The sequence below is a fragment of the Microtus pennsylvanicus genome, chromosome 12, assembly GCF_037038515.1.
Source record: "Microtus pennsylvanicus isolate mMicPen1 chromosome 12, mMicPen1.hap1, whole genome shotgun sequence".
In the NCBI taxonomy this organism is placed as follows: Eukaryota; Metazoa; Chordata; class Mammalia; order Rodentia; family Cricetidae; genus Microtus; species Microtus pennsylvanicus.
The window spans coordinates 33,705,393-33,849,571 of NC_134590.1; the positions used below are offsets into that span (position 1 = coordinate 33,705,393).

At 43.5% G+C, this 144,179-nt stretch overlaps 2 protein-coding genes and 2 long non-coding RNA genes across 8 annotated transcripts in view; 1 reads left to right on the plus strand and 3 right to left on the minus strand.

Annotated features, from left to right (window-relative positions):
• Positions 1-9,425: 9,425 nt before the first annotated feature.
• LOC142832625 (uncharacterized) lies at positions 9,426-17,292 on the minus strand. Its single transcript, XR_012907245.1, has 2 exons — positions 17,188-17,292; positions 9,426-11,998 (listed from the first exon to the last, which is right to left on the minus strand). It is a non-coding gene; the product is annotated as an uncharacterized LOC142832625 (long non-coding RNA).
• A 10,993-nt stretch (positions 17,293-28,285) lies between these two features.
• On the minus strand, positions 28,286-37,975 carry LOC142832624 (uncharacterized). Its single transcript, XR_012907244.1, has 4 exons — positions 37,949-37,975; positions 37,244-37,327; positions 30,004-30,138; positions 28,286-29,046 (listed from the first exon to the last, which is right to left on the minus strand). It is a non-coding gene; the product is annotated as an uncharacterized LOC142832624 (long non-coding RNA).
• Positions 37,976-38,061: 86 nt separating this feature from the next.
• Positions 38,062-65,167, plus strand: Bend4 (BEN domain containing 4). Of its 2 annotated transcripts, none has more exons than XM_075943224.1 (5): positions 38,062-38,706; positions 46,460-47,026; positions 57,044-57,132; positions 61,365-61,605; positions 63,325-65,167. In XM_075943224.1, exons 1-5 carry the CDS (start codon positions 38,202-38,204, stop codon positions 63,540-63,542), a joined length of 1,620 nt encoding a protein of 539 aa, XP_075799339.1. In that variant the 5' UTR covers positions 38,062-38,201; the 3' UTR covers positions 63,543-65,167. The 2 variants fall into 2 exon arrangements, with proteins under 2 accessions (XP_075799339.1, XP_075799340.1); XM_075943225.1 differs by having other exon boundaries at positions 61,365-61,534; positions 63,325-63,464.
• A 29,286-nt stretch (positions 65,168-94,453) lies between these two features.
• The window catches only part of Slc30a9 (solute carrier family 30 member 9), a 55,849-nt gene continuing 6,123 nt past the window's right edge, over positions 94,454-144,179 (minus strand). The window contains exons 2-18 of one of the 4 annotated variants that reach the window (XM_075943229.1): positions 142,419-142,586; positions 130,225-130,284; positions 128,406-128,505; positions 127,483-127,575; positions 127,038-127,120; positions 125,209-125,267; positions 120,303-120,370; positions 118,159-118,261; positions 112,495-112,550; positions 110,045-110,180; positions 107,335-107,374; positions 106,005-106,076; positions 105,452-105,559; positions 103,728-103,893; positions 99,624-99,753; positions 97,121-97,234; positions 94,454-95,373 (exon numbers count right to left, since the gene is read on the minus strand). In XM_075943229.1, coding sequence (XP_075799344.1) covers positions 95,329-95,373; positions 97,121-97,234; positions 99,624-99,753; positions 103,728-103,893; positions 105,452-105,559; positions 106,005-106,076; positions 107,335-107,374; positions 110,045-110,180; positions 112,495-112,550; positions 118,159-118,261; positions 120,303-120,370; positions 125,209-125,267; positions 127,038-127,120; positions 127,483-127,575; positions 128,406-128,505; positions 130,225-130,284; positions 142,419-142,586 — 1,601 coding nt within the window. In that variant the 3' untranslated portion in view covers positions 94,454-95,328. The remainder of the gene's footprint in view (positions 95,374-97,120; positions 97,235-99,623; positions 99,754-103,727; positions 103,894-105,451; positions 105,560-106,004; positions 106,077-107,334; positions 107,375-110,044; positions 110,181-112,494; positions 112,551-118,158; positions 118,262-120,302; positions 120,371-125,208; positions 125,268-127,037; positions 127,121-127,482; positions 127,576-128,405; positions 128,506-130,224; positions 130,285-142,418; positions 142,587-144,179) is intronic. The other 3 variants (XM_075943230.1, XM_075943231.1, XM_075943232.1) reach the window with 3 other exon arrangements.

Below are 144,179 nucleotides of genomic sequence, written 5' to 3' on the forward strand. Positions count from 1 at the left end.
ATAAGGATCTGGTAATAGCTTTCCCCATAGCCCCAGCAATCTATGGCCCCTGGATTCTTTCCAGCACATTGACTGTCTGGGTGCCCCAGTCTAGAAGCTTGGGTATAAACCGAGTGAGATTTAGTGTGATGTGTGGACACACCCTCTGCTGTGACAAACGGCACAGCTGAATGTCCTCTACCCTGACATCACGGCTTAACTCTTCAAAAACCACAGGAGGTCCCATCGAGCAGTTGATATCATTGTTTGTGTTTTGCATGAAAAAAATTTCTCTTTACCATTTGTGTCTCAGCAATTGTACTCAGCGAACTAACTCGTGTTGAGGCCTCTTGAGGATGCCATCGTAGGATAAGGTCTAAAATCCTTAATCCCAAAACCCAGAAAGCTCTGTAAACTAAGTTTAAGCCCCCAACCCATTTGGTGGGAAAACCTGAGCCTATATGAGACTGGTAAGGAACTCAGCCCCTTGTGCTACACTTCGCTGGAGAAATATGACCATGGTTCACTATGAGATGATATCCTGACCCCCCAACGGCAATCTCACACCCTCCACTACAGTGATTCTCAACCGTCCTGATGTTGTGACCCTCACATTGTGGTGACCCTCTCATCATAGAATTTTCATTGCTACTTCATAGCTCTAATTTTGCTACTGCCATGAATCCTATTGTAAATACCTGTGTTTTCCAATGGTCTTATAGGACCCCTGTGAGAGGCTCGTTGGACCCCCCCAAGGGGGTCACAACCCACAGGTTGAAAACCACGACTCTAGTATGACACCACCCTTAAGGTCTCTCCAACACATGTGCTTTAAGGCTTCACATGTAATATCAGGTGGCTGTGCTGGCTTGTGGTTCAGCGTTACACAAGCTAGCGTCTCTGGAGAGGAGGGAGCTTCCACTGAGAAAACGCCTCCACAAGATCCAGCTGTAGGCAAGCCTATAGGGCATTTCCTAATTAGTGGATGATGAGGGAGGGCCCAACCCATTATGAGCAGTACCATCCCCGAGCTGTTGCCCTGGGTTCTATGGAAAAGCAGGCTGAGCAAGCCATGGAGAGAGAGCCAGTAAGCAGCACTTCTCCATTAGTTCCTATCTAGGTTCCAGTCCTGTCTGAGTTCCGGTCCTGACTTCCTTCAGTCATGGACTACAGTGCAAAGAGGAAAGTCAAATAAACCCCTTTCTCCCCAATTTGCTTTTGGTAACAGTGTTTCATCACAGCAACAGTAACCCTAAGACAGGCAGCATTGCTCTTTAAGTCTGGAACATCCCTGCAGGCTCATGTTTGAGCATCTCTGATGCTCTCTGGGGATAGTGGAGCCTTTAGGGGGCAGGGTCTATCACTGACCATGTGGGCTCATGTTTTGAGCATCTCTGATGCTATCTGGGGATACTGGAGCCTTTAGGGGGCACGGTCTAGCACTGACCATGTGGACTGGCCTCCAGAGGATCCAGCTGCTGCCTCGCTGCCAGTTTCCGTGTGCCGTGACATGAGCAACATCTACCACAAGCCCTCACCGCTGTGGATTGAACCTCTCCGCCATGTTTTCTCCACTATGACTGACTGAAACCCCTGAACCATGGAACCAAAATAAAATTTTCTTCTCTTAAATTGTTTCTGCCATGTGTTTTGTCACAGTGATGCAAAAACAGCCGGCACGACAGGTGTCTGGAAACAACAATACTTGCTAAGGAATTGCTAGTGTCAGGAAGGCTTTCCTGCCATCTCATTTAATACTCACATAATCACAACCTGAAGCCACACATCTGTCCCACTTTACCAATGGGGAAATTGAGAGTATGTTAACTGCCCGTGTCACAGAGCATATACGTGGGGGAACTGGGGTAGGGTCATCTTGATGAATCTGACAGAGCCAGGGACAGGCAGAATTGGTGACCCCCTTAAGGTACATATTAAGAATCTATAGGGCGTTGGACAGATGGCTCAGCGGTTAAGAGCACTGGTTGCTCTTCCAGAGGACCCTGGTTCAGTTTCCAGGACCCACATGGTAGCTCACAACTTCCTGTAACTCCAGTTCCAGGAGATCTGGACTCTGAATGCTGCACAGACACATATGCAGGCAAAACAACCATGCACATAAAATAAAAATAAACAAATAACTTTTAAAAAGAAAAATGAAAAAATCCATAATGACTTTAGGTATACACTACCCTCTACTTCTATTAAAGAAACAGAAGGAATAATATCTGTATAAATGTGTGCTGCACGGGGTGTGGAGAGAGGGAGTGGGAGAAATGGGTGCTAGTTTAAGGAACCGGCTCATGAAATTGCATGGCCTGGCAAGTTTAAAAATTGCAGAATGAAGTTGGAAGCCCAGCAGAGAGCTGGGACTTCAGCTTGAGTCAGAGCCATCTGTGTGCAGAATTCCCGTGGTTATTGCTCTCTGAGGGCCGTCAGCTGAATTCACGAGAACCACTCACAATATTCTGGACACACTCTACTGATTAAACGTCAATCACATCTAGAACATTCGTTCATAAGGACATCAAGAGTGGTGTCTTACAAACACCTTGCTACTCTACCTTAGCTGAACAGATGTATAAAATTAACAATCATACTATTCTCAGAATAATCACAGATCCAATGACAGGCCTGGAGAGAGAGAGAGAGAGAGAGAGAGAGAGAGAGAGAGAGAGAGAGAGAGAGAGAGAGAGAGAGAGAAGTTCCTGACCACAGGTCTCCTGTCCCTGATTCATATAGAAAGGGCACTTGAGCAGACATATGTTAAGTCCCTCTGTTTTCACCAAAAAAGATGGCATCTCTGGCATGGCATCTTTTAGAACTGTTGGTTCATGAGTGACAATTAAAAAAAAAACCACTTGGAAATGGGTTAAGCAAACAGGGAGTTTATATGCAGGATGGTAAACTTACCTGCATATCTCCCACCCACGGTGCTTAAAGTGGAGCAGTTGGGAAAACCTCTGCCTGTAACAACCAAGTAAGTAGAGTAAGGAGCAAGCAGAGCTCCTGGTGCTGTACTAAGAGCCACGAGAAAAGTCATTTAACAGAAAGAAGGGTTTATTGGGCTTACGGCTCCAGGATAAAAGTCCATCACCATAACGGTGGGGAGGCATGGCAGCGGGAGGCAAGGATGGCCTTTGTGGGACTTGCCATCTACCATGGGAACCAGTGATGAGGCAAACAGAGCTAAGCATGAAACTATCACAGTAACGACTGCTGTGAAGGAAAGATCAGGCTCTCTCAGAGGTCTGACTGGGAAAACAAACACCGGAGCAATTTCTAAAAAGACTGGCGAAGGAAAGGCAGGGGCTCAGGTAACAGGGGAGGAGGGTGTAGCAGAAGAGGAGAGGGAGGATGGTTGGAACCTGGGGACAGAAAGACAAAGGTTTGTTTTCTCAAAGATCCGTTCATCATTGACGGTAGGATGGAGGATGTGGAGAAGGGAGGGAGGCCTGAGGGAGCAAGTGAGCTGTCACGTGGTGCTGACAGGTGCTTGGCAGGGTAATGACCTAGGCATGCCTGAGGTCTAGGGAGGGGCTGCCACCCAGTGCCAGCCTGTGAGACCCAGCTGTTCGGGTAGGTGTGTAGGCAAACCCCAGATCAGCATTTTGCCATGGTCATGTGGCAGAAGAATCCAAGCTATCAAAAAAAAAAAAAAAACAAAACATTAATTATCCTGAACTCTGAAGGAGATGATGAGGGCGAGTAAGGGAGGGAGGGGCATGGATTATAAAGAAGGATGAACAGCAGACAATGATATGACAGAGTGGCCGTGGCAGAGTAGTGACGGAATAAGGCAACTTCCGTCATGGAAAGTAGAGGTGTCAACTGGGCACAGAGCGGAGCCAGAACTCAGGAAATGTGACCCGTGGCTCGGTAGCTGGGACAGCACAGAGATGAAGCTCACAAAGCTGGTGTTGGATGGTCACCTGCTAGTCACTGGAGCCATCACTTGTGGTGACATGTGTCAGGGTGACCGGGAACTGCTGTTGGTTAAGGCGATGTTCTCACAGAGACCAAGACTGAAGGGTGAGCTCCAGCCCCTGGTCCAGAGTCAGTGGATTTCCCTATAGCTGGGCTGGTCTGCTCTTCCCCACAGGGGACTGACTCATTTTGACTTCCTCAGGTTTCACATTCATAAGTTGCCCTGAGGAGATAAGGAGAGAGAGGATAAAGGGAACACAACCTGGACGTGTGAGCCTGCCTCCAGGTACAGCTGAAGCCAGCAAAGTTGAAGAGTTGGTGGAGAACTGTCTTGACAACTTCCGCTTCCCACGAAGATGCCTCTCTAGGGGCTCATCACAACTCCTCGTGGGATGTAGTTGGCTCAGGTAAGGCTGTACGTGGTGCTGTCTGCAGGCAGGGTGAGGAAAAGACCAGGAAATGCTCCATTCTGGCATGGTTATGTGCCGTACCGTGTAAGTCTCTGCAGGTTGTGTGCAGCACACTTTCATAGTACAGACACCATAGACGTGGATATTTTTTTTCTGACAAACCCCTGCAGATAGCAGATGAGTGTTTTGTTTTGATTATCAATATGTTTCAACAAGTATCTAGCTGCATAAGTAAAATCACTTGAGGGAAAGAGTGAATTTCTTTCATTTCATATAAAGGTGTCACATAGGCCAGCAGTAGCCCTCAGAATCATGGTGTCAGGTGCTGTCTTTTTTTTTTAATTTATTCATTTATTATGTGTACAACATTCTGCTTCCCACACACCAGAAGAGGGCGCCAGATCTCATTACAGATGGCTGTGAGCCATCATGTGGTTGCTGGGAATTGAACTCAGGACCTCTGGAAGAGCAGTCAGTGCTCTTAACCTCTGAGCCATCTCTCCAGCCCCCGGGTGCTGTCTTTTTGTTTTATTTTTGTTTCGTTGTTGTTGTTTTGAGACAGGGTTTCTCTGTGTAGTCCTGGCTGTCCTGGAACTCATTTGGTAGAGCAAGCTGGCCTCAAAGTCACAGATATCGGCCTGCCTCTGCTTCCTGAGTGCTGGGATTAAGGGCGTGCGCCACCAACACCCAGTCAGGTGCTGTCTTTTATTGCATCTCTTGCCATTAATACACAATCTTAAGTAATAAGGATTTCAGAGGAAGAAAAGCTCAGGGACGTTTGATATGTGATCAAGTGTCAACCACGTGCTAGAATGAAGCAGAGGACAAATGTTTATCCAGATCAGTCGATTCCATGACCCCCATGCTTTCCCGCCTCTCAACATTGCCTCCCCTAAGAATCCTCAGCTAGAAGACACACCCATGTCTTCCTGCTTTCACTGCTGCGTACACTCTCCCGGATGCCTTCACGCACAACAGGTAGGTCTTACTTAACTCTGTGCTCAAGATGAGGAAGAAATAGCCCCAGAGAGGTCACCCAAGAGCACCCAGCTTAGCAGGCTGGCTGTGGTCTGCCTCTTTCTCCCCTTCCTCACTCTGCACATGGCCATTAACTTTCCTCATACCCAACCTTCCTGGGCATGAACACAGAACAGCCTCTCTCCTGCCTAGAACATTCTTTGTATCCCTTTAACACAATCATCAGGCTGGGCGATGGTGGCGCACGCCTTTAATCCCAGCACTCGGGAGGCAGGGGCAGGCGGATCTCTGTGAGTTCGAGACCAGCCTGGTCTACAGAGCTAGTTCCAGGACAGGCTCCAAAAAGCCACAGAGAAACCCTGTCTCGAAAAAACCAACCAACCAAACAAACAAAAAAAAAGACCACAATCATCATCATAGATCATTTACAAAGTAAATAAGGTGGCAATCATCTGGGAATACATTGGTGTCCCCAAAAAACAAACACATGAAGAGGAAGTCAGGAGCCAAGCAACAGCGTCATCTCATCGAACACATTTCCAACTCTTCTTGTTGGAGCCTGTAGTTTTCATTTGGTTGACTTATGAATTTCACCCTAAAGATTAATTTGGCTCGCTATAAAGAGCATAAGAATTAATATTCAGCCAAGATATGAATCTTTCTTCATTTTCATTTTAGTGGAAATCAATTTGTTAAACTACTGTTGAGTGCAATTTGTTAGCCGTTCCCTCCCACTTTCCTGCTCCAGTTGAGGTATCTGAAAACATCGGTGTGAACGCTTTCTGTCAATACTCCCAGATTTATACCGCCGTCTTACGGTAACTGCTAGCTCTGAAAGCGTTATGAATTAAGCCTTGTGATACTAGATTTTATTGGTCTTATGCAACAGAGAAGAGATCAATTTTTTTAAAGCTCACTGTTAAGTTTTGTCTCTAGAGGGCAGAATACAGAAATAACCTCTAGATAGAAAGCAAGCCACCAAAAACCTGGGCATGGCCTCTAACAGAACTCTCATTGATGTTGGCATAATGCCTGACATAAACAATAGGGGTGATAATTCATAATCTCTCATTATTCAGGCCACAGTAACAAAGGCAAGGCAGAGCAGAATAGCTCACAACACACAGCCAAGAAGCAAAGAGAGAGAAAAAAAGGGGGGTCCCAGGAAAAGAGAGAGAGCTCCCAAGGACACATCTCCCAGGCTCCAGTGACCAACTAGGCCCCGTAAAGTTTCCAGAATCTTCCAAGATAGTATCACCAACTGGGGTCTGGCTTTAACATAAGAGCCTGTGGGGGATGTTTCATACTCGAACAAGGCCATAGCCCTCCTAATGTCAACTCCTCTGATTTACAGGCATGTCCGTGTTGTCTGTAGTTCCTTTCCCAAAATGGTCACTAGGCAGAATACTGCACTAACTCTGAACCAGAACTTGAACTAGCTCTCCACCCTGCTCTCTGTCTCTCCTCATTCCCCCTCCTCCTCCTTCTCTCTCCCTGACCACAATGGCTGATAGGACAGAGAACCACCAACAACTGTCTCAGAGTAGCTTGAACACAGAAATGTGTTGTCCTAGTGCTAAGGGTCTGAGTTAAAAGTGTCTCAAAAAGTCTTCTCCCTAAAGATGCCAGAGAGGTGTCTGACCCAGGCCTCTCCTCTAGGTTCTGGTGGCTTTCTGGCAACCTTTGGTGATCCTTGGTTTATAGTCACGTCATCCCAAGCTCTGCCTTTACATTCATACGGAAGTCTCCCAGTTTGTACATTCATACCTAAATTTCCCTTTTTTTATAAGAACGCCAATGCCAATGGTCTATTTTCTACACTAATGACATAACCAGGATATGGGAACATTATAAAGAAAGTGGCTTACTTAGCTCACAATTCTGAATGCTAAAAGGACTTGTGCAGGCATTGGCTGAAGCCAGGTGAAGCCCTTCCTGGGTGCCTTGCCTAGTAGTAAAAGCAATATTAGGAGCAATTGATGTGGAAGAAAAGACCACATCACAAATTCAAACCCAAGAAAACCCACTCAGACTCAGGCTCACTCTCAAGACCTAGGGATCCCCCCCACAGATTCCATTCATCTGTTAAGGGCAGCTACCTTCCCAAGTTCCCAAACCTTTCACACCACCACACTTGGCACTAAACATCACTTAAGAAACTTTGGAGGAGCCGCTCTGTGCCATCCTCTGATGGCTGTCTGGGATTCTGTCCTGTACCACTGTTCTTCATCCAGCCAACTCATGCCATCAACCACCATCTTCATGCTGACTCCCAGAGTCCCGGGAGTCTGACACCCATCTCTCTCTCTCTCTCTCTCTCTCTCTCTCTCTCTCTCTCTCTCTCTCTCTCTCTCTCTCTCTCTCACACACACACACACACACACACAGATATGTGTATATATGTATATGTATATATACGTGTGTATACATAGAGAGTTGTATTTATTGACAATCTTGCTATAGTGCCAGTCCAGAGAGCTGGGGTATAGCCACACGGTAGAGAACTTAACATGAAATCCAAAATACCTAAAATCAAACCTTGTTTCTCCTTTTTCTTTTTCCTTCCATGATATTTATTGAGCTCTACATTTTTCTCTGCTCCCCTCCCTGCCTCTCCCCTCCCCGCTTCAACCCTCCCCCAAGGTCCCCATGCTCCCAATTTACTCAGGAGATCTTGTCTTTTTCTATTTTCTACTTCCCATGTAGATTAGATCTATGTAAGATTCTCTTAGTGTCCATATTGTTGTCTAAGTTCTCTGGGATTGTGGTGTGTAGGCTGGCTTTCTTTGCTTTATGTTTAAAAACCACCTATGAGTGAGTACATGTGATAATTGTCTTTCTGTGTCTGGGTTACCTCACTCAAAACAATGTTTTCTAGTTATATCCATTTTTCTGCAAACTTCAAGCTGTCGTTATTTTTTTTCTGCTGTGTAGTACTCCATTGTGTAAATGTACAACTTTTTTTTTTATCCATTCTTTGCTCGAGGAGCATTTATGTTGTTTCCAGGTTATGGCTATGACAAACAAAGCTGCTATGAACATAGTTGAGCACATGTCCTTGTGGCACGATTGAGCATCCTTTGGATATATACCCAAAAGTGGTATTAGTGGGTCTTGAGGAAGGTTGTTTCCTAATTTTCTGAGAAATCGCCACACTGACATCCAAAGGGGTTGTACCAGCTTGCATTCCCACCAGCAATGCAGAAGTGTTCCCTTTACCCCACAACCTCTCCAGCATACGTTGTCATCAATGTTTTTGATCTTGGCCATTCTTACAGGTGTAAGATGGAATCTCAAGAGTTGTTTTGATTTGCATTTTTCTGATGACTAAGGATGTTGAACATTTCCTTAAGTGTCTTTCAGCCATTTTAGATTCCTCTGTTGAGAGTTCTCTGTTTAGGTCTGTACTCCATTTTTTTAATTGGATTGTGTGTTCTTTTGGTGTCCAATTTCTTGAGTTCTTTGTATATTTTGGAGTCTCCTTTTTCTTTACACTTAATAATGACTACCCCTGACATAGACTCCCTAGGGAGAAACCAGTGGTCACCATGCCTTCTCAGCCCCTGACCCCAAACAGAAAGTCACATTTACCACATCTTCCAATGAAAGGCCTTGGGAACAAAACAGAAAAAGGAAAAAAAAAAAAAAAAACTTGGGAGGCCGGTAAGACAGCTTCCTTGGTAAAGTGTTTGCCCCACAGGCACAGCCCGAGTTTGATCCCTAGAACCCACATTAAAAGGGTAAAGAGCTAGCCAGGGTGGTATATGTCTTTATAATCCCAGTCCTAAGGAGACAAAGACAAGTGGATCCCTGGTTTCACGATCAGTCAGATGAACCTCCTTAGTGAGAGACCCTGTCTCAAGAAAACATAGCCAGCATCTAAGGAAGTTTCCAAGGCTGTCGATCAGGCTCCACATGAATGCACACATATATGCACCCATTCACATGCTCCTACACTCTCTGTGTACCTGGACACGGACACACACACACAGAAAAGGACTTGGGAATGTGAAGCACATTTTAGCACAGGACTTGGCGAGAACTCTGAATAACTTAAAATCTGGGTTATCCATACCAAGTGTCCTAGATTCATTTCCATTGCTTCAATAAAACCCACTGACAAAAGGCAGCTTAGATAAAGGGGTTTATTTCCGCTTAAATTCCCGTCACAGGCCATCGCTGTGGGGAAGTCAAGGCAAGAGCTTCAAACAGCGGTGTCCCACCTACAGTTGGGAGTGGAGAACCTGGCTGCAAACGGGCTGACCTGCTCCCTTGCTCCTCTCTCACACAGTTCAGGAGCCCTGGCTGGGGAGTGGTTGCCACCCACAGTGGCCTGTGTCCTCCTACATCAACTGAGTAAAGCCACCCCACAAAGACATGTGCTCCTCCCCCGTGGACCCAATGTAGATCGATCCCTTCTTGGGATTCTCTTCTGAGGTGACTGTGGGTCCTGGAGACAACTGAAGCTAACATCACAGAGGACTAAGACACGAAAATTCTCAAGGCTACAGGAGGCCAGGAGGCAACGTTTCATCCTAACTTTTAGGAGCCTACCACCTGCTGGTGTAATCCCAGGACAGACTAAGAAAAACAGAGTACAGAACAGGAATTCCACCTCTGTCCAGGGCCTGGTCCCTAAGCCTCTGCGCCTCTTCCCTGACGCAGGGCACCATGAAGCATGTCACATACTAACAGTGCTTTGGTCCTCAGGAGCCCAAAGAAGATGTTTTAATTTCTTTAAGAATCAGAAGAGAAAAGAATCCAGCCTGGATTATACTGGTGTATACAACCTTCCTGTTCTGTTTTCTTTCTCTGGCTCCTAGCTACAAAGAAGTACGTAAATTAATTCACACTGCAGCACCAAAGAGTGACCATTTAACTGGGTAACCATCCAAGGAAAATCTGCTTCCAGTGTGTCGAAAACCAAAGAGAACATCCTTAATTGTTTTTTTTAACCGAATCTTTTTTTAAAAAAAAAAAGTGTAAAGAGAACATGCGTAGAAGCTTTAGAGAACTTCGAAACACTTAATGAAAGAAATGAAAATCACCTATAATGTCAGGGAAAGTCACTACAAATACCTTGGTTTAATATTCTTATGTGTATCCATACTCTCTCTTAAACAGTTTTATTGACATAGAACCAAAATTATGATCATCTTTGATTACTTACAGTTTTTATGTATAACGAGTAAATTCCTATAACAGTAAATAGCTTTGATTATTCACCCAATAATTAGTATTTCTGTATAAAGACTTTTGTCCATAGTTCCAATTATTTACTTGGCATAAATACATTTAAGTCCCATCCCCAGGACCACAGCTTAAAAAGAAAAACCACCCTTTAGTGAAACTGTCACCTGACACCACAGCTCCTCAATGGGTGGTGGCTGCAAAACTGATAAGCACAAACAAAAGAGAGGGGTATTACTGGAAGCCCTGGGGACGTTCCCAAAATAGCATCCCCAGCAAACAAAGGGGCTTTCACTGAGGAAAGCCTGCACCTTCCTGCAGAAAAGATGCCTAGTTCTACTGCAAAGCAGATGAGCTCTTGAGATGCACTGTTTTATTTTCTACAAGTCGTTAGTGACTACCCACACTTACTCGTGGTGTGGAGGTCAGAGAACAACTCGCAGGAATCCACTCTCTCCATTCATCCTGTGGGTTCTGGGGCTCGAACTCATATTGTCAGGCTTGGCAGCAAGTACCTTTAGCTACAGAGCCATTTCACTGGCTTGGCGCGTACGTTCTGGGGCTTGTTCAGTTCAAAGTCATGCTTCTTCATACACTGCATGTTCAAAAACTGGTAGATGTGAAGTCTTCTGGGCAGTAAATTTTGTATTGTAAAAAGTAAAGTTTACTCTAGATCAACCCAAAAGGGTCAGTCAGAATGACCAAGGTATTTTTGACTGGATCTGCGTAAACTCTAGAAGAAGGGATCTATCTGAAACAAAAAGCAACACGCAAGGGACATTTATAGTCACTTGGGAGCCCGGCAGTGGTGGTGCGTGACTTTAATCCCAGCACTTGGGAGGCAGAGGCAGGCCAACCTGGTCTACAAGAGCTAGTTCCGGGACAGGCTCTAAAAACTACAGAGAAACCCTGTCTTGAAAAACAAATAGTGACTTGGGTGTGTCACAGTCTTTTCCTCGGACGCGGGTGATTTCTCTCTTTCAAAAGCTTTAAACACCTTTAGGTTACGCTCTCTGCGACCTTGGGCTCCTCCTGGCCTGCTGCTAGATTCCCACCCAGGCACTGTTTTAATACCTGGAACTTTACGGTGTTGTTTCAACAGTCGCTGGCCTCAGCCTCCACTTAAATACAACTGTTGACTACTCTTCACCTTTCTTGTCAGATAAAGGGAGAGCAACAGAGAGAGGTGGAGACAGAGGGAAAGGTCAGGGAAGGACACTGAACAAACTCCAGAGCAGGGTCAGCCCAACCCAACCTGAGTTTTCAGCAGCTGAAGAACGTTAAATTCCATCAGTCTCTGTTGGCTGCATTGGGACCTTGGTACATTTATCGATGTCACATCTGGTCCTTCCCATTTAGTGTCGATATACAACCTTTAATCAATATTATGCTTTATATTTTAAGGTCCAAAGAATGTAGGCAAAGTTGTTATGCGTTTGGAACTATATATAAGTTTATTAGTAGGTAAAGCTCTTGTCTGTCACGTGTAAGGCCTTGTGTTCAGTCGCCAACATCTGCCAAAAAGAAAGGAAAAGAGCACGTGAAACTTCTCTGCCACGCAGACCCTCACACCCCAAAGTCATTTCTAGAGAGATGACCCTTCCTATTCTAGGACCTGGCTCCCTACAACAGTCACAGAATGGAGGTGTGGCTTGTTGGAGTAGGTGTGGTCTTGTCGGAGGAAGCCTGTCTCTGTGGAGGTGGACTCTGAGTTCTCACAGATGCTTGACACCCAGAGTCAGTTCATCTCCTGATGCCTGCAAGATGTAGAACTCTCAGCTCCTTCTCTAGCACCATGTCTGCCTGCATGCCGCCATGTCTCATCATGATGATAATGGACTAAATCTCTGAAACTGGTGAGCCACCCCAATGAGATGTTTCCCTTTAGAAGAGTTACCATGGTCATGGTGTGTCTTCACCATGAGTGTAGAAACCCTCACTAATACAGGGTGGAAGCCGACAGAACACCTCCAGGTTCAGCTCTGCTATGCCTTCACTTTGCAATGCTATACAACTTTGTCTCCGTGGAACGAGTGAAACAATACCAAGTTTTGGGTTGCTTGGGATTTAAGGGGTGAATGGAGAAAGGAATGTAGCTCGGTACTGAGCATTTGCCTGGCACACATGAGGCCCTGGGTCTATCCCCAGCACCATACAGATAAACTGAAAAAAGAAATCGAGTGAGTGCAAACAAAATGCCTGACTTGGAACCTAGCAGGAAGTGGAGGCCTGTGAGTAACACCCACTGAAGTTTTCTTTCTTTTTCATGAGTGAACATGTGCACACATGTGTTGTGTATGTGGTTGTATGTGTATGAGCACACAAATATGAGGAGGTGCACATGTACATGTTTGGGGGGTATGTGCAGTGTGTATACATGTGTGTGTTTGTATGTGTATGAGCAAACAAATACGAGTAGGTGCATGAACATGTGTGGGGTTTGTGTGTGTAGTGTTATGTGTTTGTATGTATATGAGCACACAAGTACGAGTAGGTGCATATGTATGTGACAGGAGAATAAAGACCTGAGGCCACACCCTGTTTTCCTTAATTGCTCTCCACTTCATTCGCCAAGACAGAGTCTCTCAACTGAAGCCCGAACTCTCCGATACGGGTAGTCTGCCTAAACAGCCTGCTCTGGGGGTCCCCTACTTCTGTCTTCCCACTGTTTGGATTCCAGTCAGATTGCCACCCCCACCTAGACTTTACCTGGGCTCTGGAGACCCCAACTATAGTCCTTATGCTTGTGCAATAAGTGCTTTGCCCCCTAAGCATCCCCCCAGCTTTCTACTGAGGCTCCAAGTGTTAAAGGAGCTGCCTCTTTTTAAATAAATCACATCTGAAACCATGAAGCTCATATATAGTTGCTATTTAGTAAATGTCAGGCAACAATAAAGTGGTGCTTTTTCAGGATAAGAGTCGTTAAGATTCTTAAAATTTTCTTACACTGATGTTTAAAACATCAGTCATTAGACACTCCCCCCACCCCCCACACACATTTGTTTTCATAATAGGAAGGAGAAGAAGCAAAAAGGATGAGCTCTATTTGCAACCTATGGTACGTTTTTAATCCTCCACTCTGCACTCTTCTGGATCACAACATCAGGTCCTGAAGATGGACACACACAGACACACACAGAGAGAGACGTACACACTCACACTCATACATACACACAGACATACACTCACACACATATACATACATACACGCATACACACACTTCACAGAGAGACATATACACATCCACGTGCACACACACACTACACACAGAGAGAGATGTACATATTCACACACATACACGTACACACAGTAATATACACACATACATTCACATAGATATACACTCACAGAGAGACATACACACACACACATTTTTTTTTTTAAATTCTGGTTCAGTTCAATTTTTGAAACAGGTTCCTACTGTGTATCCAGGCAGGCCTTTAACTCACTATGTAACCCAGGCTGGCCTCAAACTCCGAATCCTCCTGCCTCAACCTCCCAAGTGCCAGGATAACAGGCGCGTGTCACTATGTGTGGCCAACACTCCACCTGTTAGATGAGTTTCTATTCTCACACAATTGACAGTGTTACAAAATTCTCTCTGCAGCCTTTACCCCTGCTTTGCCCTGCTTCCTTGTAGTGACACACAAAATCACCCTGGCAATATCACAGTCACAATGGCAATAGTATACCGATACACCGAAGTTAGAGATGCTAACCAGCTATCCATTGTCACATTTTCCTCAGAGAGCACGATATATGGGATATTCATTTCCTATCACTTTCCCCTCATTTTTATAAATGTCATATAAAAGAGTAATCATGATTAGTTTTTAAAGCAATGAGAATGCAGAAGCCAATATCTGAAGTAGATGAAGGTGAAGCCTTGAACACGGTGAGAAAACGGCAACCCTGCTAGTGACAACCACCCCAGCCTAACAACCAGGGTCACTACCACTCCTGACAGCCTTGACTAAAACATGTATCAGAGGCTGTCACAGCTTAGTGAAGGCCTTCCAACCATCTACTACACAAGATTTAAACTTCAAGAGGTTGACGAGATGGTCCTGTGGTTAAGAGCACGTGCTGCTCCTGCAGAGGACCGGGGTTCAGCTCCCAGCACCTGCACTAACTAACAGCTAACTAACAACTGTCTGTCACTGCAGTTCCAGAGGCTCTGACTCCCTGTTTCCCAGGGCACATAACATACATAAAGGCGAAACACTCACAGATAAAGTAGAAATTAAAATTAAAACGAAACCTCAACATTCATACCTTGTCCAGATTATTCAGGTCATCCTGTCAATCTCTGCTGCCACGGCCACTTTCTCCTCCCACCTCCTGCCAGGTCATTTTCTAGTCGCCATGAAGCACTCCACACCTGCTTCAGTCCTTGGATCCCTCGAGAACACGGACATCTGCCCCTTGGTCCCTCTCTCTAGTCTTCCCTCACAAAGACACACTGCTTCTCATGCTGTGTACAGGTCTCTGTGAAATGCTGTCTCTTCGGTCTCCCTGGCTGCCCTGTGGGAGTCTGGATGCTTCCACCTCCCTTCTTCTCTCTCCACGTCCTGGCTGGTTTTTGTTGGTTTGTCAATGCCTCCATAAGATTGGCCTGTGGAGCATTTTCTCTTTTTAATACTTTTATTAATATTGATTTATATGCACGTGTGTCTGCCTGTATATGTGCATGTTTCTGAGGTTAGGGTCATCCCGTGGAGCCGGAGTTACAAGCAGCTGTAAGCTGACTGATGTGGGTGCTGGGAATTGAACTTAGGCTCTCTGCAAGAACAATACATGTTCTTAACCACTGAGACCTGTCTCCAGCCCCAGGCAGCATTTTCGTAATTAGTGACTGATGTGGAAGGGAGGGGCCAGACCTGTGCAGGGGTCCTGGATAATACAAGAAAGCAGGCTGAATAAGCCAATAAGTACTGGTTCTCAACCTGTGGGTCGTGACCCCTTTGACAAACCTCTATCTCCAGAAATATTTACACTATGACTCATAACAGTAGCAAAGTTACAGTCATGAAGTAGCAACAAGCATACGTTTATGGTTGGGATTCACCACAACATGAGGACTGTATTACAGGTGGCAGCATTAGAAAGGGTGAGAACCCCTGCTAAGGCTTCTGCTTCAGTTCATGCCCCGACTCCCTCAGTGATGGAGTAGGATGTGGAAGCACAGCTGAACTACACCCTGTCCTGCCCAAGTTGCTTCTGGTCATGGTGTTGCATCACAGCAATAGAGAGCTAACGAGAACAGATCACTACCAGTTTTCCTTCTCAGCAGGGACTGTCGTGACATGTCTTTCCACATATTAACTGCCTGTGCCTCCCAATTCAATAAGAAAAGAAATGAATTTTATTTTTCCACCAACTCATGATGCGGTGCCTACATAGTATATGCTTATTAAATATGTTGGGTGAACAGGTATTGAGTAAAAGACCTATGCAGTGGAAGAGCACTAAAAAAAACTCAAGCAAAAATAAAAAAAAACTTCTAATGAAAGTTCAAATATGCCAGACATAGGAAGAAGAGGCAGGTGGATCTCTGAGTTTGAGGACAGCCTGGTCTACAAAGAGAGTTCTGGGACAGTCAATGCTGTGGGACAATGGTCTTGCACCCTGTCACTTGTATTATTTTAATAAAAACTGATTGGCCAGTAGCCAGACAGGCAGGAAATAGAGGTGAGGCAACCAGAACAGTAGAATTCTGGAAGAAGGAAAGGCTGAGTCTGCAGTCGTCACCCAAACACAGAGGAAGCAAGATGAGAATGCCTCACTGATAAAAGGTACCAAGCCACATGGCTGACACAGACAGGAATTATGGGTTAACATAGGATGTAAGAGTTAATAAGAAGCCTGAGCTAACAGGTCAACTGGTTTATGATTAATGTAGGCCTTTGTGTGTTTCTTTGGGACTGAATGGCTGCGGGACCACAGGGCTACTACACAGGGAAACCCTCTCTTGAAAAACAAAACAACAATTAAAAAAATAAAGGATCAAATACTTATGTTTATTATGATGCTGCATGCCCAGGCCTAATGTTCAACTCTTAATCTGGAAACTCTAGTTACCTCATTCTTACTTATTTTCTCTCCCACCTATACTTCATAATGCAGGATTTCTCTTCCATATACACTCAGTGGCTTTGTGTGGGCTAGTCTGGTCTCTTATCAGTAGCATGACACTAGTCCACTTCAAAAACACACCTAAGTGCTTTCTCTCATTTGTGGTTCCTAGATTTTATAGAGATATAAAACAAGCATGCAATATAAACTTATATCAATTTTTAATTTAAAAAAATATATATATACCTGACCTTAAAAACACGAAACACTTAAGTTAAGTCAAAGGACTTAAGTACTTTGACTGTAGTTGGCAAATGATTTAAATAAACCAAACAAAGGAACCAGACACCACAGTACTTAAGTCTATAACCACAGATAGATAGATAGATAGATAGATAGATAGATAGATAGATAGATAGACAGACAGACAGATGGGGTGAGCAGGTAAACAGGTGTAGAGGAAAGAGAGAAAGAAATACATATATAGATCAGACACCCAAACCCCTCTGCTGAGAGAGTCTTGTCATTCTCTTAACACAAGTTTTGTCAGAGCAGGAAACAGGTCCCAGGAAATGACACGGGCTATTCTGGACATTACTTCAACTCATGGCTGACACTGGAGTTTACCTGCTGGAGCTCTCTGTTCTGATTTAGTTGGTTGTGTTATAGAACTCTTGCTCTTAAAAGAGTGGTTGGTTTCCTCTGCCTGCACTCTTCTCTGAATGACTGTCCGTCAGCTGTATCGGCGTAAATAAATGCAATGCAGATATTAAAGAATATTTACCACTTTAATGATAAACTTACAGAACTGAAGTTCCCGCGTAGCACAGGAGGTAGGAAAGAAAGGGCGGAGCAGCCTCCAGCGCACCCATTTATCGGTATGCATTCGCCCGAGGCAAACTCTGCCCCCTAAAGGGGCTGTCTTAACCCTACATCTCCCCCTTTTGTCTAAATAAGACAGAACTAAACCAAATATAACTATAAACAATAATAACAAATGATAAATATAACAAACAATATTGAGAACAAAAGTTTTGCTAGGCATTCTATCTCAAGGAGTCTAAATAATGTAGAAAGTAACTACAATTAAATAATCTTCAACTCCATCAAAGATCTGAGAAGGGAATAAATATTACTTAACAAATGAGAGATATCCAAAATGTACAACAAATGATAGAGACAACTGACTACCTGGGCAATCACCCAAAGTCTCGTTTGCAATGTTGAGTCAACCAACTTTGGCTAAGGCCTAACATCAAATGCAAGGAACTTTCTTAGAATTATCCTACCCTGTCTTGGCAAGATAAGACAATCCTGTTTCATATCTTGGTCAGTAGTTGAGGAATGGGCTTTTCTTAACCCAAAGGCCAGTTCTGCCAAGAAGACAAGCTCCCAGTGGAGTGTCTTTGGTGCTCAACAATCTCTCAGGAGTAGAGTGGTGTTGCCAGGAGAAATTGTATCTCGTTGGCACAGAATCCTAGGTTAGATTAAAGGCCATTTTCTACAGCTCTTCAAAGAGGCTGAAGATTATACTATCTATACTAAAAATAATCTCTATGTATCTAAAAGACCTGATTAACCTAAACATAAATATGACAAACATATAATTCTCAATACCTATCTAATTTGAAAACTAAGAGAATAAATAACTGAGCAGGGGCTCCCTCTATCACTCTCCGCCTTGCTGTCTTGAAACAGTTTCTCACTGAATCGGAAGCTTGCCAGCGGTTAGCCAGCCAGAAAACTCTCAGGACCCACTCCTCAGTGCTGGGGTCACAGGCATATTCACTCAAGCACAGCTGTTTTTTTTTTTAAAGCCCAGCTTTGTATGTGAGTGTTGGGGATTCAAACTCAGGCCCTCACGCTTGAAGAGCAAGTACTCTTATCCACTGAGCCATCTCTCCACTCCCCACCATGGATATCTTATTGAGGGAACAGTGTCCCCTACACAAGACAAAAACAGTGACTCTTTGGAATAAGTCATGATCATGTTCCCAACCCAGGCTCCCTCAGCCAATCATTCAAATTCTTCACAGTAACACCTACATGGGTCAGGAAGCTCACGGATCTCAGGCTTGAGGTCCAAGCCAAACTGACCTTGCGATTTCTGAAACTTGGATAGGAAAAACAAAAATTAGGCCAACTGTCATTCCAAAGTTGCAACCAGACACTAAACAAACAAAATAGAAAAAGTCCAAGAAATAAAGAAAAAAAAACAAGCAATGCTTGTCAGTGCCCAGAGGCACTGGGCCATCTCTCGACATGTCACCTCTTCCTGGCACCAGGAGAGCCAGAGCCTTGGGAGAATCAAAAGGCAGCAGCACTGACAGAGAAACGTCTCTGAAGTGTATGGCCACCGATGAGGGTGGTCTCTGTCACAGATCTCAGCAAAGAGCCAAAGCAGCAGAAAGAACATGGCAGCCAGTAAACTGTCTACCGCTGGCATGGAGACCGCGGGACTTCCCTTGGAGGACTCCGAGGAGTGTTTGTTAGGGCTGCTTCAGGGCCAGCGAGGACACAGACATGAAATCTGCATTTCTAATGCTGTGACTTCCCTTGTATCTGCAAGAGGGTGATTGGCAACTTCTAGATAATAGCATACATTAACCCCAAGAAGAAGCGAGAGAATGGGAAGTTCAGAACATAATGAGTATGGAGGGAGGGAGAGAATCTGGACAGTTTAAAAAAAAAAAGCCCTCCCTGGAGACAGAGAGCACATGAGAACCACCCTGTGGGCACCAAGTGTCAAAAAGAGCAAGAATGGAACAGCGAAAGCCATGACAGCAGGCAACGGGCCTGACGGCGGCCAGCAACACCACAGGCTTGGAAGCTTGCCCAATCCTTGTTTAATCTCCTGTGAAATTTTTTCTCCACAGAAATACATATTTAAGTCCACAATGAGGATGAAGACTTAAACAGATTTTATGTTACAGCCACTTTACGAAAGGCCATCTATCCCATTAGTAAGCGGACATCTGTATCTATATAGGAAGGGTTCCCTGGTCATGGTCATTTGACCCTGGAGGAAATTGCTTCTGGTTCATTCATTCAACAAATATTTATCAAGTAAGGCACTGTTCTAGGTGCTTGGGCTACTGCAGCAATCAAAACCATGTACTTTCTGGGGTTGCCACGCTAGGGAGGACAGGCCAATGGCTCACAAGGATTGTAGGACCGTGGTGAACGCAGGCAGGAGCTCTGGGCACATGGGGCTGCGTCAGGGGGGTCTCACTGAGAAGGTGACACCTGATCTCTTTCTGTAGCTGACGCTGAGAAGCTAACCACAGACTGAACAGAGCTGAAGAGGGGAGTGGTGTGCCTCAAAGGAGAGGCCCGGGCAGAGGGGTCAGCAAATGGAGAACATGAATTCCTTGGTTTTTCCAGAAACAGCCACACATCACAGGGCACAATGAGGACAGAGGGTGAGATCAAGGACGGACAGAAATGTGCACGTGCTGTGTTGGGTGTGGCCTGAGTAAGAAAGGAAAGCGCCACACTTGAGCAGAGATGGGACGTGACCCAAGGCACTTCGTTAAACTCTGGTGGTGATTCTATAGGCCTTGGAAGCTGTAAAATGAAGCTCTAGACTTCCAAAAGGAGAACCGGGTATGGTGGCGCACACCTTCAATCCCAGCACTCGGGAGGCAGAGGCAGGAGGATCTCTGTGAGCTCGAGACAACTGGTCTACAGAGTGGGCTCCAGGACAGCCAGGGCTACATAATGCTCCTCCACACCCACCAACCCACCTTCAGCATTCCCACTGAAGTTTTCAAAGCTGAGCTGAGGCGTCGTTTTCCAAAACTGCACAAGCAGCATCTCTGTCCCCTAAACATACTACACAGATGGCCAGATGGCACAGATAAAGAAGAGAATCTCTCTCTTCCCAACATGAGGTTGCACACAGATCTTAGGAGCTACAGACCCTGGGCTGCTGCAGGAATCTTCACACTGTGAACCCCCACGATTTCGTTATTTACTGGAAAGCTTGTTTCTCAGTTGTGGTGTGGCTCAGCCCTAGCACGCACCTTTAATCCAAGAGTTTTCTGCTTGAAATAAACAAATAAGTAAAGTCAACCATAGGTCAAGAGGTGGAGAAAGCAACCAGTCTACAGGAAGTGAACATAGGGTTATAATAAAAAAAAAAAGAGAGAGAGCAGGAGGGAGTCAGGACAGATAGAAAGACACAGGAAGTAGAGGGGAAGGACAGTGGGTTTGAGAGGTTTTGGCGGGTGCTTCTGGGACGCCAGCAGAGGAGGACAGTCAGTTGGATGGTTTCTCTGCTCTCTGAGCTAGCTGGCTATCACCCCAACATCTGGTTCCCGAGTCTTTATTGGTAAAATCAAACAATTGAGATTTAGTTAAAAATAACACTGATGAACCAAATTCAGAAATCAGTTAATTGTGGTCCAGCTGGAAGCTGGGGGTGGAGTTACACAAAAACATGAAGGGAGAAGAAATAAATGAGGGGAAGAAGCCTAACGATTCCCAGATTGAATCATCCTGTCAGGACACTGGGAGAGCCCAGAGCTCTATAACAAGTCCTTCTCTCAAAAATAAACCAAAGTCCAGGTAAAGCTTCACAAAGCTGTAGACCAAAACCACTGGAGGTATCTGCCAGAGAAAACAAAGGAAAAACAAGGAAGAGAATTTCCATGGACAAAGAGGTTGTCAAAGGGAGCATGGAAGACGTGCCAGGGAGTCTGGCCTCAGACTGTTGATTGGGGCGTGGTCTCTCAGCGGCTATAGGCTGGAGGAGCGGGAGGACCTCCCGCAACACCCTGTGGCTGCTGGCTTCCTGGGCTGGTGTCCTGAGTGATTGGGCAATGTAAATAAAACGCTCCACACTGCTCAACACTCAAAAAGGCCAGTTCCCTGTCCACACCCCTAAGCCACCACTATCATTTTTAGGAAGAAAGGCAAAAAAGGGGGGGGAGGGGACTTTTCTTAGACAAACTGTATGATAGAATTCCTTACTTGCTAAGCATGTAAACACCATACCAAAAAAAAAAAGAAGGAAAGAAAAGAAATGAAAAGAAAAAGAAAAAGAAAAAAAGAAAAAAGAGCAGCAAGATGAATGTAAGTCTGTGTTGATAGTCACCATCTGTGGGTAGAAGTATTATGGGTAACGCGTTCGTTGGTGGCTGTATTTTCCTTTTTGCCTTTTCCACAATGAACCTGGACTATTTAAGGCTTCTTTTTTAAGGCAGGGAAGTGTAACATGGTAGAGAAGTTTCTAGGACAAAATGCTCACTTTCCAGAAAGTTTCTGTGAGTTGGTTCATGATGTAGACTACGTGCTCCTGGGCACACCTAGAAGCAGCTCCTGGACCACTGTTCAGGCATGCAACCTTCCTGAGGGTTTGGAATATAAAGCAGTTGGCCAGCACATCACTCAAACCCTAAGTGGACCGGTTTGAGTACAGCCCGGGTTTGGAGATCAGAATGTATCTTCTAATCTCCTTAACACAATATGCTAAGCCCTCTGCTGTTCCATCATAAACTGCCAATAAAACCGTGTCAAATCTGCCTACCTACCTACCAGCTAAGGGACTGTTCTCTTCCTCTGGGAAGTCCGACTAACACAGTGGGGTTCACTGAGGACACTTGTTACCAAGTACCCAGTTAGCATCAATTACGAAGCAGTGGGTCCCAATCCACACTGCTTGGTCGTAAAGACGCCTCCCCAGTTTGCTCTTCCTTCAGCGCCACGCTGCTCTCTGTGTAGCGAACTCGCTTTTCCTGCCTGCTGGACGGCCTGGCGTATACACCGAGGCATCGAATGACTGTAAACCTATTATCAATCCAGGGTTCTCTTAGACATCATCTCACCCAGTACCGGTTGTTGCTAGACAGGCTCATGGAATTCCCTAGCAACTGAACATAAATAAAGAAATGAGCCCTGGCAAAGGGGCACTGAGCCACTGCAGGGTGGGGAGGGAGGGAGGGAGTCCGCAGCTCAGGGAAGAGGAGCCTTTTCTGTGCTACCTCAAAGACCCTGGCACCTGACAGAAGAGCAACGTGAAAAATATGCAGAGTGTCGTCTCTCACTGTAGGAATTACCAAAGAAGCTAAAAACGGCAACACGGCCCGCATAATCTCTAACCTCGGGGGACAGGGAAACAGAATCCTGTGTCAATCTCATTTCCTTGTTAGGCGCATTATCATAAGTGGGGGCCTCTCGTTCCGAACACCACACTTCACTAGCGTTTACTGGGCTCGGCCTCCTGAAATATTCAATTCCATAGTAATTTTATTTTTTGCTTTTGATCTTTACTGTTTTACCCATTTATCCATAAACATGAGCTACTGAACCAATTTTAAATTAAATCGCTGAGGTTAAAGCCTCAGGCCATCCAGAGAGGCTCACACAAGAAGCCCAGAAAGGGACACTGTGTACCTGAGGAATGACAGGTGTCTCCATCTTTTGGATACCTTGGTGTGAGATTACCTGCCAGTGACCCATGCTTTCGATTACCTTGCTCCTCCGGTTTATGGAGGGAGACGTAGGGAAGGTCTGTGTTCTCCTGGCAGGGACGCCAGAGGAGGTCTGATGTTAACTTTGTAAACCTTATTCCACAGGACACTTCTGTGAAAGGGGCTTGTTAGAACGACCCGGCAAAGCGTCATTTTTCATCACTTGACTAATTTTAAAAGGAGCTCATTCAACCAATTTTGGCAACTGAACTATTTTCTGAAATCCAGAATAGCAAAAAACTTGGGAGCGAGACAGGGACAAAATAGGAGATTCAGAAGTCTCAGTCTATGGTGGATGTCATTCATTTACTGAAAAGCTGCCAACCAGCGAGGCAAAGGAAGACGTGGGTGGATCCTGGGTGGCCTCCCCCACCCTCCCTATGTCTGTTCCCCTTGGGCAGGGTGTCGGGACAGCAGGCGATCACGGACTGTTCTTCCCATACAAGAGTGAGTGGGTCTGGAGAGATCATCCTGGTGCCGTGAGAAAAACGGATGCTGTGGCATGCCTAGCCCGTCGAGGGTTATTCCACCCACCCAGGATATCACACACAGGGGCGGGAGGAGAATCTGCATCCAGGGAGCTGGAGCCAAAGTTCCAGTACTTTGTGTGGCTTGTGGAGGGGCCAGCGGCACATGCTGACGTCAGAAGCCCTATGATACACACTGGGACGTAATCTGAATCCGTCAACGAGGGCAGGGGAGGGAAGAGCTAATCTTTACAAAGTGCTCTGCGTGCTGGGTACTGATCACGTTCCTCAGAACAATGCTGCCAAGTGGACACTAGTATTGTCCCCTTCACAGAGATGGGGAAACCAGCTCAGTGACACAAGAACGCAATCCTGGCAAGAGAAACAGCCGCTGTGGCTCCAGAAGGCCCTGGTCCCTAACCTCTTTGTGGAACTGCTTCTCATGAGAGTGCTTAGCACAGTTCACAGTTGACAACCTCCCAATTCCAGACTTCCTACTGGACTTCACTCCCCCACAACTTGTAAATGAGATGTCAGGGGTGGGGGGCGGGGTGTTCTCGACATTGCTCCATAGAAAAACAAATTGACAGTAGTTCTGTGACATCCAGAACACCTATGCTAGCTTCAGCTCTGAAAGACCCGTGTCTTTATACATTCAAGGGTCAGGCTCTCTAAGACAGAAGTAATAGCCCCGAGTCTGTCTTTATCCCCTGAGTCCACAGATGACCTTCCCTGAAAAGCCTGGACACCCAAGTGGGGTGAGGTGAAAATGAGGTTTTTCATAAAAGGAAAGGAAAGCTAAGAAAGGCTACTGCCACACGCCCCAGCAAAGGCATGGCCTGGGTGACTGACAGGCCAGAGTGTAGACAGCGCAGTCTGTGCACGCTGCCGCATCTGGACAATCCCTCCAGGCTCCTCCAACTGGAACAAGAGAGAGCAAAACCAGAATTCATCTGGCCGCCACTTTTGACACCCACGGCCTTTGTCCCTTCTTTCCGCCTCACCACAGGAGGCTATATAGCTTCTTGGCTTAGGGTACATTTTTCTTAACCCCCCCCCAGAAATGTTTTTTATTCAAGTTTGAAGGAGAAACACTTCATTTCCTTTCTCTCAAAGATACAAGAGTGAGCAGGTGCTTTTATCTACCCAGCATTCCTCGGTGAGGAAATCGTTACCTCCCAATTGCAGTTCCAAAGCTGTCCTGGGGACCCCAGCTCACCCACAAAATGATTTCAGCCAATAATGAAAGGTTCCAGGACGGCATGGGGTAGCTGGCTTTCTGTTGTGGATTGGAGTTGCTGGGAACATCTACCTGTAGATTGAGAGGTGAGAAAGATGAAGAGAAAGAACTCTGCCATCAGTGAGCCTCTTTAATCCCAAGGACGACTTCCTTCCTTCTGTAGAGACCTTGGGAACCGGAGGACCCATAAATTCCCTCTGCCTTCAATCTAGTTTGACTGGAATTTTTGTCCCTCACAACCAAGTGTAATAATATGAAGGATGGAAAGTTTAAATTGCTGCCTTGACCTCCCACGGAGGGGCCCACCTGTGCCGAATGCATAGCCCTCTCGTAGGAAGGTCTCCACTTCCTTTATACCAATAAACATGTGGCCTTGGAGACTCAGTCCTCAGCTTTGAATTCATTTCTTTCTTTTGGACTTTGTCCCTAGCACAGACATGGGGGAAATGTGATCGCTCTCTACTTGCAGGAACTTTGTACCCAGAGATGTGTATTTGGGCACAAATGACAATGTGCTCAGGTACTCCAAGTGCATCCTGGGCTCCCCGTGATCACCCTATACCATGGCGTGTACAATGCTGCTACTTCAAGCAGTGGTTCTGAAAATAACTCTAGTCAGGCATGGTTGCTCACACCTAAAACCACAGCACGCAGAAGGCTGAGGCAGAGGGCTGGCAATGGCCATGGGTTTGAGGCACCCTAGGCTGTGCAGTGCACACCAGAACAGCCAGTCAGACTAATGAGGTTTTTTGTTTGTTTGTTTGTTTAAGATTTATTTATTTACTATGTATACAGTGTTCTGCCTGCATGTATGCCTGCAGGCCAGAAGAGGGCACCAGATCTCATTACGGATGGCTGTGAGCCACCATGTGGTTGCTGGGAATTGAACTCAGATCCTCTGGAAGAGCAGTCAGTGCTCTTAACCTCTGAGCCATCTCTCCAGCCACCAGAGGTTTTCGTTTTGTTTTGTTTTGTTGAGACAGGTCTCATTCTGTAGCCCTGGATAACTCAAACTCATGGCAACCCACCTTAGCCTTACCAACTATTAGGATTATAGGATTATATATACCTAGCTTTCTAGAGAGATTTTTAAACTATCAATGCCAAGGTCTCATTCCAGAGATTTGATTTTAATCTAGAGAAGAGGTCCAATTATCAATAATAATAATCTCAAATTATTATTATTATTAGATAATAACAATTTCCAAAAATCTTCCCCAGACATTTAGAGTGGCTGATTCATATTTTTTAAATTTATTTTATGTGCATTGGTATTTTGCCTGCATGCATATCTGTGTGGAGGTGTCAGATCTTGGAGTTACAGACAGTTGTGAGCTGTCACGTGGGTGTTGGGAATTGAACCCAGGTCCCCTGGAGGAATAGTCGGTGCCCTTAACCACTGAATCATCTTCCAGTTCCAATTCACTATATTTGAACTTGTCTTTAGTGATTTTTCTAAGTGCCAACACTAGAGTAACTTTGCTGCCTGTGATGTTCGATGGCGAGGCTAGAAAAGAGCAGGAAACTATCTGTGCTTAGCATTCCCTGCAGTGTTGCTGGATGTATGGTGATGTCTGTCTACAGAGCACACACACTGGCCTTGTGATACATGGCCTACTGAGAACTCATAGCTGTGCCTACATTGTGTGTGCCTTTGTGTGTGCCCCAAGACCTTGTCACCTCTGCTGTCACAATGGTAAGGAGAGACCTTAAACCTTAAACCCAGAAATCTGAGTGGCAAGAAACAGTAAATCATTATTTTTCTAAATATTTATTTATTTGAGTGTGTGAGGACAGCTTGCAACTCGTGCAGTCAACATCAGCTGCCTTACAAGGACAGAGAAGAGATTTAAAACAAAACAACATATTCCTAGCCCAGAAGACAGACCCAAAGCATCCAGACAGTGAAAAAAAATTACTTAGAGAAAAATTAATTTTTTGTAATAAAAACATTTTTATATTGGTGTCCAAAGCCAAAAGAAATATGATTGTTCATAACAGCTTTGTTAAGAAGCTAAGAAATACCCCAGGCAACCAGAGAAATCCAGTTGCTTTCTGGGCCAGGGGGCAAATGGCACAGATTAATTTATATATTCTATATGTTGTTACAAAACGTAAAGCTGCTAATATCTAGGACTGTATTTCACCATTTCACTTCAGGGCCCTCTCCGTGGAAAGCCAAAGTCCTCTGTTACTGTGAGGTTAAACCTTGGCTTAAACACCAAGACTGAGCATGACCTGGTCATCCAATTACAATATAGTCTTCAGGCAGGGAGAGAGCTAGCAGACAGGATGGAAACTGATCTTGCCATGGTAACTTAAGAACTGGATCACACCCATCTTGTCACACCGCTATCTAGCTTCTAAGCGTTCCTTTCTCTTCCCCTCCTGGGCTTTTCTTAAATATCCAAAACATTTAATATTTCTGTCCATGGTGATTTCTGCTCTCTGGGGAGGGGGATTCTTCTTTAAGAATTGAAGAGAAAAGTCAGGCGGTGGTGGCATACACCTTTAATCCTAAAACTCGGGAGGCAGAGGCAGGCGGATCTCTGTGAGTTCGAGGCCAGCCTGGTCTACAAGAGCTAGTTCCAGGACAGGCTCCAAAACTACAGAAAAACCTTGTCTTGTTTCAAACAAAACAAAACAAATGAAGGGAAGTAAAGAATAAGAGACTAGAAGGTTAAATTTACAAAACTTCACAAGGGACACTGGCTTTTTGGATTAAATAGAAGAATTTTCAGTTAAACTCTTTAAATTTGCCGTGAGTGTGGAGAGATCTCTTCAACTCTTTGCTCTTCAGTCCTCTTTGCTCCAAGGGAAATGATGCTCGCATCGTAATATTGGGAGTGTTCATAGATGAGACAATCCATCACCAAGACTGGATCAGGCAATGGTGGTCAATGTGGACACTTCGGAATCTGGTAGGAAATAGATATCCTGCGCACAGCTGATAGTCTGGGGCCATGCGGACTAGCAAGGAACAGACTCCAGCAGAATGAACAAACACCAAGAACAGAACAGGCAGGAGGAACACTGAGGCAGACTGCTCATAGCATCTCAGGAGCACGCATGTCAGCCCTGCATCAGGTTGTCTCCTGCATAGGCTCCTTTATATCCACCTCAGTTGGGGTCTTTGACTTATTTATGGGTTCTCATGAGTCTAGAATACTATTTGTGAAAAGAAAGAGTAACTCAATTTTTAAGAGTTATATATACCCTTATATACTCTTATATACTCTTTCAAAGGGTATCACTTTCCTGAGTAGGCTCCACAGACTTCCTTTAAAGAAAGGAAAGGAATCTACCGCAGACCTCCTTTGGAAGAGAGAATGAGGAGATCGAGCCTTCCTGAGGAATCCGAAGGGCCAACAAGCAGGAGAAACAAATGAGAATGTAGACCACGCTGGCCTCGAACTCACAGAGATCCGCCCGCCTCTGCCTCCCAAGTGCTGGGATTAAAGGCATGAGCCACCACCGCCCGGCTAGAGAATATTTAAGTTCAAAACGAAGACCATCTTTCCACTGCTCAGAGCAGTGTGCAGTAGAATGCATGCTTCTCTGTCCCATGTCATCTTACCACTCCCTCCGACTGCTTCCACAGCTCTTACGGTCATTCCCTCGCACAGTGAGTTCACTAGGCCTCCACCACGCGCTGTGGACTCAGCAAGCCTCCCGCAAGGGGATTACTACGTCCTCACAAGAGCATGGTATAGCGTGACAGACAGTGACCGTGCTAGACAGGAAGAGAGATGGGTGCGTGGGTGCGGGGAAGGATTGCAGCTGTAAGCAGGGAGCTTAGTGAAGGCCCCACCAAGCATGGATACCACAGTCTACGGGAAATATGGAAGAGGGCTGCAGACACCCTGGGAAACAGCATTTCGGGTAAACACCTCTGTCTTATTCAGAAAGACCAGTGAGACTGGCGGGGGGACAGGAACAGAGAGGGGAGAAGGAACGAGCTCTGAGAGGCAAGGGGTGGCAGCCACGTATCATAAGGACCTAAGTCAGCAACTGCAGCTCTAGACTTCACCCTCTAGAGGGGGAAGACAATGGAGGGGAGACTGGAAGCCGATTAGATATGTGGGGTTTTTGTTTTGTTTTGTTTTTGAGACAGGGTTTTACTATGCAGCGCTGGTTGTCCTGGAACTCCCTCTGTAGACCAGGCAGGCCTTGAACTCTCAGAGATCTGGCTGCCTCTGCCTCTCCTCTCCAGTGCTGGGATCAAAGGCGTGCACCAATACTTTATATTTGAAAGAATCCATGGCTTCTGATTTGGAAACAAACTGTCTCTCATCCTAATCAGATCCTGTAAAAGTAAGAAGGCACAGTGAAGCCCCCGACAACCCACTCTTAGCCACTTGGCCCCAGAGAATAAAATTTACCTCCATGTAAAAGTCCCACATGACTGTTCAGAGCAGCCGTATGTGCCATTGCCTCAAACTGCTAACCGTCATAACATCCTTCAAAAGAGGACCGACTAAAAGCCTGGGCTACATCCACACCACAGCCTACTACTCAGCCGTAAAAAGGAGCAAACTATCGGTGCATGCAAAAAACACGGGTAGGTCGCAGGATGTTAAACTAAGTGACAGACCTCAAAGGGCATATATAGCATGCAAAGTACATAGCTAGAGGAACACAAGGTGTGCTCCTTGCAAAAAGTAGATGAAAGGTATTACTTTCTGGGATTTCTTTAGACCATTTTTCAACCTCCTGTGAATCTAAAATAATCTTAAAAATACTTCTTTTGCTTTTTTTTTAAGCATTGCAGAAAAAAAATACTGTGTTTCATTGGGACACTGTCGTGTGTAATGACCCTCATTTTTGTAGTTACCTGTTGGTACTCTCTCAATGTCTTTCACTGGTTTGTATTTAACTTTTCAAGCTTGGATAACTGTTAGACATCAGAAAAGGTTCCCTCCTTTGCCCATGTCCCCTCGAAAGTGAATCTTCCTTTATTCTATACAAGTATGTAATTTCTTTTGAAATCATGAGGTGGAATTTGACATAGTCCATGCTACCAAGTCCAAGCCAGATAAAATCTGTAACACGTTCCTTTATGTGTCTGAATAAGAACTACAGTTGTGCCTTTCCTGTAAATAGCTTTTAAAAACATAAACCCGATGGTGATGTCACTCTGTCCTGAGTTCTCAAGGTCCCTCTGCAGTCAGAATGAGCCCTGTATTCTGCTCTCAAGCCCCCTGCATTTGCCTGACCTCCTTCTTTCTGACCCTCAAAGCACCCCACTCAATGGCTGTTGTACCTGTTGTCCTTTGCCCTGGGTTGTTCGTATGAACTGGTTTTCTCCCATGTGAGCTATCAGCCTTTATCAAAGTAACATCGATTGTCTTTGTTAGGGATTCCATTGCTGTGATAACACACCATGACCAAACACAACCTGGAGAGGAAAGGGTTTATTTGGCTTATACTTCTACATCATATTCCATCATTAGAGGAAGTTGAGCAGAAATTTTGGGCAGGAATCTGGAGGCAGGAACTGATGTAAAAGCCATGGAAAGATGCTCCTTACTGGTTTGCTCATCCTGCTTTCTTACAGTACCCAGAACCACAAGCCTAGGGGTATGGCAGTTAGATAGGTATTCTTCACATCTTTCAGAGACCTTCAGAATATGGCATTTAAAATGTTTTAAGAGCTTAAGACTTTTCATGACAATGAAACACATCTGCTCTTGGCAGCACCAAGAGGATGATGAGCATCAAAGAGGCTCCTTATAGAGTTAGCTAGCCATTTGGGCAAGAAACTGCTCTTTCCTGGACTGCTTGATGTTCTGCCATATGAGCTGGACATGCAGGACCCACTGAGAAATGACTGCTAAAGTTCCCTAAAGAAGGTGAGACAGTCCTTCAGGGTTCCTGCTTCATTAAAGAGACTGCCAGACATTCTGCAGGACACAGAAAAAAGTGACTGACAAACTGTCAATATAGGCGGAGCTGTCTTTGAAATTTCCTGTTTCATGGAAAAGTCTGCCAGATACTATGGGCTGGTAGGCTGAAGATGGATATCCAAACATTACAGAAGAACTCTGGGTGACTGTCCAGGCAGTGAGATGTCTCTGTCAATTCTAGAGTTTTGGAAATTGCTTACAATGCACTTCCTGTTTACTTAGGTAATATTATATCCTTCTGTAGTCTTTGATGGAGTTGAAGAATAGATAGTTATAATTATAGTTTTCCTCACTTATGATAAAAGACAAAGTAGATATAAATATTGTAACTATAATTTTTACTCGATACCTGTTTTGTTATATGCAATTTTACTATGTTAAAGTGAAACCTTCCTTTTTATTTAGACAGAAAAGGGGAAATGATGTGGGATTTCCCTCTGTAAGCTGTGAATACCATTGGCTAATAAAGAAGCTGTTTTGGGCCTGTGATAGGGTAGAGCAGAGCTGGGATGGGGGTGGGAACTAAGCTGAATGCTAGAAGAAAGAAGGCAGAGTCAGGAGTCATGGAGTCACTAGAGGAGAAAGACGCAAGTCGCCAGCTGGAACCTTCCTGGTAGGCCACGAGCCTCAAGGTAAAATATAAAATAATAGAAATGGGTTAATTTAATACGTAATAGTTTGCTAGGAATACGCTAGAGTCATTGGCCAAGCAGTGTTTTAAATAATATAGTTTCTGTGTGATTATTTTGGGAGTCGGGGCAGCCGGGAAACAAACAAGCAGCCTCCCTACAACAGTGACTAATTTATCATCTGCTCCTTGTTCTCCCAGGATACCCTGGAATCTGTTGCACTATTATGTCCTTCAGAACCCATAAAGACACCTATCGCATAGTAGACACACAATAAATATTCTGGACTAATACCTGGGTGAATGGCTGATGCATTCAGAGATAGTGAGATCTCTGTCACTGGTAGTCAAGCATGGTTCATACAACCACGTATCCAAGTTGTTAAAAACTGCAGACACGGGTTCAGGCAACTGCGTCATTCCCTTCTAGGCCTGCGTGTCTCTGATTCTACAGCCACCACGCCCTTTGGCTATGCGATCAGCAAAGCGAGGGCATATTCCTCAGTCACTTTCCATGGAATGACAGTACGCGCACTCCTGTGCCTGCTGCAGCATCATCTCAGCATTAAAATGTTGAAGCTAATCAGACATTTAATTTCAAAGTGGAAGGTCATTATCTTGTCACAAAATTTTATTCCAATTACTTTTTTTTCTATTATACGAAATGAATTAAAAGTAGCACAAAACATTGGGAGATCAAACAGTCAATCAGAAGCTCATTAAATATCATTGAAATTGGTGCAATAAAAAGCATTTCCCATGGCTGAGTTATTATTTAAAAGCTATATTCTGGATGGCTCAAGGAATTGAGATGCTGCCAATCAAAAATTTACCCTGTCCATAGATAACCCCTTGGCTTTCACCATCTCTTATTTTTGAGTTAAGAGTAAACATCTAAAAAGATTTGAAGCATGACTGTAGTTGTTATCCTACCCGTCTCTGTACAGCCCCCAAGAGCAGACAGCAGCAAAGTCATTGTCTGATGACTCAGACAACAGAGAGGAGCAAGAAGTTTACTGAGTGCTCCTTACGAAGGACTTTGCAAGTGCTTGGCTCTATTATGTTTGTATCGAAGAGCTGTAAAGCAGCAGCTCAACATTCAAGGGAAAAAGGAAGCAGCTCATTCTTAGCCAAAGGCAAGTGGTCATGGCCCAGGACATAGACTCGGGCTTCTCTGAACAACATGTTCCACGGTAGACGAGGCCTTCTGCGCAGCCACAGAACCAGGAAGGTGATAATCTTCAAAAGCACTAGACAACTGTGGAGAAGCTACCGCAAGGCCGGAAGTGCTTTCTACAGGTTGAGATGTTGGAATGTTCTTCAGAGTGGGCGGGAGCCAAAGGTCCATGAAGGTCAGTGACGTATTGTGAGAGCTTAACCTGGTCACCGGGATGTTAGGCCAGACACAGAGGTTGAAAGTAAATGGCTGTTAAGGAGCCGAGGAGGCTCAGAGTACGTTCGGCCCTGACTGCCCTTCAGTCCACAACCACAGTTCTAATCAGCCAAGGTCAAGCAGCCTGAGGATCTTTAACTCAGTAGATGCTTCCTCTTCAGGGAGATCTGCTGCACGCATGCACACACAGCGCTGAGTTCAGCGGGAGGAATGGTCCTAAGTCTGAAGGAGTGAATGGCTCCACACTTGGGAGTCAGTGCCTGTTCTATTTTCTAAGGGATAATTAACAAGAACGTTACTTTTTTTTTCTTTCCCTCTTTTTCTCCTGATTACTGAGGACTGGACCCGGGAGGGCCTGTCATGACTCTCTCATCTCTGTGTCCTAAGCATCTGGATTACAGGTGCTCTCTCTCTCCACTGCAAACACCATTTCCCGCAGTGCAGGCTAGGGAACGGCCTGTGCGAGGATAGGAAAGGTGACCACTTCAAATTCCTGGCATTTTTCTTCTTCAAGACCTTTCATAAAAAGCAAAGCTAAGCCACTGTCTTAATTCATTCCTGTGATGCTACACTAGGATTCCAAAGATGCGGTAGTTTATAGACACTGTAAGTTTGTTAGGCTTATAGTTCTGGAGACTGGGGAGCTCAAGGGTGCAGGTCTAATGGTTAGAACCTCCCTCCTATGTTATAACACGCAGACAGCATGGTGTGGGTAAGGGAGAGCCACAGATGTCCTGGAAGCTTCAAGCCCTCCACATTTATGCCATCCATGAGGGGCAGTCCTAAGGACCTAGCCACCTTTCATTATGTCCTCCTTCTAAACAGCGTCACACTGGGGATTGTTTCCATGATGTGATATTGGGAGACACACTCACGCCATTTGTATTCTGCCTCTGTCCTCTACAAGGCACGTCATCTTCATATACAAATTACAAATGTCCACCTCAAAAGCCCCCCAAAGTCTAAACTCATTCCAGTGCCAAGCCCAAAGTCCAAGAGTGGCATCTAAATCAGCTAGTTTAATTCATCCTCAGCTACTTCTCCAGCTTGGAATCAGTGAACTCAAACACGTTATCGACTTCGAAAACGCAATTATGGGCCAAGAATGGTGGCCAATATCTGTAAACCCAGCCCTCAGTAATTCTAGTACTTGGGAGGCAGAGGCAGGGGAATCACTTCAAAGACCCTGCTACACAGTGACTTCAGAGCCACTCTAGGCTACAGTGAGACCCTATCTTAAAATCACAAATATGATGGGATGGGGCTTGGTAAATCCAAACCCAAAGGGGTGAACATTTAAATCTGAAGGCTCCAGAATAGCCACCTACCACCTCCTAGATGCGCTTCAGGGTCTGAGCCCCCAAAGTATCAGGTGCCCACTCACAGCCTCTGCTTATTCAGCTTTCCAAGGATAAGACTGGACACCAACTCTACAGTTTGGGGGGACTTTAAAAGCACCTTATTTCCAGACCTACAGTAGGCACTCCCTAGATAGGGCTCTCTGTGGTAACCCTGCCCCTCTGACCGGTCTCTGACTGAAGTCACAAACTGTCCAACATACCTTTGACAGTTGGTCCCATAGCTTGCACGCTGAGTCAGCACACACAGCTACTTGCAAAGCTTACTGCTTCCGCCCTTCTGAGCTAACCTAGTCCAGCTTGAGACACACCCGGAGTAGCCCAGGAATGCTGCGCCAGACTGCAGAAGCCTTCCAAGGTGGCTCTGGGCAGCACGTGCCTTTCTTTAAACCTTGCCTTCAAAGCCTGGCTTGTCTCAAAGATCCCAGACAGTTAAGGCCACTGTCTCATTATCCTGATGAATAGATCCCGAGCACCGGAACCTGAATAATCTCCTAAGCAAAGGGCCACTGGCTAACCCCACAGTACTCTCTCCTGGGCATGCTTTTTCACTCTTACCATGCCAGGCTGCAAATCTCCCCATCTTTCTGCTCTGCATCCCCTTTAATTATAAATTCCATCTTTAAATCATTTCTCTAGTCTCTCGGCCAAAAGAAGCTCTGCAGCCCTCTGAAGGCTTTGCGACGGCATAGCTATTTATCCTGCCAGACATTGTACTTCATTGTTCTTTATGGAGAAGTTTTGCCTTCCACGCACTCCTAAGGCAGAGTTCTGGAGAGCCGAGACGGCCTTTCCTCCAGCTCCTAAAGCTCTGATCCTCATTCCAACCGGAGACTCATTAGAATGCCCTTAACTATCAGCCTGCCCCTCCTTCCTTCTCTCCTACCTCTTTTCTTTTTTAAGTAGGGTGTATGGATATGTATTACAGGTCAGGCCTCTTGATTGTCCCTCCCAAATGAATGCCAGATTAGGGGGATAGCTCTGGGACTACAGGTGTGAGCCACCAAACCCCATTTTTCTAGCATAGATCAAAACCGCTTAACCACTCTTCTTTCTCTACAGTTCCGAGTTCTCACCAGACTCACCATTAATAGCATTCATAGCAACCTAGGCCTTTCACGTTCATTCTCCCAAATTCTTGAGTACTTTGTAATGGAATTGCTGTTGCAATGACCGTCTTCTGTTTACCCACACAGGTATGACAGAATACCATGCACTAAGCAATTTGTAAAGAATGGAAATTGAGAGGTTTTTTTTTTTTTTGTTCCTATTTTGTTTTGCTTTTGCCATTCCAGAGGCCAAGACGTCCAGGGTTGATGGGCATCAACTGCTTAGAGCCTTTTTGCTGTAACATGCAATACAGTGAGGCAGAGGCATCACCCACAGGAGCACCCAAGAATCCAAACTCACATTCCCGTGCTCTTGTAAACAGGCATCAACCCAAGCTTGAGGGCACAGCCCTCATGTGGCAAATGCCTGACCGTAGGCCCCACCCCCCTACACTTCTACAGTGGGGACTAAGTTTCCAACGTGGATGTTTAGAGATGATCCCAACCAAGGCAACCTCTCATTTGAGTGTTTGCATTTGTAGAAATGGCCACTTTGTGGAAAAATGATAGACGGTCCCTTCAGTCAGGAAAGCAGGGAGTATGGCTGCCCGTCTCTCAAGGTGTTTGAGCGGAAAGAATGACATAAATCTAAAACACATACTTAGGGGCTGGAGAGATGGCTGAGTGGTGAAGAGCGCTTGCTGTTCTTGCAGAGGACTCAGGTTCGAGTCCCAGCACCCACGTGATGAGTCACAACCATCGGTGAGACCAGTTCCAGGTCCTCGGGCCACAGGCATCCATGCGGTGCACATGCACACATGCAGGCAACACACTCATACAAGTAAGATTAATAACTCTAAAAGTAAATAAATAAATCTGCGTAGAAGAGATAGCTTCACCATCCCCAGGTACAAGAAGTCATTTCTTTACCAGAGGGCTGAAGGTCTTCTCCCCACCAAGCCTCACCCTAATTTCTTTCCAAAAGCTAGGAGTTCCTGGCAAATTATCGGGGAGTAAAGTGGGAGGGAAAGGTTTCAATGCAAAATTCAGAACCGCTCTCTAGCCGGGAATGTGCGGGGAGGCTTGCTATCATTTATTTCCTCGTGTATCGTTCAGTTTCATCTGTCTCCTGTCCCAGAAGTCACTCCCCCATTCCTCACTTCTGCGCCTAAGAGACGTCTCCCTGGCATCTCACTTGGTCTCCTTCCCCAGCCTTTCATTATTTCTCAACTGTCCCTCTCACGCTCCTCTCCCTTTCTTCCTGGTGATCCACGTGTCCTCATTTAGCAGTTTTCAGAAGCCAGGGAGAAGAAAACGTTGCAAATAATGTTAAATATGATTAATATCTTGAATTCCTTGAAATATGACATGCATGAGTTACAATGAAACCTCTTTTATTTCCCCATGAAATGCTTTTGCATAATGAGAAAGAAAATGTCCTCTATGCCCTAATCAGCCCTGACAGTTCCTGGACTCCCAAATACTTTTATTTATGGCATTATTTATTTCATCTCTAATAAATGGAGGAGGGGCACAGCACTATCTGAGGAGCTTACAGAGGAGAGGACAGTCTGGGGAGGGGGGTCGACACAGGCTCTGAAACAGTAAGGAAGAACTCTTCAGAAGGAAGGGAGACCTGGGAAATGGGAGGTCAAAGACTTGGACCCCAGAAGAAAATGGGTCACTTTGCCAAGACTAAAACGATAGCTCTGAATAAGAAAGTCACTCCGGATTGCAGAGATGAGGGTCATCCATCAAGGACCTGGATAGTGATGAACGAGGCTGGAACCCAAGCTTGGGAGGAGGGGATGCTGGGGCTGGAGTAGGCCTATTGAAGGATGCTTCCTGCGAGATAGTAAGGAATGACTGGCAGACGCCAGAACCCTTCCTTGTGTTTCAAGGACCTTATGGGGGTCCTCCTGCAAACTACTGGAGGGTCTTCCTTCATTCAAACAAGTATTGAGACCCCGTGCTCCCCAGAACCCCTTGGTTGCGCCAGCTGGAATGAACAATGTAGAAAGTGAGATCCCAGGCCACCTTGGTCTTGCAAAGTATACGCATAAATAATAATAATGTTCAAAGCAATCATCAGCTCCGAGGGAAGCGTGAGGTCATTTTGTTCCCTTTAATTGCACCGTCTACCAGCTATTTTAAATTCTGAAGACCTGCCTGCATCCGTGCAACTCACTCACAAGCTCCTCTGCGTGAATTTGGATAATGCCCTTTAATCTTGCGGAGCCTCAGTTTTCAAATCTGTAGAATGGAGAGAAGTAATGGCGTCCCTCGGCTCTCTCCCAGCCCCCTATGGAAAACAAGTGAAACGGTGTGCAAGCCCAGGGCCCTGAGCGCTTTCAGGTTCAGCCGCCAAACCTGGGACAGCAAGACCCTAAGGCAGGACAAGCCTCCCAGCAGCCCGTGCCAAGTCCTGCAAGACGTTCTTTTCCGAAGGTGGGGGGGGGGGTGTAGTATCCTTCTAGAAGAACTTACCGTCCACCCTTGCACTCCGGCGACCCCGCCCTAACTTCTAGGTACCACCCCCTTCGTGCACTCCGAGAGTTGGGAGGTCACGCAGGAGGGCGCCGGGAACTCATTTGCAAAGCTCGGACCCGGCCGGCAAGCACGGCCGCCTCTCGTCCACAGCAGAGAGACCCGGGAGCCCACCTCTTCCACCTGTCCCCAGCAGGACGCCCTCCAGGTTCCGTCCCCCACCCCATCCCCGTCCCCACTCCACCCCCCGTCCCGCCACCGGGTCCCCCCAAGGGCCGCGGCCTCCCCTCCCTCCCCTCCCCCCACGACCCTGTCCGAGGCGCCGCTCGCGCGGGCCGCCCCGGCGCCAGGCCCCGCCCCGCCCCCATCATCATTAGCAGATATTACCCTAAACACTTGCTCCTTACCTCCTTTCTCCCTCCAGGCATTGGCGAGGCGGGCTGTCAATCAGCGCTGGGCGGCAGCCCCCCGCGCGGGGGCTCGGAGATGCCAGGCTCGGCGACAGGCGGCGGCAGCGGCGGCGGCCACCACGGCGCAGACACACGCCTTCCCGCCGGCGCGCGCCGGGGTAGAGCGGGCGGCCGGGCGGCCGAGCCACCCCTGGAGCCGCGCGCGGGGCGGGCAGGGCCTCCGGCTCGGCATGGAGCCCGAGATGCAGGCGGCGGAGGAGGGGCCCAGCGCGCCCCGCATCTACAAGCAGCGCGGCCCCTACAGCGTCCTCAAGACGTTCCCCAGCCGGCGGCCGGCGCTGGCCAAGCGCTACGACAGACCCACGCTGCTGGAGCTGCCGCCCGCGCGGCCGTCCCCGCTGCCGCCGCCGCCGCCGCCGCCGCCCTTCGCGCCGCTCGCCGCCGTGCCCATCAGCAGCAGCGAGCCGCCGCCGCCGCCGTTCCCGACGCAGCCGTCCTACCCGGCCGGGGCAGGCCGGGCCCCCGCCGCCGCCGCCGCCTCGTCGTCGTCGCCGTCCTGCACGCCCGCCGCGCCCCCCAGCCACCCGAGGACTCCGGCGCCGCCGCCGCCCACGGCCCCCGCCGCCTCGTCGTCGTCGTCCTTCGCCGCCGTCGTCAGGTACGGCCCGGGCCCGGCCAGCGGCGCGGGCAGCGGCAGCGCGGGTAGCGACGGCGTCAGCTTGGAGCTCAGTGCAGGTACCGACTCCCCGGCTGCAACTTTGCGGTGGCGTGGGGACTGGGGGGGATCGGAGCGGGGCGGAGGGTGGGGGCATCCCGGGAGGCCGTGCACGCGGGGCCCGGTGGGCCTCGGGAGCGTGCTGCGCTCGGGCAGTAGTAACTTCTGGAAGATTCCCGGCGCCGCCGCGGCCCGGGCTTCCGACGGCGCGCGCGCCTAACAGGTGGCTCCGGGGCGCGGGCTCCGGGCGGACGAGAAGCTGGGCCGGCTACGGGAGGACGGAGTGTGGGGAGGGAGTGCAGGGATTGCAGGCCCTGGGCGGGGTACCGAGGAGGGGACAGTCCCCGGGACAGCGGCCTGAGGTCACTCCAGGAGACGCCCATTTTATTCCCCGCCACTTCACTTTTTCCTCACGCCACACTTCCCTTTCCCGCCCGCCGCCAGCTCTCCCTTCTAGGAGCTTCTGTGCCTCTGGAGGGCCGGTCCGGGGCCACTTGGGCTCCTCCGGGGGTCTTTGCGTTTCTTTTTCTCATTGCGCTCCAGTTTTGATGGCGCGCACCCCTCACTTTATCCGTGGCGCAGACTCGTAGGTCTTCCAACCCGAGTCAACCGTGGACCTGGTGCTGAACTGGGTTGGGAGGGGGTGAAGTTTTTTTTTTGGAGGGGCGGGGGAAATCACTCCTCCGGACGTGGGTTCGAGGGCATCCTCGGCGCAGAGTTACAATCCCCACCCACCTGGTCCGTGGTTTGTCGCGTGGGGATCGCCCACCGCAAAGATCGAGATTGCTATCTCACCGGGGAGCGGGAGAGCTCTGAGCTCTGAGCAAGGCCTGCACCCTCTGCCCCCAGAGGAAGGACACGCAGCCACGTTTATGGTTCATCAGAGATAAAGTCCCTGCTCAGGCCTCTCAGGGCACTTAAGAGCCTCCCAGCTTCCTAATGTCAGCGAATCTAAGACTCTGTGTGTGTGTGTGTGTGTGTGTGTGTGTGTGTGTGTGTGTGTGTGTGTGTTTTCCTAGTGACGGTAGACGGGCATTGTCTCTGAAGGAGTTATAGATGCTCATGCGAAGAGCCCTGCCGTTTGTCAATATTTTGACATGTGAAGGATTGGTTTGGAGAAAGAAAATCTAATTACAGGTTATAGTGAAGACTTGTACCTGCCATGTCCTCCAATGCCTTGGAGATGTTAGAGATTCTGTGTTGGGGTTCTTACACGCCTTCCTTACTGTTTGTGAGGTGATTTTTTTTACCCCGCTGCCCTTACCCTTATATCCCACTGTGTTTTTTATATTCATTGTTAGGCCCTCCCCAGCTTTCGTGTGCTGTTTGGTTTTCGTTTTCGAATCAGGGGCTTGCCTTACCTCAGACGGCTCTCTCTCATGCCTGTCTCTATACTGCCTGAGTGTGCCCTTTGCCCCAGCTCATTGTTTCCTCTATGTTGTTTTTCGGCAGTTTGGGTCCTTTCCCCACTGCCCATAGTTGACCTCTTGTATAATGTTGGTTCCAAGCTCATCTTCGGGACTGAAGCCCTTATCTGCCTGGTCCAGCCCTTGGAGGAGCACTTTCTTCAGACAGCTGTGCTCCAGTCTCTGCTTCCTCTAAAACCTCATCCATCTGCTCCTTCCTTACCATTTTCATCCACTTATTGCTCTTCCCCGCCATGATCTCTGTACGCTCTCCTTCAGCCTCCGTCTCTTATCCTCCTTTCCATGGCCGCTTTTGTTCTGGAAGTTTCTCTGTCATCTTCATTTGGAGTTTTTTGGTTTTAGTTTTTTTTCCTCCCCTCAGTATTTTTTTTTCTAGTATCCTATTTTAAGTTTGTCTCTATCACAAGTTAGAGGCCATTGTCACTGAATCTAAAGATAGGAAGGGGCTTTTTTTTCTTCTTTCAAACTTTCCCATATTACCAGTTTTCTCAAGGCTGTTCTGGTCAGGGTTTTGAGGGGGGGGTTGTTTTTTGTTTGTTTGTTTGTTTGTTTGTTTGTGCGGACTCCAGGGTGAGGTCACTGGGTGCCTACCTAGAGGTATGGGAAAGCTGAGAACTGGATGGTAGGTTTCTTCTGTGTCCCAGAGAACGTTCTGGATGCAGAGGGGGGAGCCATAGAATTAAGGTAATAGTCATCACAAGTGGACAGACCATCTCTCAAGGGCACAGTGACGTGTGTGGCCATCAGAGGGACAGCCACATGGAGAGCTGATTGGTTCTTTGAGGGGCTCATGGTGCCACTTGGAGCCAATGAGCTCGTGTGCTCACCAGGGCCTTCTAAACACATGGGGCGGGGCGGGTGGGGCTTTGCCTGTTGCTCTCACAGCCATGTGGCTGTGGCGAGTGTTCAGGGCCACCTTGTCAGCTGAAATTTGTCAAACCACGGTGTGCTGAGTGAGCTCAGGGTGGAAGAGGTAAAGGCGGTGAAAAGATGGAAGGCTGAAGTGAATCTTATTTGCCATTAGATGCTACAAGCCATTGAGAAAAGAAATACGTGATTAAAAATAGATTTCTCGAAATTCTTATAAAATCTCGTGAAGAGTATAATTTTCCTTAAAAGGGGTAATACACCATGGTTTTAAAAGCATATTTTTCCTCTGTGGGAGGCTTAGAGTTAAAAACCCACGTAGATCTTGATATGCAGCCTAAATTTGGCATCAGGAAATGGGAAATTGCATCTTTAAGCAGAGTACAATCAAAAATGAATTACAATAAATCCTATATAATTGCATAGGTCATTCTCTTTAATGAGATTTTATTAACCTGACTGTCAAGCTTTTGAGTCAGGCAGATATTTTATCTTCTTCAACTGATAAAAGTGTCAGCCATAAACCACCATATAAATATTCATAAATCTACACATCTGTGGCAGCCTATCAGCATCATTCTTTTGGACATTAAAAGCATTCTAATTACTTTCTGTCTAGCAGAGCTGAAATGCCGCCTGTTATAGTATGTGCTTGGCAGGCATGATTGCTTTTGTTTGCCATCACAAATAGCAGCATCCTATTTTATATACCGATGGTCCAGAAAATATTCAGGGATTGACTGAGCAGGATGAATATTAGGAAGCGCCACCTGCTTTTGATAGCACCGAGTATATTAACTCATCTGTTAATTTTTGACACATCATTGATTTATTTATTTAGAAAAATTGCATCCTGTTTTGCTGTGTTGACGTTTGCCATTATGGAAAAAAAAATTGGCTGGCATTTTTTTTTTTTAAGGCATCCTTCATTGATTTAAGACGAGGGTGCTGTTTTCCAAGACGCTTTAATTTTCTAACTTCTGTCTCCTGTACCATACCATGTAGGCCTCTTAAAAAAGAAGTTAATCTTTTAAGGGGAGCCTCTATTTTGAGCTTGTTGGAAGTCCTTTAGTAGATGTAATGGGTGGGTAACATAATAGGTCACTAAAAATTTCCTGCTACATCTTTAATATTAACATAGTTTACCCTTGACTGAGCTAAAATCAAAAGGTTGCCACTAATTTTCAGTGCTGTGATCTCCCTCCCTGAGACGGAATTCTCTTGAGGGGTGAGCTGGGATGGGCACATGCTGAACACATCTTGCCCTACACAGAAGGCCATCAGAGTAGAGAAGAGGCAACGTTTGAGTGCCTGCTTCCCATCCCGTCTCAGTCACCTATCAAATTGAGGATGGGTTAAAACCACATAGGTGCAGAAGAATTTCAGGAAATGAAAATCTTAATTTAAAAAAAAATAGTAATAGCCCTTAGTTTAGACTTGAGAAGCAGGGTGGGCACAATATAGAGCACGGTTTCATCTCTCAGTAGCGCACAATAAAGCGTGCTAAGTTAGTGGTCATTCAGAGGGCTTTGAAACTGTGGTTTATTAACTTGTGGGGAAGTTAGGGATAGGTAGTTCTACAGTCCCTTTGTAGACTGTAGAATTTTGTATTTCTCTGCTATCCCCTGTGTGTGGGGCACTCTATGACAAGAGGCTTTAAAAAAAAGTTAAGAAAAATCCATGTTTATGTTTTGCTCAGTTAAGACAGCCGTATTCATGGGAAACAGAACATTTCTTAGCAGAAAGGGGCTTGCACAGTTCCTGCATTTCTGTAGTCTGTCCAGAAAGCTAAAGTATTGCTGATTGTGGTGCATATAAAATGGAAGAGTTGCACTCTCCCCCCCCCCCCCCCAGTGCAGTGGGGATATTTTTATCATACTCTTTTGTATTTTGGTGTTAAATATACTGCCCAGATATTTCAAGGTTTTTGAAAAGAGGGAAAATTCAACCTTACACGTTTACAGTTGCCGTTCTTCTGTAGATCAGCTCTGAGAGCAAATTCAGAGAGATGCCTTTTCAAGTCAGGCAAGAACTGTTCGGTGATCATTGCAATTCTCTGATGTTCTGAGTGCACTTTAATAGATTATCTTTATAATGTAGTATATTACATAATGATTTTTTTCTCAGCATGTTATGAGTTTATCCTTCAATTAAGAAAACAAATCACGCTTGTCCCTAAGTCAGATTTTTTCCTCTTGAAATCCATGCTGAAATGTGATTCATCAATATGATTAAAGCTGCTCGGTGTTTGGTAGGACACTGAACAAATGTCTTTGAGCAGCTCTTTCTGCACTGTTCCATTTAAGCCTTTCCTTCTGCGGCCATCCCTTTTGTCAAGGTTATGTTAGGGGTGCGTGGGCTGTAAGTCGGTGGGCCTGCATGATTAAAATGCGCACAGTAAATACAACTTAAGGTCTTGTGTGGATTATAGGATTAAATTGATGGCAGCTGCTCCTGTGCTAGAATGGAGCATTCCCTGTCAATACCATCCTTTGATTTTACTAATGAAAGAACAAAATAATGAAGTAAAATAACAAGAGTGGAACACCTCTTCACTTGTGTGGTTCAGCCGTTCACCTCCTAGTGTGGTGTAGGTCAGTAAAGAAATGGCACCCGGGGATCTGTAGGACCTAGGTACAGATCACGACTCCGCCCCCTCATCAGTGACCAGGTTTGTGTTCAGGGTTTTAAAATGACCCATGGTGTTCTGTCAACTCTCTTGTATCTTCGCTGAGACGGTCCACACTTCTGAGCTCTGGCACCACAGTGTGTATTTGACTGGATAACTCAGGTGTGAGAGGGAACCTTCCGAGAGGTTTGTGGAAGGATTCCTGGGTCTTGACCTTGTCACAGGAGAATCTAAGGAAGGGTAGGGTAGTACTGCCCTCCGTAACAGGAAGTAGACTGGAGAGATGGTTCATTGGGTGGCAAGTGGGAGGACCTCAGTTCAGATCTGTAGAACCCAGGGAAAGGCAAGTGCTGTAACACACCTGTAATCCCAGCACCCCTATATAACTAGACAGCAACAGGAGAAGTTCCAGGTGGTGTTGGGTGAGGCTGGTATATGCAGCAGTGATGTGTTCAAACAGGTTAGAAGTGCTGGCACCTGAGATAGCCTCTGACCTTTGGGGGGGGGCAGAGGTCAATGTTGGGTGTCTCCAGTTGTCCCCTCCTGTTTTTATGTTTTGAGAACTCACGGGTGTATACAAATATGATCACATCTACCCCCATTACCTCCTCCCAGCTCCTGCCTATATCCTGATCCCATGTGTATCTCCCCACTAAATGTCTTCTCTTTTCTGATAACCCACTAAGTCCAGTATCACAGTCCATACGTGCATGGCGGTACGGTAGCTCACTGGAGAATGGGCCGTGTACTAGTGTCCACCCCCCAGAATTATCCTCTGCCGGCTATCACTGCCAACAGCGCCTCAGTTAAGGATGGGCCTTTGGAGTCAGGCAGTTCCTTATAAGACAGCCACCCCATTTTCTAGAGGCAGGGCCCCTCACCTGGCCCTGACTGTTTAGTTAATACTGGTTGGTCAGTAAGTTCCAGATATCTTCTGTCTGTGTGCCCCTGGGGCTGGGATTGTAGGCGTGTGCTGCCCCACTGGCTTTTTACATAAGTGCTCGAAGTGGAACCCAGCTCCTCGTGCTTGTGCAGCAAGCCCTCAGTCATGAGCTAGCGCACGGTCTCACTGATGAGACCTTGGGCAAGGCTGGCTGGCAGGCCAGGGAGCCCCTGGGCAACCCTGTGTCTCAGTCTCCCAGTGCTGGGATTACAATCATATACCCCCCACATCCTCTTTTTATATGGGTGCTGGAGATGGAGCGTGGTCCTTGTGTTTGCACGACAACCCCTTCACCTACTGCTCTGTGTGATGGGTGGGTAGATATCGAGCCATTCTTCAGTGGATATATTTGAAGCACTAATAGCCTGACTCTCCAGTCCAGTGTAGTCTGTAATCCTCTCCTGGACAGAAAAGCTTTAGCCCAGAATTCCCCCAGAATGGTAGCATGGTTCAGACTTGGGGGATGGGATACTTCATGTGTCTTCCAATTAAGTAATTGACACAGGACATGTGGACCACCCTTTCCCAGTACCTACTTACTTCGTAAAAATGTGCTAAGAAGAAAAGAACATGGTAGAACATTGGCTACTGGACAGAAGTCTGTCTGTCGTCCATGTCTCATGTTGTCTCCCCTCCCTCCCACTGCCCTGTTTTTCCTGAGGAGAGACCTCACTGTGCAGCCAAGGCTGATCTCCCACTCCTGGGAGCTCATGGACAACACAGAATTGTGTTTTCATTCACTATACATGGTGAGTTTCTTGAGGCTTTCTACTACACCCGTTGTCTCTACCCCAAAGAAGACCTCAAGCATCTCACTATTTTTCACTTAAAAAAAACCTTATTTTTCTTTCCCTGACCAAATAAAACAAAAATATGTAGACAGTGTCTTCAGAGAAAGTCAGTAACAAGCTACATTTTTATGATAAGAATTTCTAGCCCCTGAATAATTCTCCAGTCAGTGTTTTGTGACCATTAATCTGGGTAAGGGGAAGAAGAAATCTGAAGGATCCTCTTCCTGCTGAATAAGGCCTGACCAGTGTCACGCCGTACTAGTGAGATCTATCTCTGTGGTGACGAGCAGGAGGAGGAGCCACCTGTTTCCCCATGTGGCGATGCATTGGACAACATTATAATGTTTTCAAGATTTGGGAGAGATTTTTCCTTTGTCTCTAGCAAAGTGGTTGGTTTCTCTTCACTTTTTACTTTCCGCCGCTTGACAGTGTGCCTAGATCAGGTATGGGGCTTCATGGCACCCACACTTTCTGTCCCTGTAGGGGACATGGCGGTCCAGTGTAAATGGCTCTGAGAAGAGGGAGTCCCTTTTCAGATGGTGCTGCCCCATCACTCTAAACCCTGGCCTTGACTAGAACTCGGGATTAGGAAGACTGGAGTGCGGGTGTCCACACTCATCCTCTGCTGTGCAGCCCTCTGTGTTACCTTAGGTTTCTAGGGAGCTCTTCACAAGGACTAATCTCTCCTCTCCAGCTTGCATCCGTGAGCTGCGTGGTTGTAGCAGGGATTGTATCAGCTGATGAATAGCAAGGGCAGGAGGGCACTCCAGAAATAGCAGTAATGATTGCAGGAAGGCCTCGATATCAATGAGGAACCGAGTCTGCAGTGGCTGGCTCAATTCATTAGAGTGAGGATATTAATGAAGCCAAAGGTGTGAGCTCAGCCCTGTGCAGGCCAGAGAGGGACATCTCCATTGGGTTCCCGGCCTTTTCTCAGAGTTAGGGGTTGGAGTGGCCCGGGGCACCTACTGGTCACAGAACAATAGGGAGCTGTGTGTCCTTTCTGTGGTGGGTTTACTGGGCCTTTTGTGTGGGAAGGTTAAGCCGGAAACGGAGGGCCTTGCTTCTTCCGTGCCTGGCTGTGGGTCACTGATGTCTCTTTCTCTTTCATTCCAGAGAGCCGGATGATCTTGGATGCCTTTGCCCAGCAGTGCAGTCGTGTTCTTAGTCTCTTAAATTGTGGAGGAAAACTTCTGGACTCCAGCCATTCTCAGTCCATGATTTCTTGCGTCAAGCAGGAAGGCTCTAGTTATAACGAAAGACAGGACCAGTGTCACATTGCAAAGGGGGTCCAGAGCCAGACCCCTGACAACATAGACATAGAAATGCAATATATGCAAAGAAAACAACAAACTTCTGCCTTTTTGAGAGTGTTCACTGACTCGCTCCAAAATTACCTGCTCTCGGGGAGCTTCCCGACTCCGAACACCTCAGCAGTCAGTGAGTATGGCCACCTGGCTGATGTGGACCCTCTCTCAACCTCCCCGGTGCATACATTAGGTGGCTGGACCTCCCCGGCAACGTCTGAGTCCCACGGTCACCCATCCTCCTCTACGCTGCCGGAGGAGGAAGAAGAGGAGGAAGAGGAAGGCTACTGTCCTCGATGCCAGGAGCTGGAGCAGGAGGTTATCTCATTGCAGCAAGAAAACGAAGAGCTCAGAAGGAAGTTAGAAAGCATTCCAGGTATGCAGTCACACTCGGAGCAGACAACAGCAGCTCAGATCCGTAGTTGTCTTGACTGCCCGTGTGTGTGTGTGTGTGTGTGTGTGTGTGTGTGTGTGTGTGTGTGTGCGCGTGCGCACGCACGCGCGCAGCTTCAGTGAAGGGGATTGGGCCAGGATGTTGAAAAGTTGGAAAAGCAAGGTGTGTAAGATGTCCTCGGATTACCCAGTCCAGGCAGAAATTCCAGGACCAGCGCTAACCTGACCTGTCTGTGTTAGCTGCGCGTTCTTAGGTCTCAAGCCCTGAGCCCACGGATGTCTCTATCGGTACATAAGTAATTCCTTGGCATGCAGTGCCGTGGCCTTGCTGTGCATCAACTGTTGGGAATCCGAGAGTCCTTGGAAAATGGTCTGCATTTAACATGACCTGTGTCCCCTGGTGCAGATGTGAATGAAACCATCTTTGCGTGAGCAGGACTCAGTCCTGAGGAAAGGACGGGTCTTTTCTGTCCAGCCCTTTCTCTGGCCTCGCTTGAGAACTACGTTTCAGCTAGCTGTCTCTTCAGTGTCCAACCTCCTCCTCCTCCCAAAGTTCATTTAGAAATTGTAAACTAGTAGGTCAAAGATAAACCATTAGTTAAACTGTTTGTGCCCCTGGTGTGAGGCAGTCCCTAACTCTTAAACACCTTCCACTTTCTTAGCAGTAGAGTTGGAGTTTTCTTAGGACAAGACCTGAATTTTTGTTGTTACTGCTATTTCATCTGCTATTAAGGAAAGTTCACATGGACTGTAGAGATGACTCTACACTGGCTGCTCTTCCAGAGGACTTGAGTTCAGTTCCCAGTGCCTATATAATAGCTGTCAGTTGTCTGTAACAAGGGATCTAACACCCTCACACAGATATACATGCAGGCAAACCAATACATGAAATAAAAATAAATCATTTAAAAGGTCTTTTTAAAAAGGAAAAGTACTAATTTCACTGTATCTTTGTACTCATCCTTGTGTGAGTGGGATTGACAGCAGGATTATTAGCTAGAACAAGACCTGTTTTCATCACTGGCCCCTCAAAGACGATAAAGGCAGGGCCACATCCCCACAATCATCACATTTATGTTAACTCTGTCCTTAAATAGAAACTGTTCTGTTTAAGCCTGGCTGTGTGTGTGTGTGTGTGTGTGTATGCGCGCGCACCATTTTATTGGTAGCTCAAGTAGAAATGGGGAAATGATTTTTTAAAAAGGCCCCATCTGCTCATTAGGGCACATAGGACGGAAAATCAAAAACAGGTGTTATGATTTGCCTGACCAGAGCCACGTATGGTGATCCATACCTGTATTACCAGATCTTGAGAGGCGGAGCCAGGAGAATCTGGAGTTCAGGGTCATCCTTGGCTACAGGAATTTGAGGCCAGCATGAGCTACACAAAACCTGTCTCAAAAACAAACTCATACTCACATGCATAGAGTTGCCAAATTAAAAATCCCTTCCCATGTTTCATTCAGAGGTTGGGCTCAGAACATCATAGAATCTGACTCTGTGTGTGTCTCAAAAGGACAGACAAGAAGTAAATCTGTGTGATGTGCTTCAGACAGGCTGTCAGGCCTTCGGGACACCCTAGGAGAACCTAGAAAACTGGTTAGACCATGCTGTTTCTTGTCTGCCCTCGCCAGGGAGAGATTTTACATTCTGCCAGCCCTGCAGATATGGCCCATTCAGTGTAAGTTTACCTCCCGCATTTATCTTATTCCCGTTCCTCCTCAGGGCAGGGAGAGAGATAGGCAGCTGCAGAGATTGACATCAGCCACTCAGAACTGTAGCCAGCAGCTTCTGCTGTTTTACTAGCTGCTCTTAGCAGCGGCCCTCCTTGGCCTCTTCCTGTGTAACACTTTCCAGAGTGGAGGAAGAGGTGACACAAATGTCCAGAATATTGCTAATTCCGAGTCCTAAATGTGTGGAAGTATTCTTGACATATCATATATTTGGGGTTCAGCCAGGCCAGGTGCTGGTGTCAGGGATAACTCATGGGTAGCCTGATCTAGACATTGAACTTCCCAGAAAGGTGAAAATGCTGTACTCTCTTGAGCACTCTTGATCAGATCTTGAATGACACGGATTGAAGTAGTCTAATGATGGTAGAGTTACTGTGGATACCCTGGGCTTATTGAGGAATTTTCCGTGAACCTTGAACCGACAGCCATTTCACGTAGGACTGTGGTTACATTAAACATGTCTGGAGGGCTGGGCATGGCGGCACACATCAGCACCAGCCCTGCAACAGAAGCAGGAGGATCAGGTGTTCAGGGCCGTCTTCAACTACATAGCAAGTTTGAAGCTATCATGATATACATGAGACCCTGTCTTCATTATGTCTGGAAACCCAGCAATACACATGAAGAATCAAGAGATGAAATATGCACAGATGGAAACAGTGTAAAATGGAAAACACCCAAGCTAATTAGTGATTACCTGTCAAATATGGTCACTGTCGAGGGAAAGAGATTGAAGGTGTCACCTGAAGATACACATTTGGCCAAAGGACAAAGGGAGGCACGATCCTCTTGCCTTTCTTCGAGCCTCCTTTGGGTGAACAAGTTGGAGGATCATTCAAGAATCCATTCTTGACTCTTAGTGACTGAAGTTTTAGGAAAAATTGCCCCTAGACACCCACAGTAAGGGATAGGCTGTAACTGTATTTGTCCCTGCTCTCTAACGGGTCCAGGGCACCCCACTGTCCTAGAGACAGGGCATTCCCATAGGAAGACCTGGGGCTGTCTTGTAGTGTCTGCCCTATTTGATAGTCAGTTTGTGGCAGCCGGACATCCAGGACAGACAGGTACACAGGAGAAGGCAGCGTCCAGAAGTCAGGAGAGAGAATTTAAGAAGATTGAGATCAGTTGATTAAGTGCTGCAGACCACCCAATGGGAATGAAGTGTCTTCGGGTTCTCCTGAAGGTACTGCCAGGAACATGAACGGAGGGTCCTGCTTCATTTTCTCCCCTGAAGTAAAGCCTGGAGCACATGTGAACTAAAGGGGGCTGGCCCATCAGCCACAAGGAAAATGCTTCACTTGGGTGGTCACAGGAGGAAGGGAAGGTGTTAGGGCTAACCTAAAGCAGGTTGGGGAGGGCCTTCTAGTGCTGTGGGTTGCTGGTGAAGGGTCTGCCAGCCTCAAGCTGAGAGGCAGTCTTACTCTGAGGTCCTTTCAGAGGTCAACAGTTCACCTCAAGGAAGTGACATTGGCACTTTTCCTTTTGTATTGAATCATTCTGCTAGAAATTCAGAAGTTTGTCAAATTTTTTCATTTAGAGATAAAAAAAAAAAACAGGCTAAAAAGAAGCAGCTAAAATAAATGAATAAATAAAGCCACTTGGACCAGGCGTATAGTTGTTGGGAGGTAATTAGAAAGCAGGAGTGGTCCCAGCACTCGGGAGGCAGAGGCAGGCGGATCTCTGTGAGTTCGAGACCAGCCTGGTCTACAGAGCAAGTTCCAGGACAGGCTCCAAAACCACAGAGAAACCCTGTCTCGAAAAAACCAAAAAAAAAAAAAGAAAAAAAAAGAAAGCAGGAGTGGGTGGAGTTTCTCAGAAGGGGGGGTCAGGTGGGGTATCGTCTAGTGAGCTCCCAGTCACAGTAATTGAGAATACTCATAGGAATTATTATAAAAAGTCTATAGATATTAAAATAAGAAAACCTGTGGGGGGATTTGCTTGGTTGTTGTTTTTTTGTTTTTTGTTTGTTGTTGTGTGTGTGTGGTTTTAGACAGGGTCTCCTGGTTTTCTGGTGTGTGTGTGTGTGGTTTTTGGCAGGGTCTCCTGGTTTTCTGGTGTGTGTGTGTTTGTGTGTGTGTGTGGTTTTAGACAGGGTCTCCTGGTTTTCTGGTGTGTGTGTGTGTGTGTGTGGTTTTTGGCAGGGTCTCCTGGTTTTCTGGTGTGTGTGTGTTTGTGTGTGTGTGTGGTTTTAGACAGGGTCTCCTGGTTTTCTGGCTGCCTACCCGTTCACTATGTAGTCACTGATAGCTTTGAACTCCGTCCTGCTGCTCCTAAAGTTCTAGGGGTGGTTACGGGGTTGTTTGCTCCTCCGCCCAGTTGTGTGTGGTGCTTTAAATTAATGTATTTATTGACACGGTTCTCCTTGTATATCCCTGGCTGGCCACTTGCTCTGTAGACCAGGTTGGCTTTGAACTCGGATTTGCCTGCTTCTGACTCAGGTGTGCTGGGATTAAAAGGTATGCGCCACCCATGCCTAGTTTTCTATTTTTGTTCTCTGCATAGTTGATTTTTTAAGACTCCAGACAAAGGCTAGATCAGATGGGCTGGAGAAATAACTCCGTCATGGGGAGCACTCACTGATCTTGCAGAAGACCCGGGTGTGGTTCCCAGCACCCACGTGGCAGCTCATAACCAAATGTAACTGCTGTTCCAGGGGATTGGACTCCCTGTTCTGGCCCTCATGGGCACCAGGAACACATGTGGTACACACAATGAAGGCAGACACATACAAAATAAAAATTAAGAGCAGACTGTATCAGACATAACTAATACTCCACTTCCCTTGGCCTCTTTTTCTGTTGCTGTAAAGTCATGTCATTCCCGTGTCGCAGTGAACACAGTGTGCATGTCTTCACGGGTGGAGTATTATCTGCATCGTGAAGACAGTAGTCATCCTCACCAGCGGTAAACTAGGATTGCCTTTCTCCACACCCTCGTCAGACACAGTTGGTATCCTTTGGCTTTGTGATGCCCGTTCCAAGGGCTCTGAGATGGCCTGACGGTGGGTTCGAGTTCTTAATGATCTCTGAGCACCTGTCGTTGACTGCATTTTGGATATTTTTAAGTCTTTGGAGAAATATGTATTGTGTCCCCACCTGCCCATCCTCTTTGAAACAGTCTCACTCCTGATCCTCAACCTCCCAATTCCTGAGATCATATATGTATGTGTACTGCTGTGCCTAGCTCTTGCCTGTACTGTGTGGAAGGGGTAGGACGGAGAAGGGAGTGAGGGAGGGCCTCTCATTGGCCTGGAGTTCATATTTAGTCTAGGCTGGCCAGTGCACCAGCCCAGGGATCCTTCTTAGGATACCACATCTAGCCTTTTATTAACATGGATGCTAGAGCTGGAGCCAGGTCCTCGTGTCTGTAAGGAAAACATTTTATTGGCTGAGCTACCTTCCTCTGGTAGGAATTTTATAGTTTCTGCTCTTATATTTAGGTCTCCTCTGTAGTTTTTAATGTTTATGGTCTTATATGATTTAGTGGTTGATTTTTGTTTATGATAATAAGTTTTCAGTCTTAATTTCTTTTGCATGTGAAAATTCAGTTTCCAGGGCTGGAGAGATGGCTCAGAAGTTCTTGCAGAGGACCCAGGTTCAGTTCCCAGCACCCACTTTGGGGTAGCTCACAGCTGTCTGTAACTCCGTTCCCAGGGCCCAACCCCCTCCCGAGCTGCAGCGCTGGTACAGACATTGCAGCGCGCGCGCGCATCCTTGTTCACCCAGATGCATACACGTGCACAAAATAAAAGTAAATAAATCTTTGAAAAATACAAAAAAAATTTAGTTTTTCCCAGTATTAATATTGCTAGTATTTTTATAAAAATCTCTACTTCTGCCAGGCATGATGGAACACACCTTTAATTCCAACCCTGGAGAAGCAGAGGCAGATGGACCTCTTTTAGTTCAAGGCCAGCCTGATCTACATAGAGAGATCCAGGCCAGCCCAGGCTTCATAGTGAGATCCTGTCTTTGTGTGAAAAAAAGAAAAACCTACTTTCATCTTTTTGAGACAAGGTCTTAGTATATATAGCCCTGAAATTTCTGATCTTTGTGCCTTCCCTTGCCGATGGCCAGGTCTATAGGCACAGACCGTTGCACCCGGCAGAAGTTCTATCATTTTGGTTTATTCTAACTGTGGGCCCCTGTCAGCATCCTTTTCATCTTACAGACAAGGAAGTTGGGGCACAGTTGGGAGAGCAGCTGTGGTGAAGATTGCGTTGCCCAAGCTTTCTGACTCGGTGTCCAGCCTGCAGAGCCCTCACTGTCAGGGTCGCTGTACTGTAATTCACGCGATCCTGAATTAGCCAATGGGTTGGTTAGTGAGCATGGTGATGGCTTGACTTCTGGCAGAAACCCAGAGCTTAGGCCTCTGAGAGCCTTCAGCTAGCTAGTGTGTGTAGCCTTGTTTCTTCCATGCTCTGGGTGTCAGCACTTCAGCACTACAGTGGAAGGTCATTTTAAAAATGAATTCCCCAACAGAAATATAAGGAACATCCCTAAATAAATCGTGACAGAGACACTTGTTTCCAGCATAAGAACTGAAGCAAGGCAATCGCGGCTGGGACATTTGTCAGACGACTCAGATTCCAAACTTCTTTGCGCAAGTCTGCAAATGGCTGGCAAAAGTTCCAGATTAGGGAGTTCCACACATAGCTTAGCAAGCACACAGACTTGTGAATACAGAATCCAGGGGGGAGTCGGGAGTCCCTGAGCTGCAGAGCTAACCCCACTAGTTCCCTGTGTCCTTAAACAGCACCACCAGTGAGGAGCGCAGCCTAAGCTTCTGAGAGTGGCTGCAGCTGTAGACTCCTGACGGCCATTTTCCCGTTCTGAGCCTCGATCTCACCTTCTGTTTGTGGGGCATAGGGTTCTGTGACTACCTGTGTAGCTGAAGGTGATGATGTTGAATTCCTGGCCCTCCTGCCTGCTCCTCACAAGAGTTGAGATTACAGGCCAGGCACCACTGTGCTTGGCTTCCTTCCTTCCTGAACAGCTTTGGAGACTTTTCAACCCTCAGTGCCCACAGTACACCAAGTGTCCAACCTCACTAAACAGTTGTGACTTTTAGGCAACCAGACACTTTGTCTGACCCCCGTCTTGCCTACCCCCAAAATATGCTGCCCTCTTGAGAAGCTTCTAGGCATTCTTCAGTACGCAGTTGAAGCAAGACACTCCCGCAGGAGAGAGCCTTCCTAACCTCCCAGCAGGCACATGCACAGAGCTTACCTCTGCTCCTGTTGTTCTCAAGCCTGTGTTTACCAAGAGTAGTCTCATGATGTCCTGATAAGGTGAACAGGACGCTTTAGGGCAGGGACAAAGCCTGTCGTCCTAAAGTCGCGGTTCCTGTTGAAACAGGGCCTTGTCTTTATCAGAAGTCCAACCGGGCAACTGGAGGGGACTGATGCTGATCATTTGGTTTGAGGTATTTCTCTTCGGGAGCTTATTATATGTTACTGAAACAGATACAGTTAGGCTACTGAAGATTATTAAACAGATTGCTGGGATTGTCAGTAACAAAAGAATTCAACTTTCCTATAAAACTATTGAGTAATATTTTGAGAAGTTTGAAGTCTTTGACTAACAAAATAGATTAGACAGCGCTTGAGGAAAGGTCTGGGTGTGGTAGCATGGGGCTGTAAACCAGTCATTCAGGAAGCTGAGGCAAGAGGATGGCGAGCCCCAGGCCTAACTGGGCTACATGGCTAAATAATACCGGTATACTAAAATTATTAGCTGGAGACCCACTCAGCCTTAATATGGGAAAACCAAAACTGCAGCAGTTTCTTTAGAAAAGGCCCGCGTGGGAGTGGCTTACTCAGTATGGGTACTGAAGTAGCAGCCAAGTTATGATGCCTCTGAGGAGGTCATTGGACTGCTACTCCTAAACCGCTGGGGGCTCCCAGTAGGCTTTGCATCTGTTTCCCTTGCGGTGATTCAGTCAGTCCTCACAGGAACTGTGTAGTAGGTAATTATTGCAGTTTCACAGGCGTGAGCACAGGAGCTCAGAGGTAGCGTAGCTTGCTCAGGATCTCATTGGCAATGTCGGCACATTTGAAACAGTAGTACCCAACAGTTACTGTAGAAATGTAGTCTGCTTTGGGCTTCCACTGTGCTAAGGACCCTGAGTGGGTATTTGACTCTTTCCCCCGTGTAGATGAAGCAGCCTTAGAAATTAGGGGTGGGGCGGGGGTCTCTTTCCTGTTAAGCCATCCTATTTCCACGTTTTTGGATTATGTGACGAGCGTTGTAATCCCATGTAGAGGCAGGAACACTAGAAACGCCACTGTTGGAATGAACACTAGGTACATCTTGGTTTTTTCCTCTGGTTTTATGAGACAGGATGCTGCTGTGTAGCTCAGCCTGGCCTTGTAAGCTTGTGAATTTGTAAAGGTGTCTTCATTTTCCAAGTGCTGGCATTGAAGATGTGCACTGCTACACACAGTCCCTTTCAGTAGAAGCTTCTGTGTTTCTAGTCCTCGTTTATTTTCTCACTGAATCAGCAGACTGCCCAAGGGAACAAAGGAAACCTGCCCAGGGGGCCACAGTTTCTCCACTAATCAGAGTGGTTTGCTTAAATTCTTAATTGGCCCAAGGATGCAATTCCGTTTACAGCCTCTGGGGGAGTAATTGGCTCCTTAGGACCCTGTTGATACCTCTGTAACTATGAGCCCCGACCTCTCTCTCCACTTTTTAGAGGCCGTAGGAACCCAAGGCAGCCCTGAATGCACAGAACCTCCCAGAGCACACTGGTTCCCATCTGCATGTGCTCTGTCCTCGTGTGGGAATTCTGGGTCCACTCTTCCTGTGTGCTGTACACTGTCAGGCTGAGAGTGGCTTTGCATAGTTTCCTGACTGTGGCTTACTTTGTTCCTGGACTGGCCTGAGGGTGTAGCTGTGGGGCAGGCTGCTTTAATTCAGGCTTTAGTTCACCAGCCTCTGAGGTCGAGATTGACTGATAAGGGCTTGAGTGGCTTGGTTTGGTGTAGAGGGGGTTGTTTTGTTTTACGGTTTTGGTTTTGGTTTGGTTTCCCACAGAAAACATTTCACTTGTTTCTGCAGTTTCTGTGTGTAAGTCTAGGCAAGTGTCCAAAAAGGTACTAGCCAAGACATCTGTTTTCAGGGAAGATGTCTAGGGAACTCCTGGAAGGTGGGGGGAGGGGACATCCAGAGTCCAGGAAATCTACAGGTGATTTCAAATATTTTAAACTTAAAAATGATTGTGTGTGTGTGTGTGTGTGTGTGTGTGTGTGTGTGTGTGTGTGTAGCACTCTGCGTATGCGCTGTGTGCATTCATGTGCCTGTAGAGGCCAGAAGAGGACAACTCATCCTGTACCACTTTCAGTGAGAACGACAAAGTAATCAACAGGTATAAGTAGCATAATCCCACAGCTGAAATAAATCGCTGTTAATAACACTTAATTCTTTCCTATTCTTTCAATGTACATATCTTTAACATCATTAAAGTTAGAGTGAATTTTCTGTTTTATGAATTGCTTTGTAAGTATTTTGTGCTTAAATTTGGAATTCCTTAATCACAATGCACAAATATGGGTCAAAGGATGTTCATTCAAAATCCTACTTAGTGAGAATTACATATTTTACTGCAGTTCTCATGCTAATCAAGGGTTGAACTGTATGCACGTCACAGGACATGTCCATTCCTATCTCAACTTTGCTGCCTTTAAAAAACAATAGAAGACCCAGTATATAGCCCAGGCTAGGCTGCACCTCACCTCCTTATGCATCTGTCCTCAGAATTTGGGTTAAAGGTGTGTGACACCATGGCGGGCTCTTCTGCTCGTTCATCAGTTGGTACTGAATGCCAGAGGCACGCCCTCTGCACAGCGTGACAAAGTGGGAGTCCCTGACATTTTCCCCTAATAATTAATTTTCTTAATAATTTTTTCGTGCGCTACGTGTTGATCATTTCTCCTCCCCCAACTCCTCCCAGAACCTCTCCAACTTTGTGTTCTCATTCTTTTTCCCCAAAAAGTAAGTAAATAAATATCAGAACAAACAAGCAAAAGACCAGTAAGACAAAAACAAAATGAGATGGAAAATCCATTTAAAAAACATGGAATTCATTTTGTGTTGGTCCCTGCTCCTGGCCATGGGACTGCCCTGGAGTGTGGTTGATATACCCCCTGACACTCACTCTATTGGAGAAAACTGATTTTTCCTTTCTTGGGTATAAATGGTTTCTCCTGGTGTTCGACCCCATGTTGAGAAGTAGCTAACATGTGCCCTCTCTGTTCCTCCCCACAGTGCCCTGCCAGACCGTCCTAGATTACCTAAAGACAGTGTTGCTGCACCACAACCAGCTCCTGCCGCAGCCCGCAGACCAGCCCACCGAGGTAGGAGTTGCCTCTGGGAAGAGGGGCATGCAGATGGAATTTCCTCAGGTGAAGCCTGCTTCCAGTTTCCAGTCTCTGTGGAGTGGATAGGCTGGTCAAGCACGTTGCTGACTGGGGGAGTTTGTGGGTCTGTTACTGTGGGTACATATTCTGTGGATTTAATTTACAAAGGTTCATCCGCACCTCAAAGGGGAAACGGCACCTTCAATTGCAAAGGCGAGTCTTCCCCATTCCTTTGGAGCAGAGAAGTGGGAAATGGAGATAACATCCATCAAGCCTTCAGGTGGAGCCCTGCTCTCCTTGGGCCTGCTCTCGGGCGGCTGGCGTTCATTCCCTGAGGTTTCAACATTCTGTCCCAGACAGTACACACAAGTTGTTTTCTTTCTTGGAGCCACAGTAGAAGCAGCCAGTCTCCTGACTCTATGGGTGTTTGAACACACACAGTTTTACAAATTTGCAACGCTCAGACTTGATGCGTTGCTGCCGTTGCATTTTTTAGACTTTTTTTTTAGTCCCCCTTTCTTCCTCATTCCTAGGCTTCCTTCCTCCCTTCTTCCATCACAGCAGGCTTCCAAAGCACCCTCTGCAGCCTTCCCATGCCACACCACCACACAGCTCATAAACTCTCCTCATCCCCGTTAGCACCTTAGTGCCTCTGGGATTCTGAGAACCCTAGAATCTCAGATCATGCTTTCCAAATGATGACTCATTTTTAAATGATTAAACACGTCTAAGAACTGTTTTCATTACCTTCCCACCCTATAACCTCGCTACCCTCACCATTTCCGAGTGATCTGCAGGAAACCCCACACCTCACCCACCCCCACCTCCTTGCCTTTCCTAGGTGTCTGGTCCAGGAGCCCTTTCCATGGTCTTTGTGTCAGCGCGCTGTCTTCTGGCCCCTGCGCTTCATGCTCATGACTTTCATCCATTGTTCCTGGGTTCTAGCCTTCCATCTTGTTCTCTACTGTGTCCGTCAGTTTATGGTGCCTTCCTCCTCCACATGCTCGCCTTCCCCTTCCCTGCCATTTGAAGGCTGAAAGGTCCCCAGCATCACTATTCACTGCTCTGGCTGTCTGGGGATGTCCATACCCTCTTCGCTCTGCACAGCTGCTCCAGTACCCAACCTGTCCTCACGCCCAGGTAGAGCGCCAGCCCCGGCACTGGGTTGCTTTTTATTCCCAACCTTCCATGTTAATTTTCTCCTTCCTGGTTACTCTTGGTGCCTTTTAGCTCTCTCTTTTCGCACAACAAAGTTGTCTTTCTAAATTCAAGATCAAGCCTATATTAAAATCCGTAAGTGAAGACCATGTTTGTCTGAAACACACGTGAAACATACTTTCTCTAGGAAATGTCTCTGATTGCCCCTCCCTGCCTGTGGCTAACCGAAGTGTGGCTAACTGAAATAGAAGAGGGGGTGATGAGGACGGTTTCACTGAGAAAGTGCACGTGGGGCGCCCCAGCACCCACCTAGAAGTCCAGGTGTGCTTTGTGGCATGTGGCTCTAACCAGCCACACAGCAGAGGTGGGGACAGGCTTGCTAACCTGTCAGCCTTGTCAGTCTGTGAGCTCCAGGTTCAATGAGAGACCCTGTCTCAAAAATAGAAGTGGTACACATCTGTAAGGCTTTAATCCCAGCGCTCGGGAACCCCAGCATTGAACCCTGCCCTCCATGTTTCTAGGCATGAGTGCATTCATACCCCCCTCAACAATGAGTAAGGACAGAGAGAGGATTGCCTGTGTTCCCTTGGAAAGGGCTATTTAAACTTCATTGCCTGTCATCATCATTATTACTATACTGTTTTTATTGTCATTTCAGGCACCTGAGAATTTTCTCATTTTTATTATTTATCACATTTTATTCCTTTTAACTATGCTAAAGCAGGATTATAACTCTCATCCATAACCCACAGGGCATCCTGAGTTATGTTTGGGGCTATAAATTACTGGTTCTTGATGAAAATTACCTCCTAATGGTAATTCTGCATTTTATGAGACCCATGTTTTATGTTGATCTGCTGTGGTTTGGAATTGCACAGGACTCTTCTAAGATTTTCTCAAAGATGTGAAAAATACCTGTCTTAGATTGTCAGCTACCTAGTCACAGACACCCTCCTCTTGAAATAGACACAGTTTAGGGGCACAACTCAGTATTAAGGGATGAACAGAAAATTCAGCCTTTCCCCCATCCCACCCCACTTAAGAATTGTGACCCTTTGGAAAAGGCTACAATCTCAGTGAACCAGCTATAGCTTTTCCTTAGGTAAGCACTCCCAACCCCAGGGAAACACGTATATAGGATGGTGATGATGTAGCAGTCTTGAGAAAATAAACAATTCAAGAAGTAGCTGTGCAGTTTTCTTCTAAGGTTGATGATGAATGTGTTCATGGGAACTGAACTGACTGTAAGGGGGGTGTTTTATTTTCATGTATGTATGTGGACCATGTGTTTATGTAGTCCTCTCAGGCCCTGAAACTGGAATTACAAATGGTTCTGAGCTACCATGTGAATTGAACCCAGCCTTCTGGAAGAGCGATCCGTATTCTTAACATCTGAGCCTTAACATCTCCAGTGCCAGCCCCTCCCTGTCCCTACCCCAACTATAATTGCACTACCTGGGGCAGTGCCTTGGACTGCTCATCAGTTGGTCAGTAAAGAGTGCAGCGGTTATTAAAGGACTTGAGCCAGTTTGGAGTCTGCCCACGTCAAGTTCCACCACTGCCTGGGTTGAAAGGTCATTCTGTGGAGATCCACTAAGCCCCTGTCCATGAGGAAGCAGTGAGGTATTTTCCCTCCTGCATCAGCTATGAAGCTCAGCACCCTTTCACTCAGTAGGACTCTGTGTTGTACAGCCTGGCTAACCAGATTGCTGGCCCGGCTCCTCATTCCTTCCTCCATGCACTGCCCCAGACTGTACTCTGACCACCTCCTACTTAAGGGCAGCTGAAAGAACCTGTGGACCCTGGACTCCTGATTTCTTATCACACACGTGCTCAAGGTCCCAGAGCCAAGGCTCTGTATGCTGCCACCTGTTGACCACCTACAGCCACTCCAGCAAGTTCAGGACATAGAACCCAGTGCATTTTAAAGCTAACCTGTCTGTAAATTCAGTGCACAGATCATAACCACAACTGCCTTCCTTAAAGGAAACCAAGTCCCAACGTCCCCTTCAGGACGATGCTGAAGAAAGGAGTTTCTGTGTGTACTGTGAGTGGCTGTGTGCTGGTCCAATGCAGTCCTCACGGCCCCGCTGGCTTTTATACCATACCTTCTCCACGCTTCACTAAGCAAGCAGGTTTGAAATCAAACCCTGGCAGACCCAAACAGTGCCAAATTTATAACCTGTAGTACATTTTCAGAGTTGTAAAACTGAATGAGTTCCCCCCCCTTTTTTTAATTCTGTACACCTTAATTACTGGGGAAGAAGTACATTAAAACTGAGATCATGGGTTAATTAATTTTTCCAGGACTGTAGAATTTTATGGACAGCCAGAACTAAAGTAATGGTTACATGGGTGCGAGTGACTAAACGCGGCTTGTAAATGCTACAGAAGTCCCCGTAATTAGTCCCACTGCAGCTGTTGAGCTTGGGAATTTTACAGCAGACATAAATTATGAAGTGAAAAGTAAGATTTTTGAGTTGACACATTGGTATTTGCAGAAGCTACAATTTGAGAAAAGCTGTTTTGCATTATTTTTTTTTTCTGGTCCCTCCTTTTAAACCCATTCTTTTCATGTTTTCACTGTTACACAATGACAGTCATGTGTTAGGTGCCTTAAACACAAGTAATGCCTATTAAAATAGACTGTCGGCAGCATTTCTCGAGAACCTAACTGGCAGCCGGAGGATGAAGGGACCTGTTTGATCCCACTCTTCAAAGTCGTTTTTGCATATTTAATAGATTGAAAGGGAAAGTTACGGGTTATATTTAAAGAGTGTTCCCTGTCATTGGATCTTGACACATTTTAACCTACCTGTTAAAATGCGAGTCATAAATAGCTCCTCTTTCAAAGGTGTTCATTATACCTCATTGGCTCTTGTTATAGAAAATGCAAATGTAATTTGAAAAGTGCCCGTTCTGAGTGTGAGCAATTACTTGTGCTCTTCAATGCCCGGTTCATTGTCAGCGTAGCCACTTGGTTTAAAAGCATGTTTGCCTTTGAAATGGAGATCATTTGGCTTCTGGCTGGCTGGCTCAGTAGGTAATGAGAAAATATTTTCCTTTTCCAGGGAAGCAAGCAGCTGTTGAACAACTATCCTGTCTACATAACGAGCAAACAGTGGGACGAGGCTGTAAATTCTTCCAAGAAAGACGGGCGGCGGCTCCTCCGATACCTCATCAGATTTGTTTTCACAACCGATGAGCTTAAGTACTCATGCGGCCTTGGGAAAAGGAAAAGGTCAGTTCAGTCAGGAGAGACAGGTCCTGAAAGACGCCCTCTGGATCCAGTTAAAGTCACATGCCTCCGAGGTACTGCATCCCTCCCCCCAGTGTTGCCATCCGTGATCCCATTTCACTGCATTGGCTGTGGCTCCCCACACAAGTTTCAGCCGTTACTGTATTTTTATTTTTTTTCAATCTTTGCACCAAGACCTCCTAAGCTTCATGTGGCCCATCTACTTGGCATTGAAAAGCTCTGTGAACGATTCTTTGCTTTTGCCTCGTTTTCACATACTGGTAAAGGCATCGCATAGCACCTCATGTTTCACGCTTTCAGTTCAGATTTTCTTTGCTGCCAGAGAAGGCCGCATTCAGCAAAACTGGAGCGTAGGGAGATCCATACAGGGAGAGCATTGGTAAAAAGGGGGTCTTGCTTCCTTGGGCCTCATCTGACTTGTTTCTCTAGATGCAAAGCATACCAGCAATAGACGTTACCCATAAACCTTTTCAAGTTTTTTGTTTTGTTTTGTTGAAAGAAAGAAAGAAAGAAAGAAAGAAAGAAAGAAAGAAAGAAAGAAAGAAAGAAAGAAAGAAAGAAAGCGCTTCCATGTTAACAATTCTGCTTAGGTGACACAGTTTTGTCAGTATTTTAGGTGATTGCTTTGGTCTCCACAGTTGCAGTCAGGCGAAGGTTGGGGAACTAGCAGTTGATGGAGCAGGTTCCAGCACAGACAAGTAGAAACATGATAGGGCCACCAGAACACTGTCTGTCCTGGAACACAAAGCAAAAAGCACACCAGAAGGCCCTTCATAGTCCAGTACTAATTTCATTGACCAGAAAGACATGTTGATTTAGTCTGGATAGGCATCCAGATTTTTCCTGTCTGGTGAGAAAGTCACAGTTTATTAGATGGTAGATAGACACACAGACATTCAGTTAGACAGACAAGACAGACAGAGATACCTAGATGCCGCTTAGAGGCTTTGGTGATTGAAAGCTTGTCTCTGTGCTCACCCCAGGATGCAGCCTTCTCTTAGACGTTGGCGCTCTGTAACTCCTGCTGCCGAAGTACACATGTCCTGTTGGGTAGCAGCTAGAGGTCTTTAGCTCACCCCACAGATTCTGTTCAGCACGAATTGAAGGGCTGGTGCATGCTTGGCTCTCAACCATCCTAGATGATTCTGATGCAAGTGCCCCCATGCTTGGGGAAGCCGCTGCCAGTCATTAACCAGTGTCCGTGCTGTAAAGCGATCCTGTGGACCAATCCAAAAATTCCACAAACTTTGCATGACCAGCTGTTGGGAGTTTCTAAAATCTAACCTATTTAACGAATTGGTCATAATTTCTTTTATTCCCAACAACATCAAAGGTGGTAGGTAGAACTGCTCACCAAGAGGCAGTGTTGGGCTTGGACTTCTTATTTGTGGAGCCAAAGTAATAAAAACTGAACCAGCTGTGTCCCTTCTGGGGAAATGATTCTCAGTAGGTGAAAGGCTTGCGGAATAGCTTGAGGGTCTGATTCATCCTCAGGATCCAGATAGAAAGCTGGGCAGAGAGCAGTTGAGGAAGACATTCACCTTTGTTTTCAACAGCATATAGTCCCTAGAGGGTTCGGGTGACCTCTGCTCTTGCCCTGGGAGCCCTGGTGTGGGGTAGGTGGGTTGGAGTGAACGACACTGTCATGGCATCGCACTGGTCCCCTCCATGTAACCTTTCTATAGTGCTCCTGGGAGAGGAGAGCCTTTGTGTCGTCATCCACCGAAAGACCAGCTGTTTCCGCTCTCTTACTGTTCTTTGTATTCCCGCAGAATTCATTAGGATGCACTGTACCTCCAACCCCGACTGGTGGATGCCCTCGGAGGAGCAGATAAACAAAGTGTTCAGCGATGCTGTGGGTCACGCCCGACAGGGCCGGGCAGTGGGAACTTTCCTGCACAACGGCGGCTCGTTTTACGAAGGCATGGATCACCAGGCGTCCCAGGATGAGGTCTTCAACAAGAGTTCACAGGATGGATCTGGGGACTAGTGGACGGAATCTTCACCCTCCCAGTGGTGTTTTTGTGTTTTGTTTTTTGTTTTGTTAAGAGCTCCAGTTGTGAATGTCCATTTCCTGTCACCCTAGAGTCCAAAGCATGTCCTTCTGTCAGACCCCAGCCCCACTGCCACAGTTCCCAAATAGAAATCCACTTTGGGGTTTTCTGGGGTGTGTCTGGCACCTGCAGTAGATGTGGGGTGTATTATATCACCAAGGAAAAGGTACAGTTGACATAAATCATTACTAACTAGACATTGAGGGTGTCTCCTGTCCCAAGTCTTCAGGTCAGCCTGGCCTCCTGAGCAGAGCTGGTCTCCTGGGAAGGTTCAGTTAGTGTTCCTGCACGTGGGGGAAGGAAAGACACAGACTTGTTTTAAGGGACTAGCAACAAGCATTTTCTTATTTAATTCAAGTTAAGTTTTTGTCTTTTGATTTTCCAAAGACTTGAATTCAGAGTTCTAGCAAAGACACAGGATAGGGGACTCTGTAAGCGTTCATATATTAGAAGCCAGAGAACGGAGGTCGTGTCTGTTCAGTTGAGGTCAGCTACTTCTCCGTTATCTTCTAGACAAAACTCACTGTGCCGACCAGAAAGGCAGCCTGATTCTATGGCTTACGAGCGTGAGATTTCCCTTACATATTTAGGAATCATCCAGAGATTCAGAACCGTTTTCCAATGCCTCATTTCCTAAGTTCCTTGATGCACATCTTCCATAGCCTTAAGTCAGCACAGTCCCAGTAGTGGGTTCAGTGAGAATTCCCACCAGCTAGCTGTTGGGTAAGAGCAAGCCCAGGCTGTGACTGATGGTATCCACTGCTGACCAGGGGTCTGGCATTGCAGACAGACATGCAGCTTCAAGGCCATTCTGACCACTGTGCGGTGGCTTGGTGGTGAGTTCTCCGAAATTGGAGGACCTTGCTGGACTGAGTGGCAGTTTAGAATGTATGAAACTTCTCTCTCCCGTCGTCATGGATGAACACGCCTCATCCAACCGTGCCTCTGCTTTCCTCGCTAGTCCTCTGCAGCCTGAGCTCTCAGTTAACTGTTGTGCTTGCCTGGCTCATCTGTGGGATCCATATGAGAGTAGCGGTGCCCTGGGAGCCACTTCCCAGCAGAGGGTACAGAGGTGCTATAATTGTGTCTGATAAGGATCGAACTGTGGACATGAGAGACTCACTTTACCAGACGAGTCAAGATGACTGTGTTCTTTGTGGAACCAAGAGCTAAATGGGAAGCCTTTGTTGAAGATCGTGAATGTCATCTATGAACACAGTGAAGAGCTTTGAAATTGGGATAGAAATTCAGACTATCCATTTAGGAAAGGGGAGGCCGGTTTTGTCAAAAATCACAATATGTTCACAATATGTTCAATATTTAGTGTCAGAGTTTGAACAAACCAGCTGAGTAGTTTAGAAGCAAAAGAAATTGAGTAAATGAACTGTCATTTACAATAGGGGAGAGCGGTGCCTTTTGCATCCAAGAGAAGGTGTATTTCTTAATGTGTGATCAAAGGTCTGGGCACTCTGTCCTCGGAAATGTCCGATGCCATAAAACCTTGTGGGGAGCTTGCCATCGCCTCCTCTGCCTTTCCATCTTCCCTTGGCGCTGGGCTTCAGTTCCTCTTCCTGCTGGGAATGTTGTCCTTGCTATAGCAGCCGTGTTTGTCCGCTGCTTTTAAGGAATGCAGACTTGCAGGTTGCGTCTTTCCCCTGTAAGTCTGAGGAGTGTGCACACACTTTCCGTACATCATGCTGTGGTACAGGTCTTCACTGAGGGTGAAGGAGCATTTGGGGCCCCAACTCTCCACAGCTGTGGAGCAGGGATCGGAACCTCCAGACCGGCCTTTGCTTCTGCCACTTGAAAAGGCCCGTGCTAGGCTCGCCACCGCCTTTGCTCCTGAGCCACCTGCCCTCTGCCTCTTGTTCTCCAAGTGAATGTCTGCTGTCAGCTGTTTCCCACAAGTCACCAGTTCTGAAACAGAAGTGATGCTGGCCTTTGTGCACATGTGGAAACTAAGGACCACAGGGCTGACTTTCTCAGCATCTTCAGTTTCCCTGTGTGCCCTGGGCCTAGGACCTGCAGTCCTCAGCCCCTGTGTGATTGCTGTTTTCTTCAGCTTAGATCACTGCCTGAAAGGAGCAGGCAGCTGCTTAGACCTGACTCGGTGCTCTGCTGGCTCTTTGCTCTAGTGTGTCCATTTAAGGCTGCTGCTGCTCGGTAGTAAAGCTGCTCTTCAGGTCATGGTGGTTTCCTTTGCGGTCACCCAAGTGTTAAATCAGCTGCAAAAGGTGCCATCTCTGGCAGGGATTTGGAGCTCAGCATTCATCCGGCTGCCCCCATTTCCCCACAAGCCTTTGATTTTATGTTTGGAGGTCTGAGACTGTTGCCCGTCAGCTGGGTTTGATTTTCCACATCATTCTGGCAGTCAGACACATTGCTCCCCAACACAAAACTTCGTCCTCTGTCAACTTGTAGAATTACCCTGAATCATTTAGCGTTGGTTCGAAGTAGACTTGAGTTAAAAACGGCTCAGATGGCAGCTGTGCCGCCGTGTCATTGTGAGAAAAATGTGGTTGCCAGGCTGGCGTGACTAACTGTGATGTTTTTGTCAGTGATTAGGTCTGGTGTCCTGGCTATCAAGCTCTGTGGTTAATAGTGAACGTTGTCCTGGTGTATTTTTCTTTTTCCAAATTAAAATGCCTGCTTCTCACAGTGATTAGCTCCCCAGGCACAGATCTTGCCAAGAGGAGGATGACCCTGGAGTGACCCATCAGGGGACTGGGACCAGGAACCTACAGAGGGGAGCGCTGTTCTATGAGCATTTGATAAGGTCGCATTTCTCACTGGCCCTTTTGTGGGTGCAGTGTTCAGTCTGTCATGGTATCTAGAAAACTGAAACATTTCAAACTGGAGCTTTTTTTGCTTGAAAGCGTTTCTGCCCTTAATCCTGTTCCTCGTCCGTCCCAGCATTTGGGGGACTTTGTGTGTTAAAAGGCTTCCCTGAAAAGGTCGCAAAGAGCACAGGAGTGCGAGAGTGCCATCATCTCTTGGTCAGGTGTGGAGGGATGCGTGTCACCACTGTAGTCGGTGGGTGGTTCAGGTGCCGTCCCTGACCTTCATCAGTGACCAGTCATCGGGAGGACAAGGAGACATGTGATTACAGTTGTATTTGACACAGCTACTCTCCATAGCATCAGGTTACGGCCGCTGATAGCAATAGGATTTTATTATTTTCAGTCCAGTAGTGATTCTTGAAATAGTAGATGTTTACACAAAATCTAAACAATAACTCAAACTTAGGAATCTGCAGGTCTGTGATTTCTCAATACCCCTGCCATCTAATGGCTCGTGCCTCGCTTCTGCAGCTGAGAAGTAGATGGGGCTCCATGGGAAGATGTGCACCATGTCCAGAGCACGGGCACTCACTGCCCTCATATGGGTTCTGTGTTTCGGTTTGGTTTTTCTGTTGTTTTAGGGTTTTTCTTTGTTGTTGGTTTTTGTTTGTTTTGTTTTGTTTTGCGGTGCAGGGAGTTGAATATTATTCAGTATAAACTCTAGGCTAACCCTGACACCCCCTGACTACCTCCTTAGTTTCTGTATAGACCGGTTATCGGTTTTGGTTGAAAGGTCATTTTTTGTTGACTTAGAAGATTTTAAATGTCTAGTTTCTTCGGTCACTGCTGTACCTGTCACGGCACAGGTCTGTGTTCGTCTGGGGCAGCATTCACATGCGGACCTGGAGAAATGTGATAGAAAATGGTTTTGCACATACAGTGTGAGGCTTGCTGGTGTGTGTTTAATGTGGCGACACTTGCCAGCGCTGCTTGGCAAACATGTCAAGAGGGATGCTTGAGTCACAACTCTAATGCAAATGTGTTGAAACAGCAGTGTGTGTCGGTGTGGTATATTTTTGTAAACGTGGTGGCTTCTTTCAGTCATATAAGTACTGGGTAAAAATAACATTGAGACACTGGAGGAAGATGTCACTTAGCTGTTCACAAAGCTACTTGCATTATCAGCTGTGGCTGTGTGTGTGTGTGTGTGTGTGTGTGTGTGTGTGTGTGTGTGTGTGTGTGTGAGTGTGTGATCTGTCTCTACAGGAGAGGGACGAATTGACATCAGCAATGTGGAGGACAAAAACAGTACCCATCACCACTTACTTTTTTAAAGGTAAAGTTTAAAGCTTTAGCTGATGCATTTACGCATTAGAGGCCGCTTGTACTCTCCATAGTATATCGAACCTTGGGAAATACTGAGAACTGGAATTCTTGCATTTGATGACTGACTTTGTCAGTCTTGACTGTTGAAGGCAGTAAATCACCAAAAACTTGGCTTCCGAGCTTCCATAACTGGCTGTGAGGTCTGTGCTCTCATTGGATCACAGTTTCCGAAACTGCAGTAAAAGTACATCTGCTAGTGAGACCCATTTGAAAACCTGGGTCACTCTGAACAGTGGCACCCATCCAGGCAGCCCGTGTGCTTCGCCGTGCTGCAAAACAGTTTGGTCCCGTCGGAGATCACTCCCGTAGCAATAGTTAACTCCCGCTACCTGAGCGAAACTCTCGATTCCCTGTGTGCTAGTTGCTTCGATAAGCACTTTAATGCACCCTTCACAGCTGCCCTAAGCGGTCACTGCCGAGGGTGCTCACTGGAGGTCACTTTGAGCTCAGTAAGCAGAATGACCCCTTCTGTTTGCCCCAGTCAGGCATGGTTCTCGAAGTCTGCCAACGCTTCAGAGTGAACATTTTTGTTTTACCTGATGCTGTCGAGGGAAAGCTGCCGTTTATATCACTAAATCTGCTTTGGAGGTGTGCAGGTGCTTAGATAACAGGTATGTGACGCTCGGGCCTCCAGGAGTTCTCAGGGGGCTGGCATGAGTCATGGCCTGCTTGACAACCTGTGAGGGAGACCAGAAACTCAAGGAAATGGATACATCGAAGTCTAGTTCCCTTCTACTTGTGTTCTAGGTCCCTGTGCAAAGATGCAGGGGCTTAAAAGAAAACTGGTTGTTTTGTTTTAAGACTAGATCCTCTTGGGGAACACGTGGTGACAGCAGTGGGTATTGGTCAGTGTTCCCATCTCTGTGTGGCTGGTTTTGCAGCCTCCTGGTGACAGAGTTTGGTGAAGCAGGAGGTTCAGCTGACACCGTCACCGTGCAGGCTGTAGAGGAGGCTGTGTAAAGAATATAGTGACCTGTTGATTTTGCCCCTGTAGTTTTAGCTTTAACATCTTTTGAGAGCATGCCAAAGCCACAAGGGGCCCGGCTTGTGCCTCTTGGGAGCAAACGCTGCTGGAGGGAGGCAGGGAACTTGGTCACTGTCCAGCCTGACCCTGCCCAGGCTAAGCCTCGCCTTCATGTCTCTCCTCTGCAGAATGGCGTGTTGCAGCTAATGCTGGGGCCAGTTGCCTTTATTCTATTTTCTATGATGAATACTTGTGGAGAAACTGTGACAAATCCATTGATCCTAATATTTTTATTGTTGGAGTCTTGTGGCTTCTCTGAATAATTTCTATTTGATTGTACTGTGTGGAATTCATACACACTAGGGATATGTTAATAAAGCTAAAATTCATAGTATAATATAGAATAGCAAAAAATTTTGTGAACAATTTATATAGAAGAGTAAGTTGTTTTTTAAGTGTTAGGCCATTTCTTTTAGGAACTTAAAATGTTATAAGAGTTTTTTAAACATTCAATATTTTTAATTATAAGAGACATTTGTTACTAGAGCTAATTATTTCAGGTGTTCTAATTGGAATATTGATTTTCTTACCTCATATACCTCTAGAATGCCACATGTTCTGTTGGGGATAAAATTGCACAATAAATGTCAAGTTATCTGTTAGATGTTTCAGCTTGCCTTATTTTTTCTTTTTGTTTGTGTGTATGGTGGGTATGCATATGTGTCTGCATCCTCATGTGTGGGGTGTACATGTGTGTGCACATTGTATGCATTGTGGAATCCCAAGGTTTATCTCAAGCATCTTCCGCTGTGTCTCTGCTGTATTATTTTTGAGGTGAGGCTTTACAGTCAATCCCAGAGCACATCGATAAGGCTAGTCATACTGGCCAGCTTGCTGTGGGCATCCCCTGCCCCTGCCTTCCAGACTTGGAATTACAGGCAAGCCACCACCCACACAGTATTTATGTTGAGGTCTAGGGCTCTACACTCAGATCCTTTTGCTTGCAATACAGGTGTTTCAGCCACTGAGCCCTCTCCTCAGCCCCTGGCTTGCTGTATTGCCTCCTTTGCCAATTCATTATTACTGGTTTTTTGTTTTTCTTTTCAGTGTTTCTTTTTTCTTGTCTAGAGCCCTTTCCTACCAAAGCTAAGGCTTTTCTGCTTGTCTCTAAATGCAAGGAAATCTTCACTGCTCAACACCCAAATAAAAGCCAGCAGGATAGCTTGGTGGGTAAAGGTGACTGCTGCCAAGTCTATAAACAGCCAGTCTGATCCTCCAGATCTCCACGGAGGAGGGAGAGAGCCAACTCCTACATGATATCCTCTGACCTCCATGCATACCATAGCATATGTATATCCACACACATTGAATAAGTGGAATTTTAAAAAAAAACCCTATCGTCTGTTATGCCAGGGAAATAACCAGAAATTCATCTGACCTAGGTGGGAGAGTGGGGAGGAAGTGACGTGTGATTGAGTAGGTGCCATCAGGAAGCCTGTAAGGCTGCAGCTCCCAGCTACTCCGAACCCTCAGGTACTGCCTGTGTGTGGTGTTTGAACAGTGCGCAGAGCACAGAAGGAAATTGACTGGCCAAGTAGGGCTGTGGCTGTGGCTCCCCGCTTTGAGTTACTGCAGAAGATATGGCTGACGTAACCATTACAGAAACGCAAATTTGAGCAAATGTTATTTCGTGAGCCAGATTATATGTCCCCAGCTAAAGTTTCACTTTTGGGGAAATACAAAGGTGTTTATTTTTGCCCTCAAGATTGAAAATTTTAGCCGATAATTTTGTCCGAAAAACAATGCCTCAGGCAGAATAGTTTTGGTTAAAAATGGTTGGAAAGTTACTCTCTAGCACTGAAAGGATAAGCCTGAAGAAAAAACAGCTAGGTTACATGGTTCAAAAATCCAGTAAGCAGTCTAAGAAAATGAAACAATTCCCCTTATAGTAGCAGCAAAAGAATAGTAGGCCTGAAATTTTAACAAAATAAATTCCCAACACTGCAAACTATAAAATAGGGACGTTTAAGACATAAATAATGGGAAGTTCAATAAAGGACATTAGAATGCAGTGTTCCAGCCAGCATGATCTACAGAGTGAGTTCCAGGATAGCCAAGGTTACACAGAGAAACCCTGCCTTGAAAAAAAAAATGCAGGTCCCCCAGCTCCGGTCCCTAAGGAGCAGGCAGCTGCTGCCAGGCTATCTGCCAAGGGTCCCAGGATTCATGGGAACAGAAAGGTCCCAGATACCCAACAGGATAAAAGCTTGTTGGCAGTTAACTTGTTGAAATGGTTCCTTGGAAGAAGAGCCTTAAGCAGGTGTCACTCCCACAGGGACAGCAGGATTGCCACCTCCTGCAGAGATGAAATGGGAGCTCCCCTCAAGGACATGCCCAGAACCTAGCCCACTTGGTGTTTGTGGATCCTCTCAAGTCGAGAACAACCATCACAGAACCCAAGAGAATCAAAATAGGTACCCAGGTGTTCATAGTGTTAGGCATACAGTAGTTAAAGGTAGCTTTCTACTACTCCCAGTGCCCAAGCCTTGCTTCAATGTGTGTTTCTTCATACAGGGAACCAGTAGTTAAAGGCAGAGTGCTGATGGCCTAGTACTACATGAACGAACCTTCAAAATACAGTGAGCAAAGTCAAACACAAAAGACCAGCTATTATACAATTACACTTAAATGCAAAGCCCAGAATAGTCAAAATTCCAGAAAGGCACAGCTTTAGCGGTTGCTTCTCGGGACACTATTGACCTAACTGAGGAACCCGATGTAATACAATACCTTTGAAACTGGCTAAACACTCAAGCAGTGTATTTGTCCAGAGCCCGATACACCTGAGCAGTGGCATACTTTGTTCTTGGCAAACTGTAGTATAAGCCAATGGCTGAGCAACTGTTAAAGAAAACTGATAGGAATCTACTAATGATGGGAAAAATCCCATGTTCCGCTGGGCAGCTCGTTTCCAAAGGTGAAATTGTACTGAGAAGGGGGAATCAATCATAAGTCTGTCAGACACACCAAGGTTGACCAACGTGGTCCTAGCCCTGCAGTTACAGCATCATTCCTGGATGGTTTGGTGTGCTCCCAAATGCTGGCTGGGTCACTTCCTCCTGTCCTTTCCCTCTCCACTTTAAAATCTGTTAGTCAGACCTCACCCAGGCAGTCTTAGTGATACCATGCCTGGTTTTCAGCCGGCAGCTGCAGAAAACACCTAATTCCAGGACTTGAGTAGAGAGTGAGCGCAGGCTGGCCTGAAACTCCTCAAAAATGGTCAGGCTCAGAGCTGGGAGGGTGCCTGGCAGCTGGGAGGAGCAAGGCTAGCAGGGGACTGAAACCAGAGAGGACTCCCTGCTAGGAAACATGATCTCGGCACCATCTGAGGAGCTTTGTAAGGAGGGAGCCAGATTGGGAATCAACTTGCTACCACCCTTTCCTTCCCATCTCTAACTGAACACACTGGAAACCACAGTGTGAATAACCACTGTATCCAGTCAGCCAGCCCTCACCCCGCACCCCCAAACCCCCACCACAGGCAGGGAAGAGAGAAGACATTAGCACAGAAAAGAGGGCAAAGCAGGTGGCTCCTCCCGAGAACTGCTTGGCCTTTAGTGATTTGAATGGTTGACATTTATGGGTCATTAGGTCAAAAGTTGTGTGATCATTCTTTCATTCAGTCTTCCCAGCCCACAAGGAAGTTCTGACTCCCACGTTGTATGGATGAGAAAGCTGGTACTTGGAGAAGCTCCAGCGTGCAGAGCTGGGAGTCTGACTGCTTGGCTGCTCTCTTCTCTCAGCCCTCAAAGATATTCTCTTAAGACTTTCATCATTTGAGGTAAGGGGGTGATGATAAAGCCAATGAAACACTACCTACCTGTAAGTCTCCCCAGCTCTGGCTGGTCCAACAAGAATGCATCTTCTTCTGTGACCCCAAGGCTGGGCTTCAAAATCCCAAACATACTTAAGTATTGCTGAGGTTAATGTTCGTAGGTAGTCTTGTGTTTATACCAGGAGGCCAAGGTAAGAACTGGCCTTCATGTTAGGGGTGGTTTGAAAGAAGATGATCCCTAAAAGGAGTGGCACTATTGGGTGGTGTGGCTTTGTTGGAGTAGGTGTGGCTTTGTTGGAGGAAGTGTGTTACTGTGGAGACGGGAGCGGGAGCTTTGAGGGCTCATATATGCTCAAGCCACTCCCAGTGTCTCAGACCACTTCCTGTTCCCTGCATATCAGGATGTAGGACTCCCAGCTCCAGTACCATGTTTACCTGCATGCCACCAGGTCACACCACAATGACAATAGACTAAGCCTCTGAAAATGTAAGCCACCCCAGTTAAATGTTGCTGTGGTCACAGTGTCTTCACAGCAACAGAAACCCTAAGACAATGCTAAAGAAATATGCCATACCAACTTGGTGAAAGCCTGCCTTTGAGGGGTTGGGGGTGAAGCAGAACTGGAGAGATGTTAAAAGTGCTTGTCTCTCTTGGAGAGAACCTCAGTTTGGTTCCCAGTACCTACATCAGGCCACTCCCAGTCACCTGCAACTCCAGCTCCCAGAGATCTGACATGCTCTTCTGACCTCTGTGGGCACAGTACTCACTTTTACACACCTACTCAGGGACACACTCATAAACCCACGCTTTTTAAAAATAAAATCTTTTTAAAGCCAAGCATGGAAGAGCATATTTATAATCTGGGCACTGGGAAGGCAAAGCTAGGTGACCCCTAGGGCTCACTGGCCAACCTAATCTACTTGGCAAGCTCCAAGCCAGTGTGAGACCCTGCCCGTCTCAAAACAAGAGGACAGGCACCTGAAGAACAACATCTGAGGGTGACCACTGGTCTCCAGAGACACAGGAGCACATGCCCACAAATCATCAGGCTTGGGGCGGGGGGGGGGGGCATGCTCGCTACTTTGATTAAATAATCAGGGTGGGATAAAACATGCCTGAAATAAAGTATCTTAATCCTTGTATTTAATAGTTGTCAACGTTTAACAAACTGGGTTAAATCATGGTTTCAAGCCACAGCTTCGATGTAAGCATTCATCCTTGTTCACACACACATAGGAATGGAGATTGGTCTTGTTTTATGGCATTTCCCTTCCCTGTTTCTGATGTAAAAATAAATACTTGTCAAAACACGAGTGTTTAAGAATCCCACTAATGGGAGGGATAGGTAGGCTACACTCACGTACTGTTCTCTCCTGGCATGCAAGGAGCCCTGGGTTTGAGCTTCAGCACTGCATAACAGGCCTCAGGCTACATGCCTGCAATCTGGCACTCAGGCGATGGAGGCAGGAAGATCAGAAGCTCAGCATCTTCCTCGAACAATGGTGAGTTTAAGGACTGCCTGTGCTAAAGAGACCCTGCCTCAATAACGGCAGCACTAATGCAAGTGGAATAGAGTGGGTAGAAGCAGGAAGAGCAAAAACAGTGGAACTGAACCATAGATGTTTCTGTTGATGGAGATTTTGTCTTAATAGTGAAGCATGAGGCACTTTGACTTTCCCTCCGACTCTAGGGAAAAACTCAGATCTTACTAAGATGGGGAACCAAGGAGTAAGGATGTCTTCTACATTTTTCCAGCCTGTCTTTGTAGTATTGTTTATGGATGAGAATGTATAAGTATATGTGTTTGTGTGGCTGTGTGTGGCTGCATGTGTGTCTGTGTGTGAGAATTGTCTACATGTGTGTTTGTGTATCTGTGTGAGTGTGCATCTGTGCATCGTATGTATAGGTGTGCCTGTGTTATATGTGAATGTTTATGTGTGTGAATGTGTATGTCTGGATCTTGTGTGTGTGTGTGTGTGTGTTTATATATGTGATTGTGTCTATCTGTCTTGTGACTGTGTCTGTGTGTTTGGATATGTGTCTATAGCTATGTGTGTCTTGGTATGTATGAACATGTCTGTGTGTCTGTGTGAAAGTGTGTGTAAGTGTGTCTCTGTGTGGGTATGTCTATATTTGTGTGTCTGCTGTCTGTATGGTGCTCTGTGTGACTGCATTATGTCTGGCGGAACTTGTGTGTGTGTGTGTGTGTGTGTGTGTGTGTGTGTGTGTAAGAGAGAGAGAGAGGCTGCAATCTGTGTATCTGACTACACTCCGTGTGTGTGTGTGTGTGTGTGTGTGTATATAATGGTGTGTCTGACTGTACTCCATGTACGTGTCTGTGTATGTATAGTGGTGTATCTGGCTGCACTCTGTGCATCTGTATGTATGTGTGCTTAGTGGTCCACTTTTGGTCTGAAAAAATAAAATAAAAAGAAGGCTATAACTAATATAAGAAAACTATATACAATAAGTACAATGATATATATATATATAATATATACAGGTAATAAATACAACAACAATGTCTAGTCCATTTGCATTTGACAAATTCAGAGAAAATATTTCATATCTATCCTATCTTGGTGAATCCAAAGTCTTATACCTAATTTACTTTCTGTCATAACTTGCTTTGGTAAACTATAGCTATCTAATCTTCAACTCCCTCAGAGACCCAAGAAGGAAGTAATATTAACTGAATAAGCAGGAAGTGCAAGCAAGCGACTTCCAAAAACTGTGAATAATGACAGAAACAGCTGGCTGCCTATATAGTCACCCAAAGTTCTTCTGCAACGTTGAGGCATCCACTTCGGCCTACAGGCCTAGCATATTTGACAAACTTTTCTATGAAGCAGGATATTTTGTGTCCTGCTTGTTTAATTAGGAGAGCATACTGTCAGCAGTTGAGGCATGGGCATTCTCTTGCCCAATGACTTACTTTTGCCACAGAGAAAGTAAACTCCATGTGGAGTTTCTTCAATGCCCATTATCTTCTCTGAAGTAGATTGGTGCTTCCAGGAGCAAACATGTCTCATCTCATTGTCATAAAAAGAAGAACCTAGGTTATTAAAACATCTTAAATGCCATATTCTGTAGATCTCTGTTGTGTTTGAAGATGATCTATCTAAACTATATCTTTGTTTGACATTGAAAACCTACTTAAAAGTTCAATTATACTAGGTGATTAACTACTAACCTGTATTTCTTTAATATCCTAAACAGTTGATAATAATAATTTTCAAGGACTAGAAATTTGCATTACATTATTAAATGAGCTGTATAGGTATAATACTTTGAACAAGATTAAAAATGTTTGTACAATATGTTTTAACAAAATTAATCTCAAATTTGTATCAACATACAAAATTTGTATACAGTATACAAAAGTAAAATCGATGTAAAACATTTAAAACTAATAGTTGCTTTTAAAAAGTAGGTTCAATAATCTACCTTTTTATCTTATATCTATATCCCCTTTTTTCTTTCTTTTTTCCTTTTCTTTTTCTCTACCTCCCTTCATTTCTTCCTTCCTTCCTTCCTTTCTTTCTTTCTTTTTTCTTTATTTGTTTTTTTGAGACAGGATTTCCCAGTAGCTATGGAGCCCATCATGGAACTTGCTCTGTAGACCAGGCTGACCTTGAACTCATAGATATCCACCTGCTTCTGCCTCCTGAGTCCTCCACCATCACCACCTGGGTTTTTTTTTTTCAAAGCAAGAATTTTGAATTTAATTTCCTTTGTTTATCTTTCTTCCTGACCATTATCCATAACAACTTGTAACCAATACATTAAACAAAGACAAAAATCCATAATCCATTTTTTGAGGGGAATGTGGGCATAGTTTTCTAGGCTACTTCCTGCTGATTGAGGGCACTGATGCTCTTATAGAGACCCAAAGAATATTTAAGATTATGGTCAAATCCTTACTGAAGTATTCTTGAGGCTGGATCAGTTCAGCCAGCAGTCTTGAAGCTGTTCTGGATGTAGAACTCAGAGGAAACTGAAACAAATATACTCTGAAATATTGGATCACCTGGGCCATCTGTTCCCATTGGAGATTTTTCAGGGATTCTTCCTTGATCAAACCTTATTTTTCTTAACCCAAAATGAATCCACAGACTCTTATTTCCTGTGGAAACAAAAGCAAAATCTCTTCTCCAAAGTAACATATCTTTTGACTTAAATTTTGAAGTCAAGGCACTTTCAAAATATATAGGTTGGATTAATCCAGCAGCATTAACAATTAAATATCTTTTAGCAGCTGTTGCTCCTTCCTCAACAGTCAAACAATTCAAAGGCAACACAATAACTACAGTTTCTAGATTCTCTGTGTATTTTCCATTTTTCCATGGAAGCTATGCTGGGACGGATTGAAGCTGAGAGCGCTAGTTTTTCTCCCAAACCCAAGTAGCTAGGTTTGGGTTCCAATTTCTAGAGCTGGAATTCCAGTCTCAACTCTGAACTGGGCTGGTGGCTAAAATAGCTCAGGCAAACAGCACTTTCGTGGGCACCAAATGAAGCACGACTAATAAAAGCTCATGAGTCAGAAATTGGGGTTCAACCTGAAGATCCAAAAAGCAAAACAGCCAGCCATTGGCTCTTACCTCGACCTCAATCTGAAATGATGATCCTGCCTCCTAGAATCTCAATGAGATGGTGTGAGAGCTGTCTCCCCCGTCTTATACTCCTCTCTAGGGCTGGGATTAAAGGTGTGTATCACCATCATTAAAAGCATGCACCACTCAGTTTTTATAGCAGCTACTGGAATGAAAGGTGTGGGTGTGGTGTGTGTCATTATGGCTACTGAGATTAAAGGTATGTGTTACCATAACCTGGTCTGCAAGGCTAACCAGTGGGGCTGTTTTACTCTCAAGTCTTCAGGCAGTCTTTATTTATTAAGACACAGTGGAAATGCCAGTACACTGTGGTGTGTCTGGCTGCACTGTGCATGTCTACCGTTTGTGCATATTCGTGCATCTATGTCTGTGTGCTGATGCATTCCCTATTCCAGCTGGCAACACAGAGACACATTCAACTCAACTGCAAAACTGAAGAATTGTGTTGATTGTGGAATTTAGCATTTTCTGCTCATTATCTTTTTGTTTCTGATACATTTTGGGGGTGTTTTTTTTTTTCTTCTGCAACTATAGAAGAACATTGAATTCCAAACTAGACACTTAACTGTGTGGAATATGATCGTTAAAAATTGTCAAAGATTGGGGCTTTTCCTAACCCACCTTTCTCCTTAATGAGACGTAAATGGAGGAGTTCCTCGAGCCCCCTGAACCTGTGAGCACTCTAACTTTTCTAATAAGGAAGTGTGTAACGCTGGTGAAATGGAGGAAGGAAGCCGTTTCTTCCGAGCATCGTTAGCCCCAGACCAGGAAATTATGCTGGAAGAAAAGGAACACTCTTCTAGTTCAAAACAAACATTACTATGACATGGGAGAGCAAGACTCAGAAAATTCCAGAACCTGCCCAAGTTCATGCTATGTACTAAGCCGTACACTAGCTGAGCCAACGTAAAATGATTCAGCCTGTCCCTGAGAACCAGCTGACTAAATTTCTTTCTTCTTTTTTCCTTTTCTTTTTTCGAGACAGGGTTTCTCTGTAGCTTTGGAAGCTGTCCTGGAACTCTCTCTGCAGACCAGACTGACTCAAATTCACAGAGAGCTGGCTGCCTCTGCCTCATGAGTGCTGGGATTAAAAGCAGGCACCACCACCACCTGAGTATCTGTCATTTTTCCTTGGATCCCAGCACTCACATGTCTGGGGTGCTTGAATTCCACCACGGTCTGTCACTCACTTCTGTTCTTTGTAGTCGTCTTTGAGGGTTTATTTTAACCGTGCTTTCTTAGAAGTGTATTCAGAAGTTGTACTAGTTGAATGCCTACACTAACCTCGGAAGTGAGATCTCTTCCCACCCCTCCCTGCTACCTACTCCCAACTCTTAAGCCACTAACAAACCATCTCCAGCTATTTGTGCAGCTTCTTCATGTGAGCCTGTCTTGTCAGTCACGATGTTGCCGTCCCACCAGGCTTCTGTACCTGTGTCTGTAGTGATGAGGAGAGTCTGAGCTATGGATAAGATAGAACCTAGGAACCTGCTTGGGAGGTGGTGGGTCTGGGCACACACACGCACATATGTGCCCATAGGCACACAGACACACAGACACACACACACACACACACACACACACACACACACACACACACACACACACGAGCCCTGGGTGAAGGTCTTGGAATGGAACAAGCCCTGAACCAACCCCTGTTATCTGAGACGCTAGAGAGGAAGGAACTTGAGGAGGGAAAAACAGCTGCTTCCAGCTGCTGAGGGTCTCCAGGGTGGTTTGCTATGGAAGTGGAAGTTAGTCTCCCTTGGCAAATATTATGAGACTAATTCTAACTTTGAGGGTCAAGTCCCTTTCCCTATCCCCCCAAAAATACACTGGTTGTCCAAGGACTTCCGAGGTTTTTTTAAAGGCTTACTCGCGGTCCCCATGTTAAGAATGCTTCCAGAACCTTCACCGCACAGTGTCAGTTTTGGTTTTTGTTTGTTTGTTTGTTTTTCATGCTAGCGCTTGAACCCACGGCCATACACACACACTAGGCAAATACTCAGCAACATCGCTTTTCCTTGGGACATTATCCTATGGCGTTTAATGTCTTCCAGCCCTTGTCTGCAATATAGGAAGGCACCAGAGCCAAAGACAGAGTTCTAGAACATTACAGTGGCACACCCACAGCGCTGTTTAGAACGAGGGTATCAGAAAGACATGGCTGAGATGTTCCATAAGCAGAAACACGACTAGTACCTAGCAGTGTGTTGTAATCATCAAGAGGAAGAAGTCTGGGGCTCCCCCAAAATCCTGGACTCTAAAGCATAGCCTGTTTCCAAATTTATCCCACACCTCAATCTCAGAGAACTGCGAGTATTAAAAAGTCCACTAAAAAATAATACACTTACAAGGAAATGTTTTAAAGGGACAATTATTGCATGCTAGAAGCATCCTCATTTTGTTAGCAAGACAAGCTTGCCCATTTATATTGCAAGCAGGTGCCCACTGCAGACTGCCCCCACCACTCCCTGCGTGCTCCTCCTGGCCTCTGCTCCCTTCCGAAGAGCAGATGGAATTGTTCGGCTCTCTGGGCGGTGGCAACTGTTCTGTGAGCAGATGTCTCCACTGCCTAAGCAGGCGGACCCTAACTGCAAAATGTTCGGGGAGACGATTTAAAATTTTAAATCAGGCCACCAATTGTGTGTGTGTGTGTGTGTGTGTGTGTGTGTGTGTTTGTGTGTGTGTTTGTGTCTGTGTGTCTTTGTCTGTGTCTGTGTGTATGATCTTTAACATATATGTATATATATTGCAAACAGCCTTACAATAATCTAATTATTATACTATTATCTTTTTCTTCTAAACGCGATCAAAATACATTGTATGCATGTATGAAATTTTCAAAGAAATAATAAAAACACCATATTTAAAAGGTGACACTTTCTCATGGTTAAAAACAAAAACTACAGGGCTAGAGAGATGGCTTGGTGTTAAGACCACTTGCTGCTCTTTCAAAGGACCAGAATTCAATTCCCAGCACTAATGTAGGCAGCTCACAACTGCCTGTAGTTCCAGGTCCAGAGAATCTGATGCCCTCTTCTGGCCTCTTTTGAGTACCTACATACATGTACACAAACATACATAAATTTTTAAAAATCTCTAAAAAAATAAATCATCCCTGCCCATTTTTTTTAAATAGATAACCTGGGGGCTGGAGAGATGGCTCAGTGGCTGAGAGCTTTGCTTATTCTTCTAGGGGTCCTGGGTTCAATTCCCAGCAACCACATGGTGGCTCAAACCATCTGTGGCGAGATTTGGTGCCCTCTTCTGGCCTGCGGAGATACATGCAGGCAGAACACCATATACATACATAATAAATAAATTTAAAATAATTTTAAAAAAAGATAACCTGGAGTGTGAGTTTGTTTATTTTTCCCATGGAGTCTATAAAGATGTCATGTACTGAAAAGTTATCTTAATTCTTAAAAGTAATTCTTTTTTTAAATATATAATTTATTTTTATTTTATTTGCATTGGTGTTTACTACATGTATGTCAGTGTAAGGATGTCAGATGTTGGAATTACAGACAGTTGTAAGCTGCCACGTACGTTTTAGGAACCCAGGTCCTACTAGGAAGAACAGTCAGTGCTCTTAACCACTGAGTGATCTCTCCAGCTCCTAAAAATAATTCTTAATGAGACCCTGACTCAAACAAACAAACAAAACCACTCTCTGTGCCGGGCATGGTGGCAGACATCAGGTAAATCTCCGCAAGTTCAAGGCCAACCTGGTCTACATAGTAATCTCCAGAGAGCCAGAGCTACATGGTGAGACCCTGTGTTAAAAAAAAAAATCATTCTTTTAGCAATGTGAGAAAGGGTAAACAGCTTTAAACACAATCGCAGCAGATGCCGCTGGAGAGATGGCTCAGAGCCCAGTGTCTTTGCTGCTCTTACCAAAGCCTGATTTGGTTCCCAGCACCCACATGGCAGCTCACAAGTCTCCCTAGCTCCAGTTCCAGGGGATGCAATGCTCTCTTCTGACCTTAGTGAGCATCAGTCATGCACATGGTGAGCGTAAACACGTGCAGGTGACTCGCGTATGTACATAGAATATAATAAATCTTTCTATTCACATTTTTAACACAACATATTGTGATCCTATTTCCCTTCTGCATCTCTTCCCAGATCCTCCCTGACTCCCAGCTTTATGTTCTCTCTCAAAAGAATTGCAAAAACCAAAAATCAAAACATACAAACAAAAACTAGTAAGACGTCCCCCCAAAAAATCCCCAAACATAACAAAAAATGAAATAAAAATTCCCTCCCCCCCAAAAAATCTACCATGGAGCTTTGTGTTTTGTGTCTTCCGGGGCGTGGGCTTACCCTGGAGTGTGGTTGATATACTTAGTGACTCCACTAGAGAATGCTAATTTTCTCTTTCTCATCACATATTTGAATTTTGGTTGGGGTGGAGCCCTGTGTCCTCTTCCCCCTCTCAGTGCTTGTGGCCCACCTAGCCTGAACCTTTGCAAGTCTTGTGCATGCTGCCATAGTCTCTGTACCTTCCTAAGTGCATCGTGTCTGCTGTGCCTGGAAGATGCTGTTTGTTCTCCTGGCCTCTGGCTCTGACATTCCTTCTGACTCTGCTTGGAGCCTTGGGGAGGGGTTTGATAAAGACATCCCATTTAGGACAGTGTGTCCTAAAGTCTCTCACTCTCCACATGACGACAGTTGTGGGTTTCCGTATTATCTCCCATCCACTGCAAGAAAGGGGCTCCTCTGATGAGGGCTGAATGATGCACTGATCCGTGGGTGTAACAATATGTCATTAGGAGTCATTTAGCGCATGGTTCTCAGCCTGTGGGTCACTTCCCCTTTGGGACTGAACCACCCTTTCACAGGAGTGACCTAAATCATCAGAAAACTCAAATACTTGCGTTACAGTTCATAACAGTAGCAAGATTACAGTTATGGAGTAGCAACAAAAATAATTCTGTGGTTGGGGTTACCACAGCATGAGGATCTGTACTAAAGGGTCACAGCATTAGGAAGGTTGAGAACCACTGTTTTAGCAGAATAATAGCAGTAAGTTTTCCACGAGACCCATGATCTATCTAGTTCTTGGTTCTAGGTTCTTGGTCACTTTACAGTGTCAGGTATGTTTTCCATCTCATGAAGAGGGTCTTAAAGCTAATCAAAAAGCGACTGGCTACTCTAAAAACATTTGGGCCACTATCGTAGTGGTATGTCTTGCAGGCCATTGTTGTACATCACAGTGTCTGTAGCTGGGCGATAGTGATAATTACTTTTCTCCTCAAGTACCAGGATAGCTTCTAGCACCATGAACAACAGTCAGTAGGGGTGAAGCTTCTCGTTTGGTGCCAGCTCAACTTCTCTGTAAGTGTTGTCTTCGGCAATATCACCTGTGGACAGTAACCAATAACCTTAGCAATAGCCTGTGATGTGTCCGGGGAGAGGAGACTATGGGACCTCTTTGGTCAATGACTCAACAAGACGTAGCTCATTCCAGGCGCCGGAGTTTTTACTTGGTGGCATGCTATGTCCAACTGTGGTACTGGGTATCGATACAACCTCATTTAAAATGCATTGTAAAGCGGTAGCAAATCAAGGCAGTGTGGCGCTAGCCCCCAAAAGACAGAAAAATGAATAAGTTCAATGGAGGAAAGAACTTTTTCCAGAAAGGAGTACTGCAACAACTAGACATCAAACCTGTAAAAAAATAATAATGTGTCTAAGCACAGACCTTGAGATCCTTTGTTAACTCAGGTGCAGGGGAACACAAAACTACAAACCTTCTAGAAGATAACAAGAATCTATGTGCACCTAGACCTGCAATGACTTCAGATTGACAACAAAGATTATCTGTAAGAGACAGAATTGATAGCTGATTATTAAAATGTTATGTTCCGTGAAAGATATTCTCAAGAGATGAATAGATCATGATCTGCAGAAAATGTCTACCAATGTTAATTAGAATATACATGGAAATCCTAAAGAGTGGCTCACTAAAGGAGGATTCATTTCAAAAATGGGCCAAATATCTTAGCTGGTGACTCACTAGACATGTCACACAGACGCAGGGACAGTGGCACAGCTCAGATGAGAGAGTGCACGCCTAAGGTACACACAGCTCAGATGGCAGAATGCATGCCCAACATACACACAGCTCAGACGGCAGGATGCATACCTAACGTACACACAGCTCAGATGGTAGGGTGCATACCTAACATACACACAGCTCAGATGGTAGGGTACATGCCCAAGTACACACAGCTCAGATGGCAGGATTCATACCTAACATACACACAGCTCAGATGGTAGGGTACATGCCCAAGTACACACAGCTCAGATGGCAGGATTCATACCTAACGTACACACAGCTCAGATGGTAGGGTGCATACCTAACATACACACAGCTCAGATGGTAGGGTACATGCCCAAGTACACACAGCTCAGATGGCAGGATTCATACCTAACGTACACACAGCTCAGATGGCAGGATTCATACCTAACGTACACACAGCTCAGATGGTAGGGTGCATACCTAACGTACACACAGCTCAGATGGTAGGGTACATGCCCAAGTACACACAGCTCAGATGGCAGGATTCATACCTAACGTACACACAGCTCAGATGGTAGGGTGCATACCTAACGTACACACAGCTCAGATGGCAGGATTCATACCTAACGTACACACAGCTCAGATGGCAGGATTCATACCTAACGTACACACAGCTCAGATGGTAGGGTGCATGCCCAACATACACACAGCTCAGATGGTAGGGTACATGTGTAAGCAGTGCACACAGCTCAGATGGTAGAGTGCATGCCTAACGAGAACACAGCTCAGATGGTAGAGTGTACACACAATCCTGGGTTCAGTCCCCAGGACCCCACAAACTGGCGGTGGTGATGCACTGGTGCAGGAGGTTCTTCTTATTAGCCAATAAGAAACTAGAGCTAATGGGCCAAGCAGTGTTTTAATTAATACAGTTTCTGTGTGGTTATTTTGGGTGTAAGTTAGCGGGGCAGCCGGGACAAACAAGCAGGCCCTCTCCTTGCAACAGTGCACACCCGTAAATACTGGGGAGATCAAGGCGGGGTGGGGGGGGGTCAGAAGTTTCATATCAGCCTTAGCTATGTCGAAAATTTAACACCAGCCTGGGATACATGAGACCTTATCACAAAACAAAAGAACCTTCTCCCCAAAGAACAGCTGAGCTCCAGTCCACTGAATGTAATTGAGGAGGCAGCAATAGGAACACCCGCTCACTACTGAGGAGAAAGTGAGACGGTTCTGCCATTTTGTAAATCAGTTTGACATTTTCTCAGAAAACTCCGCACACCATGCAATCAATCAGCTATCACCTTCCTGGTTAATTACCCCATTGGAGCTTTACAATCCCAGCACAACTCACACAAATGTTAGTGGCAGTTTTACTCTTAATTGCCTAAAGTTGGGGCAATCGAGCATCCCTTCAGTGAGTGAGTGGGTAGAAGCTGCGGTACATCCAACGAACAGAAGAGTTGAGCCGCAGCGGAAAAAGCTGTGGAGTCACCAAAAGACATGGCAGGAGATGAAATACACATGCCTGGGCCAAAGAAGACAGTCTTAGAAGGGTCTTTAATCACATGACATTCTGGAAAAGTCAAAACTAGAAAGACAGGAAAAGCTTCAGTGGTTGTCAGGATCTGGGGAAGGGGAGGGACGAGTGGATGATTCACAAAGGACATTCGGGACACTGAGATGGCTGTACCCGGAGCTGTGATAGAGGCTGGGTCTGTGACCTCAGCAACTTGGGGGACTGAGGCAGGAGGACTGTAGGGCCAGGGTCAGGTTAGGGATATATCTTGATTGTGAGCTGCTTGACAGGCATGGACAAGACCCAAGGCTCAATCCACAGCAGAAGGAAGGAAGGAAGGGAGGGAGGGAGGGAGGGAGGGAGGGAGGGAAGAAGGGAGGGAAGGAGGGAGGGAGGGAGGGAGAAGTTGGGGCAAGGTGGGGTGGGGATGGGTAGAGGAAAATAAAATAGTTATTTACTTTACTTAATTAACCCACAACTGCTCTACAATAGCATTAATATATAAACAAATAACTTTGCTCCAAGCATGCGTGTTGTGGGAGCTGCGGGTTGCAATCTGGCCGCCCTGGCTCCCGCATGGCTAGCTTTATCCAAAATAATTACACGGAAACTGTATTCTTTTAAACACTGCTTGGCCCATTATATCTAGCCTCTTCTCGGCTAACTCTTGCACCTGGACTAGCCCATTTCTAATAATGTGTGTAGCACCCCAAGGTGCGCTTACCGGGAAAGATTCAGCATGTCTGACCTGGCGGCTTGCTTCATTGCGTCTGCCTGGGAGAGGGGAGCATGGCCTCTGAGCTCACTTCCTCTTCCTCCCAGCATTCTGTTCTGTTTACTCCTCCCACCTATGTTTTAACCTATGAGGGCCAAGCAGTTTCTTTATTATAATTAGCCAATGACCTTCCTCCATCACATGCGCAAGTTTAAAGAACGGTTTAATGGCTAACCTGCACGACCATTGGCAGCTTTGGGCTTGGTGAGTGCATAACAGCCGAGCCTTTGATGATCATGATGGAAGAAGAAACAGCTAGCCATGCCGCATATGTAGTGGACAGTGACTAGCCGCAAGACCGCTCTTTACGTGTGAGCAGGACACAGACAAGAGGACTCACAGCGTTCTCTAGTGTACATATGGGCAGTGTGTGTGTGTGTCTATGTGTGTGAGCCTGTGCTTGTGTATGTGCCCCTGTGTGTGTGTTAAGGGCTATTGTATGATTGACAATGCACATCTTTAACCCCTTGAAGTCTGCCTTATAATAAAGTCCACTGTCTCATGAAGTGTGACATCCCACACTGCCCCGTCCTCATGAAGTGTGACATCCTCGTCCTCATGAAGTGTGACATCCCACACTGTTCTTCGGTTCCCATCCCTGTCCTTTGTGCTACTGTTGCATAATTTAATTTTCCATGGTTTTTAAAATAGGATTTTAATACAATTTCCTTGTGGTTAAAGAATTTATTTGGCTCCCGCCTCCCCTCCCATACCACAAAATAAATAGAAAATAAAAAATAAGAAAAAAGAAGCATATTTTGTGTGATTTAAACCCTGTTAATTTTATTAAGACTTGTTTTTAGTCAAGCAGATGGTCTTTATTGGCAAACATTCCAATTGCCCTTCAGAAGACTGTTGATTTGAGTGGAAGGTGCTGCAAATGTCATATAAGGGTGTTTGATGTTGTTGTTCATGCCCAATACTTTCTGATTTTTCTGACTACCTCTTTTGCTGATTGTTGCATATAGGTGTCTTGGGATTTTCTCTATTTCTCTTCTCAGTTCTGTAACTTTTGCCCTATGTGTTTTGAGATTCTGCATTTACATATAAATATTTAGGATTATTTTGACTCCTTGAAGAATTAACCCCCTTTTCATGATGTTAATCTTTATCCCTGATAATTTTTAAAAATACACCCTTACTGATGCTACTATATGCATTCTTTCTCTTTTCCCCACCTACCCCTACCCCAGAGGGGTTTTTTGAGACATGCTCTTATGTGTTCCTGGATGGCCTCGAACACACTATGTAGCACAGCTGGTGGTAAACTTCTCCTCTTTTTGCCTCCACCTCCCCAGTGCTAGATGTACAAGTATTTTTGCCACCATGAGCAGGCTTCTATTTTGAATGGAGCTAAGATAAGGTGAGTTACAGTAGTTTTTATAGGCATCATATAATTGGAGCTTACTTCTGATGATCTCTAAGTGTTTGACCATTTGTATTTAGTGTGAATATCAACGCAGTTCCGTCTAAATCTCCCACATTGACATCAGCTTTCTATCAATACAATGCCCCTCCACTCTTTCTTCTCCCTCTGCCCCGAGATAGGGTTTCTCCGTGCCCTAGCTGTCCTGGAACTCTCTTTGTAAACCAGGCTGACCTCGAACTTACTTCTTCTGCCTCTATCTCCCTAGTGCTGGGATTAAAGGCATGAGCTGCTACCACCACCCAGCTCCAATTCCCTTTTTATTTAAAGTTTCTTCTTATCTGCTTTGTTTTGGATTGTATTTTTACTTATGGTTCTATTCGATATCCTTTGTAGGCTTATTAGATATACCTCTTGTTTTCTTTACTTTTTTTTTTTTAGTAATGTCTTCATAAAGTTTATGGGTTTACACTGTGTGCCTTCAAGTGACATTCTATATCCAAGGGCACAGATTTTCTCCAAGTGGCAGAGCAGCTATAAGCTGAAGTAACACATTTTATTTTTGAGAATCACATGTAGCCCAGGCTGGTTCTCCTGCTTCTACCTCTCAAGTGCTGGGGTTACAAACATGAAGCGTCATGCTTGCTTTATGTATGGAGCTAAAACCCAGAACTTTTCGTATGTTGGGCAAGTTTTGTGCCCAGCCCACTGTTCATTTTTATTGACGATGCATTCTTAAAATGAATCAAGATGATAAAATATTGAGTTTGATTCTTGAACTTCTATAGGAAGTTGTAGATTAGTCTTATGCTTAATTACCTTGAAGGAACATGAATTTACTTAGATTTCTTCTTTACATTGATTTATTGGGGGGGGGGTTGTCTCCATGCCACTGTACACTGGGTGAGATCTAAGAATAAAATTCAGGCTGTCAGGTCTGGTGGCAAGCGTCTTTACCCACTAAGCCATCAGGCCATGAGTTCATTTTAACAACCTGCGTTGAGGGAGTGGGGATCCCACTGTGAAAAGAGCAAGTGAGCCACACACGCAGCATACACTTTATCAGTGTTCCTTCTCTTTGAACGCAAATAATAACCTGCTTATTCATCCACCGTATTCATCAGTCTCAGATTCACTGGCTTTGACTGCCTCCAAAAAGAATCAAGTTTATCTTCAGAAGATGAAGCTCCCCATCATTTCATCAAGCCCCTTTTTAAAAAGGAACGATCCCCAGACACTCCCACCAACTGTCAAGCAGGTGCCCCAAACATGCCGTGGAAACAGCAGCCTTGTTAGAGAACGTTCTAAACCAGTCATCACCATACACTGTTGCAGCCGTCTGCTTGGGAGGACCTGGACAAGGAGAGTCACCGCCATGAGGCCAGCCTGAGCTGTATAATGAACTGCAAACCAACACGGCATATGTAGCAAGACCTCGTCTCAAAGAGACAATCATACGATATTTATTAAAATGTCATCGACATTTTCTTAAGCTCATACTTTGGAAACTATCTGTGTAATAGCCCTGGCTGTCCTGGAACTCACTTTGTAGACCAGGCCAAATTATCCTCCGGACAGACGGCGACTTGCTCACCCATCAGGATGTCGGAGTGTCTTCATACATACAGTTCTGTCATGTGAAAATTACTATGAATTCACTTAAACAATTTGAGAGGCACACTTTTACACTGTTTGATGACCATCTTCGGGGTCCCCTTCTTGTGTAGTCCTTCATAGCATGTGTCTTTTTCCTCTTCTATCCTCTGGAACCAACCACCAAGCATGAGATACTATTCCATCTTGGTCAGAGTTACTGAGTACCTTGATCTCTAGAAAGCCAGCTCTCGAGAACCTTACATTCTGGTGGGGATGAACAAGAGTAAGCCAGGAAGCGCTACAGCCAACAACGAAGCAGGGAGAAGATGAAGAAGGTGGGACAGGGAGTTCCATCAAACGTTTGGCGCAATGAGGCGGACACTACTGGTGGGAGAAGACCATGTCAGGAAGTGCAAGTGAGCCGAGGCAGTGCTTAGACAATCCGAGAAGCAGTGAAAAGCAGGAAGGAGGTCAATCTCTAAAGGATATTTTTGTTTTGTTTTTACGGTTTCTTTTTTCTGCTGGGGGTTGGGGATCACTATTCTAGTGTGTTTTCTTAAAATGAGTAAGAACTGTTACATTCATCAAAATCCAGAAATTTGGTCAAGATTACTGCACTTGCTTAGGAAGTATAAATGAATCTTCTAAGTATAAGCTCGGGGTGTTTATCTCTAAGCGGGATCAGATTAGGATTCTAGCATCTTCTGTATTAGAGCTAGCCTGGCCATTGCTGTTCTGAGGCATGGCCTTAGTGGCTCCAAAAAAGCCAAGGCGCCAGCCACATGCTGCCCTGGTTCCTAGGTAAGGGGATGACCAGCATGCAATACTCACCACCCAAGACTATTGGAAAGGAGTCATCTTATGTAGGTAGTAAGACTACGATCACCTTCCTTCTAGAAGGGTCCAACTGGCACCTGTCCATCACAGCTGTTCAGTAAATTTTTGATATAAGTTCTTAATGAATACAGAAAATAGACCAGTGAGATGTCTCCGCAGGTAAAAACAGCCATGCAAACATGACAATCCCTAGAAGGCACATAAGAAGCCAAACATGGCCAGCGGTGGTGGCACACACCTTTAATCCTCAGCACTCCAGAGGCATAGGCAGGTGTGGGTCAGAGAGTTCAAGGTCAGCCTGGTCTATAGCAAGAGTTCCAGGATAGCCAGAGCCGCACAGAGAAACCCTGTCTCAAAAAAAACCCAAAATCCAAACATGGTGGCATGTATCTATGACGCCAGCGTTTCTCTAGCAAGACTGGAGTTGGAGACAGAACTGCCCAGAAGCTCATAGGTCAGCTAGCCAGAAGTACACAGTACAGCATCCAAAAAAAAAAAAAAAAAAGGCAGATCCTGCAACCAGAGGGAAAGCTGTCCTTTGCCCACCATGCGAATACCATAGCATTGGCCCCCACCCTCACAACATAAGTGACAGAACTGATTTCATTCTATATGCATGGGTCTTTTGCCTGCATGTATGTCTGTACACAAGGTGCATGAAATGCCCAGAGGCCAGAGGAGGGCATTGGATCCCCTGGGAGTTAGAGAAGGTTGCAAGCTGCCATGTGGTTGCTGGGAATTACACCTGGGTCCTTTGGAAGCACAGCTAGTGTTCTTAACCACTGAGCCAGCTCTCCAGCCCCCAAGTTAAAATTAAAAAAGGAAATGTGATAAGAAAATTAGATGCATTTAAGTGATTCCTTGCCTCTTCAAACGTTTGCATTCCCTTTAATGCCCTACAGACCTCAACTGACCCACCAGAGTTTCAGGAGCGGCTGAGAGTTCATTTCTTTCAAATAAAATTTATCGGCGTAGATGACAGGCGCTGGCTGTGGAGCAGCACGTCATCACAGTGAGAGCTCCTCCGACATAGACGTCATTTACACAACATTCAAGAGTTCATTTCTTGTAGACCTGAAACTTCTTTTGCACTAGCTGAGCACATCTGCCCCGGCTCTCACCTGGGAGAGCTTTTGGTGACGTCTGCAAACTCACCGAGTGCTTAGGTGGACCCTGAGTAAACTCACATGAACACAGAATGACATCATTTGCCAGGCTGGGCAGGAAGTGATGAGGGCTCAAGAACATATTTTAGGGCCGGTTTGTTCCGGAATGTTTAGCACGATTATGAACAAGAGACAGGAGTTCAAAAGCTTCATTTTCAAAATGACAAATTGACTTGTACAAAGTAACACGAGTTGGTATCCTTAAATGGCCCACAGGCTAATTATTTATAGCAATGCAGTTTTGTCAGAGCCAAGCTGAACCGTGGGGATGGCTCTGTGGATGAAGTGCGAGCTTGCCTTACAAGTGTGAGGAGGACCCGCATTTTGATTCCCAGTGCCTCAGAAAAACTGGGCAGGCCCAACGAACACCTGTAATCCCAATGCTCCAGACCCGGGAACAGGCTGCTGAGCCAGACTAGCTACAGCTGGTGAGCTCTGGGTTCAGTACGAAGGCAGCAGAAGACAATGTCATTTTCAGGCCTATGCACACACACATACACACACACACATTTGTATGAGCACCTGCACACATAAACTTGCACAGCACACGTACTAACACACGGGGGGGCGGACGTATCGGTTTGAGTGAGAATAGTCCCTATAGCCTCATATATTTGCACACTTAGCCCTCAATTGCTGAACTATTTAAGAAGGATTAAGATTTGAAGGTGTGGCCTTGTTGAAGGAACTGTGTCACTGGGGGTGAGCTTTGAAGTTTCAAAAGTTCATACCAAGCCCAGAGGATCATGCTGTAAAGTTCTCAGCTAACTGCTCCCGCACCACATGGGGGAGTGTGGGAGCACTCTGAAACCGTAAGCAAGCCCACATTCCTTTCTTTTATATGAGTTGCCTTGGTCAAGGTGTCGCGTCCCAGGTAGATACCCTAACTAAGACAGAAAGCTACCATTCCTTCCTCTGCCTCTAAAAGCAGCTTAGCTTCTATTCTGTTGTGCAGTATCCACGGCTACATAGTAAAGACATTCGGATTACCACGTTGGAAGGATCTGCCAGGCACAAGAGAAGTGTCCTATACCTACCTGTCCTATGCAACACAGTGGCCAGTAATCACACTGGCTGCAGAGCACATAAAATGTGGCCAGTGCCACCGAGGACTTAGCTGGACCTCCTCTAAACAGAGCTCTGCTGTTAGTTACCATAGGTGAGCATAATATAGCCTCCTAGAAATGCAGTTACTCTGGTAACACAAAACAGGCAGCTGGTTGAGCGCTTTTTATTCTTAAATTCTAGTTTTTCTTTAAAAAAATTTTTTTTCATGTTTGAGCGCCTGCATGTATGTATATGAACCACTCATGTGCATGGTGCACTCGGAAGCCAGAAGTGGGCGCAAGATCTCCAGGAACTGGAGTTACAGATGCATGTGAGCAACTTGATGTAGGAGCTGGGGAACAGCAGGAGCTTGTGAGAAATGGAGACATCTCTGCAATCTTGCTGAGCACGTTATAAACAGAAGAGCTTCACTAGTATACAGAGCTTTTACAACCCTTGTAGACCGAGGGAAAGACAGAGTACATGAGTGAATCCATATGGATACTCTACCTTCAGTTCTTCCCCTCACTGACTTCTGACAGTTTGGCAAACTGGGGATCATCACATTTTAGAGACATGTCACCAAGACTTTACAGATGTGATCTGAGATGGTATAAACTCTCTGTGGCTTTTCTGTCAGTCTTTCTGTAGACGGCATAATTTGAGCAGAAGTATACTCCAGCTACGAGCTAACTAAAATGGCATTGACAAGCTGTGCACTGAGAACTCAGACCTTCCCTTCTGTTCTCTCGATGACTCAGGGGACGATTACCTTTGGGCACTAGGCGATCAGGAGTAACTTTTGAGGAATTATGGAAATTTTCCAATGTGACTCTAATTAAGGCGCTCCTTAGCATACATTCAGGAACCTACCTCTTTGACAATGGATACTACTGGCCACCAAGATGCTCCACTTGCAACAACGTTTCCTGGGCTGCCAAGATGGCCCACAGGGTAGGAGTGCTTGCCCCACAAACCACCCCTGGAAGCCACGTAAAAACACTTGGTGTGGTGGCTCAAGTTTGTAATCCCAACCTATTCTGAGCTACGGGAGGCGCATGGGGCACAGGCGCAGAAATGAGAGAAGCTCTGCGTCAGGCGCAGGTGGAAGCAGAGGACCACATGCTGCAAGTCGCCTTCTGACCTCCACACACATGCTGTGATGCACATGCGCCAGCCCGTATGCACGCTATTGACTGGGATTAAAGCCAGGAAGTTTGTAACGCTTTCTTTAAAACTAAGATCTAGTTTCTCCAAATTCCCATGTTTTCCTCTAATTAAATATTTCTCTAAGCCTTGCTTTGGCACATAACATTTAACAGATGTGTGTTCCAGGTTGGCTTAGCAGCAAGTGTTTTTACCTAAGCCATCTATCTCACTGGCTTTAAAGTAAATAGAGATCATACATTTTCTGGTTTCACATATACTTACAGATATGTCAGATTTATACAAACAAACTTTAAAATATCAGAACTAGAAAGACATGTGCAAATTATCATTTAGGGCTATACCCTTAACCTGAATCAGATCTAAAAATTCAAAGGAATATGAGAACTGGCCTTTCTGCATAAGCATGTACATTTGTACTTCTTCATATGAGGACAATGTTTGCACACGTATGGGGAGGGACCAAACGACAGTCTTGCTCCTTGCGGTTCGCCGTGTTTGAGACAGTCTCTTTGCTGCTCCCCTCGGCTTGCCCTCTACTCTCCTGTGCCTGCCTCCTCCCTGAAGGAGCACGGGATGGCAGAGCTGGGACGCCATAGCCAGCCTTCCACAGGTTCTGGAGAACTCAGTACAAGCCTGTGTGTGCCACAGCAGGCACTGCTTCAGGCTCGAATACTACGCGACTTGGAATAACTTCTAGATGTCTGTTTTGAGGGCCTTAAAAGGGGATTAATTATTGCTGTCCAGTTACGTGAATTTTCTTAAGAGGAAGCAGGATACAGCTCAGCACTTTCCCTGTGGCAGGGGCATGGAAAGAGGAGTGGCGAGTGTGCAATGCGGGAAGAAACTGAAACCACAGGGGAGTCGTAACAGGTGAGGACAGTTAAGAAAGAAGGCTCCGGAACTGTAGAGCAGAGAAGCAAGTCCAATGTGTTACTTACGCTGTCTGATTGTTAGGGGCATGGGTCAAGCGCAGGCTTTGTACATACCGGGCAAATACTCAATCAGTGAGCTCCACCCAGCACAACTATTTTATTTCTTTAAAAAAGTACTTACATAATGTGGGGAGGGGCACACCATGGCACACACAGAGCGCTCAGTTCTCGCCATCCGTAAGTGGTCCTGGAGATCAAACCTGCATTGGCAGGTTTGGTGGCAAGTACTCTTACCCAATGAGCTATCTCACTGCTGGCCCCAATTTGATATCTTCAGAGAGACTAGGCTATATGCAGTGAGTTCCAGGCTGGCCTGACCTCCACAGAAAGAAGTCAGCAACAAAACTCGAAGGGTAATAAGCATGCTCCCTACAGCTACACAAAGCACTGCATAAATCCTCACAATTTCCTACCAACTGTCATTTCCGGATCAAAACTACTCTAACATATCCTTTAAGCAGAGGTTTATTTTTGTTTCCACATTACAGTTTTCTGTAATTCACAAACCTCCATCTCAGAGAGTCTGGAGACACTGAACTCAGAGCTGTCAGGGCTGCGCCCCCAGCGCTCTCGCCCAGAGAGCAGCCACTGCTCGTATGAACGGCGCTCGCTGCTCGCACATCTCTGAGCTGTCTGAGCGGCGACAGCTGCAGCTTCTCACTGAGTCTTCAGTTACTAAACTGAACATCTCTTCCCCTGCTACCTTACAGTCATCAGCGAGCTATCTGCTTACATAATGTGTTACAGCAATGAACTCTGCTCAATGCCCGACTTAGTGCTCAGGACACACAGCTGGCCCCGACAGCACACAAAACCGCCACACGAGTTTCAGTGTAAGAGATTTACTTCTCCCTCAAAGCAAAAAGTATCCCACAGTTCAGATTTACATAAGTAGTGCCTTCTCTTAAATAAATTAAAAACAAAATGCTATCCTGTCTCTAAAATTATAAATACTTCTAGTCCACTTTACAGAAAGTTAGGACATTTACAAATGCATCATTCCCAGTAAATAAACACTCTGGCACTGAAGCCAGTTAAAAAAGGAGTCATACATCTAGGATTGTGTCTTTAACATTACAAAAATTAAGCCAAATAAGGAAAAAAAAAATAAAGGAGAAAAAAGAAAGTTTACAAAGTGGCAACTACTATGATCCAGAAGATGCTGAAACGTCTCCCCTCCATTCAGGACTGCGCCATTTCTGGAATGAACATCTGTGGATAACGAAGTTAGGAGAGTGCGCCTCTCAGTGTTCAGGTGGAAACCACAAAGTATACAGAAATACTTTCCCAACTGGGCAGGAAAGACAGACCTCAAAACACGGTGACTGTTTGAAAACCACACAACACGGTTTAGCCAGAGTATTCAAGATTAGAAGACTTCGATGGACTAACATCTTCAGAGGTACCCGAAGTTACAAGTCCATGGGGAACACTTACTTTACCATGTTAAGAAAGGAAACATGATTCACGGTCGATACAGACTGGCTAAAATGAGAACTGTGGGTGATCTAAGCAGCCAAGGTCCCTACAGAAGCATGAAGACATGATTAGAAGAAAGGAGTTTTAGTTCTGTGGCTTCTTCAATTGCTCAGCACATGAAATATCCCATCCATCTTAAGAAGCACAGCTTCTGGACGGCACCGATTCCCCTTCAGTGGGGAGGAAGATGTCTCTATGTCCCAAGTGACTCATTCATCAGACCTATAGGATCTCTAGATCTACATGCCGAACTTCAGGATTTCGTTTCTGCAAAGAAAAAAAACTCCACATTATTCACAGCAACACCCTCCACCCCATTTTTAAAAATTCTTTCTGGTCGCTAGAGCAACTAAAAGCATTTACTATCCTATCAAGTGGAGTCTATGCATAAGAAAACTATCAAGGTGAATATACTATGAACCATACAGGAAATAACCCTGCCTCGCTGAGTCTGTTCATGTGCTAATACAAAGACAGATCTCGTATATGTCAATCATGGAAGCACCAAAAACCCTAATACCCCTTTACACAGTGAAAAGAAAATCACTGCAAAACAATACCAATTAGAACTAAAACATTTAAAACACTGCTTGATATAGTTTAGTTGTCCATATAGTCGAGGGCAAGCACTGTGCTAAAAGTGGAGATAAGTTTTTTAACTAAGCCTGTCCTTACCCAACACACACACACACACACACACACACACACACACACACACACACACACAATTAAAATGTAATTGCTAGGGAAGCACCCCCAGCTTCGCAATGGTGACTGTAATTACACAAACGTTCACTGGGATGTATAGGCTCTGGGTCGGCACAAGTGCTTGCTTGAGTGGCTTACATTAATTTAACTATGTGATTTCTTTCTTTCTTTTTTTTTTTTTTGGTTGTTGTTGTTGGGATTTTGTTTGTTTGTTTCAGACAGGGTCTCTCTACATAGTTCTGGCTCTCCTGCAACTTAAGATATAGAAGAAGCTGGCCTTAAACTTATAGAGATCTGTCTTCCTCTGCTGGGAATAAAAGCATATGCCACAATGACCAATTATTTGAAAGTTCTTTACAATGAAGTGATTAAACACACACACACACACACACACACACACACACACACACACACACACACACACGTATGCACACACAAGGCTTTCTCTGACCCTGAGGCTAGACTCAGATTAGCCAGCAAACAAGTAGAATAATACTTCATGTTCTTTAATCAAAACTATGAAAATGCATCACAGACTGAATGCAGAGACAGATAAGGAAATCTAACTGTTTTCTATTAAGACAGCTACTGGCTTCTAATCCTTTCTACTCAAGCATTTTTGCAAAAAGGTGAAATAACTGGAGAGACGGCTTAGTAAATAAGAGCACTTACTGCTCTTACAGAGGACCCAGGTTCAGTCCCAAGAAGCCTCAAGTAACTCACAACTGTCTGTAACTCAAGTTCCAGAGGATCTGATGCCCTCTTCTGGCCTTTGCAGACACTTTACACGTATGGTACACAGACACACATGTAGGCAAAACATCCATACATATAAAGTAAAAGTAAGTAAGCCTTTTCAAAAACCATCTGAAGCAGTACTAGCAGTAAAAAAGCTAATAAAGTAACCGCCTCCAATCAGACAGAAGCAAGCACAGGCATGATCAGTCTATATCCCAGTCTTTCTGCTTCTGACTAACATCTCAAGTTTTCCTTTTATTTTTCTCTAGAATCTTTTTGAAATGTTTTCTATTTAAAGACAAAATACCTTCTACTACCTTAAATGCAAGCTAGGAAGAACAGTGATAAAAATACTGAATTTGAAGTTGAAAAGAGGTTCATACCATTATTCCCTACTTTACTGGTTGAGTGTCATTAACCTATCAAATTCTGCCTGCAAATTACTTTATGGGATAAAATAGAGTACACACATACACACATGACACACTTTGCCTGGTATCTACACAGAATAAGGACTCCCAAAGCAGCTGTTGTTATCAGAAGACAATTACTGACAACTCTATCTTACTTTCAGCTCCTTCTCGAGCCTGTCCACTTCAGCTCCTAGAGTGTCAATAATGTTTTCTCCGTGTTTAAGCATAAAGGCCTCTAATTGTTCAGGAGTTTTTACTTCTTGAATTTCCTATAAAGAAAATGAAAGCAGAAAAACAGAATTTTAAAATGACAGTGGTATATATATATATATAAAAAACCTTTTAGGCCAAGGCAATGAATCCCTTGTTTCTAAACAGCTCAGAAAGAGTGTTCTGCAGGGAGAGCGCTACAGCTGCAGGCAAAGGCAAAGACTGTTCCCCAAGTACAACCAGGACAACGGCCTTCCGGAATAATAAAGAAGCTAACCTTTACTTCAGTATGGCAAGTAAACAATTCAAAGTGGATTAAGTCACAAAATCTTTAGAATGTTCTTATGATAAAGTGATAAAAGAAAGACTTTTTTAACACATGATAAATAATGGCACAGAAGACCTGGCATAGTCCTCAGGAAGCCCAGCTCTAGAGGTAGAAACGGGGGATAGAGAACTCAAGGTCTCTGGGTGTGGTAGGGTCACATGATCTCTCTGAGTTGCAGGCTATCTGGCCTAATAATTAGTTCTGGGTCAACCCCAGCCCTACGTGGTGAGACTCTGTCCTTTAAAAAAAACCCATGCACTAGAACCTTTGCCATCCTGAATGGGGAGAGAATGAACACACTCTGGAGGATAACCTGGAGCTATCTACGGAAGTTAAAGCAGGTGCTTAGTAGTCTTCATCTACCTTAAATTTAGCTGTCCACACCTGCCCAGGGCACTTACACACATGACCTAGGCACACGTATGAAATGCCACCAGGCATCACCTCTTTTCCTTTCTTTCTGAGATAGAATCTATAGAGCTCAGGATGCCTCAAAATCATGATCCTCCTGTCTCAGCTTTCTCAGCACTGGGATTATAGTTTTGTGTTACCATACCTAGTTCGTAGCATTGTTTCTGTTTAACATGGAAAATAGTATTTTCAGATTCATATTTTAGAAAAACATATACTGTGTTTGTCTAAGGTCTTGGAAGAAATCATTAAAAAAACAGTTTAAGCCTTTTTGCTAAATCTCATTCTCATCCCCAGAGTTAACTAGTACGCCAAATCTGAAAATCCAAGCTCTTCTGAAGTCTACCACTCTGTAAGCACTGCCATGACTCTCAAAACCACGAGGGCAAGATGTAGCTCGGTTGGTGGGTGTCCGCATGAAGCCCTGGGCTCAGTCCCCAGCATACATAAACTAGGCGTGGTGTCACATGCCTGAAATCCTAGCACCAGGAAGGAGGAGCAAGAGCTGCAGAAGTTCAGTTATTCAGAGGTACACAGGGAGTTCGAGGCCAGCCTAGGCTACACCAGACCATGGTTCAAACAAAATGACAACAACAAAGCCAAACACCAGGCCTTTTGACATTTGGATTAAGAACTCAATGTGTACAACTATTTAAAAAAGATTAAATGGCGGACATTTCAGTTCCCTAGTATTTTTTATCTAGGATACTCAACCTACATAGCAGGTGTTAAGATCTAACAAACCAAGAAGTAATACTTGCCGGGCGGTGGTGGTGCATGCCTTTAATCCCAGCACTCGGGAGGCAGAGGCAGGTGGATCTCTGTGAGTTCGAGACCAGCCTGGTCTACAAGAGCTAGTTCCAGGACAGGCTCCAAAGCCACAGAGAAACCCTGTCTCGAAAAACCAAAAAAAAAAAAAGAAGTAATACTTGTTCTGATCACTGCTGGCTTCTACAAATTGTCTCCTAAATTACAGCATTACCCTTTATCTTTGAGGTTTTATCCCAACAGCACAGAGATCTTAAACATCTTATTTTTTTTCATATACAAAATCCATACCAATGATAAAGTTGAATCAATTAATTGGGCATAGTAGATTAACAATAATAATAATAAAATACAACTGTAACAATATACAAGTTAAATGAACACACCTCTCCTCTCCTGCACCAGCTCAGCTTGAGTGGCACACACAGATTGGCTATGCTAAGGGAAGGAACATTCATGTCTTGGGAACCAACAAACTACTCAGAAACGCAATTTAAAGTTTACACTTATTTTTCTACTCACCAGTTTTGGATTCTGGTAACTTAATTCACAGAAAATAAAACAGCAAAGTGGGCAGGTGTGCTACTGTATTCTTAATAAAAAGTATAGATCTGGAGTTAAAGATTAGATTCATGTGACTTCCTGGTTCTGAAACCTTAGATAAGCTAATTCGTCTGCTAAGTCTGTCTGTCTGTTAGAACCTGTTATTTTATCACCATACAAAGTTATTGAGAGTAGATTACATAAAACATGTAACAAGTATTAACAACTTAATGATTACATTTGTTCATTTGGCTGTCTCCTCTGACCCACTATAAAAAAGTTCTCTAACAGACTTGGGAACTAAGAAGTTCACAGTTGAAGTGACTCAAAGACAATAACACAAAAAGAGACTTTAAAATGGTGGGCTACAGAAGAAGACGATGACTACAGAAACTTACTTGCATCATGCGGTCAAAATCCTGCTTTTCCAAGTATGATCGTGTAACAACTCGTCCATCAAAATCGACTTCTGCCTTAAATCTGACTTTTCCTAAGCCCAGATCTGTGGCTTTAACATCATGGATTGCCCTGTGATTAATAACAATACGGGTAAGGCTGAGTGTAACATCTATACTCTCACGGCAGAGAATTCGGCTTCCCCAGCAACACTGCAGACCACTTACCACCAAGCTCATCACTTTCTAAGACTGACCATCTAGTTTGGTTTCTGTGCATAATGCCATACAAAAGGATAAGCATAATAAATATTGTTTTATAATAATTTACATACATGAGTTATAAAGTTTATATATTAAAAAAATTACTAATTCTAAAGTGCTTTTCCAAAATAGTACCAAGTTAATCAGTATCAAGTTAATCTTATAAACCGTCCCATAGTCTATCTACTTAATAATTTCTCAACATTTATAAAAATAAAATTTTTGTTGATAACAGTATCTTTGAGTATGCAAACCTCCCTTTCCCCTCCTTCCTTCCCTCCCTCCATTCCTTCTCTGTGGCCATAAGGTTCAAACCAGCGCCAGTGCACAGCAGAGCAAGCAAGCTCCGCCACAGGTGTACATGGCTCGTGTGCTGGCTGGTATGCAGCGTCTCTCAGTCCTGCAGTTAATGTTAGAACAGGCTGAATAAAACTAACGCTCAGGGCCGATGAGGGCAATGATGAGCACATGCTCAAGCTCAATGTGGCACAGACAGGAAGGCAGTCACGGAATGAATGGCTCCAACTAAGACCAATCATAAGGCGGCATCTATATCTACAGAAGGTGATTTTCTCAGGCCGCCCAGCTAGTGCCCTGGCTCACCAGGGCTCCTCGCCTCCAGGAGTCTACTGCACAGTTCTGTCTCCCTTCCAGAAGGGCGTGCAGATGAAGCATCAACTGCTTGCTTCCTTCTAACCTTAACCCCCAAGGAGCAAATCTCCCCTAGGGAACTGTTGAGAAGCCTCTACCTGTGATCAGTCCAATCTGCTTTCTTTACATAAGAAATAATATCTAAGAAATACATATAATTTACATAATACATAAGAAATAAAGCCTGGCCGGGTGGTGGTGGCGCACGCCTTTAATCCCAGCACTCGGGAGGCAGAGGCAGGTGGATCTCTGTGAGTTCGAGGCCAGCCTGGTCTACAAGAGCTAGTTCCGGAATGGGCACCAAAGCTACAGAGAAACCCTATCTTGAAAAAAAAAAAAAACAAAAAAGAAAGAAAGAAAGAAAGAAAGAAAGAAAGAAAGAAAGAAAGAAAGCAAGCCTGCATCCTGAAAACTCTACATGCTATTATAACCCTGGACTCTTTTCAACCCTGGACTCTAATTTCTGAGTGATCTTGAATTGACCGAGTCCACGATTTCTAATCCACACAAGAAGCTTTATTAACTTCCTGGGATGACATGAGAACAAATGACCCAATGGCTCCAAAGCTACAGATACTCAAGTTAAAAATAAAATCTGTCCAGATTGGCAAGATATTATCTTATTTTTCCATTTGTTTGCATTCTGCCCTCACAAAGTACTGTGGTGTGTCTTTCTTTGTTTAATACTTAAAGAATGGCTGACGCTATTCTGATGTGGTTGTTCCTTATGTCCTGGAGCTAACTGCAGAGAGAAAGCTCTCTGTGTCAAGCAGCCTCTAAGATCTTCCTGCTGATCAGTGCCTCCTCTATCCTGTGTGATCCCCTCTCCTCAGATGCAAGCCACCAAGAGAATCTAGCAAAGTGATGGAATGTCATCTCCCTTATCAGGCAGGTGTCTGTCACTATTTTCTTGTTCACATTCAATGAGTGCCCATCAATTTACACATTTTGACTAAGCACAGTGCCATCATGTGGCAAAGGATCAGGTCTTGCCAACATCAAAAAGCTTGCAATCAGCTCCTTTCCTAGGACACAAGTCAATCATGTAGCATACAGTCTGTGAGAAAGACTGAAGCAGGGGAGCCACACATGCAGAGCCTGAATCCCTGACTACAGATACTATCAGATAATAAGACAGTGCCTAAACCACTGGCTTTGGACTAGATGTCAGACTGCAATAGGTAACTAATACACTGTTAGAAAAAAAAAAAAGCAACTGCATGAATTTCGATCACCAACACTCCTGGTTTCCAAAGATACCATCCATGTATCTTCACTCTTGGACACAACTCACGTTTGCTTGAGTTCTTTTACTAGCTTTTAATTAGAATAGTGCAAAATTGCACCAAAACAAACAAAAATGGACAAAGGCGAGATATTTTCATGTTGCATGAAATCAGTAGGAAGACTGAGTTTTGAAGGCGATAAACCAGTTAACCCTACTAACATCTACAAAAAACTCCCTGCCTAACAGAGTATTTCAAGTGCACAAAGAATACCCACAGATCTGATCCACTAATCATCAGATGCTACACAAATGTAGTGAAATATCATAAATACATATAATTATTATATGTTAATTAAAAAATAAAAATGAAATTTTAAACAAGCAGAATGAGAAGATGCTTTGAGAGGAGAGAACACGCTGCAGGAGAACAATCCTGGGTATAGAGAGCGCAGAGGCTGGGACAAGTTCTGTCTGTGAATGTCTGCTTTGAAATGGTACCAAGTCAGTTAGAAAACTTATCCTACCACCTAGAGACAATGGGGAAGAGCAAACTAAACACAAGGCAACCAGAAGGAAGGGAGTAACGATTAAAGAAATGAATGAAAAGGAGGATGGGCAAACAAAGCCAATAAAACCAAAATGACAAATATTATTTTTAAATAGTGGCGGCGAGGGGTAGGGGTAGAGACTTAAGCAAATATAATCAGAAACAAAAGATGTGGCATTATGAACCTTAAAGAAAAATATTTCAAAGGAATCATGTAAAAACCCCACATATTATACATGATAAAGAAAGGTTTCTAAAATAAACAGAAACTTCTAAAGTAGCCCAGTAAGAAACATCACCTGAGTTACTTGCCCCGGAGATTCGAGGCCCAAGGTTTGTAATACAGGAAAAAAAAATGTGTAACTGTCTATAATAAGTAAGGGAATTATATAAAAAAACAAAGCAATAGCAACTACAACAAAAAACAAAACCTGATTCATATAGAAAAGCTCATGTCCACATGGATTTACTGAAAAAGAAGTTACTGACAGGGGCTGGAGAGATGGCTCAAAGGTTTAGAACGCTGGAGGTTCTTCCACAGGACCCGAGTTCAAATCCCAGCACCAGCACCACAGGCTTACTCAGTCCTGTGACTGCAGTGCCAGAGGAGGCCTTCTGCTCACCTCCACAAACACAAGCCACTCGTGTAGTACGCAGACATACACGTGGACAAAATACCATGTCCCCCAAGATACAAATAAAAAATATATAACAAGTGTCGATTCTTCATACATGCTGCACCCAACTCACTCTACAATGTTAGTATTGTAGAGAAAGTATGAATGGGTTACTTCACATGAAATAGTCAACTTCAACCTCAAATTATGATCTAACTAATTACTTGCAAACTTAAATATATAGATTTTAGGATATAAGTCCAATAACCACTACTGTTTTACTAATTCAAGCATAGACAATTTTTAAATTTCAAGGGTTTCAATTATAACATTGTATGCACATTCATGCTGTGTCCTCAGTATGGCTTACGTGTGGTGTGGGGTGGGGCCTTCACAAGTAGATTAATGCCACCTCTGGAGGACACTGATTTCTTGCTCTTAGGATTTCATTAGTTCCAGGAGCCAGCTGCCTCAAATCAACTCCCGTCCCCGCCATTCTCTCTGTTCTATATGTGCCCTCACTTTCCACCTTGAGTTCAAGCAGCATTAAGACTCCTGCTAGAATGTGTGAGAATCATGCGCTAAATAAGCCTTTTTTGTTTACAAATTACCTGCTCTCTGGTATTCTATGACAGCAACAGAAATAGACTAAAACCAAAACAGGGAACAGAATAAATACTTTCCTATTTAAGTTTGAATAAAGGAAACTTACAAGGGGTTTCCTACATATACTTTCTTCCCTTGAGGAACAGTTCACTGTTTGTGTGAGACACCAGAGAGCATCATTAGACAAGGCTGACCTTACTGAGGGGTCGCTCTCCAGGAGTTCAGTAAGTCGCTGCACTTGCTCTGGTTGTATAGATCTTCCTAGGAGAGCTTCTGTGTTAGTGTAGATCAGGAATGCTGAGACCACGCCTAGTAAGGTGCCCACACCCAAGGAACCCAGGCTGTCATACAGTGGATTGCCTGAAAGAAGAAACCAAAGTATTTCTATCATTCCAGTGAGCTATAGAGAGGAAACAACCAAGATTTCTGACATTCACTCCTGGCTCCTTTAGTTACCTCTGTTAACAGCTGCTAGCAGTCTTACTATTAGCAGGGGCAGGTGTATGCCTTTAACCTCAGCATTTTCGAGAATGACTGTGAGGCCAGCTGGGTCTATATAGAGCAGTGGTTCTCAACCTTCCTAAAGCTGGGACCCTTTAATTCAGTTCCCCATGTTGCAGTAACTCCAATTATAAAATTGTTTCATTGCTACTTCATAACTGTAATTTTGTTAGTTACTATTATGAATCATCATGTAAATATCTGGTATGTGACCCAAGAGGGTCACTGACCCTCAGGTGAGAACTGCTGATATAGGGTGTTCTAGGCCAGCAAGGGCTATATAGTGAGACTCTGTCTCAAAAAAAAAAACAAAACCTTAAAAAAACCAACAAAACCAAAAACCAAATCATTTTAGTGTCGGTGTGGCATGTGCATGGAGGTCAGGAGACTATTGGGGGCCTGTTTCTTTTCTTCCACTACATAGGTCCCAGGGAATAAACTCAGGCCCTGAGTGCCTCTATCTGCTGAGCTATCTCAATGCCCTTATTTAACTTTTAAAATTCTTAATATAAAACTTTTATTTTACTAAAAATATCAACTGTGTACTAGTTTTATTAACATGTAGTCGAAGTATATGAAACAAAATACAAATTAATCTCTCCTAATTGATCTACTTGTAAAGCACAATCCATTATAAGAGTTCCAATTATGGAATCCAAAATTAAATAGTGCTCTTTAGAAATAAAAAGTTAAAAGAAGTGGTCATTAGTCATTAGCATAGCCTTTGATCTCAGCATTTGGAAGGCAGAGGCAGACAGACCTCTTCTGAGTTCAAGGCCAGCCTGATCTACAGGGCTAGGCTAGCTAGGTCATATAGTGCAACCCTCTGGGGTGAGGTGGGAATGCTTATCAATAACATATGACCAAAAGCAGGGTAAAGGTCAATCAGAGCATCCTAGTTCCACTGAAGAATGCAGCGGCAGCTCATCATCTGACGTAATTTTACATAAATGAGAATGCATGGACGATGTTAATCCCAAGAGAATCTGACCTCACAAACACTCAAATGGTTCTTCTTTTAGAAAACAAAATGAGCTTTCTGTTCCAATCTGCCTTTCAGCACACAAAAAACTTGGCAAGCTACCAAAATGAGTGGGCAGAACCTGAGGAAAATTAGGCCTATGAAGGCAGCAGAGGTCATTCCTGATACCAGAAGCAAGAAGACATGTGAACAAGAGCTCCAGTGCATATGTGCTTAAGTCTCTGCATTACCTTAATGGCCCCTGCCATTAGTAAATCCCAACAGTTCTGAATCCCCAGAGTTCAGAGAGACCCCAACTTTGACTCACTGCTACTTAGGTTACAATAATCTACTAATTCCTTTACTTCTCATCTCAAGATAATAAATCTAACTCAGAGAAATCTGCACACCAAGTCCCCATAGAAGAAAATCACACATAGTTTAAGAAATACTTACCTGTTACAGAGGTGAGGCCCATGCAGGTGGCCGCTATTATCACTCCTAAGACAGCTGCAGTGTCCTCCAATAGTATAACATTTGTACTGGGATCACGACTTTCCATGACTTAATCATTGTGGCAAGAGACAAGAACAGAGAACTTTGAAATCTTAATTTGACACTACCAGAAGCCATTTCAATAACTATCCATTCAAAATCAATCGATTAACACAAGGATATATTACAAATTATAGTTTTTAAAACCCTATTTATTATCTCAAATGTTAATAATAATAACTTAGTAAAATTATCTTTCCGAATTATACAGGTATATGCAGAAATATAATAGCTCACCTAAGTCAAATTGCTATGCTCAGAAAACATCCCTATGCTCAAATTGCCATCCTTATGCTCAAAAATTCTTTTTAACAGAGATAATTTGTTTTCTGAGAGCCACATACAGAAGACAGTGAGACATGTTTTATATCATTTCTTAGCAACAAAGCAATAGCACTAAATACTTTCAGCAGGACAAAAGAAAAAAATAAATACCTGGTTCTAAACTACATACCATACTTATAAAATGATGTTCCTTTGGCCTGAGCACTCCTGCGAAGTTCGTTTATGGCAACAAGAAGTGTTGCTGAAAGAGAAACACCCTATTAGCAAGGAAGAAACTTCATGTCTCCAACTTTAAAGAGAGCCCTCCAAAAACAAATAGAACACCAGAGTGGGCAATGAGAATCTATATTAACAGTCACCATCAAGACTGTAATTAGCCATTATAACAAAATGAATCTCCTATTTCAAACCATAATAGCTAAACATAATTACTACAGCAACAGCCTTTGCCAATCGAGCAGCCACAACTGGGTGGCACTCACTAAGAATCATCACTTCTGACCCTCCAATCTTTGGAGGTCTATCCATTGAGGAAAACCCCATAAATGTACAATTATAACCTGCCAACCACAAATCAAATGAATTTTAAAAATGGATGAGGAACTAAGGAGATGGTTTAGGGGTAAGAAGACTAGAGTTCAGATCTCGGCCCTCACAGAACAACCAGGCATCTGACAAACACCTGTGATTCCAGCTCTGAGAAGAGGGATCTGGTGCCGTCTTCTGGCCTTTGCATGCCACAGATGTGGGTACCCACACATACACACGCACATACACTCAGACTTACACAGACACCTGCACAAAATTAATTAATAATAAACAAACAAATGAATCTTTTAAAAATATGTATGAAGGGAATACCAAATACAGAAAGTAATAATCTTTCAGAGATAAAGAATACTGAATTAGGTATTTTATGTTAATATTAGAAACTATGTCACAAACTGGGCGGTGGTGGTCCTGCCTTTAATCCCAGCACTCGGGAGGCGGAGGCAGGAGGATCTCTGTGAGTTCGAAGCCAGCCTAGACTACAAAGCCAGTTCCAGGACAGGCTCCAAAGCAACACAGAGAAACTTCGTCTTGAAAGAAAATGAAAGAAAGGAAGGGAGGGAGGGAGGGAGGGAGGGAGGGAGGGAGGGAGGGAGGAAGGAAGAATTTTACAATATTCTTGAAGTAATATATTTCAGAAAATATTATTCTTCTTGTAAAGACACAGCTTTTTTCTGATTAACACTGCTAAAAACCAATTTAAAAAGTTAGTATCATTATGTTTTTATTTCCAATGGTTTGAGCAATATAGGCTATTCATGAACACAGCCCATTCCCCTTGCCCTCACCGATACAGCAACACCCACAAAACACTCCAGAGACTTTCTACCTTGAGAAACAGACAAGACTTAGGTTCCTACCTCCACAGTACTATTACAACTTGACAAACTGTAATGAATGGGCTTTCAAATACAGTAAACTGAAAATAAATCATTTTTGACAGTACATACCTCCTTCAGATACCAAAGATCCTGCTAAAATACAATATGCCTGGAAAATAAGAAGTAAAACAAATAATGAACCAAGTATTTCATTGAAGAATTACAGCTTACTCATATGTAAAATTTGCAATATCCAATAAAATTGAAATATAAGTGCTAATTCAAGCTAGATACTAAGGATCTTGTTAGTAAACAACTCAGAGGAAGAGAATAAATTATAGACAGAATCCAGGTATAGTCATGTACGGTTGTAATGCCAGCACTAGGGATGCAAAAGGCAGGCAGATCTCTAAATTCAAGGCCAGCCTTGTCTACAGAGTGAGTTCTAGGACAGTCAGGGATTTGCAGAGGAACCCTGTCTCAATGCCCACCATCCCGAAAAAAATTTTTTTAACTAGGAGCTGGAGAGATGGCTCAGAGGTTAAGCACACTGACTGCTCTTCCTGAGGTCAATTCCCAGCAACCACATGGTGGCTCACAACCATCTGTAATGAGATCTGGTGCCCTCTTCTGGGGAGTAGACACATATGCAGACAGAACATTATACATAATAAATAAAAATCTTTAAAAACTTTTTTTAACTAAAAAAAAAAGTTTTAAAAGACATAAAAAAATTTCATTGGGAAAAAAGGATAAAATACCCAAAGTCAAGATTCTGAAGTAATGCCCATTAAGCACGTTTAGTCTAAGGAATCCATTATTTATAAAGTGCCTCATTTCAATGGAATCCTACTCAGTTACTCAAAGACAAGATATGTTAGAAAGTTTAAAATTTAAACACAATTAAAAATAAAGATCATCACTTTCTAACTCCAGAGACTGCTTCACCCTGACTAGTGATGCTATTCAAATGAGATGACCCTAGGACAATGAGGGGCAGCTGAACATGTGCAGGATGGGGGAGGCGAGTTTGTCCATGTAACTACACAAAATGTACTATGGTTAAAAAACAAAGTAAGAAAATGTAAATAGAGGGCTAGACATGGTGGCGTTTGCCTATAATCCCAGCACAGGGAGTGGAGGAAAAGAATGAGGCAGGAGTTTAAAAGTTCAAGGTCAGTCTGGGTATCACAGCAAAACACTTTAATAACTAAACGACAAAAAATAAAAATACAAATGAGCCTAGTTTAACTGGCTTGTTATTGCAGAGATATGTATGGGAACTAGACTGGTCATGTACTATCCTATGACCACAACAGGAAAAGAAGTTCCACGTTCACTCTCATTCCAGCATTGTCCCAACACCAGGATGGATATACAATCTGCAGAGGCTTTCAGAAGGAGCCGGAGGCCTCTTTCTACCCACCAGACCACACCTTGGTGTTACACCTAGCACTACTGAAGACAAGCCGGAGAGTAAGGGGGCCAAAGGAGAACATTTCTATGATGAATGTGCTGAGTTGCTGAGATTGCTCAGTAGACTTAATAGGTGCCCCGAGGAGATCGGGGATCAAAGCCAATTGTGTCTGATGCACCCACGAGCAATAATCTGACAGGGGCTGTCAGGAGAGAGACCACAGAGCCCCATAGAAAGTAAAATGTCTCATAATATAGGTCTTAGCCATGGGGTTCTGAGGTGAAGTCTTCTGAAATATCTAAAAAGCATTTTTGCCAAATGCCTGGAAGCTGAGAGGGACAGGAGATGACCGCTCTGTGTCTATCAGAGCTGGGAGGGACGGGAGACGACCACTCTGTGTCTATCAGAGCTGAGAGGGGCGGGAGATGACCACTCTGTGTCTATCAGAGCTGAGAGGGACAGGAGATGACCACTCTGTGTCTATCAGAGCTGAGGGGCAGGAGATGGCCAGTTTGTGTCGATCACAGCTGAGAGGGGTGGGAGATGACCACTCTGTCTATCCAAGGAGCCAGAGCAGCAAAGCAACGTGCTCTTTAAGGCCTGACTGTGAAAGGCAAGGTAGTTTAATGACTATGAAGGCGAGAGCAGACCAGGTTAGTACGTACTGTTCCATACCCAGTGTTGGGCATGGCCTATTGAGCAGAAGAACCTGGTGTAATAAGGCTGAAGGCGACCATCCCCCTTTTCCTGTTCTCCAAGGCAAGCCCCCTACCTGATGGAGGCCTCATAGAAAACACAAAACAAACAAACCAATCAACCTCCTTTTCATTTTGCTTTAATATTAAATGCAGTTCCAGCTTATGACAAGTGACTGGAAATTGTAATTACTGATATAAAACCATTCCTGGTGCTAACGGTGAACGGAATTCTTTTTATTCAATAGCATCTCTAGGAAATTTGTAGAACTGCTCAAAATTTAGAGGATGTGCTTACTAATTATACCTATGAGAGCCTCTTGTTTAACATCACCAAATTAGGGGCTAGAGAAATTGCTCAGCAGTTAAGAGCACTGGCTGCTATATCAGAGGACCTGGGTTGGACTCCCAGCACTCCAAGGCAGCTCACAGCCTTGTGCTGGTCCCAGGGGAACCAGCATCCTCTTTTGGCCTTTGCCTGCATCAGACATGCATGTGCTGCACAGACATGCATGAAGGCAAAACACTCATATACATAAAATAAGTAAAAATTGTTTAAAATCACCCCATCTGTGGATTCAGACGTCATAAATACTCATGTGTAAAACAAAACCACAAATAAATAACATGTGTGACACAGTCAAGAGGCATGCTATTTCTATTCGCCAGTACAATATGACAAAGTCATAGCATTCCATATATGAAAGTGGGGGAAAAAGAGGATCACCCATAGAAGGGATTCCATTGGTTGAGGATGAAGCAATCCCATGATTCCATGATACCAAGAGAGTCCTGCGCCCATCATGAAAATACCAACACCACTAATCAATGAAGAGATATAGCGCATATTTGAAAAGCCATACCTGGAAGATAAAAAGATCATATAGTTTGCAAAAATGTATACTAACTTTCAAAATGTGTTTAATAAGTCAATGAAATTTAAAACACATTCTTAGACTATTAAAATGGTGTAATTTTATATATTAAACACTGTAAGTGCAAAGTTCAAATTTCATATAAAAAACTCACAATATACAAAGTGGAGGAAAAGGCAAGATCTTTGAAAACATATAAAAATAAAATAAATATTAATTAATTCAGGTATTTTCTCATCTCTATTTCTTATAGTCTACTTTGATTTATCAGAACTACTTTATAATTACATTCCACACAGGCCAGGAAAAATAATCTTTCTCATAATTTATTTATTTGTATTTTATGTACATTGGTGTTTTGCCTGCATGTGTGTCTGTGTGAAGGTTTCAGATCCCCTAGAATGGGAGTTACAAACAGTTGTGAGCTCCCATGTGGGTGCTGGGAATTGAACACGGGTTCTCTAGGAGAACAGCCAGTGCTCCCAACCATTAAGCCATCTCTCCAGCTCTAAAATTCATCCTTTAAAAAAATACATTAAGATGTTTAACGAACAGGGAAATACTTCAATTTCCTTGGATTGTAGCTTCTAATTGAATATTGTGGTCTTATGGTTAATCTATGCTGTGTATTACCTATGTTTTTTTTACTTAATACTGAACAATTTAATAAGAAATTTACTGCTGGTTCTGAACAGTTTAATAGACAGTTGAACCAACAGCTTCAGTTTTCTGCATGTTTTCATGGATAATTTTTGAAAATATTAATTATTTGTCTAATCATCTTTGGTCAAAATGAACCATTAACTTGTACTATTTCAGTACCAATACAACACAATTAAGGTCCTTGGAAACTATAACATACTACGAGAAGTAGAATCATTCATTCACAAAAATGTTTCCTGAGAAACATACTCTTAAACCCAAATACTATTGCACTCTCGGGTAGATACACATTCAAACAAAGAGTATTAACTTGAAAGAATTAACAGAATTCTCAAAGCTGTAGTCTAGCCATAGAGAATCCCAGTTCATTGATATAACAATGTTTTACAGATTTGACTTGGAAAATTTTATTTTATTTTCTAAATTTTTCTCCAAAGTAACATTAACTATATGCCAATTTAAATTAATAATAAATTAAGTTGTACTGGGCTTTTGTTTTGTTTTTCTTCACTGTTTTGTTTCTTGAGGCAGTGTTTCTCTGTGTAGCCCTGGCTGTCCTGAAACTCAATTTGTAGACCAGGCTGGCCTCAAACTCACAGAGATGCTCTGCCTCCTGAGTGCCACCAAACCTGGCTTGCACTGTGGGTTCTTACTGAAAACTTGTGTTATGCAGATCTGTACTGCCTCCTACAGTAAATTATGAGTCACGTGTGGTTATTTATATATAAACGTCTTTAAACTAAATACTGCCTAAATTTAATTACTGTACTAGGTAGTATTAAAATAACTTGAGAAGCAATCTTCAGAATACAAAATTTAAAATTTTTACCCTCTTATTTAAATTTTTTGGTGTGGAAAATCAGTAAGGAAAACCATTTGTCAAGAGATAGTAAAACACAGTAGACGTGTAATTTGGTCTCTATACTAGAAAACTCCCATTTCTAGAAAATTAAAAATGTGTTATTACTAAAACAGCAATGCCCTGCTGTCAAGTAAGGGAAGGTATTTACAAAGCACAAAATGGACACCTTCACAGAGATAAAGGTGCACTTTTCTGCCTTAGCATTGATCAAACTGTACTAATGAAGGTAGTTAAAAGAACAGTGACTGGGGAGCTCAACCATTTGGGTGGCCGTTAACAGACGAGACAAAAATAAATATCCACAGCAGGTAACTGACACACTTGAAGTACTATATTCTAAAAACACACTCACTTTACAAATATCTAACCTTGAAATGTTATCAAAATATTTCTTAATCACAATAAAAGCATTAGAGTAAGTATGAAGTATGCATTTGAAAAAGGCTAATATCAAAACTTTAGATCACAAAGCCAATTGTTTGAACAGAAATATACTTCCCTGAAACGAAATAAAATAGAACTCTAAGATAAGTGGTTTTTTTATTATCAATATGGAGAAGATCTCCAGGCTGTATTATTATAAAGTATAAAAATGATTTCAACTCCATTTTCAAATTATGCTTTGACTTTACTTTGACCCTTACACTTTAGACAATACAAAGGAAATGACCAAATCTCGAACAATCTGATGCTATATAAATTTCAGACTTCTCAAAAATTCGTTGGTTCTTATTTCAATGACTTATAGCAAATTCAAATCAGAGGTCGTGTCCTTACGGGTGAGAAGGGTCTGGTGTTTGAATGGACTTGCTGATGCCCAGTGCTAGCAAACCCTATGGAGAAGAACAAACAGTAAGTAGCCCTTACCAAGATGGAGAATACAATGATACAGTGAATAAGTCAAGTTGGGCAGTGGTGACACATGCATTTAATTGCAGCACTCAGGAGGCAGAGGCAGGCGGATCTCTGTGAGTTCGAGGCCAGCCTGGTCTACAAGAGCTAGTTCCAGGACAGGCTCCAAAGCTACACAGAGAAACACTGTCTTGAGAAAAAGAAACAAAACAAAACAAAAAAACAAAAAAATGAGTAAGCCAAACTGGAAGATGTAAAGGATGACAACAAAGAAATCATATGTGTACATCAATGGCCAAGCAACTGTAGTTTAGAAAAAAAATCCTAGTATAGAAAAATAAAGAGAAACCCAAGGGGATTCAGGACAGCATTGTTTATAAGGAAGAAAAGCTCAAAGACGCTGGGCACGGAGGCACATGCTTAACTGCTAGCTCTTGAAGCAAGAGAATTAACTTTGAGTCTATCTTGGGCTGAAAACTGAGACTCAAGTCAAAAAACAAAACTATATCAAACTAAACAACTGCCACCTCCATCAGGCAGTAACCACAGAAGAATCTAAAATCTCTTCAGTAGGGAAATGAATGCAAATGATGAACCACACTAAATTACGTCTATAGCAGCTTAAAATAGCTAGCCAGTTTTCTGTATGGACATGGAAAAAGCTCCTACAAGGTACTATTCAGTGAAGTGGTCTTGAATGCAGGCCAGTCTTACTACATTTCAAGGCTCTGTCACAAACAAAACAAGGCACTATGATTAGAATTCCAGCCAATCTATAGATCACTAGTTTATCTGCACCAAATTCTCCCCCACTCCACTCTTTTCTCCTTTGTGGTCCTGGGGATCAAACCTTGGCCTTACATAGTCTAAGCAAGCACTCACAACTGAGCTGTACCCCAACTGTTCTTTAGATTTTCCTAAAACTCCCAGTAAGTTTATAGTAAACTGATGTAAAAGTTTTGTGCACCTTTTGCTAGATTTATTCTTTTTCATTATGTATACAGTGTTCTGCCTGCATGCCCAAGGAGGTGACTAGATTTCATTATAGATGATTGTGAGTTACTGTATGGTTGCTGGGAATTGAACTCAGGGTCTCTGGAATAGCAACCACTGCTTGCTCTTAACCTCTGAGCCATCTCTCCAGCCTGCAAGGTTTATTCTTAATGTTTTGTGATATTATAGAAATGGAAAAATTTAAATGTCTTTCTGTATCTCCTGGAAATGAAATGCACAATTAGCACCTATTTGCCCTCTATAGCTACTCATTTTCACTATTAAATCAACTTTAGATTTCAGAACAATATTTGCTTGACTATACTATGATTTTTATATATTGCTTGATCTCATTTGGCTATATTTTGAAGAATTTTTGCGGGGCGGTTGTGGTGCACACCTTTAATCCCAGCACTTAAGAGACAAAGGCAAGCAGACTTCTGTGAGTTCGAAGCCAACCAGTTCTACAGAGTGAGTTCCAGAACAGCTAAGGCTACATGGAGAAACCCTGTCTCAAGAAAAGAAAAAAGGAATTTCTATTCTATGTTGATACTGATGGGTATGTATGTTTTTCTCATATGATGGCATTGTAAGTATATCAGGGCTCTGTTATGTCCATAGAGTTGAAAGCCATTGCTCTCCCTATCTCTCCAAGTCTGTGCATTATCACTATTACTTTCTTAAACACTAGCTGAGTTCTCTTGGCACTGTCTCCATAGTAACTGAGGATTCCTTCAGTCTTCTTTAGCGCTGGTTCTTGTACAGATGCTTTCTATTATGATAAATTGGGGCTAACTCTTTTCTTGGAGTTTTAGTCTTCTGTCAATGCTCTGCAGTGAGACTTTGTGTCAGACACAGTTTTCAGTTCTAGAAGTCCCACTAATTTTTCTCATCTGCCAACTGAATCTGTTTTATTAACTAAATAAATTTTCCTGCTAGTTGTAGCTTACTTTCTTACTTCTTGCAGTGTCTAGCAGTAGTCTGTTACTAACTGGGAAAATTAGTTGACCACTGTGAATGTCACACTCAGCGTTTGGGGTCTATTATATTCTCAAAATAGCACAAAGCTTTGTTCTCCAAACAATTAAATTATTTAAAGATAAATTTGATCATTTACATTTCTGGGAAAGTCTGTTAAGAAGGGGTTTGAACAGCCTTTACACTAGGGATAGTTTAGCTCTACTGCTAAGGGGCTATATTTCTGCTGACCTGGGTATCAGAACAGTCTCTTTTACCTCTCCTGGTAAGCTTTGGATGTACTGTAGCCCTGCCTGAGCACTAAGATTTACTCAGCCTTTGTCTGTTTGGTGTTTCTGCCCACATCTTACAGATGGGTAATTTAACATTCAGCAAGAACTCCAGAAGATCCCTATATGTAGAATTATGCAGGGTTTTTTAATACATAGCCTTTCCTCTGAGGAACTCCACCTTCTAATTTCCAATGAGTTTGGATTCCTTGAACTTTCATATTTCTCATCCTGGCCCACTGCTCTGAATGTATCTCTAAATAAAAAGCCAGAGAGAAAGTGTAGGAGAAATCAAATCCCATCTCAGAGGTATGGTCTTATGCTTCTATTGTTCAGTGTTTGAAAGCAGTTATATATTTTGTCTAGGACTTTATTGTTTAGGCATCAAAAGAGTAAATTTAGTCTGAGTCATTAAAAGCAGAAATTCTATACATAATATTTTGCAACTTGACCTTTTTACTCAATTTATCGTGGTTATTACTCCAGTTAAAAGCTATCAGTCTTTAAAACCCATACATGATATTTGTGTTGGCTAGTTTGACATCAGCTTGACGCAACCTGAGAGGTGGGAACTTCAATTGAGCAAATGCCTCCCAAAGATCAGGCTGTGGGCTAGCCTGTAGGGCATTTTTTAAATTAGTGATTGATGGGGGAGGGTCCAGCCTGTGGCTGGTAATACCGGGGTCTATAAGGAAGCAAGCTGATTAAGACGGGAGGAGCAAGCACATAAGCAGTGCCCCTCCATCGCCTGCTTCAGCCCCAGGCTCCAGGTTCATGTCCTGTTTAAGCTCCTGCTCTGACTTCCTACGAGGCGTAAGCCAAATAAACCCTTCCCTCCTCAACTTGTTTTTGGTACATTTACACAATGGAGTACTACACAGCAGAAAAAAATAACATCTTGAAATTTTCAGGCAAATGGATCGAACTAGAAAACATCAGTTTGAGTGAGGTAACCCAGACCCAGAAAAACAATTATCATATGTACTCACTCATAAGTGGTTTTTAAACAGAAAAGCAAAGAAAACCAGCCTACAAATCACAATTCCAGAGAATCTAGACAACAATGAGGACCCTGAGACATACATAAATCTAATACACATGGGAAGTAGAAAAAAACAAGACCTCCTGAGTAAACTGGGAGCATGGGGACCTTGGGAAACGGTTGAAGGAGAAAGGAGAGGCAGAGAGGGGAGCAGAGAAAAAATGTAGAGCTCAATAAAAATCAATAAAAATAAAAAAGAATCTCTTCTAAGTCAAGTGGTGTTGGTGCACGCCTTTAATCCCAGCACTCAGGAGGCAGAGGCAAATGGACCTCTGAGTTCAAGACCAGCCTGGTCTACAGAGTGAGTTCCAAGACAGCCAGGGCTACACAGAGAAACCCTGTCTTGAAAAACCAAAAATCTCTTCTATAGGGACTGAAGAGTTGGCTCAGTGGCTAAGAGCTCTTGCAAAGGACACAGGTTCGATTTCCAGTACCCACATGGTTCACCACTCCTCAGGCACCAGGTATATATGGGGTGCACAGATGTATCTGAAGGCAGAACACTCATACACACACATAAAATAATAAAAATACATCTAAAACAAACAAAAGAATCACTTCTATAAAAGATTATGACCAAACACATATTAAATGATAAATTTATACTTCCTATCTCATTACTGATAGTTCTTAAAGCATAAAAACTTACTTAAAAATACTATGATCACATTTCTTTTTGGAGTTAGGTTATCATGTTGTCGAGGGTGCTCTTCTATTTACTATGTGGTTGAGGATGACACTATAGAAAACTTACTCGTATGTTTGTGTCACATTTTCACTACTACGGTATAGCTCCTGACCCCCACCTCGGCACCTGCCCACAGCCAGCCTACGGTCATTATTTCTGTGTGCTGCTGTCCTTCATTACGTTCAAACATTAGTTTCAAAACCCTCAAGGGAACTTCAGTTTTCCTCCTTCCTTCCTTCTTTGAGACAGAGTCTCGCTATGTGGCTCTGGCTGTCCCAGAACTCACTGTGTAGGCCAGGCTGGCCTTGGACTCGGAGATCTGCCGCCCTCTGCAACCTAAGTGCTGGAAATGAAGGGGCGAGTGCCACTAAGCTCGACAAAAGCTAAATTTTCAATGCTCAAGTTTCTTATATAAAATAGTATTTTCAACTAACCTACAAGTATCCTCTTATATTTTAAATAATTTATCTATCATTTTTCATGCCTAACAAAAAATATAAATAGTATATACATTATTGTTAAACTCTCTTTTTTTTCACCACTATACAAACGAGGATAACCTCTATTTTTAAGAATAGTTACGGGGACTGGAGAGATGGCTCAGCAGTTAAGTGCAGTGTCCAGAGATTCTGAGTTCAATTCTCAGCAACCACATGGTGTCTCACAACTATCCTTAATAGGATCTAATGCCCTCTTCTGGCATGCAGGTTTACAAGCAGAACACTCATATAAATAAATGAAAATTTTAAAAAAAGCATTGTAACAGGGTTGGGGTGGGACTGGAGATACGGTTCAGTCATTACGAGTACTGGCTGCTCTTGCAGAAGAACCAGCTTTCACTCCCAGCACACACATGGTGGCTCCCTAACTCCAGTCCCAGGAGATCTGGTGCCCTCTTGTGGCATTAGATATCTTTTTGGTACACAGACATATATGCAGACATAACATCCATAAACATAAAATAAGCAAATTTTAAAAACAGAAAGAAAAAGAATAGTGATAAGGGCAAAAGTTTATACAGTATAGTATTCTCTCCTATCTATTATCTATCTATCTATCTATCTATCTATCTATCTATCTATCTATCTATCTATCTATCTATCTATCATCTATCTATCTATCTATCTGTCATCTATCTATCTATCATCTATCTATCTATCTATCTATCTATCTATCTATCTATCTATCTATCATCTATCTATCATCTTTCTATCTTGTCTGTCTGTCTGTCTATCTATCTGTCATCTATCTATCTTTCTCTCTTCCTTAGTGTGTTGTTTGAGACAGTGTCTCTCTGTGTAGTTCTGGTTGTTCGGGAACTGACTATGTAGACCAGAGTGCGTTTGTACTCACAGAGCTCTACCTGTACCCTGCTCAAGGGCTGGGACTAAGGGTTTGCTACCATGCCCATCTCTTTCTCATATTTTTAATCCACAGCTGGTTGTTAGGCTATGGAAGCATAGATGCAGAACCCATATACACAAAAGTCACTGTTCTTCGATGCTCAAATTTAAAAAGCTGCATTTCCTCAAAAGCCAACTGCAGAGTACATTTTAACAGATCACTTTCTGAATAAAGCCTATAAGAAATCAGTTTAAGACTAAGCATTTCCTCCTTACCTGGTTACAAGTATCAGATAATGAGTGTATAGCTTCTGAGAACATACTTGCTGAACCCGTATAAATCCAGGCAAGGAATTTAAAGAAGCAGTTTAAGCCATTTCTAGAGAGAAAGAAAACAATTTAGCATATGTTTGAATTATAACTTTACATCAAAAGTTTATTTAACTGACTTTATACTAGATTCTATTAAAAGTAAATTTAAAAGAATTTCCTATGGTTCAGGTATAAATATAAAACATACAGATTATAATATCATTAAGTATGTAAGTAAGAGGCAATGTAATATGTTGAAGACTTTGTCTTCCTAATTCTTAAGGTAATCTTAAGTATTGCTATGGTTTTAATTATTATCTGTAGACTATTAATTCATAACTCTAAATCTCTAGCCTAGATCTCCCTCCCCACAAGCTTGAGACCAATATACAGTAACAATACTTGTCAAGTACATATTATGTATTAGGTATGCTAATTAGCTTACATGTTACGTACAATCCTCACAAGGAAGGTTATAGTCATCATCTCTACTCTACTGGCAGAAAGAACTGCTCCTGCTGACCATCTCCTCATGGACACCCTACAGACACCTCAAAGATCATCGTCTCTCCTCCTATCCTGCCCATCTCCTCGGGGACACCCTACAGACACCTCAAAGATCATCGTCTTTCCTCCTATCCTGCCCATCTCCTCAGGGACACCCTACAGACACCTCAAAGATCATTGTCTCTCCTCCTATCCTGCCCATCTCTGCTGTCCTGTCAGAGCAACATTTAGCAACCGTCCAAGCAGAAGCCTGAGCACCACCTGTCACAACAGCACTAAGGCTTCTAACTAGACACCACCATCCTTAGTCGTGAGATTCCTTCTCCAGTCTAGGGCCTTCCATCCTCCAAGAATCATGTATTAGATATTTTCAAATCCTCTCATAATCTGAGATCTATTTTTTAATAGAGTTCTTTTTTTAAAAGATTTATTTATTTATTATGTGTACAGCATTCTGTCTGCAGGTCAGAAGAGGGTACCAGAACTCATTACAGATGGTTGTGAGCCACCATGTGGTTGCTAGGAATTGAACTCATGACCTTTGGAAGAGCAGCCAGTGCTCTTAACCTCTGAGCCATCTCTCCAGCCCCCTGAGATGTATTTTTAAGATGTTATAAAAACTACTGATTTACAGAAGTGATGTTTTCATATAGCCTGTCTTAGTTAGGGTTTCTATTGCTGCAACAAAACACCAAGACCAAAAAGCCAGCTGGGGAGGAAAGGGTTTATTCTGCTTACACTTACACATCTGTTCATCATGAAAGGAAGTCAGCAAAGAACTCAAACAGAGCAGGAACCTAGAGGCAGGGGCTCATGGAAGCCATGGAAGGGTGCTCTTTACTGGCTTGCGCAGTCTACCTTCTTATAGAACCCAGGACACCAGCACAGGGATGGCACCGCCCACTATTGGTTGAACCCTCCTCCCATTGCTCACTAATTGAGAAAACGCCTTACAGCTGGATCTCATGGAGGCATTTTGTCAACTGAGGCTCCTTCCTCTCTGATGACTCTAGCTTGTGTCAAGCTGACAAAACCAGCTAGTACATAGCCTAAAATTAACTAGAAAAACGGATAAAAGGTAAACAAAATAGGAATCAAAAAGCCAGAAGAAAAAGGGAGTCAGTTATGAAAACGCTGTTTCTTTCTAAGTGGGAAAAAACACAAACACAGATATACTCCTTAGCTGGTACCTGAGCTGGCCTGGGCAACACTGGCAAACCTAACTTTAAAAAATGACTGTGGCTAAGTGGTGGTGGCACACGCCTTTAACCCCAGCACTCAGGAGGCAGAGGCAGGTGGACCTCTGTGAGTTCAAGGCCAGCCTTGTCTATAAGAGCTAGTTCCAGAACAGCCAGAGCTGTCACATAGAGAAACCCTGTCTTGAAAAAAAAAAAAAGGCCTGACAAACTCCAATTAGTATTTTTAGGGAGAAATTAAAACACAAACCCTAGTACAAACATCAATACACTTCCGTATCACTACATTGGATGACATAGCTCAACTTCCTCCTAAAATAACAAAAGCTCCACGTCAGCTCTATGCAGCTAGCTGCCAGACACTCGAGGACACACATACTAAAAGTGTTGTTTTCTAAAACTCACATGCAGATAGCAACCATCACCACTTTTCCCGGCCCCTTAAGGAACAGCGACAGGGTCCTGGAGCGCGGCTGTAAGACAAGAAAGAAGACTCTCAAGTCTCTCAGAGAAGCACAGTCAGAAGTAGCTCTGACACAGCACAAGATTTATTCTTTTTCAAAACCTCTAAATGGGGCTCACTTTTAAATTCTTTTCATCCAAAATTTCTCTTTGAAAGGGGCTTCGAGAATGGCTGTTAAAGAATGTATGCGACCTCTGCAGAGAATGCGAGTGTGGTTTCCACCCATGTTGGCTAAATCACAAGAGCCTATAACTCCAGCTCCAGATGGTCTGACCACCTCTTCTGTCCTCTGAGGACAACCGCATCACATGCACATACCCGACAGCCCCCAAACACACCCATACATATATGCACAATTAAATAATGTTTTAAAGTATGTACTTTCCCAAACCTCAGATGCTTAATTGCTCCTAGAATTAATTCCCAGCCTGTCCACACCTAGCAGAGATCTAAAACAGCTACAGAGAAGATCGCACTAAAGTGATAAAACATTTTGACCTGAAATTCACATGCTCTAAAATTCTCGATTTTTTTGAACAACTTCTTCACTTTGAGAAAGGAACAGCGAAAGGTAACAGGCCTGCTGCTCTGGCTTAACTGAGTCTTCTCTCAATACCAAAGACCTCCAGCAAAAATTGTTCAATTGCCTAATCCGCCTCCTCTGCCTCCCGAGTGCCGGTGTACTCCCACCTCCTGGCCATAAAGCTTTACTGACCACCCACAGAGCCAAGCTACTATAAATTTATTATTGTGTTATTAAATTTAGAGCTATATTTATCTTCATGTCATTTATTCATGATGCTTACTGTGCCAGACATAGTTTTAGGAGCTAGAATCCTTTATTCTAGTAGATGAGGCCAGAAGCAATCTGTAAAGAAATGCCTGGCATCAGATAGTGAGGCATATCCCAAAGAAAAGACTGAGAACAGTGGGAGTGGAGGGTGGTACTTTAGCTATAACAGTCAAGAAAAGAGGCTTAATGACAAGGAAGCAATCATGAAAAGTATAAAAGAAGCATGTTTGAGGAAGTTTGTAGCAAGTCCAAAGACACTGAAATAGAAATTACCTTAATTGAAATGAAGAACAAAGTAGGACACATAGGGCTACTGTGCTAAAACCCAGAAGCCAGAGCAATGGCAGAAGTTGGGGGAGAATGAATGGGAGTAGACAGAAAGGGAGAGAGGTAGTAAGAGAAGGCACATAGAACCTTGTAGACTATATTTTCAATTAGACGCTAATGGAGAAAAGAAATCACTCGACAATTTTAAGCAGAGATAACACAGTCTAATTTATGCTTTTCAAAGATACAGTTTGTGATGTAGGAAAAAAGCAGTAAGTGGAGAAATTAACTAAAAGGGTATCCATGTAAGAGATTCTAATAATTTAGGTAAGGCTAAGGCTTCAATAAGAGACACGGTAGTAGGTAGCCATAATAGGAATCTATTTTGAAGATAACAGTGGTCCCTACTAACAAATTTAAAGTATAAAAGGGCCCATTAAAGAATCTTATGGGAGCTAAAAGATGGCTCAATGTTAAAAGTCTTACTATGTATACTGGCTAGTTTTATGTTAACTTGATATAACCTATGGCCATCTGAGAGGAGGAAGCCTCAATTAAAAAAGGGTCTCCTTAAGATTGGGTTTCAGGGAAGCCCAATCTTAATTCTTAATTAGTGGTTGATGGGTGGGAGATAGCCCATTATAGATGGTACCATCCCTGGGTTGGTGGTCTTGAGTTCTATAAAAAAAAAAAAAAAAGCAGGGTATCAGGCGGTGGTGGTCCATGCCTTTAGTCCCAGCACTTAGGAGGCAGAGACAGGTGGATCTGTGAATTAGAGGCCAACCTGGTCTACAGGGTGAGTTCCAAGACATCCAGAGCTACACAGAGAAATCCTGTCTCAAAAAAAGAAAAACAAAAAAAAGGAAGAAATGAAGGAAGGAAGGAAGGAAGGAAGGAAGGAAGGAAGGAAGGAAGGAAGGAAGGAAGGAAGGAAGGAAGGAAGGAAAAAAAGCAGGCTGAGCAAGCCATGAAGAGCAAACCAGTAAGCAGCACCTATTCTGCATCTGCTCCTTCCTCCAGGTTCCTGCCTTATTCCTGCCTTATTCTTTCAATGATAGACTACGATGTGAGAGTGTCAGCCAAATAAACCCTTTCCTCCCCAACTTGCTTTTTGGTTAGAGTGTTTTGTAACCAACTAACACTGACTAAGACACTATGCAAGCATGCAGACCTGAACCTGGACCTCTGACATGTATGTGCATACAGTGTGCATCTGTAATACAAACATTGGGAAGCAGAGACAAAAGGGGATCCTGAGGGCTTCCTGGCAAATTAGTCTGGCTTAATCAGTGAGCTCTGGGTTCAGTGGGAGACCCTGTATCAAAAACTAAGGTGGGAGAGAATAGCATTGCTACTTGATGTCAATCTCTGGCTTTTCCATGAGTACACACATGCACATGCCATCTCTTCACCCCAAAACTAGTCTCCAATGTTTGAGGATCAGATAACTAAGTAGAGCCATCTGCAAAAAGGACTGAGCAAGGGAAATTAATGAAGAGGAAAGATGGTTTGGGGACCCTAGTGAGCAAGGAAGCTGATGCTGCTGGACTTCAACACTTCCTCCCCGCTCTGGTCTTGACCTTCCCCCATCCTGCTGGACTCTGTCCACGTCCTTACCACCCTTTCCTCTCCCTGGAGGCTGACTAAGTTTAGTAACGTAGTTAAACAAATCTTGTGAGGATGCTGGGCATGCCTTCTAGAGCTGGCTACAATACTGGGTAAGTCAAAATCATAAGAAGTGGGGCAGAGGTGTGACAGGAGTTGAGACTCCTGCAAATTGTCCTCTGACCCAGAAGCACCATGGCAAATGCATATATACGCACACTAAATAAATAAATATTAAGTTCTTTTTAAATTACCCCAGATATTAGAGAGGACTACAGGGAAAGCTGCACACATTACTCAAAGCACCACCGTGCACTGTAGTCCTGTGGCTGTGGAGCTGAACTTAATCAGGGACACAAGGAACTTTCAAGGTCCTGAAGGACTAGCCTAAAACATTCACAGACAGGATCCTAAGGTAAGGCATAAGAAAGTAGAACCAATTAAAGGGGAAATGAATTGCCGGGCGGTGGTGGCGCACACCTTTAATCCCAGCACTCGGGAGGCAGAGGCAGGCGGATCTCTGTGAGTTCGAGCCCAGCCTAGTCTACAGAGCTAGTTCCAGGACAGGCTCCAAAACCACAGAGAAACCCTGTCTCGAAAAACCAAAAAAAAAAGGGGGGGGATGAATTAAAATTGCACTGAAGATGTGGTCTGAAGGCCTCTGTCGTCTCTCCTTGTGCTGCAAGGTGACTGTCACTTTCTTATAGTGTGGAATAACTTGGACCACTGACATCTGCCTCTTATATCTGTTCATATAGCAGTCATGCTTGCTAGGATTTCATGTTGTCTTTATATTTTTTACTTTGGATGCAGACACTTCCTTGTTATACTCCTTTTGTCTCACGGGAGCTCTAACTGCAAGAGATAAAGTCACAGTGTCCTTGGTTTACTAAAAGCATTCTCTCATCAGAGTAGTAGCTCACCCTCTGATAATCTAATTTTGCAATTTTTTTTAAGGAAATAGAGGAGTGAATCTGGGGTAAAAAGGAAGGTGGTAGAAAGAACTGGAAGGAGTAAAGGGAGGAGAAACTGCAATTGGGATGTAATGTATGAGAGAAAAATAAAAGTTAAAAAAAAGAAAAGAAAAAATGAGGTATTTTGAACAAATTAAAAATGGTCGTTGACTTAAAGGACTATTTCTCTCTAAACCATCACAAATTTAAAATACTGTAGATTAAAAATATATTGAATCCATCTAACCTAACCACAGCATACCTAGGCTGCCTCAAATGTGTTCAAAACCCTTAGATCTGTCTTGCACTGAGTAAAATATTGAGTATGACTGAATGCTACATAGAAATTATAAACAGAATGGCCATATGCTTATGATTCCATACCAAGTCAATAAATTACAAAGTGAACCAGTTTATGACAGGAAACACTTGTACACCTGTGTTGCTTTTCAGTTAAACGTGAAGCAGGGTTGGTAGCAGAGAGGCAAAAGGTAAGGCTGCAGGAAGTTTGGGAACAGAGGAAAAGGCATACACAAGCTACTTTACAGTGAAGGAGTGTACTAATGAAGCCACACAAGTTTCCACTGACTGTGTACAGCACATAATAAAGAACAATCAAACTGGCTGTGTAATTTTCTCTTTCAAGGGATGCTTTCATGTGCAAAGACTGAGAGCAGGCAGCCTCCATACCGACTCGAACTAGGAGTAGGAGAGACAACAAAGGCGATTAAGGAGCTTTTATACAAATACACATGTCTCTGCGTGTGTGCATGTATATATGTACGTGTGTATGTATGCATGTGTGCATATATGTATGTATAAGCATATGTGTGAGAGATATAGACATGAAAGACAGAAAATTCTTCTAAAAAGGAAGCAAACAATCCCCTTTATCTATATATGTTTAAGAATGCTAGGAAACTCATGTCACAATTTTAATTCCAAGAAAACAAACAGAAATGAATAGATATCAGTTCAGCTAATTACAATGTGCTCAAGAAAAATCTTGGATTATGATCAAAGACTTGCTAGAATTTCTTGGATTACGATCTGTAGCACAATTAATAAAATAGAAACAGATATTGGGGTTCAATATTGGGGTTCTGAAGGTCAGAAAAGCAAAACAGCCAGTCACTAGTTCATGAAATATCATTACAATGATCATACATAATTCACACTATATTTAGTTTGTCAAATGACATGTGAGTATAATTAAAAACATATCCTTACCTTTGTGTTTCCCAAGAAATCACCATATTCTCTTAATATTTTTTGGTTTCTAAACAGTCCTACAGGAATCAAAAGATAAGTTTAGGTCATATATTGTCTTACTAATCAGTCTATATTAATACAACTATTCTTTTTAAGACTGTACTAAATGGTTGAAGGTGTGTAGCTCAGTAAGTAGGGTGCTTGCTTACTATGTACAAAGTTCACTACCCAGAAACAAGTATGCCAGGTATAGTACACACCTGCAATCCTAGCATTCAGGGGTGGAAACAAGAGAATTGGGAGTTCAAAATCTTCCTTGGCTAAATAGCAAATTTGAGGCTAGCTTGGGTTTTGTGAGACCCTGCCCATTATCCTCATCTGAAGGAATATATTCAGGAAGTTTCTTTCCACAGATATGGAAAACTAGGATTACACTGTTATCTATGAAGAGCAAGATGTACAAATCTATGCACATGCAAGGTACCTTCCCATTTCTATTATGTGTGTACAGGCTGCTGGAGAGGTACAACAGCAGCTAGAAGAGCCCGCTGCTCAATCATGAGGATCAGAGTGTGGATCCCAGCACTACCTCCCATGTCGGACAGCTTACAAGTGCCAATAATTCCAACACCAAGGGACTGAATGCCTTTTTCAGGATTCTGGGGGCACCTGCACACACATGTGCATACACTCACAAAGACATAAATCCTTTAAAGTATGTATGTAAATTTTAAAATGTATTGGAAATATTCTGAAAGGAGTATCTATCAATAATAGTTATCTCTAGGAAGGAAAATGAAAACATTATAGAAAAAGAAAGAAAACATCACTCTATATTTCTGTATTTGGAGTATTGGGAAATCAAACTGCATTCTTTTTTAGTCATAAATACATACATTACTTTTGGCATATATTTATATAAATCATGTAAAAACAAATCTTTCAGTGCCCTAACACAAAGCTCTAAACCACTGAACTCAGCTCCTTGAGAGTCTTACTGTGTCTGTCGTTGAAAGACAGTTTCTTACTCATGTTGGACCAGATAAATGTTTGCTGAATGAATGAATGTGGTGGTAGAAGCAGTAACTACCACTTTTATAATGGTAATCATCAAATCAGATCCAAAGTGTTTCTAGTGTTGTTTACCAGAAACTACAAAAGTGTTTTTCACTTCCTCTCATCAGCTTAGAAAGTTATCAAGGGAAAACCAATTTTTTTTTCTAAACAATTTCCACAGTGAAAACTGGTACTTGCTGGAGCAATGGAGTCAAACCATGAGGTGCAAGCACTAGAGACAACCTGGCCATCAGGGGCACAGCTCTTACCTATGCTACTTTTCAACAAACCCAGCATTAAATTGAAAATACTTTGTTGGGAAATATTATTTTAAGGTATGTTGCTTTTGTTTATGATGCATTTGTTTAACTCCGTGAAGCTGTCATTCTTTGCCTGTTGAAAATACCTGATGTCTATCAGAGTTGAACAGCCAATAGCAAGGCAGGAAAGGATAGGCAGGGCTGCAAGCAGAGAGAATAAACCAAAGGAGACATGTAGAAGGGGAGAGCAAGAGAACAAGGAGAGGACCACATCAGGGGTCAGCTACCTAGCTACACAGCAAGCCATAAAGAAAGAAGTCAAAAAAGGTATATAGAAATAGAGAAAGATAAAAGCCCAGAAGCAAAAGGTAGTCAGGATAATTTAAGTTGAAAAAAACAGGCAAGAAACAAGTCAAGCTAAGGCCAGCCATTCATAACTAAGAATAAGCCTCTGAGTGTGATTTATTTGGGAGCTAGATGGTAGGACCCCCAAAAAGTCAAAATAGTAAAACATCACACAACAATACTTACTTTCTCTGTATTCTATTTCTGCTTCTTTACGCAATTTTTTCTCCCTAGCAAGCGCTTCAAGGCTTCCCCAAACTTCCAAAGCTCTGTGTATACATACACACACATGGTCACCACCAAGAGACACTTTAAATTACATTATAATAATTTTACTTAAATAGAAATGAATTGTAAATATATAAGAAGCTTATTTAAAAAAAAAAAAGCAAAAGGTCTCTCAGACCAAAAAAGGAACATTTAAACTTCTGAGTCAAATCTACAGATTCAAATAAACAAATGTTCTTATAAGTGAGAATATATTTATTTATCTAGTACATATAAGAACAAGTTGCAAATAAAAAAGAAAGCATCATTTAAGAAACAGTCATTTGGAAGATCCTGTTTAAGATGTTGTTATAACTAAATCCAGCATGCACTGCTGAGAAGGAATGGGGACTTATGTTCTTACTTTGCTTCCACATCTGACCTCAAGAACACGGTAAAGGACTCAGTATCATCGTGGGGACTTCGCCGTCTGATTTTTCGAAGTTGTTCTAAATCACTGAGACATAAATGTGTTGAAATTAATCAGATGATGCCTGTACCTTATAGGTTAAGGACAGTAAACAATTACAGTGACCCCCATCTTGAAAGAAAGGATCTGTCCAGCTTCTAAACATCAGTTTAAAGATGGCATTTTTAATACAAAAAAAAAATAGCCTGGAGATAGTAAAGAAGATAGTCACTGAAGAATACCATACATAGACTCCATACATATAACTCTGACTGCACAGGGTCTCATCAGAAACTTAACAGAGTCAGGCCTGATCACTACTTCGCTGAGAGTTGCAACTCCCTCACTGATACTTGTACTATGGGCATAATCATCGCACTTTTAATATATGTAAAAATTAGAGTATACACAAGTATCGCTCTTCTATTCAAGAATTTAAATTAAGTGCCAGCAAGATGGCTCAACAAGTAGAGGCCTTTGCTGGGAAGCCTAATGACCTGAGCCAGGTCTCTCAGACCACATGGTAGCAAGAACCAACTCCCAAAAGTTTTCCTCTGGCCTCCACACGTGCACCACAGCTATGCACCCACATACTGCACAAGCACAATTAAATGTCCCCAAGTTAGTGATTACCTGTAGTCACTTTTCTTTCTCTTAAATTCTGAAAGGCTTATATTTTCATCAAGCCACTATTAAAGTTCTTTTATACTTAGATAACTAAATATACTAGACAATTATTTTATATTTAATGATTGGTTGTCTTGCAGAAATTTTGTGACAGCAATGAACAATTATCTTCATGACAATTTTGAAATTTAATAAAAGATAAAGGATCATACTATTTGCACAGAGTACTACACTGAAAGAAATTACTGTACCTGGATTTAAGACAGAACTCATTTATTGCTCTCACTCCAGTGATGAAATTATTCTTAGTGTATTTTGGTCCATACTCCCTTTTCTTAAGGACTGCTTTGACTAAACCAGAAACAAAGAGATATGTAAGCATGAACACTGTAGGCACTACTGGAGAGTGAATACTTGTTGAATTCCACAGACATTTGTTATGTTTTCCTGATGTATATATAGGATGGTATCGCAGAAAAAGAAATGTCTCCCCAGTATAGAAAACTAGGATGGGCCATAAATCTAGTGTTTACCTCTATAGCTCATCTCTAGCTGATGCTAAAATCCCAACCTTATATCCAGTGGACACCTTGTATCAGTACTATTCTGTCTAAAGCATTAAAACAATGTAAGTGCTTTGGGTCTATGGGCAAATAAAGTTTCAATAAAAATTACAGAATAGTTCAATGTTTTATAAATTATAGGTAGAGTGAAACCAAAATTCATGAAAAGTCAAAACAGAAAGCAATAAAGGATATAGAAAAGAAACTTTTATAAAATGTTTTGATACCCTTATATATAATAATCTGTATGTTTCTTTCTTAGATCATTAAGTAACATTTCTTGTTAAGACAACAAAGGCTGTGCCCTGCGTTAAACCGTCACCTGGCCACCCCGCCAGATGCTGCTCTCTCAACCCTACCTTTCTATTCTACTTCCAAATAGAATTAAGTCTAAAACGACTCATTTCTGTGGGTAAAAAGCACCCACTGAAAACAATAAAACATCAGCACTAATATTAAATGCACAATACATCTTACTAAGAACATTTCAAAAATAAAGTTCAATACAAAAGCCAAAACTTCATTTGAAGAAGTATATAAAGGCATTCGGATTACTTTCTCTCCGAATTCTAAGTCTCTAATGAACTTTACTTCTATCATTCTAAAACTAAAATCTGGGTGTGGGTTATTCTAGAACTGAAAGGAAAATCACATCTCTCTTTAAAAGGATGAATTCTTTAAAGATAAAAAAGAAATCCTTCAAAATAGTTAGCAATTCCTGTTGGCCTATCCGAGACCAGATCATGGACGATTGGTGGCCGTGGTCACCGCTATCCCAGCACTATTTCTCTTAATGGGAAGAAGGTTTCACCTTGTAATCTGGGCTCCTGCCCCAGCCTCTGACAGGCTGCAATCACAGGCAAGTCACACGCACAGTCCAAATGCTGATGACTCTTGATTACTTAACTATTTGCATGTGTAATCTTCAAAGCCACCCTGATGAGTGAGTTTTATTTTTTACCATCTTAGAGAAGCAAGCTAAATGTCAGAGGGTTAAGTAAGTTGCCTTATATTAGACAGCTAGGAAGTATGAGAGCCAAACCTGAGCCTGTTTGTCTGATACCACACTGCTCACATAGCACAGACTCACTGACTTCATGAATTAACAGTCAAACTCCACCTAAATTTAAGCAAACTATAGCTGAAGACACTGGCCTCTTGTTCTTTAGTAACATTACTTTTCTAAAAATATAAAGCAAACTGAAGATTTTGGTTCCTTACACTTTTAAAGTATTTGTCATCAAAATGCAAAATAAAAGTTCCAGGACAGGCTCCAAAGCCACAGAGAAACCCTGTCTCGAAAAACAAAAAAAACAAAAAAAAAAAAAAAATGCAAAATAAACTTCAGCATAAAGTAGAATATAAATAGAATAAAAATTTATGACCAATCTATTTAAAATAAAAGCAAATTATAACCATGTTCTTAGGATAATGTTAAAGACCATCACATAAATTCTGCATATTTATATATACCCACATACTAAAACATCAAATAAGATATATTTACCTCTTACTTGGAGAGGATCTTGTTTAAGTGGAGCTTTGAGTTCTGCGCCTATATTTTCTGCTGTAAAGTTTATTAAAACAAGTTTACAATGACGTTTTCCAATAAAACTGTAACTTATTAGTTAATTTAATCAAGCAATATATAACTGATCATTTATCACAAATGATATAACTGATCATATTATTTTAATTCATTCTATAAAACATAAGAGTGTCACACTTCATAACAGCTATTTATCTCATTAATAAACTAAGGGAGAAAAGGCATGGAATCATTTCAAGAACTAAAGACAAAACAAAGCATTTAGTAAAACTCGTACCCACACACACGCCAAAGCCTTTCAGAAAAGTGACAAAAGGATTTGTTTTAAAGGGTAAAATAAACCACTGACATATATGCCATCTATTAGTGAAAGGGTAGGTGCATTTAAAATAAGAAAACAAAGGTACAAAGAATCCTTCCACTATTTTAGAGACTTCAGCAAAGAAGTCTATTAAGTCATGTTAGACAACTGTAGCTCCATTCACACACACCCCCCAAAGCCATTTAAAAGATGAAAAGGAACGGAATCTACCTGCCACTATAAGTAAAAGAAATGCTTACAAATACAAATACAAATGCCAGTGCCTTCCAGTGCCCCACTGTAGACACACAGACTACTGTTATGATAAAGAAAGATTTTCTTTCTTTTTATGAAGCAGGGTCTCAGAATGGGCTGAAATCCATAATGCTCCTGCTTCAGTCTCTTATGATGAAATTAAAGGAAAACACCACCAGCCCAACAAGAAAGTTTGTAAGCAGGATATAAATAACATAAAGGGAAAAAAATTAGCAAATTAAAATTCAGAAAATCTAGTCAATAAAATATTCTATAAAACAAAAAAAGAGGCCGGGAAGTGGTGGCGCACGCCTTTAATCCCAGCACTCAGAAGGCAGAGGCAGGTGGCGGCTATCTTGTGAATTTGAGGCCAGCCTGGTCTACAGAGTGAGTTCCAGGACATCCACGACTGTTTCACAGAGAAACCCTGTCTCAAAACAAAACAACAACAACAACAAAACAAAAAATTGGTGGGGGGGGGGGGGGTGGACTGGAGAGGTGGCTCAGCAACAAAGAGAACTTGCTGCTCTTCAGAGTCTGGTGCCCAGCACATGGGTGGGTGGCTCACAAATACCTGTAGCTCCAGCATCAGACAGAGGATATGCTACCCTCTTCTGGTCCCCACAGGCACCTGTACATACATAGACACAAATGGAACAATACATCTTTTTCAAAGGAAGAAGAAAAAGTCTCAAATTGGGAGAAATTATTTCCAACAAATAGAGCCACAGAGCATTAGTATCAATAATACTTTACAACTTCCTCCAGGGGCTGGAGAGATAGCTTAAAGGTTAAGAGCTCTAGCTGCTCTTCCAGAGGTTGTGAGTTCAATTCCCAGTAACCACAGGGTAGCTCACAGCCATCTTTAGTGGGATCTAATGCCCTCTTCTGGCTTGTGTATACATAATAAATAAATAAATATTGAAAAACAAAAAAAACTTCCTCCAGATCAATAAGAAAAAGTTCATTAAAATAAGCATTAGAACAAATATGATAGAAAAACAATTATACATTGCCATTAGATGTATGAAAAGGTGATTACTTCATTAACTGAATCTAAATTAAACCAAAGAATTCCAGTTTACAACCATTACACTATGGAAAATGAAAAGCCATAACACCCAAGTTTGGTGGCCATGTGAAAGAATGGGAATATGGCTGCTGGTGGGAACAGGCACAAGTATCAATCAAAACTATAACCCAGTAATTTTTCCAGGTAAATAAGAGCAAAAATATCCTTGTACAAGGGCAACAGAAGAGAGGAATGTGACATTCACAACAATATTCTGTTTTAAAAACTACAAAAACCAAATTCCCACCAGTAAAATAACAAACAACGAATGTTATATTCATTGGCCATTTTGTATATAGTGGTGACAATCATAATAATGGCTATCTTTCCTTAAGCCCTCACTGTGAGCCAAACACTACTGTATCAATGCTGTTAATTCACACAACAAATAGCCCTCAATAGTATGTGCTATAATTATAATTATGAGCTATAAATTATTTGAAAATATCAAATCCACGAATACAATGATAGTTAGGATAAATCTAGCAAAAAAAAAACGATGAAAACACAAACAAAACTTCAAAGAATACATGTAAACTAACATAACAAAGTTCAAAAACAGAAAAAACTAAGTAATTTAGAATACACAGATATGCTATTCATTTCACCTCCCCTTTCCAAGAGTTATTAATTATGTGATGTGTGTATGCCTGTGTGAGTTCATGCACACTGTATGCATGCAGGAGCCTGTGGAAGCCAGAAGAGGGCTTCAGATGCCCTGGAACTAGAGTTAAGGCTGTGAAGCGGTGCTGATACTGAACCTGAGTCCTGAAAGCAGCAAGTAGTCTTAACCACGAGCTATATCTCCAGCACCCTCTCATCTCGCTTTTTTTTAAAAATCCAAGGTACTGGGGGCTGGAGAGATGGCTCAGTGGTTAAGAGCACTGGCTGCTCTTCTAGAGATCCTGAGTTCAATTCCCAGCAACCACATGGTGGCTCACAGCCATCTGTAATGAGATCTGGCGCCTCTTCTGGCGTGCGGGCATGCATGCAGGCAGATTGTTGTATACATAATAAATAAATAAATCTTAAAAAAAAAAACCAAGGTACTAAGGCTGAAAACGTCAGGAAAATGACACACAGCAAATGCAAATTAGAGACGATGCTATCAAGAAGTTCTTAGGTTGATTAGCAAATTCCAAGATTCTAATTTTATTTTCTAACTTTAAAATAAATATTACAATGTACATATATATAATATATTTAGCATATATATTTAAAGATTATATTTAAATAATTGTTTAATGTATAAAATATGCATAATTTAATAATATATTGTTAAAGATAAAGCATCTATAAATGTATAAATATAAAATATATTTTGCAATAAAAACCTCATTCACACTTAAAACTTCATTCAATAAGAGGATTCCATATTTTATTATAGCTTGATTGCAGACAATATCTACTCAGCATTCAACTCGTGTCAAGCATTATTCTATGTACTTATGTGACCTATTCTACTTAGTTCCCACAAAATCATTTTGGTATAGGTATTCTTACAAAGAAACTGAAGCAGAGAGAGGTTATAATATTTCCCAAAGTCACACCACTACCATTTCCTTTTTTATGAGCAAAGAGATTCCAAGCAAAGGAGTCCTATAACTGCAGAGCTGATATTTTGGACATAGAAACAGTCAGGATCGAACCTAAGACATTCCTATTGGTGTGATGTGTTCTGTTAACCATTTTCCTAGACTACCTTCATGTTTACAACAATATCCGATACATAAGCAGGCATCTTTTACATTGGGGCAAAACAGAAGGGGCTCACGGTGCATGCTGAGTAACTAGTGACCTGTAAACCATGGAAACCTCTTGAACACTTTCTGTGGGAGAATGAGGATGGGCAATGGAAGAGGCAAGCAGAGACAGAATCCCATCTGGGTTTTCAGTAGAAGCTGAGGGGGAACAGAATCAAGGAAGGGAAAATTGCTGGTATAGTTAGAAGATAAATCACAAGAACAAGTGCTGAAGCAGATGAGAGAGAGAGGAGAGCAGAATACAAAGAAAGTCTGTGTTTCCACCTCTTTGCAACAAGCTCGCATTTAAATGATATGCCTCTGCATTAAATACAACCATCTGATTGCTGTGTTTCTTACTGTCTTTTTTTCCTTTGCTTTTATTTTTTATTTCATATTTCCTGCCATCTGTTAAGAGTCAATTGATTTTCCATATGTTCCTTCCATCCCACCCTCCAACTGTTGGTTTGGAAATTATAAACTTATATTTATACTCTTTAATTTAGTATACATAGAATATTTCCTGTAACTCTTTCAGCCATCTGCAAAGTCAGTAAATATTTCCAATCCTCTAGAACAAAAGAAACCTTACATACCACCCTAGAGTCAAGTTTTAGTATCAAATACTAAAAGAACATTTGCTATTTCTATTATTAATACTTAATTTTATCAACATAATTTAGCCATTTCTTATTCTTAACTATCTTTTCTGTATTCTTATATCCCTGAGTTTATTTTGTAACTTAGGGAAATATTTAACTTAATGATGTCTTCTTTAACTCTGAGTGAAATGGCTGTAATATCCACCTTCATGTTTAATAACAAGCTTATTTTCACCTTTAAATCGGCAGGAAACTGCAGAGTAATGTTTAGTTTTCCTCTCATGATCTCAAAGCTATCACTACCGATGAGTGTTCCTCTGGTTTTCTGCGTACTGTCGATATATAAAATGATTATTTCAAATGAGCAACAACTAGACTCACAACATCCTGGATTCTCTGTTGGGCAGCTCTTAGGCTGAATTGTTGCTTGATCTTGCTTTTTTTTTTTTTGGTTTATTCTGGTTTCTCTACATAAGATGTCTCCATAGATTCTCTTTATAATCCTGCTCAACAGTCCAAATGTACTTGTTGCAGGATATTCGATCACATTGCAAACCCTGAGTTTGCGTTTGTGTTAATTAAATAAAATCAACCTTGGTTCAGGGGTGGAACCAGGACTAGAACTAGTTGACTAGAAATAGCTAGAGTCTGGAGGAGCCAGGGATATGAAGAGACACACAGGAAGAAGAGGGTGGGACTTGGAGTCCCATGCTTCTTTTTAGTTTCAGGCGAGTGGTGTGATGTGTCTCTTGCTGGATCTCCAGCCAAAAAAGGAAAGTCATGGTTCTTCTCGGCTTCTCTGACCTAGCCGGTTTTCACCCCAGTAGCTAACTCCCAAATCTTTAGTGATAAATAGAATAAAGAAGACTTAGTTAAAACCTACACATTATGGCCATGGCAAGGTCAGGGTTGTGGGACCAGAAGTCCCTTCAGGCTGCAGCCTGAGTAGCAGGTAGGTCGCTGATGGCGGGGCTGTGGGGCAGCAAGCAGATGGTAATTAAAATATCAGTAGACTTATGTGCAGCCATGAAGCTGACAGAAAAATATCATTTGGTACCACATGTGGAGGCCACATATATCCACCATAGAGCCTGAGAAAGCCAAAATAAAAAAGTTCCAAATATGGAGCCAGACATGGATTCCTGGTAAATGCAATCTCTCAGGCAGTGACAGCATTTGCCTTGTACAGACGCATGGCTCCTTTAAGAGACCCTGCTAGCAGCTGAGCACTTGAGAAGCTGGCCTGCTACTTGGCATTAGGTAAAAAGCCTGTAGTGGACCTACCAACTTCACAGAGCTGGGGCCAGTAAACAGGGCTCGGCTCTCACAGGTCAGACGGTGGCTGCAGCCCAGAATTAGTGGGGTAGCCTGCTAGACCCATCCCATGGGGTAGAGGGGGGTAGAGCCAGCCGCCAGCACCATGTGCACCACGTGCACTGCAGATGGGCTGGCCATTTAAGGTTTGGCTCACACAGTCAGAGAAAATCTGCAGGCAAAAAGTCAGGTCCATACCAGGAAAAAACAAAAAAAAAAACAAAAAACAAACTCTGAATAGGTACAGTATACTTGAAAATGTGTTTAGATGCTGAAGAAAAGAAAATGGGTATGGACAATTATAGAAATATAAAGTTTTAAAATAACACAGTACAGTCTTTGAAGAAAGAGTAAAGTAATGTAAAACTAAGCCATGTGAGGATGGGAAATACACAGGGCATCTGGATTTTGTATGGTGCTTGGTTGACTTATGTTTTTGAATGATAATGAGAGAAGGGCAAATGCTGCTGAGAGACACTGGATTGTAGGAAAAAACTGCTAAATTAAACCAGCCTATATATTTTGAGGATGACTTAACTTCAGAGTGGAGTCAGAAATGTGTTGGATTGGGGCAGAGATGATGCCCTTTTTTTTTCTCCCACTGGAAATGAAAGTTATGTATTTCTTCAACATTAATAAAGACCAGATTTGATTTGGGGAGACCTCCTGAAAATTGTGGCTGCAGACATGAAGGAAGAAACCAAGAAAAACTACAAGAGGAGATACATGCTGATCCCTCTATATAGGAACAGTTCTGAGACTAAATGAAACATGAAAAATCTTGTTGGCTACAGAGTCCTCAAGAATTATTATATATGCCATCCTTTCATATAGCATGAATGAAGATTTATATTACAGTTTGGATATATAGGCCAAACGACTTATAAAGTTGACAGATGTCTTTAGCCTGTTCAAATAGAAAATAGAAAATCATCTTTAGTTGATTTGTGCATACTGCACATTCCAAAGTTGTATTTATACAGATACAGAAGTTTGTTGCATTTTCAGAAATAAAAAAAAAAAACAGACACCAATGAAGACAAGTAGCCCAGGTGACCAAGCCTCTAAGAACACCTCTGTTGCAGTCTCCTCAAAAATCTGTATCCTGAACAACTTTGAAGAAGCTAGCTGAGACAGTTTAGCCTCACAGACTACTCTAGCCAGGACTTCAGGTAAGCTTTGCACTTTCCCATCACACAGAGACTGAACAAAAAATAATAAGCTAGGTCTTTCAGGACTTAACCATTACCCCAATTTTCTCAGGATCCACTGAAGATGTCACCGGCCCCAGACAACAGGAAGTAATTTTAAGAACATGGCCTCCACATTCCCAAGAGGTGGGGTGGGTGGTTTTTGGTCATTTGGTAGATTATGGATGTCTGTCATTGTTTGGGGAGGGGAGCTGGTTCCAAGTTGTTACTGGCCATGGTCAGGGGAAAACTACACAAATGAAGTTAGATTCAGGGATCTCGTTCTGAAAAAAAAAATGGGGAGGATATAGGAATGACAATCTACTTAACTAAAAAGCAGCTACTAGTTTTATTTACATTGGTATGGATTTTTGTACACCCGTACAAATTTAAGATTATTTTTATTTTAACATATTGTATATATGTTTCTACTCTTGTTTAAGGTACTTTACCTATGAAGTTCATTTTAAAATGTAATGTTAAGTTCTAGTCCTTGAAAGCTATTATTACAAACTATTTAGGATAATTAAGAAATGCAGGTTAGTAGTTAGTCATTTATAACAATCAAACTTTTAGTCATGTTAGGTATGTTTTCAAGGTCCAACAGATATACTTTAGATAGATAGGTGGTCTTAAAACACTTCAGAGACCGACAGAATGTGACATTTAAGATGTTTTAATAACACAAGACTTTTCATGACAATGAGATATGTCTACTCCTGGCAATGTCAATCTACTTCAAAGAAGATGATGGGCATTGAAGAACCTTCATGTGAAATTTGCTTTTATTGTGGCAAAGTCAGTCACTGGATAAGAGACTGCCCTTGACTCAGCTGCTGACAACATGCTGTCCAAATGGGATAAGCAGGACAGAAAAGAAGGTGACTGCCAAACTTTGCCAAGACAAGATAGGACAGTCCTTCAAAATTCCTGTTTCAAAGAAAAACCTGTCAGATATTCTAGACCTATAGACCAAAGATGGATGCCCTAATACTGCAGAGAACCTTGGATGACTGTCAAGGCAGCCATTTGTCTCTGTCATTTCTATCGCTTAAGAAGCTGCTTGCTCTGCACTTCCTGTTTACTCAGGTAAAAATTTATCCTCCTTGGGTCTCTGATGGGAATTGAATGCTACATAGTTATACCATCTTCTTTGTTACCAAATTCAGAAAAGAAAATTACAAAAAGAGATGCAAAGTTTATAGGGTTGAGAGACACAAAAGCTTAAGTTATCTAAGAAAATGTTATTTTTAGGCTAGCAGTACAAGTGTGTGGTGTACGTGCACATCTTAATGTGACTGTAGCAGGCACAAGAATAGACATGCACCATGTGGGGGTCAGAGGACAACTTCCACCCTCTGCTGTTTGCTACTGCATGTGCCGCAAGCTGGTCCATGAGCTGGGATTTTCCCATCTCCACCTCCCACTTTTCTGTAGGCATGCTAGGATCATACATGCTCTACTGCATCATCTTAGGTGGGTTCTGGGGATCTGAACCCAGTCCTCGGGAAACACTTTATCCTCTGATCAATTTTCTCAGCCCCCCATTATCTCTATAAATTACTTCTTTTCCTGTCTTCTCACTCTTAAATGACTATGAAATATTAGCTAGAGCTTCATTCTGTTTTATTTTGTATGAGACAACATCTAATCCAGAGAAGTACAGGCTGGTCTCAGACTACAGCAATTCTGCCTAAACTAAAATATGTCAAAAGCTTCAGAAACACCACTTAACCCCCACAATGATCATTTAACCAAAGCACATAAGTTGCTCTCAAATGGAAACTTGTGACTATTCTCATTAAGAACTGTCTAGATGTTACTATATATATAATGCTATGAAGCACAAACAAGGAGGTTAGCAAATGGCTCAAACACATGCATGAATACTTATTTTATGAACCACAACCATCTTAATAAACTCACACTACTTGCTGGTATAGAATCTTCATAATTTCCACAAATAATCAGATATTCTACTCATGAATACCTCTAGACATTTGTTTTAAGCTCAAATTCTGGCTGTTTGCCACACATCTGCTGTCATTAGTAAAATTGAAACTAATTTTACTAAAATTCAAACCATCTGAATGCTCCTTAAAAATTTAAGGATGTCTTAGCAAGCCTCTGCTCCTTAATGAGCTGCTCCTGACTTCACCATGTGATTTGAATTATTCAAAAGTCAATCTAAAACTCTTAAGTATATAAATTATCTTTCAATCAAGCAATTACTTGGTATCTATCTGATAGCTAACAAGGTCTAATTTGGCTTAGGCAAATCTTGAAAAAGAGCCCAAAATAAAACTGTCAATAAACAATGTATTTCTACTATAAGACAATTAAACTCAAATTTTTATTAGTCCTCAGAGAAAAAAGAAACAAACTCATGGATGTCAATTTTAAAGATCCTATATAGTGGAACCAATATTTAATATATTTGTCTGAGTTTATGTTTACCTAAGAAAACCACTATCTAATATATTTGCCCTTATATGTCATCTCATCAACTGTTCTTTCCTTTACTGGGTTTTAATAATAAGCATGCTGAATTCTGAACTTAGAGACTCATTACACTTTTTATTCCTTCAACTAGTAATACCCAACTCTTTAAAAATTCAATCAATTAATTTTGTGTGTCTATATGTGCATATATGTGAGTTATGTAACCCATGTGTGCTATGACATGTGTGTGGAGGTCAAAGGATTTACTAGAAAGGCTCACAGGCTGTATTTCATCTAGTCCAACACTGGCTGACTGTCACCACCAGAAGGATGAAGAATCCATTAACTGTTTGGTCCATGTGGCCGGAAGCCCAGTCTCAGCTAGTCTTTAGTATACACTGGAATCTGAAGAAGTAGCCAGTGAAGGGATGGACTTGCCTCCTTCTTCCATGTCCTTTACATATGCTGCCAGCAGAAGGTGTGGCCCAGATTAAAGGTGGGTGGATTTTTCCACCTCAAAAGATTTGGAATAATGGTGTATCTTCCAATATACCACAATGGTGGCATAAACCTTTAATCCCAGCACTTAGGAGGCAGAGGAAGGCAGATATCCAAGTTTGAGACCAGCCTGGTCTACAGAGTGAGTTCCAGGACAGCCAGGGCTATACAGAGAAACCCTGTCTTAAAAACCAATACATACATACATATACACACACATTACATACATACATGCATACATACATATATACATGCATAAAGACGATCTTCCCACCTCAAAGATCCTGATTAGAAGTAGGTCTTCCCACTTCAAATGATTTAATTATAAGAAAAATCTCTCCCAGGCATACTCAGCCATTTGGGTTTTAGTTAATTTCAAATGTAGTCAAGTTGACAACCAAGAATAACCATCACAATGGGGCACTTTGAGAGGGAAGATAGTGAATTTTTTATTTGAGTAAATTTTGTTCTGTGGATAAAGGGAAGTCAAGGGGAAGCTCTAAAAGAAAGTGAAACAATCTATTGTTTAAGGACCATGCTGGCCATATGGAAAATCAATACAGAAGCAAAGAGGAGAAGCAGCCTGCTATGGTTTGAATAAGAATGCCCAGCATGGGCTCACAGATTTGAATGCTTGGAAAGGATTAGGACTGGGGCTAGAGAGAGAGCTCAGTGGTTAAGAACACTGGCTGCTCTTCCAGAGGACCCAGGTGCAACTCCCAGCACCCACATGGCAGCTCACAAGTGTCTGTAACTCCTAATCCAGGGGATCCAATACTCTCTCTCATACAGACATACCTGCAGGCAAACACCAATCAACGATCATAAAATAACAGACAGAAAAAAATCCCTGTCATTAATATAGCTAATTCCTTGCTTGCATTATTGTTTCAGGTTCCCTCCTTTGCGATCTGTTTGCTATTTTGCAACAAGCCATCCTCCAAAATTTTAAAAACAGATCCAGCCTCTGTTCAGGCCTTCTCACAGACTGACAGACACCCTACTGGGACCACCTGTGACACCCCACCCCCACCCTGAGCATTTGCCAATGGCATGACATCTTACCTGACAGGTGCCCCCCCTCCCTCCTTCTTTCCTTCCTTCCTTCAGGTTTCACTGCAGCTTTGGAACCTGTCCTGGAACTAGCCTCTCTTAGACCAGGCTAGCCTCAAACTCAAAGAGATCCGCCTGCCTCTGCCTCCCAAGTGCCGGGATTAAAGGCGTGCGCCACTGCCGCCTGGCTCAGGTGCCATATCTTGTTCCTCACCCAGTTCTTCCTCCCAGTTCTCTGTCTAGGAAGCAGAGAGTCTAGCTGCAGGCTCTTTGCTGTGAGTTTATGGCCAGTCTGGAATATGTAATCTTGTCTCAAAATAAAGAGTATTAAAAATATAAATAAAATAATAAAGCTGATGTGCTTATGAAATGCTCAGTGAACAAAAGCACTTTTTACACAACTTTGGAGAGTAGGTTTGATCCTCCACACTCATAGGAAGGTAGAAGCATCAACTTCACAAAGTTGTCCTCTGAGCTCCAGATGTGCACATACACACGCGCGCACACACACACACACACACATATACACACGCGCGCGCGCACGCGCACGCGCACACACACACACACACACACACTAATAATAATTTTGTTAAAGGCTGGGGTAGCTCAATAGTAGAGTATTTGTCTCTTGTGTGAGTTCAATCACCAGAACAGAAAAAAAGGAACAAACAAAAACAACAAAACACCAATGTATGTTTTATAGAATTGAATGGATATAAAATATTAGGCAATAAATAGCACATCCATTGGGAACAGGTTGTCAAGAGTTAGGTATTCTAAGGTCTTTGCATTTCCCAAGTGAACTTAAACATTGATTATCTTTAGTCTTCGAAGTAATAATAGAATATACAACTTCTATATAAAATTGGAAATTATAGATATTATTTTATTTTATTTTAGTTTTGGTTTTTCTTTAGACAGGGCTCCTCTGTGTAGCTTTGACCCTGTCCTGGAACTCACTCTGTAGACCAGGCTGACCTTGAACTCACAGAGATCCACCTGCTTCTGACTTCTGAGTGCTGAGATTAAAGGTGTGCATCACCACTGCCTGGCGTATAAATGCTATTTTTAAAAAGATTTTTAAAGCAGGCTATAAATCTATACATATATAAGTCCTGTCTCAAAAAATCAAAAATACACATTGTTTTCAAATACATGAGGGCCACTTAAAAAAACTATTCAGATAAACCAAAACTAGGCAATAAACGTCATGCCTTAATCAGAGACCAAATGTTGTGACAAAATAATAAAACACAAAGCCCTAGCAAGTTTTAAAAGTAAGGAAACACCACTAGAAGTAAAAAAGAACCACATATGCAACATAACAGAGTAACAAACATTATAAGTTTATGCAATAAACTGGTGTGTGTATGTGTGTGTGTGTGTGTGTGTGTGTGTGTGTGTGTGTGTGTGCGCGTGCGCACGCCTGCACTGTGCTTGTTTGTATATGTGAGTGCAGGTACTTGTGTGGCCCAAGTGTATGTGGAGGTCAAGATCACCTCAGGAATTGGTCCTCACCTTCCACTTCAGAATATTTTTGTTTGCTGCAGCTCTCCACCCCCGCCCTCAAACACACACCAGTCCCGATAGTTTTACAAGTAAGTTCTATTATTCAGAAGCCAATAACTTTATACTCTTCCAATACAGAGGAAATTTCAAAGCTTTCAGCAAGTGGACACAAACCTGTTTCCTTAGGTGCTGGGGGTTTTCCTGCTCTTGGAGCTTGTGATCCCTGCCCTCCTTTGTGGACGTCTGTAGAGTACAACTTGACTCTCCTCAGAGTACAAGCATGTGGTTGACTGTTGGGAACCATGTACGTAAAGCTTCCAAATGTCATTAAATTCTTCCATCCTAAGAGGAAAAAAAATCACTTTACTTTCAAAACAACTCTCAAATATACAATTAACAAAAGTTTGACTTGAGATATTTCCTTAGTAATATAAGAATCAAGTATTTCAACTTTTTCCTATTAATATTTGATTTAGAAACTTCAATATAGACATATATGTACATATTATACATATATACACAATATACTATATATACATATATATATATACACACACACACATATAAACAAGCAAAACACTCATACTCAATTATTCCAAAAGGTACATAACAGATACTCTCTTATTTTGTATTCTGGCTGCATTAAAAAAAAAAACTGGCATAATATAATGAATAGCAGACTCTGGGTAAGGGATAGTCATGAGGGCTTCCTGCTCAAAATTATCCCATGTCTTCTTTCTGTGAGCTGGAGATTTAGTCCTTTCATATCATAATCAATAAATGAACATTAGGGAGTCCTGTTGTCTCTGACTTTTAATCAGATAATTAGATCACCATTTGGTGAATGCCCCAGCACATGAGAATTTTCACTGAGAGAAGAACAGAAGATACAAAGCCCTTGAGATGCTGCATCTTGGTTGACAGTGGCTTTAAAGAGACTCCACCATTTTAGTCAGGTGACAAAAAAGTGAACATCCACTCTCCTGACCTTCCCTTTTATGTATTACTGTGTATACTCTGAATTCCAGGTGTTCAAAGAACTCAAGAACTATTTAGATAAAATGTATGATTTTGAAGATTTTACAGGAATCCAACCATGTCATCAGACATAATCCAGTTTTTACAATGGTTAGCATTGAGTGGGCACTGGAGAGCTGACACGTGGGTGGAGGACACAGCTCAGACAGGACCAGGGGGGAGAGCAGTACAATGTCTAACTGAAGAGCTGACACGTGGGTGGAGGACACAGCTCAGACAGGACCAGGGAGGAGAGCAGTACAATGTCTAACTGAAGAGCTGACACGTGGGTGGAGGACACAGCTCAGACAGGACCAGGGAGGAGAGCAGTACAATGTCTAACTGAAGAGCTGACACGTGGGTGGAGGACACAGCTCAGACAGGACCTTACCTTCTTCAGCACCAGGGGGAGAGCAGTACAATGTCTAACTGAAGAGCTGACACTTGGGTGGAGAACACAGCTCAGAGACAGAACCTTACCTTCTTTCAGCACCAGGGGGGAGAGCAGTACAATGTCTAATTGTTGAAAACTCATTTTTCTAAAACAGTGATTTTGGGGGAAACTCCCTGGTGTCAATGTATTCTTTTGTCTATTTGGCAAATTGATCAAGTACAACATGGTCTTGGTTATATGCATCTATTTCTAAAAGCTGAGTGACAAAAACCTATACATGTAACCTATCAAAAACATCTTCTTCACTGTGGCCACTGGTATTCTTAGGGCAGATTAGGAAGGGGAATTAAGGGCATATGTGAGAAAGGAGCAGTGGTGCACACCATTTATCTCAATACTTGGAGAGCCAAAGGCAGGTGGATCTCTTGTGAGTCAGAGGTCAGCCTGGTCTACACACCAAATTCGAGGCCAGCCAAGGCTGCCTGGTGAGAACCTGCCATAATAAAATAATAATAGCAATGATG

Coding starts and splice junctions, on each gene's coding strand:
- Bend4 (XM_075943224.1), top strand. CDS start 38,202: ATGGAGCCCGAGATGCAGGCGGCGGAGGAGGGGCCCAGCGCGCCCCGC. Junction 47,027..57,043: donor GAAGTTAGAAAGCATTCCAG/GTATGCAGTCAC, acceptor TCCTCCCCACAG/TGCCCTGCCAGACCGTCCTA. Junction 57,133..61,364: donor CCGCAGACCAGCCCACCGAG/GTAGGAGTTGCC, acceptor TTCCTTTTCCAG/GGAAGCAAGCAGCTGTTGAA.